This window comes from Diuraphis noxia, unplaced genomic scaffold (assembly GCF_037042655.1).
Source record: "Diuraphis noxia isolate RWA-SAM2 unplaced genomic scaffold, SU_Dnox_SAM2 contig0004, whole genome shotgun sequence".
In the NCBI taxonomy this organism is placed as follows: Eukaryota; Metazoa; Arthropoda; class Insecta; order Hemiptera; family Aphididae; genus Diuraphis; species Diuraphis noxia.
In genome coordinates, this window is record NW_028301714.1 from 3736956 (window position 1) to 3881134 (window position 144179).

The 144179-nt window shown below is 29.2% G+C and overlaps 9 protein-coding genes and 1 long non-coding RNA gene across 26 annotated transcripts in view; 3 read left to right on the forward strand and 7 right to left on the reverse strand.

Moving 5' to 3' along the window:
* Positions 1-4878: 4878 nt before the first annotated feature.
* Vha100-1 (V-type ATPase subunit a family protein Vha100-1) lies at positions 4879-14621 on the reverse strand. Of its 5 annotated transcripts, none has more exons than XM_089225525.1 (18): positions 14274-14621; positions 13996-14172; positions 13738-13866; positions 11262-11347; positions 11056-11148; positions 8520-8646; positions 7811-7987; positions 7537-7749; positions 7324-7474; positions 7105-7244; positions 6792-7031; positions 6597-6706; positions 6385-6509; positions 6187-6305; positions 5970-6077; positions 5662-5875; positions 5426-5597; positions 4879-5210 (listed from the first exon to the last, which is right to left on the reverse strand). In XM_089225525.1, exons 1-18 carry the CDS (start codon positions 14388-14390, stop codon positions 5108-5110), a joined length of 2601 nt encoding a protein of 866 aa, XP_089081651.1. In that variant the 5' UTR covers positions 14391-14621; the 3' UTR covers positions 4879-5107. The 5 variants fall into 5 exon arrangements, with proteins under 5 accessions (XP_089081651.1, XP_089081650.1, XP_089081653.1 ...); XM_089225524.1 differs by having other exon boundaries at positions 11262-11383; XM_089225527.1 differs by lacking the exons at positions 11056-11148; positions 11262-11347 and adding an exon at positions 9104-9201 and having other exon boundaries at positions 14274-14620.
* Positions 14622-14755: 134 nt separating this feature from the next.
* On the forward strand, positions 14756-16399 carry LOC107161970 (protein FAM32A-like). Of its 2 annotated transcripts, XM_015508613.2 has the most exons (4): positions 14756-14880; positions 14963-15036; positions 15796-15934; positions 16024-16399. In XM_015508613.2, exons 2-4 carry the CDS (start codon positions 14972-14974, stop codon positions 16144-16146), a joined length of 327 nt encoding a protein of 108 aa, XP_015364099.1. In that variant the 5' UTR covers positions 14756-14880; positions 14963-14971; the 3' UTR covers positions 16147-16399. The 2 variants fall into 2 exon arrangements, with proteins under 2 accessions (XP_015364099.1, XP_015364097.1); XM_015508611.2 differs by having other exon boundaries at positions 14798-15036.
* Positions 16400-17629: 1230 nt separating this feature from the next.
* On the forward strand, positions 17630-24838 carry LOC107161981 (protein HID1). The gene is made up of 15 exons (XM_015508653.2): positions 17630-17938; positions 18003-18216; positions 18301-18446; positions 18507-18560; positions 18994-19162; positions 19615-19823; positions 19885-20088; positions 20157-20247; positions 20317-20547; positions 20748-20912; positions 20967-21206; positions 21597-21745; positions 22085-22209; positions 22368-22526; positions 22635-24838. The coding sequence occupies exons 1-15, from the start codon at positions 17873-17875 to the stop codon at positions 22696-22698; spliced, it is 2286 nt and encodes a 761-aa protein (XP_015364139.1). The 5' UTR covers positions 17630-17872; the 3' UTR covers positions 22699-24838.
* An 820-nt stretch (positions 24839-25658) lies between these two features.
* LOC107161971 (uncharacterized) lies at positions 25659-63270 on the reverse strand. Of its 11 annotated transcripts, none has more exons than XM_015508615.2 (14): positions 62690-63269; positions 47271-47732; positions 46929-47123; positions 45223-45276; positions 44177-44269; positions 41780-41843; positions 41235-41270; positions 40575-40595; positions 38621-38849; positions 35411-35471; positions 35013-35030; positions 31841-32079; positions 28507-28579; positions 25659-26217 (listed from the first exon to the last, which is right to left on the reverse strand). In XM_015508615.2, the coding sequence occupies exons 2-14, from the start codon at positions 47727-47729 to the stop codon at positions 26176-26178; spliced, it is 1584 nt and encodes a 527-aa protein (XP_015364101.2). In that variant the 5' UTR covers positions 47730-47732; positions 62690-63269; the 3' UTR covers positions 25659-26175. The 11 variants fall into 11 exon arrangements, with proteins under 11 accessions (XP_015364101.2, XP_015364100.2, XP_015364107.2 ...); XM_015508614.2 differs by having other exon boundaries at positions 35411-35486; XM_015508621.2 differs by lacking the exon at positions 44177-44269 and having other exon boundaries at positions 35411-35486; positions 62690-63270.
* Positions 63271-82342: 19072 nt separating this feature from the next.
* On the reverse strand, positions 82343-89498 carry LOC107161944 (uncharacterized). Its single transcript, XM_015508576.2, has 15 exons — positions 89244-89498; positions 88862-89140; positions 88131-88257; positions 87855-88018; positions 87387-87632; positions 86027-86132; positions 85785-85964; positions 85633-85725; positions 85358-85541; positions 84993-85196; positions 84752-84906; positions 84451-84657; positions 84163-84367; positions 82708-82856; positions 82343-82609 (listed from the first exon to the last, which is right to left on the reverse strand). The coding sequence occupies exons 1-15, from the start codon at positions 89387-89389 to the stop codon at positions 82538-82540; spliced, it is 2517 nt and encodes an 838-aa protein (XP_015364062.2). The 5' UTR covers positions 89390-89498; the 3' UTR covers positions 82343-82537.
* LOC149055509 (uncharacterized) lies at positions 89499-91786 on the reverse strand. Its single transcript, XR_016191772.1, has 2 exons — positions 91471-91786; positions 89499-89648 (listed from the first exon to the last, which is right to left on the reverse strand). It is a non-coding gene; the product is annotated as an uncharacterized LOC149055509 (long non-coding RNA).
* A 172-nt stretch (positions 91787-91958) lies between these two features.
* Positions 91959-94262, forward strand: Pmi (Transmembrane protein Pmi). Its single transcript, XM_015508610.2, has 3 exons — positions 91959-92270; positions 92406-92626; positions 93077-94262. The coding sequence occupies exons 1-3, from the start codon at positions 92257-92259 to the stop codon at positions 93355-93357; spliced, it is 516 nt and encodes a 171-aa protein (XP_015364096.2). The 5' UTR covers positions 91959-92256; the 3' UTR covers positions 93358-94262.
* A 665-nt stretch (positions 94263-94927) lies between these two features.
* LOC107161967 (dehydrogenase/reductase SDR family protein 7-like) lies at positions 94928-101520 on the reverse strand. The gene is made up of 7 exons (XM_015508608.2): positions 101382-101520; positions 101054-101256; positions 99929-100072; positions 99651-99870; positions 99492-99576; positions 98018-98178; positions 94928-97941 (listed from the first exon to the last, which is right to left on the reverse strand). The coding sequence occupies exons 2-7, from the start codon at positions 101180-101182 to the stop codon at positions 97739-97741; spliced, it is 942 nt and encodes a 313-aa protein (XP_015364094.1). The 5' UTR covers positions 101183-101256; positions 101382-101520; the 3' UTR covers positions 94928-97738.
* Positions 101521-108756: 7236 nt separating this feature from the next.
* Positions 108757-129776, reverse strand: LOC107161953 (uncharacterized). The gene is made up of 2 exons (XM_015508592.2): positions 128785-129776; positions 108757-109610 (listed from the first exon to the last, which is right to left on the reverse strand). The coding sequence occupies exons 1-2, from the start codon at positions 129175-129177 to the stop codon at positions 109068-109070; spliced, it is 936 nt and encodes a 311-aa protein (XP_015364078.2). The 5' UTR covers positions 129178-129776; the 3' UTR covers positions 108757-109067.
* A 14078-nt stretch (positions 129777-143854) lies between these two features.
* Positions 143855-144179, reverse strand: part of LOC107164914 (luciferin sulfotransferase-like) — a 6422-nt gene continuing 6097 nt past the window's right edge. For both annotated transcript variants that reach the window (XM_089226747.1, XM_089226748.1), the window contains one exon: positions 143855-144179. This exon is cut by the window's right edge. The gene's annotated coding sequence lies outside the window, so the exon portion shown is untranslated.

The window sequence follows — 144179 nt, forward strand, 5'->3', positions numbered from 1 at the left end:
TTACATATTTTATAGACACATTTAACATGGTTTCACAAGTAATAATTTAATAACTCAGAAAATGGTTAATTCTGTATTACTAAAATATGGGTTCTCTCAGATGAGGGAGCCTGAAATTTTTATCATAGTTAATATGTTTATATTCAGAAAAAAATGTATGGCTTAACTAATCAATTATTTTACATTTACTCAGAAAAGTGGTATAGATTCTGCATTATTTAATTTGGGTTCTCTCAGATGAGGGAGCCTGAAATTTTCATCATAGTAAATTGTATTCTAAACATAAATAAGTTATTAATGTTTAAGAAGTAAACAATTAGATAAAATGGATAATTTAGTGGTTACTCAGAAAAGTGGTAGATTCTGCATTATTTAGTTTTTGGGTTCTCTCAGATGAGGGAGCCTGAAATTTTCATCATAGTTTACTTTTTATACTAAAACAAAGCATTAAAATATGAAAAGATAATAATTGTAATTGTATTATATCAGATACTATATATATTATCAGATGAGAACAATTAATACTATATAATTTAGCAAAAGAACTCAATTTAATGACTGAAATAAGATAAAAGTGCTTAAAGAAAACAAGAATAACAATATATACCAAGAAAAAATTGTAGGTACTTAATGATTAATATTAGCTCTTACAGAGTATATTAAATAATTTCTAGTTAATTTTACACAAATATTGATAAAGGTACTTACTTAAATATGTAAAATTCCATTCTGAATAGTCAACGGTTTTAGCGTGTTTTCTTCTTCTATCCTAACTACTGTTATTGTGCGATAAGTTGATATTTTGAGAGTTAAGGAATCAACTAAAAATAACACCAAATATCATAACTATTAATTATATTTTTCATTTAACATTATAATTGTTTATGATTAAAATGTTGAACATTATGTGTTTTAATGTCTGGAATTTAAATGTTTCCAAAGTTGCAGTACTTCTTTGTTAGATTGCACAAAATGGTAGTTACGATAATTTGGAAATTATTTTACCACCCACTAAACGTCCTCAACTAGTAAGTAAATTAGTGGGAAGCTGGGGAGTGGACAATTTATTTACATAATATATATATAATTAAACAGGCAAACATAGAGATAAACTAATTAGACATAACTCATAAATTATTAGGTCGGTCTTACAATGTTGGTTAACAGTTCACCAACGGTTAGTTGGATTATTACCAGCAGTGCCGGTTAAGTATCTATTTACTGTAACCGGAAATTGTAAGAACAACCCTTAGAAGTACCAAAATACACTTAATATATTCATGGCTAATTAGGTATTACCAACTTAATTCATCTCATGAATATAAATATTTCCAAAATTGCAATACTACTTTGTTAGATTGCACAAAATAGTAGTTACGATAATTTGGAAATTGTTTTACCACTCACTAAACGTCCTCAACTAGTAGGTAACTAAGTGGGAAGCTGGGGAGTGGACAATTCCTGACATGGGCTATTAAAAAGATACCTATTACAGTATACGTAAACTAATTTTAATTTATTGAAAATCATCATAAATTATCATATAAAAAAACATATAAATACATTGATTGTTAAGCAGGTTAACCACTTAATTTACCTTATAAATGTAAATGTTTCCAAAATTGCAGTACTACTTTGTCAGTATGTACAGAATAGTAGTTACGATAATTTGTAAATTGTTTTACCACTCACTAAACGTCCTCTACTAATAATTAACTTAGTGGGAAGCTGGGGAGTGGACACTTTCTTTAAATAGGTACCAATGTGTAGATAGATACTAATCTGACGACCACACTTATTATGAATCAATTAAATTAATGTTAACTGTTAAATTAAACATATGCAACTCGAGTTATGATATTATATAGTATTAATAGAATAATCATACTACAGATGTTTCTTAACTTGCAATACTACTTTGATATATTGCACAAAACAGTAGTTACGATAATTAGGAAGTCAATTTACCACTCACTAAACGTCCTCTACTAATAAGCAATTTAGCGGGAAGCTGGGTAGTGGATAGTTTTGTTTGATCGATAAATGCGTGGAATACACGTAAACAGATACAAACTCCGGGATGTTTGCCATGAATCATACTTATCACATGAAGAATAGGTAAATTGAATGACTAATTATTCATCTCATGAATATATTTCTAAAATTTAAATACCAGTATCTAACCGAACCTGTTAGCTGATTTAATCATCAACATTTTAAGCCTTACATTTGCATCAGAGGCAAGCGCAGATTTTTTATGCTGGGTATGCCAGTGTTTTAAAATAAATAAATAACTCGCTTAACAATGAAAATGAAATATAATTACCTTATATATTTTTATTTCAAGTTAAAACCCAAATTTCCATGAGAAAAAATATATAAAATTATTCAAGTTCTAATCATGAGTACATTGCAGACATCTCAGGTGCGCACGCCTAGGTATGACTTGTACAATTTACGCAATGTTTCTATAATGGCCAAGGGTCCTACCACACCGAGATACCTTTTAACATAACACTGCTACTGATAAGTTCGAATAAATGGAAGGTCAATAATGAAGTTTAAATTGTCAAGATCCAGGACCTCGTGTAGGAAAAAAAACAAATTTGTTTACAAATACAAAATCACGAATACGAATAACCATGAAGCGATACAGACAACGGACCACGTGGATTAACACGAGGCAAATGTTGAACGATGGAAGAAAGGCGATTCCTCAGACAGCGAAGACAAACCACGAGGCAGATCATGTCTCGAAGAGAAAAAGAAACACGCAGCGACATCGATTACAGCCGACGGACAATGGATTTGGATGAGTGGATCAATTGTCGCTTGAAGTTGTATGACGAATGTTCAATCAGATAGAAAAGGTCATGAGCTTAGACCGAAGGACGACCCTCGCACGAGTACCGATTTAAGGTTATGTATCACAGACGACATTACTGCCGGACGACGATACTCACGTTATTTTTCGGCGAAGCGGTGGCTGGACGTCTCGCTGCCTGCCAGACTAATATTGTGGTGCACTGATGAGTGATTCGATGATCGCACCGCCGGAGGTGCGTGCGTGCCCATCAGTCCGTTGAGGCGTTGACAATGGAAACATAGAGATGGTTGGCCACGCATAGCGATTTCAATTTTTGAAATGCATACGCGACGGATTGGCGCCAGAGCTAACGATCAACGGAAACGATGAAAAACCGGGCAACCAGGAACCGCGGACCGACAGGACCACAGACGAGTCCATTTGCCCGAGGTCCGTGTACCAGCCCGCGATTATAGTTCAGCACGACACGACACACATCCTCACAGTCTCCAGGCTGCAAAATAACAAATGACAAACGCTGAAACGCGTTACGCGAGACGCCACAGATGGTTGATGGCAGAGGTCGAGACAGTGTCGTGGTCTACTCATCTACCAAATTAATACAGATAACAGTGTTTCCATATGAATTTTATCAAATGGTAACACTCTTACGCAGTCATACCAACTACACCAACATACAACCGTGAACCGTGCTCAAGTGTCACAGACACGATGTAGATAAAACGGTGTAGTCACTATCAATGATACGTACGAGAAATAAATTAGTACCATTTTTACGGCAGTTTAGTTACAAAATTGTCCACCAGGAAAGCTAAGAAGGCCGATTTGAAAATATTTTATAAGCAATATTGTCTATATTTGTTTGTGTATATTTGTTTTGAATAATATACATATTATTAACAAATTGATGAACATTGTTTATTTATATTTTATTATTATATAGTACCACACTACCTATAGTAGAAATATAACTCACACCTACCTAAAACTAGTAAAACTTATTATTTTTAAACATTTTTCATATTGTGCTAATATGCCCAACAAATGTTTTGTTCCCGCATGCAAGTCTGGTTACTTAAGTAATACTAAAATATTAAAATCAGCAGGGAAGAATGTACCAGCCATGTTCCATCCACCACAAGTAACACTTACCCGATAGTTATTGTTTTGTTTTAAATAATAATAATATTTTGTATACTTAATTATGTACTGTAACATACCTCTAACGAAACTTAACACGTTGACCACCGAGAGGAAACCTGCGTCCACAAATTTTTTTATTATTCTACTGATCTTTGTATAACATTTTTTTTAAGACAAAAGAAAACTATACAATACATATAAGTAAAAAAAAAAAAAAAAAATGATAACAAAAACAAAATAAATATATAAAAAGCTACATAACAACTAATACAGGTATTCTGGTATAAACATGAACGTTTTAAAATTATTTATCTTGCAGGATATTAACATTGTTAGATTTATTATCTATTATCTTTACGACTTGCGGATTTAGTTTGAAGCCAATGTAATTTTGTTTACATATTTAATATATTATATATATATATTAATATATTAATATATTTAATATATTATATATATAAATATATTTAATCTCTATTGCTTGACAAAATCCAAAATGTATTACATATAAATTGCATAATTATCAAATAAAATAAAATTTGTGCATTTGTTTGCCATATTTCCAAAATTAAATTTTTCATATATTCACAATTTTTACTGCATATTATATAGCATCTTTTGATACTTTTTGGTATATACTTTTAAGAATTAGGATAAAAATCTGTGCTTTACTAATAACTAATGTATGGATCAGGTTAGGTTACAGGTTAGATCAGGTGCAACAGAGCATGTTGTCATATATTTCACATTTACCTTATTTATTATGTAGATTGTAGGTAGTTTCCCAAATTTGTAATGTTCACGAGGGAACTGACAAATAAACTAATATTCATTTGTACAATTCAAAAATTATCTAATAATATAAATATAAAATAACATTTATTTACAAAACTTGAAATGAAAAGACATTATTATAGTTTCTAAATATGTATTTATTTATTGATTTTATAATATTCAATCTAGATGTTTATGCAAGAAACTAAGTCTTATAATAAACCTAAAAATGAATGAAAATATTCTAAAATATGGAATGAAATTAATATAAATTATAATATTTATTCATAGTAGTATTAATTAATATAGCAACTATAAAGTTCTAAAATAATATTACTACATTCTTCATTTGAATGTGTTTATTTATTCTTCAACTGCAGTTGAAGCAGTATTTAAAATAACTTCAAAAGAAAATGGTGCAAATGCATAACCAAGTCCTTTGTAAAATTTGCTCTGGAACTCAACCCTGAAAAAAAAATAAAATGTCTATGTAAAAATGGTATAACTATATTAAATAATAAATATAGCATTTTTAACAAATTTATAAATTATGTAAAGTGTTCAATGAACCTAGGTCTCATAAAACATCTTCAAATAAACATTTTGGATGCAACTCAAAGAACTATGTAATAATTAACATATATATTTTGTTTTAAATGTAATAATAAAACATTATTTTACCAGTGCAAACGAAGAGTATGCAAAAATGCAGAAAGCCCTTCCATAAGAACGAGAATGCCCACTGTTAGGATTGCCCAAAAACCAAAGACAAACCACAACCAAACTCCACCTATCCATGAATTCAATATCAGACCTTTAGTCATTACCATACTCCATAACACTTCAGATAATTCTAAAAATAAATTTAATTAATATACAATGAACAGTGAACGATACAAATAGTTATGTATACTTACGTGCATGAGCTAAAGAAAGAGCCCATAAGCGAAGGTATGATGCAGTATGACTCACAGATCCAAGAACATATTCAATAGTATGAATGCCTTGATGAATAAAAAGTTCACCAATCTCATTTTCATCATGTCCACCAGCTGGTGGTGGTGGTTGTTGAACTACTCGGCCAGCACCTTCTGCATCACCATTTTCAGTTGTTGCATGGCCATTAACCAACTGTAAATAGGATATAAAAATGTAGTAATTTTTTTAATTTTTGCTAAATATTTATATTTTCATGTTATGTAATATTATAAATTTAATAATTTACTTGTACATGTTTTTCTTTCTGTTGACGCATAATGTAGATTGGTTTGGCAAGTAACATAATTGGTACACACAAAAGTGCAACTATGACTAAAAACTTTTGTAGGGCACCCTTAAGAAAATATTAAATGATTATTAAAATAATAAATTCACCTGAATACTAAATAATGTAATTTTTATTTTATTCATTTAATAATAATGTATTAAGGAACTAGAGTTACCTGTCCAGAAAACATGTAAACTGTATTACAATTTTCTAATGCAACAGCATCTTTGAATAACACCATATTAATAAACGTAATTAAAATGGATGGTGCACAAGCAGGACTATCGGGAAACTCTATTAACATTTTTAATTATTAGATTATATAAAAATAATTCAAAAATATCTATTGGTCAATAGATTTTAAAGTACATACCATTTTGTGGTCCATATGATACCCATTTAATAAACATCAATAAAACCATATAAAAGAATAGGAATGTCAAGAATATGACTTGAGGAATAAAATCACAATAAATAGAAAGCCGATCTTTAAAATACCTAAAAATTGAATTGTTAGTTAAATATAACAATACAATTATTTTAATATGTTAATTAATATTAATAAACATATTTTAATACCCTTACCTATAATTGTACAAACTGAGGCTAACACCACTCAACATATGTAATACACCAATAATAATGGAAATTTTCATTTTATATGCATTTAAAAACACGATTTTGTTTAATGCCAACTAGAACAATAAATATTTATTTGAATATTGAACAAATAAATTACAGACTTATTGTTATGATTTTGAAAATATATTATTATTTTACCTGCCATACGGGGTCGAGTCCTACTGGATATGGAGCTTGATCATAATCTGACGATAAGGAAGGATTTATCTGTAAATCTTTATTACTCATTACAGTGGATTCATTGTAATTAGTATGCCAATGAGATCCAAACAAATTGAGAGATTTGGAAAATATATCGTTGTAAATAAAACCAGTATACATAGAAAAAAGACCCATGAGTAATATTATGTATCGTCCAGCAAAGAATATATTCCATACCTATAATAAATAATATTAAATTATCATTTTAAAAATTCAATTTTTTATTTATGTATGATGTATAATTATTTACTTCATTGTCAGTCTTTTTTGCAGCTAATGGTTTTTCTCGTAGTACTAAGAAACCAGCAAACAAAAACATCAATAATCCGTGACCAAGATCTCCAAACATCACAGCGAACAAAAATGGAAAACTGATTATGGTATATGGAGCTGAAATTAATTAAAAAGTAAAAATAATAACAAAGTGGCATAACGCTTTATTTGAAGTATTTAATATAATGGGTTTTACTAGGATTTATCTCTCTGTAACTGGCAATTCCATAAGCATCCACTAAGTTTTGGAAAGCACTTGTAAATTTATTTGTTCTGTTATAAGTTGGTGGATCTTCAAATGTATCCATTCTATTTAATATAGGTGGTACAGAACTTCCACTACGTTCCTATTAAAATTTTAATTAAAAATTAAAAAATACATTTTGAAATAATTGATATTAGGACTTACAGTTCCTCTACGTAAAGCCAATTGTATAGTTTCAATATCAAGTAAAGGAACCCAGCATTCAGCAATTAAACATTTCTGTGTGACGTCTAAATTAAATAAATTTAGTGTATGATAAATTGCTTTGATCTTAACAACTTTAATAAACCAATTTTTTATATTTTTTGCTGCAGCAACAAGCACACGGTGACGATGATCTTGTGTTTGACCCAATACCTAAAATAAAAATGGTAGATTTTTTACATACATTTTGATTTAAAACCTAAAAATTACATACGGTATTTAAATCTTCAATTCTTGTCATAACACCCATAGCCATTTCACGACGTTGAGATGGAGCTTCAGGGCATGGGTATAATGTAGCACGGAATCCTTCACATATTTTACGCACTCGAGACTTCAATTGATCTCCTTGGAAGAATATGATGAAAACTGATTTGTGAACTTGATCTCCCTAAAGTAAAACATTTTTTTTTTATAAATAATAGTTAGAATTAATTGTTTAATAGTAATTTATTATGTCTATATTGTATGTGGGCCAGAGAGAAAACTATTAGTGAAGCTGATGTACTCTTCACCAGATTTACTTGATTAGGAATGTTCAAATTAACTGTAGAACATGATGTTTTCCTACTTTATAGATTTTTTTTAATTGTATACATATATATAATATATACATATCATTGATAGTATATGCAGTAAAAAATAATTATTTAATGTATACAATTATTAAAAATGATTTTGTTATAAATATAAATATCAAATTTATTATTAATATACAGTGAAACCTCTGACAATGGACATTCTCGGTCACTGAAATTTTGTTAGTTATTAGAAGAAGTTTGTAATTCAGAGGGTTTAGATGAAAGAAAATTTGTAGTTGGTTCTAAATAAAACGTCAACTAGTGTGAGGTAACTAACAGTTATTAGGAGGTTTCACTGTTTATGTTATAGATTAGTATTGTTTCATCATAATTAATTCTTACGGTTGATGGATCTTCCAATGGAGTTTCGATTTCTGCTTGTCTCAAAAATACATTTCCACGACATGCACGCCATAACATCCGCTCAAATGCAGGAATTCTTTCACGTAGTATGACTCCAGCAACAAACCTTTAGTTTTAAAGTAAAGTATTAATTTATGAAACATTGTCCAATATTTATAAGACATAATAAAGCATTGAAGACAAAACCATATTAGCCAGACTATTAAAATTGTAAGTAAAGAAAACTAAGATTGTGGTGGAATGATCAATGTAATATTCTCCCATTTACCAATGTCTGCACTGGACCTGCAATTCTTCCATGTATTCCACTCACCAATTCAGAAATGATAGATTATTATAGCGTTTATGAAATAATTCAAATTAATTATTAAAAATAATTCATCAAACTTTCACAGCAAAACATAAATGCCCTTAGTACAAGCATGTTTAAATATATATATATATATGTATATATATATATATTATGTATAAATAATATAAATTTTATTTAATTATAGTTATGTTTTGTAAATATCAAATATGTAGATGTGTACATAAATAATAATATCAATATAGATACATACCCCAATTGCACTGGGCCAGCGTTGACTTGACGTGCTATTGAGTCATCACTAATAAGAGCTCGCGTCATCGATTCTGTTGGGTGCAAACCACCCTCTTGCTATTGTACACCACACACACACACACACATATGGTCGGAAAAATTTGAATAAATGTTTGATTTTTAAGATTATTTAAAAATGTATTAAATTAGAAATTATCTTTTTGGTATTTATTTAAAGCTAATACATTATATTATGTGAAAATTTATTTGACAAATATATAAACCAATTTTAGTTGATGAAGTGTTAAAGGTAAATATTTAACTAAAACATATATTTATGATTGATTAAATTTATTTATGCTCAATTAATAAATAATCAGTTCTTTCTTAACTAAATTTTAACATAAAACAAAGAGATGATTTAATTTTAATTTAATTTCTGTTTTATTTTTAATTATTTTTTATACAAAATATGTATTATGAAGGAAATATAGTTATTTTGCTCTGCAATGATTTAATATGTGTAAAAGCAAAGCAGTGAAAAACAAGCACCGTTTATGAAACCCATATTATTTTCAACATTCCATAATAATTAGACCATCAACCAGTATTACTTATTATTAATCTTCAAATAATTGTATTAGTCAATTAGACAAGCGTGTGTAAAATAATTAAATATCTAGTCCAAAACTGTTGTATATGATATACAATTCTAAAGGACAAAACATGATCAACAATTTACAATAAAATCATCCAATAACAATTAAAAATATTAAGTACAACAGTTTTACACCATGAAACCCAGGTCCAGTAATGTTATCCGAGAATAAGAAATAGGCACCTTTTGGATATTTATATCCAAGGAACCAATATGTGTCTTATTTTAAAATATCCTCCACCACAATCTTATTTACAAACTAACACAATGCAATAAATTATACTTAAATGATATTTGTGGTTAGTAATAAGTACATTCACAATATTATTCATAAACCTAATATTAAATTGCCATTCAATATAGAATTGTGATTCCCATTCATATTATAATACACTTTAAATATTATTTAAATGTGATTGCTTCATTGATAGTGTAGTTGAAAGTACATTGGAAATACAGTATATTTATAATTGATCATAAATAACTAAATTATCAGTTATTCTTGAATAGTTTTTTATGAATATATCACAAAATACAAATACAAACTAGAAGAAACTTATTTATAGATAAATTTTGATTAAAAACGCTCTTAATAATTTTACAATAATTAAATGTAATATGATAATTCAGTAGTAAAATATATTTCAATGCCTTAGTAGTGTAAACAATTACTTCTTATCCTATTATGTATGATATAATACAATATATAAATCAGGGTTTATTGCCAGATTATAACCAGCTGGGTAAGGAGTTGGTTAGGTTAGGTCATTATTTAGTCTTTCAACACTAACTATAACCAATATCATGAAACCTAAAATAAGGTTTAAAATATACTAAAGAATTAAAAATAAAAACTGTAACTGAAAAATTTTAAAAAACAGTAGATAAAAAACCTACATGAAATTGAAATAATTATCAACCAGAATAAGTGCTGTCATAACAGCATTGAAAGTTTCCAACCGTAAACTAGTTTTAAGCCTTGCTTTGGCCAATTATGGTGTCAGAAATTGAAAAGTAAGAGATTATAAAATTAGTTATAAGCAGATTTCAAAAAACTAATTTTAAACTTGTATGGTTATACGAGATTATGTATAACTTTCAATAAGAAAAGAAAATCAAATATATTGAAAAGAAAATTTATTGGACATTTTCTGATGACTTTTCAACTAATAAGGATAATATAAACATCAATTAATTTGTTTTTTTGAAAAACATACACAACAAGTATTAAATATCAAGAAAATACACAAAATGTTAGATCAGAACGAGTCAATTAACACACAAGATCATAATAACACATTTAGAGAATCTACCTAAAATAGTAGTTCCCAACCTTTTCTGGTTCAAATTTTGACTCTGATTTTTTCAATAATTTTGAACCCCAGATTAACAATCGAGCAGAATACCTAAATAATAGTATATTTATAATCCCACAGATTACATGATTGCATTGGATAGAATATCAAAGCATATAGCAATTAAAACCAATACTACAAATGAAAATATTGTAAAACCGTACCCTAGTTTGAGGGCTTGACCACCGGCACGAAGTCCTTCTTCGCCTAGCAGTGTCACTTGCTCGTCCTCCCGATTTGGGTCAGCCATCTGCGAAGCAACCGCGGTACCCATTTGCTGTTCAGTCTGGCAACACATACACACACGCGCGCGCATAGGGACGACATACGGACATACACCACCCCACCAGACAAATATTTTTGTTATAGTAAGTATATGATGAAAATGATTGTAAGAAAAAGTAAGCATCAAAAAATATCATACACAATGTTATCATAGTTTTGATAAAATAATATAACTATTGGATTTATAAAAATAAAATAAATAAGTTGAAAAGATATAAAATTTTGTTGATTATTTTTAATGACATTTATGACATTAAATTTTTAAATATAATCCATTTTTAATGCTTACTAGTAATAAAAATTAAGCAACATAAAATAAGAAGCTCAACTTAATAATAATAAAAAATGATAAAATAATTAAAGCAGAAACTTTGTATTTCAAGTTTCACTTTTTACAATGGTGTATGCAAATGCTATAAAAATGATGGTTGAAAATAAATATGATTTGTTAAATGGTTTTATAAAATAATGTGAAAATTTATAAATATACCGAAAAGCTCGAAATGGATTCTAATTATCAAAATACAATAATTTTTTCTAAGATCAAACAATATAGTTCAATTATTTAAGTCTAATTTTTTATAATTAACTTATATTACCCACACCAAAAATATGCATGCTTTAAATGATGATTATCTTGCTATGTTGACACAATATTTTTATAAAATTATTTCATGAGATGTCATGTATTGCTATAACATGCATGTAAGTATAGGTATAGGATTGGTAGATAAAATATATTTTACATGAAGATTTGGTTTCAAATCAAATAAAAAAAAAAAACAAATAACATAAAAATAGTTTAGTTTTTTAAACATGATAATATTATCTCTATCATCATTGATATAAAACAATAATGATCCATATCCTAATATACTCAATAAAAATATATATTTTTTTATTTATATATAATATATACATATATACTAGTCAACATTGCCAAACAAAAGTTTATTATATTTACAATACTCAGGCAACACACCACTATTTTATTTTTTAATAGGTAATTCTTCTTCACCACAGGATAACATTTATTCTGATATTTTACCTCCACCTCTGTCTCTTATCATTTAAAAATTTACATAATGATATAGAAAGAAATATTGAGCAATACATAATTTCAGTGATATATTTAAGAGAGAGAATGAGAGTGCAGTTATGTTAACTGAACAGAAGATGCAAACATGCAAATGATAAGCAGGTATAATATAGTTAATACTTTACCTAATTAAGATACTATTTAAAATATAAAATTGTGTAATAAGAGATTTTAGAAAATTGATAAATGTATCCTCCAATATAAATTATATTATGGACTGAGAGAATACATTTTAGTTAAATAATTGTAGATACAAGGTAATCACTACTAAATATTTGTTATAAGTTTGATTTAATTTGAACACATTTATAATTTTATAAATTAAGAGGGCGCAACACCTGTATTTGTTGCCTCAGTCTTTCAAACGCTTAACATAGCAAATTTACTCTCAGAAATTCACATTTTACTCTGTTAGCTTAAAAATTAGAGTGAATAGACTTATTATGAAACTTGATAGTAAGAACATTATCTGTGTATTGTTGGAAACATTTGAACGATAACTTAGTTTTTAAGTGAGTTATGAGTATTTTTATTTTACAATTTATTATATGTGCATAATTCAATTAAAAACTGAATTATCATAAAAATACTTCCAACAAAATACAGATAATGTTCTCACCATTATGTTTCATAATAGGTCTACTCACTATAATTTTTTAAGCTTACTAAGTAAAACGTGAACTGCTGAGTGTAAATTTGCTGTTACGCGTTTGTAAGACTGAGACAACAAATACAGGTGTTGCGCCCTCTTAAATACGAAATACCTAATCAAAATATATAAAATATAAGCAAAATGGAATATTTTACAAGTTCTACATTTGTGCTATTAATAAATAAAGCTCAACTTGATAATTGCAGGCAATAAAATTTAAAAAAAAAGAAAAAAAATACTTATTAAATCACAAGAAAAAATAAAATGCAAGGAAGTAAGAAAATGAAAGAAACCCAAATGAAAACTTTAAGATTCAACTATGGTGAGGTGGTTCCTGTTAAATTTTATGTTGCCAGATACTGAAACTTTTGAGATCATTATAATATAATAATATATTATTTTTTATAAAATCTCTAGACAATTAGGTACCATTAATTTTATGGAAATATTATTTTTAATAGGCAATAGGCATAAATGCGTATTTAACCAATCTAACAATTTTTTTAATTTAATTATTGTATTGAAAATTATTATTTCACAGAATAAACCTACAAAGATAACTTCAAATATTTATTTTAAAATTATTAAGTTAAAAAAAAATTACCTCATCAAAGAATACTTGAGTTTTTCGTAAGATATGTTTGAGCTCTGTTAACTCAAGAAAATTGCGTTTCAAGGCTTCAGCGTTATGGTTTACTTCTCTCAATTCATTTTCTAATTTTTCAAATGTAGCCTATGACAAAATATATGAATAAATTAACATATTACTTTAAAAAAACTACTTAGATTAATACAACAAAAGATTTTAAAATAATGAACTTTTATATATAGGTATATTATATTTAATGATTAGATGAATTACTTCAAGGTCAATCATTTCACGAGGCTGAGGAGCCTCAGGATTTTCACCAGTATCCAACATGGGTATTTCGTCCTTTTTAATCTCCTTTTCCAAGTAGCGTAGTTTCCGTTCCATTTCGTCGCAACGGCGTACCTCACTAACAAACTTCCGTTGAAAAGCGTTGACATCAGGATTCAACTGAGCATCGGGAAAGAACCAAGTGAATGGGAAACAGAAAACACGGTTAACAAAAATCAGAAGAAAATAAAAGCTACCATATTACAATATGATGTACTTACGTCCCTAAACTGAACCAGTCCCAATTCACCGAGTTCGGATACGCAGGCATACGCGGCTTCGCTCTGCAAAAACAACTGGCACAGGGCCATCTCCTCGCTGCGGAACAGCGATCCCATGGCTGCGATTCAGAGGTCTGCGTTCTCCAATGGAAAGACGACTTGGCAGCCCCTCGGTCGTTGCAAATATTGTTAACGACGCTCGCTATGATACGCGAAACTTGGCGCGATGGACAGCGGATAGACGTCCGCAGAACTCGACAATTCTATAATCTATAATGGCACGGGTGTGGCTGTATCACACACTTCCTAGCCACCTACCGTACGATTGTCGATGGGGATGGGCAAAGCGATACGGAGTACGGACTAGGTCAGAACTCAGAATCATAATATCTCGAACATCATCACAACAAATACTTGACACAACCAACTACGGTTTATTATTAAAACGGTGAAAATGCTGCACTGATAAAAACTGATATTGCGCGGTGATAAACTGATATCAATTGTTGCCAGTTTTTGATAACGAAATTAAAATTTTACAATACTTACAAATCTTACATACAAAAAATTAAATAAAAAGTACGACTACGTTGTTTGTAAAAAGTCGGTAGGTATAATAATCAAAATAATATTCATCGTAACAACAAAACACGGAGTCTTAACTACCGAATACACTTTAATATTAACAGGTCCTCACAATGTCTGAATATGAATCATTCGGTGGAGGACGTTTGAAATTAAAAAATGATTCTGGAATAAAGAAGTAAGTGGATGTTAAAGTATTATACGTATAACTAGGATGGAACACAAAGAAGCTTCTGTTTATTTTTTCTTATGCCTCTAGTATTGTTATAACCTTATAACATATGCCATGTAAATATAATATTCTTCATCTATTTTTCAATGTAGTCACCGAATCGATTGATACATTTTCAATACATATCCAGAGGACATTTCTGTATACCCTACTGTCTTATTAACAATTAAAACTTAATAAATGAATTTGTAATGTGCTACAGAAACACTCAAAATGTTATATTTTTTCTAACCCCACCCCCCCCCCCCCACACCAAAAAAAACTTCTAGAAACGCCACTGTGACGTAGTGATTTTTATCACCCAAATTTTCAGTGGAGAATTTAGTATTCGCGGGAATAGTGATATTTTAAGTATATTGAAGAATTTACAATTTTTCCACAAAGTACATAATATGATGTGTTATACATAATAAGTTATAAGTTTGATGACCCTGTATGTCAGTAACACTTTATAATAATAGAAAATAATAATAATAATAAGTTAGCCTTACTTTCCTAATCACCTTTGTATAAATCGTATAACCTCTTTACCTTTGTATTCGATCATATAATAATATGCTATTTACCCTTTTTAATTATGTACTTATTATAAATGTTTTCTTATAAAATCAATGGTGAAATATGACACAGTATTAGTTTTATACTTGAAACAAATTTAATTTACTTAAGTTATTTTATAAACAGATGATTTTTAAATTTTTACAGAAAAAAGAAGAAGTGTAAAAATAAAGATAAAACAGCAGAAAAGTTGAATAAAGGATTAGAACAAGAAAAAGTAACCAAGGAATACCATGTACCTCCTACTAAAGCTGAATTGGCCTTCATGAAACAACAGGAAAAATTGGTAAAATATTTTTCAATATTAAATTATTGTCTTATAAAGAAGCAAAAAGTATCCACCTAATTTATTTTATATTTTTTGATTGATTTTAGCAAAAAGAGAAAATTTTGAAAATTGCATCAACAACTCACAAACAAAGAGTCGAAGAATTTAATCGCCATTTAGACAACCTAACTGAACATTTCGACATTCCTAAAGTTAGTTGGACGAAATAGAGATATTACATACTCTTATATATTTAATTCGTGCTTTAAAAAAAATTTAAATAATGATTTGTATTTAAGTTCTTCTCAACATTTAAAATATACTATACTATAAAAAATACAATTTGTATTAGCATTAAGTACTTATAACTCTGTAAATTAATATTTATTTTTTTTAATTTAACTTATAATTTATGTACACATGAATTATCCATACCTATTTATTTTGATGTTTCTATTATAAGTGATTTCTAACCGGAGAAAATGAATTTGACATTTTTACAAGACCAAATATAGTATTGGTCACTGCGGATAATCATCAGGTGTGTTGAGTTGTCTTGAAATAATTATTAGGTTCTATTTAAAGAGTGAAACATGACCGATACAAAAATATCCTCTAAACTATGGGATTTAGCGTAAATAATTGAGGCTTATTAAGTTATAATTGATGCATAATATCATTTAATATACCATCTACACCATTTGAGCAGATACAGAAACATAATTGTATAGTCTAAATTTTAAGATAAAGCCAAGTTAAATTAACATAATAACTTCATATAAGCCAAAAATAGATAGGTATATAAAGGATAAGTTAATTTTAGTCCTGGGTCAGGGGTAAAACAGAGTGTAAAAGCCTGTAGGTTAAATAATGGATGAGAAAGTAAGAAACATACAAAATCAAAAAAGTTCATTAAGTTTATGAACAGTATAAATAGCATGTTTACACAAATAAAATGAAGATATTGATAAATTAAGATGAATACAATATTTATCCACATCTAAGTTGGTTGGCCTTGTCAGCGTTTAAAGGTATCAACTATCAATTTAGTTATTTGAAGTATTGAAGTGGTAAGTACTTCTATGGTGAGCTTGCTGGTGTCTGTCCAGTGTCCATAGTAAATGGTGGACTGAAGGAGTCCCATTGAGATGAAATTGTGAATCGATATTCTCAAAGATATTCTTGCAACAGTCTATAAACCTAGTTCTGTATGTCAAGCACTTAGTCCTCTAATAAAACTCCTGTTTTAATTAGTGGGGATAAGACAAAAATTTCAAATAATCTGAACTGTAGAATCTTTATGTTTAGGGCACAGATTTATTTAGACAGAGTATCACTTCTATTTTGTAAATATTTTAGTGTACCCCTTTACCTCTTCTAATTTTTTTTTAATGGGACACCGCGGAACAATGTGATTGTGGTTGAGTAGGATTGAGCAATAAGATTTTTAATAAAAAACCTATAAAAAAATCTTTTGTAAGTCTAAGTCATAGAAACTTAGAAACTCTATGGTCTTAGTGAACAACTTTTGAAGTTTGTACTATGTTCTGTCGTTGAGTCGTTCTGTGGTTAATGGTTATTCATACATCATACAGATTATTCAAGAGATAAATAAAGAAAGATGAATATATTTTTCCGTCAATTGCCGATAAGCCTTATCGCAGCAGCCACGTTATCAATTATCATTATTATTATTATTGTTGTTGTCGTCGTCGTCGTCTTAGATAACCGAAATCGGAACAAGACGAACGGCAAACACCGAATTCGGATGGAAATGATGGAATATTAAATAATAACAACATATTAGCTACTGTTATAAAAATGTTTTCATTCCCACGTCCTTCGACATAGTGCCTGCGATATTGAAATTGGCTGAACCTTTGTGAACCGCATTCCTTGAGACAACCACCGCCTACACAGAATCCACCACTTAAAGCGGATACAAAAAACCCGGAAATGGGAAACGCTGATACAAAACTGGTGTTCCGAAAAGCCGTTGTTCAGCTGACGTCCAAGACGCAGGTAAGCGTAAACCGTTATTTGAGTGGATGTTTATTTTTAACTGCACATCCATTTTCGCACACAGACCATTAGCGCTGAAGACAACGATTTCTGGGATCAGTTCTGGTCAGAGACCGTAACTAACGTGCAGGACGTGTTCACTCTTGTGCCAGCTACCGAGATCCGGCTACTAAGGGAGGATGTACCAGCTAACTTGGCCACGCTTTGCTATAAAGCGGTCGAGAAGTTTGTCAAGGCTGTGGAAAACAGCTGTCGTACACAACAGGATCAAAATACAGGTGAATACTTACTTTCACCTCAATTTGGTTTCAATATTGTTGTTTGTTTACCCTATTTTGTTATTTTTCGGTTCCATCTAACAGTCTTAAACTGCTCTCGACTGCTGACTAGAGTGCTCCCATATGTCTTTGAAGACCCAGACTGGGAAAACATATTCTGGTCCAGTTTGCCTGCTGGCAAAGGCGACCCACCCATACCACTGGCACATTCTCTGTGTAGTGCTATATGTGTATGTAATCCAACTATAGGATTTTAAGTCTTATTAGGTGCTTATACATTTTGTTTTCAGGATTTATTGTTTTGTCCAGATTTCACTGTTGCCTCCAATCGTAAAAGTGGTCCGGTAAGTTTCAGTTAAATTGGAAAAATATCGTACACAACAGGATCAAAATCCATCATAATATCTAACATAATATTATGTTAAACAATTCCTAGTTGTCTCTAAAATAGTTTTACTTATGTCGAGTTGTATGAACAACCTCTAAACATTTAACAAATCATTAATGAGCTAAATGGCTCTTAAACATGATATAGTGGGCCTTGATTGATCCATTAAATTTAATTGAATCATTAAATTAATACATTTTATATGCAACCCGGAATCAGTATAATATATAATATCAAAGTAAACCTAAATCAAAAAATCATGCTCTTCTTACTTTTGTATACTTATTACTTAAGTTTAAGTTTTCAATTTAAAATGTATGTTTAAAAATAATAAGTAAGTTTATTAATTTTAGTTTTGATTTTAATAATCACATGACTTATTATTTTAGGATAAAGCAGAAGATTTACATGCCGTAGATAGCTGTGAATACATTTGGGAAAAAGGAGTGGGTTTTGCACAATCTCCTGTAAAAAATGCAACTTTTGAATCAAATCGCACCGAACTCCTGCGTTTACTGTTGACATGTTTCAGTCAAGCTATTTATTCACCTCATCAAAGTAAAGTATTTTATTAGAATTATACACTCATATTTGTAATCTCCATCTTACAACTTCATTATTCATTAATATTGCAAATATACATGTTTAAGTATTCATGTAATGCTATTGGTGAATGTTTTAATGATACAAAATAATTAAAATTGTTTAATGTATGAAGCAATAGTATAGCTTAAAAAAATCATACTTGCTTGATAATAAAAAAATGTTAGTAAAACCCTATTAATTTAACATATTAACAAAATTGTTACCTTTACGTTTGAATAGTTGTGTAATAAATTAACTCTAATATAAAAATTAAGGAGGCTACATATAAATCGCTGAATGTGAATTTGCCATGTTATGCACTTGTAAGACAAAAATAACAAATTAAAGTATGGTGTTCTTTAAAAAAAATATCATTCAGTATTTTGATGTGAGTTCCATTTTCAATACAAATATATACATTTTAGATGGTAATAGATGGGTACAGTATGTAACCTCAGCCGAAAATCGACATGCATTGCCTATGCTTACATCTCTTTTGAACACTGTGTGTGGTTATGATCCTATTGGTATGGGTGTTCCATACAATCATCTTCTATTTGCTGACACGTCTGAACCATTAGTTGATATGTGCCTACAAATCATTATTGTTGCTTTGGATTCAGATGTGCAACAGGTATATGATTAATAAATTATGCATTGTATTTTATATATTTATTTTACTGTATTTGTTGTAGAATGATGAAGCAGCCATAGACAATTTATTTATCAATTATTTATCAAGAGTTCATCGAGATGAAGATTTTTCATTTATTTTGAGTGGATTTACAAGGTTGTTAATGAACCCTTTGCGACAGACTTATCTTCCACATTCCACCAAAAAAGTGCAATTCCACCAAGAACTGTTGATATTCTTTTGGAAAATATGCGAATTTAATAAAGTAACTTTTTTGGTTATCTTGATTTATTGTGAAATAGTTTAAACTAATCTACTGTTTACTTAATACAGAAATTTCTATATTTTGTACTCAAAAGTAGTGATGTCCTTGATGTTTTAGTACCAATTTTGTACCATTTAAATGATTCCAGAGCAGATCAGTGTAAGTAACTACAAAAATATTGAATTGCTTAATATTTTAGTTCAACATTTTAGCAATTTTATTTTTCAGCTCGAATTGGTCTTATGCACATTGGCGTATTTATTTTATTATTACTTAGTGGTGAGAGGAATTTTGGAGTACGTCTAAACAAGCCATACACTGCAACAATACCCATGGACATTCCAGTATTCAGTGGTACACATGCAGATCTTCTTATTATTGTGTTTCATAAGATAATCACAACTGGACATAATAGAATGCAACCGCTATTTGACTGTCTCCTGACGATTCTAGTGAATGGTCTGTAGTCAATAATTATAGTATCATAATTACATATCTGAGAACAAAAAAATATGCACTAAAATGTTCTTAAATATTACATTAGATATAGAAAAAAAAGTTATTATTTGACAAATAATAACTCAATTATCAAATTTATGATTGGATAGCTTTAGCTTTACAATTATTTATGAATAATTTGTGTAATGTTTCTGTTACAGTGTCTCCGTATTTAAAAACTCTGTCAATGGTATCGAGTACAAAGCTTTTGCATTTGGTGGATGCATTTACAACTCCATGGTTTTTGTTTTCTTCCCCATCTGCCAACCATCTTGCTTTTTTCTTGTTGGAGATTTTCAATAATATCATACAATATCAATTTGATGGTTAGTAGTTAGTGCCTCACATTAGATTAATATGTTAATCTTGTTTTATTTTAGGTAATTCAAATTTAGTGTATACAATTATACGCAAGAGACAAGTTTTTCATAATTTAGCAAACTTGCCAACTGATTACAGTGCAATTATCAAATCGCTGACCAAAAAAGCTAAGAGAAATATGCAAGCAACTAACTCTGTTTGTCTAACAGCGGCTACTGAAACACCGAGTATGGAAGGATCTACACCTGCATTGCCCGCAGAGCCTGGAACTCTCAATGCCACACTCCCCGATACGCCTGGTAAGAAAACTGTTTGCAATTAACTAACCATGTAACCATTTTATAACTAGAGTCTGGACTTAAATAAATATTGAGAGGCTCAAGTTTTGAAATTATGCATCCTAAAATTTAATATTATATAACTAACTTAATATGCTTTTAAAATATGGAATTTAATTATAGTACTTGATATATTCGGTAGTTACTTGTAAAACTTAATCAAACAATCGGTAATATTGCTGAATAGAATACAAAATAATTTATTTGTATGCATAAGTTGAGAACAAATTTAATCACAATTTATGTCTCTATGCAATGCCGGACTCTAATTATTTTCTCTTCAAGTGCTACTAAATTATAACATGCATTATTTCTGCCTTTGCTAACTGGGTGTAACGTAATGAATGCCAGGCGTAATGAAAATAACAGAACGTGAAAGTGCTCATCCGGGAAATTTAACATTACCCGCTGAACTGGTTACGTCTAATGGCATGACAAAGGAAATTGTGAAACAATCTTCTAACCAAGGAGATTGCTCTCCAACAACATCGTCGCCTAAGGTTTTTAACTTTTTCATAAAATATATAATATAATGGCTTAAAATATTTATAGAACAGTAAGTTGTTGTTCTCGCATGATATTTAACTGCTTGATGAAATTATGTAAATCATGGAAATAATAATAAACTAATTTTCTTGTGTTTAGTACATTAGACTTATAAGTAGTTTGTATCAGATATTTGTCATTAATTTTAAAGAAATCTGCAAGTAGTATTTACATAATATTTATCATAATACACTTATTACGAAAATTAAAAACCATTGACACTATTGTATACTTTTGTGTTGACATATCATATGGCGATTTTAACCTCTAACTGTTTGCATGCACTTGTCTAGGATGATGCTGAATGGGCTCCGACCACAGAATGGGTGCGATCTTGGAAGGAAAAGCTGCCACTGCAAACAATTATGAGATTACTGCAAGTGCTAGTACCTCAAGTGGAAAAAATTTGCATAGACAAGTATAATGATTTATTTATCATTAATCCATAAGCACTTGTTTCTTGCGACAAGTGAAACATATTTTTATAAGTCGCTGTGAAAATGGATTATTAACTATTATATTTTAAATGATATTTGTAATACTGGATAATGAACATATTATACATGTTGTTTATAGAGGTTTGACAGACGAAAGTGAAATACTTAAGTTCTTGCAACATGGTACGTTAGTTGGATTGTTACCAGTCCCTCATCCAATACTCATCAGAAAGTATCAGTCTAATCCAGGAACAACTGCTTGGTTTCGAACGTATATGTGGGCTGTCATATTTCTCAGGTATTGATAACAAATAATAAAAAAAAATAATGTTGGAAATTAAATTTCAGATTCAATGTTAACGAACGTACTTAAAATACATATGGTTTTTTGTTGTTTTTTTTTTAGAAATATCGATCCTCCCATTTGGTATGATACTGATGTGAAACTTTTTGAAATACAACGAATGTAGGATTCTTATAATATCTGTTGTTTGTTTTGATTTTGGAAACGACAATTTTCACTTGAACAATTCTTTAATGCATTACGCATTTTTACGATTTTTTTTTAAGTGTGAACTTTTATCCTTATTGGATTTTATCGAGTTCTTTGGTATTATTTAATGTGAGCATCTTAAAGTGATCTGTATCCACGGAGGAGAAATAAATTATTTCAGTTCAATGTTTTTATGCAAAAGCAACTAATTTATAAGTCTGAACAATGACAAATTGACTAATATATTAATATCCTCAATGAAATTATATTTTTCAAACATAGGTTAGGATACTAATAGAAACTTCATTTAAAAAAAACAATATGATACATATTATATAGAATTAATATGTAATAAAAAGTCATCAGTTTGTGCCAGTAGTTTGGGTGAGTTGCATAAAGAACAGTCTGTAATTTGTTACTGACTGTAATTTACCGGTCCTATAAGATTTAATGATTTTTTTAAAACTATGTTAGTGTGTGTTGCATAAAGAAATATTAAATCATTGATAACCGTGATTACCAATTTAATTAAACCACCAATGACAATGACAATAATATTTCATCAATCTGGTAAGTTACCGAACAGGCGCAGTATGCAATAGCTTACAGAACCATTAATAGTTAACGGTTCGGTAAGTTGTTACAGGACGTTAGTTAATGCAACCCACCTTTAGTGTTATTATATTTATTATGTACTATTGCAGTGGTCGGCAACCTTTTTGGATTCCCGAGCAACTTTCACAAAATCAGAGTTTGCAGGCCAGACAAACATAACAATTTTATATTTCAAATTATTTAGTATGAAAAAATAATTGTTTTTAACTTTTAAGCGGGCCACTGATTGCCTACCACTGTACTATTGTACCCTTAGACCTTGATAATACATACGCCTGTGAAAAAGCTAGAACAATAAACTGTGGTTTTACTTAAAATACTAAATAAATATTTATCTGTAGAAATATACAAAAATCATTTGGCAACTGATGCAACGTAAAACTATATTTATGTTTAATATCATATCGCATATTTAGTACAAATTAATGATTTCAGAAACAGAAATAATATCACTTTAAGATGCATTTTTGTATAAAGTGTTGAATTTATGATTTGTTGTATTCAAATATTTATGTTTATTATAAATGTATGCAAAAATAATATTTTGAGATTAACAGTATTTTATTAACTTATTTCTGATAAAATATAATATATTTATACATACATATATATGAATAACTAAAACTGCATTTTTTTATTGCAATCTCCATCATGTCCTAAGTTAAAAGTTAGTATCATCCACCATGGCATGTTACAAATCATAAAAATGTATTCAATAACCATAGTACTGTTTAACATTGTATGAATTAGTGAAATTGTATAGTCAATGCCATAGGAAACTATTTCAGCAGTAGATACATTTCTAAAAAAAAAAAATGTACCTAATATTAAATGATAAAAATACAATAATATGTGTCATAACTGACCAATATTTTATATTATATGATGGATTTATAAATATGATGATGGAACAAATATATCAGGAAATGAAATAAATAAACATACTTTCAAAATTTGAACCATAAAATATTATAATAATTGTTCATTTTATAAAATATCATTACAAATTATAATAATAACAAGGGGGGGGGGATAAACAAAATTTGCATTAAAAGTATATATTTTATAATAATATATTAACAATCGAATGATTGGTACACAATTGTTTTTTTTTTTAAATTATGAAAAAAATTTTTTTTTTTGGTTTCATAACACGATAATAATTGTGCGGTTCTTTTGTTAAGAAAAAAAATGTATATAATATTATTATGTTGTGCGCTATAATTATTATTATTCATAATAATATTGTACATAAATAAATATTATATCGTCATTTTGTACTCGGCTAACAGAATAAATAAATAAACTAGACACGATTGTACAGAAATATATATATATAATATACTGATAATAATAATATTGTATCATAAAAACAAACAAAAATCTAAGTGTGATGTTTCTTGTTCGGAGCTTCCGTAAAAAAGAAAATAATTATATAATAAAACTTAAAATTATAATACAATATACATTATAAGTAATAAAATGAACTAAAATAAAAAAAACCATACAAACAACAAATTAAGAGAGCTCTTTGTGAGTGTGTGTATATATATATATATATATATTGTTTGTTGGTTGGTTTGGGTTGGTGAAAATTCAGATCGTTTTCCATATTAATTAAAATAATATATATATATATATATACACGTCTTACCGAAGACGAGCGAGCAACAAATTACTCGAAATATTGCGAGTCAGTTAAAATAAACGTGGTCAACGGTGGTAGGTATTTTGGCAACAAAAAGTACGTAATCTCGAAAGGAGGCAGCGGCAACTTTTAAATTTTATCTTATAAAACGAAAAAATAAAATAAAATTTTATAAGAGAAAGCCGACCGACCGCCCATCGCTCTCTTGGAACGCTTTTCGATGTCACCATCGTCATCATTAAAATTATTATTACTATCGAGATTCTTTTTATTCTCACCAACTCACGAATGTCCACCAACTGAGATTTAAACGATTTCATGTTAAATAATAGTTATAACGCATATACGTAATGTATACCATACAAACGCAGGCATTCGTTCTAAATCTAAGGTTTTTTATTCATTTTTTTTTTTTTTTTGTTTTTTTTTTTTTGGACATGATATTTTGTTCATAGTTATTACTTATCAATATATATTATTTAAACAATATTTTGAAACAGGGTGGAGGAGTAAGTGAATCTCGGAGAACTGATAATAATCATATAGGTAATAACAATTAAAATAATAATATAAATAATAAATTAATGGCGTACAAAAAAAATTCGGGGAGGTTTCAAAGTCCTAAATCGTTAATTTAATAATATATAAATACCTATGATAATTTAACTATTTGAAAAAAAAAACGTTCAGCGGTTGTGGGAGAAGAGTTGTGTATGGATCGGATGGTCGGCTATATTTATATTTTTTATGCAATATTGACAACACGATAACGCAGACAAAACGAAGATGACAATAGTTTAATAATTAGTTATATAATAATAATAGTACAACGTATATAATATGTGTGTGCGTGTTTAATTATTTTTCAAAAAATATTACTAATTTAGTGGTTGCCTAAGTTACTCACTCAGAGTCAAAAGAGTGGGGGGAAGGTAGATGCCAGATTGGAGGAAGTTAAAATAATTTAAATGGATCTCGTCACCGTGTCGTCAAATAGATATATTATATGTATATCAATGGATCTAATAGTAAAATATATATATATATATATATATATATATATATATATATATATGTATATTATTTTATATGGCTGCCTTATTACACACACACATATATGCATGAGTAAAAATTAAAGTTAATCGTAATGTATATATGTATATAATAATCTCATATAGGATAATATTATAATCAGTACGGGGTGAATCGGTTGTAGCCACTTCGGTACATTGGCTGAAATCAAATATAAAAACATATTATTAGACATTGTATTACACAACAATTGTACATTATTATAATATATATATAAGCGTTAAAAATTGTATTCAACGATCGAGATCATTAGATTGATGTTATTTATTTATTTATTTTTTTTTTTTTTTGAGGGGGAGAGCTAAAAGTTATATGAACCTCATCTAGAACAGGTAATCGGAAGTACTACACTCCGATTTGGGAGGAGGCTAATCTCCAAGTCCACTTATTATGCTGATAAGAGAAGGACGAAATTGTTGAGATAAGGTCGATTCAAATTTACGGTATATTTTATAAAAGCAGATATTGTTGGGTAGATGAAGTAGTTAGTAGTCGCTAACTGAAATGCTCCTTGTAACTGCGTCACGTTAACGACAACTAAAAATAAACGAACAATCAATCGTTATAATTAGGGCCCGGATTTCAATGCAAAGTACATCTTTTTTTGATTGATCATAGACAATGCTTTCCAAGTATAAAATTCGTTTCATGTAACGAGTGTTTCAAAGCTAACATTTTATTTTGCGTTTTTATATATTAAGAGCATTATTGGGTCATTTTTATGGTTTTTAATGCATATTCGTTCAATATACTATACAAATTTAGTGTATTTATTATTTATGTTTAGAATGAATAATATTTCCCCAAAACATATGCGTGTAAACATCATAGCAGCATCAAGTTGATTTTTCTAATTTTTTTTTTCAATAAAGTAATAGATATATTTTAATAATAAATTCCAAATAAAAATAAAAAATAAATATAAACAGAATTTTTAAGGTCATTTTTTGTGGTAAAATGCATTTTTTAAGGACATTTTTGGCAATTTTTAGAGCATATTTGTATGGTTTTAAGTGCATTTAAATCCGGGCCCTAGTTATAATTAAACACGAGAGGCTTTTTTTTTTAAGAATAATAATATAATCATGGTTTTGCGCCAACCGTTAATAATCAATATATATATATACATATATATTTATTATTAATTATATATATATTAATAATATTATTAATATTATTTTATATTATTATTAATTACATGTTTATTTATATATATATACATCGGTTGGACACAAAGATGAATAATTTCGCGATGCATTTTATGGTCCGTTAAATTACAGTAATAAAATTAATTCAACAAACCGTAGAGCGATACTTGATAACATGATATAAAACCAATTAATTTTAATGAAAACACGATTCACGCGTACTTAGCAGGGCGATTATAATATATAAATTGAATATTTATTTGAAACAATGTTATAATATATAATATTATACACAGGGCAAATAAGCATTTTATATTATGTATTAATAATAATAGTTAATTGTTGTCAATAATTATTTGATCAGTAATTATTACAGTTACCAAGACTGCACACATTTTGTCTACATTTAGGAACTTTATATTTTACATAAAAATGATTTATTTATTACATATATATTTTTATTTTGGTACATATATGATAGAAACGTCACAAATTACAATCAAACTCAACGACAACCGATCAAAATATAATTAACAACAAAAATTATTTCGTAATGTATATTTAATATTTATATCTATAAAACTTATGTTTTTAAAACTATTTTTATGATATGTATGACACATAAGGAAAATTTAAACTTTTTAATTTGGTCAAAAACTGAATCAGCCTAAAAGGTTTCGTCCTATATATGTATAGTGATCTAATGTAAGTACCTAGCAAAGTTCGTTTTCTCTAAGAATAAATAATGAATAATACATATTTTTAAATTGAGAGAAAATATTTGAAATTGTTCATCAGATTATGATGTAAAAACTCTATAAGTACCGTTTTGAACAAATAAGATGAAATCTTAAGTGAAAAGAATATTTATTTTTCTTAGGTGTCTATTTGGATAATTTTTAAAATAAAATACTGAATAATAGTAATAAGTTATTACTAATAACAGTTTTTCTAACTTTTGGAAAAATCATGTACATAACACGTATATAAGTTTTTTATACAGGATTATGATTTGTCTAGTAGAATAAAAATATCTAAAATACATATCAGCTATTATCATGGTAATATTATTATTATATCTTATATTATTATATTAGTATATTATATTACGGCTATGAGGCGTAAGTTTCGAATGCCGAAAAACCGGTCGAGAAGTGAACAATTTAGTAACGAACGCTACGTAAAAATTTCACGTCAATAATTTATTAATGTAATATTATATTGTAATATATATAAATATATATAATATATATGTGTGTATATAAAATAATAATATACTGACCCCGTATCCAGTGACTGGACCGATACCGTGACTAGCTAAGTATGATTCTGCGGTGTACTCACGCCCAGTATATCTAAAAACGCATTCGTTAAAAAAAAAAATAATACAAAATTAATTATTGATTTACACGCATGCAACAAGTATGCAACAAGATGGTCAAATAGGTATATGGTTTTTAATAATATGGTCAAAAGTAGGTTTATGACATTTCTAAATAAAATGGAATAGGTTCGTACTATTTAAAATTCAACAATATTAACCTAACACTATTCGAAACTATAAAATAAAATACATTCATCACTTCGTTCAGAATCTAAAACAAACGAAATAAATATTTTTCATAGGTGACTTTTTCCCCTTAAATTATTATCGCAATAAAAGAAAATATGATATCAGTTGGAAAAATTAATAATCAATTGGAATAAAACAAAACAAACAAATAATATGTATAACAAACGAAAAACTCACACAACACGTAAAAAATGCGGAAGTAACATTGAACAAAAAGGACTATATAAAACATAAAAAAAAACGAACAAATAATAAGCTGTACAAAGCTAAAATACAGAATGAATAAACACAAAATAAAAGCTTTTAGATTTTATACTACGATATAAGAAAAATATGTACTTGCATGCAATTTTATTTAACTCATCATTAACTAAGTAAATATACAATTACGTCGTCATAACCAGTTAAACCTTTCTATACATTTATATTATATAATAATATACAGATCGTTTACATTTGTTTGAATATCTATCCTATATAATAATAATTATATATTTATAACGCATGTAAGACATAATTTTTTCGTTATTATTCGAAAAACATTCATACAAACATAATAACTTTTTGACTATTTCCCGTTAATGAAAGTGAACAAAATATTATATTATATCACACGAATAACCAATTACAATTAATACACGTATCGTCACAATATTATAAATTATCGTAAATATTCTGTTTATGTTGGAGTATGAGAATATTGAGAACATAATTTTTTAACAACATTAAATCAATATTTTATTATTCTATATTGAGCGATGATGATTGCATTGTCGCACGCGAGAGTTGAATAAATAAAGCAATTTGCGTACCTATACAAGACGAAAATAGCTCAAATTTGTAATCAATTATATAATATACACGTAGGGTTATCTCTATATACTATATAGTAGATCATTTAGAAAGAGCTAAAACGTGAGCACGCCATATTGATAAGCCAGTATATCAACCGTATATTAATTAAAAAATAATATATATCTACAGGTTATCCAGCGCTAATCCACTGGTCAATTAATATAAAAAATAATAAATATTGTCTTTAAAAAACATAAAAATATTATTATTGCTATTTATATGAATTACCCTGTATAATGGATTAATTGTGTAACTTTATAGAATTATTTTTTTATCGGTTTAAGGTAGCTGGTTTCAATAGAACTTGTCTTGGAAGTTAAATGGCATTGGACGAAGAACTGATGTAAATTCCGATCGCTATCGTCGAATGCAGTTTATACGGGTAAATCGAATCAAAAAGCTACAATATAGCAGCACATGTAATATGGTAAAAAAAAGTGACGTGTGAATTACGGTCTTATTTTCACCTGTCGGATGTATACATCGATATTAAGTGTCAAACGATAGTTACCTTATATTATTAAATACATTAATACTTTATACATGTATGATATATGATGTATCAGTTGTCAAATTCACGAATGTTATATTGTCATATGTGTGCGAGGAATATACCCGTCGAAACGATTTTTCACTAAACAATAATCTGACAGCAAACACGATAACAGATACTCTCCGCCTTTGAAAATAATATGACAAAGTAGTGTTTTGACGGGATAAGCGGGCGATCTAATGGATGTAATATATTTACAATGTAATATAGACGAAGAGTTCGAAATACCGACAATATTGCGATGGCAACAACAGTTTGTCCGAAGGCGTATAGTCGTATTATGTTGTGCTCGAATAATATTTAATGTTCTCAAGTTACCCGCAGAGTGTTGCATTCAACTTTAGCGAGAGCGATCAAAAAAGTACGATCACGAAATAAATCTTACTGGCAGCTTTTTTTTTTTATATATACCCCCAACGACGGCAAAAAATTATGAAAACCCTAAATTAAAAAGAAACGCGATCTGCCGCGTGCATAAAACGTGTACCTACCTGTCTAAACGAATTAAACTCGTCTGAATGCGGTTGCAGCTAAAAAAAAAATTAGGAAGTCAGAAATTGTTGGATACTGTATGTGTGCTACAAATTACAATAGTCCACATTTACAGTTGATGGCGATTTAATGATGTGTATTTTCTTTACAAGCGGAGGGAATTTTTAAGGTATTTTAATTATTTTAAAAATAAGTTAATATGTTTGGACTATATTCGATACACTATTTGTTTATAGACTGAAAGTCGGTAACTGAATTTTGGAAATGGCTTCAAAAGAATTTAATATGTATTTTATGACGTCAACACAAAATGACAACAAAAGATAAATATATTAAATTAAAATATATTATATGTTTCATAATTTTGAGAACAAGCATTTGATGTTAGATATCTGGTATACAATATAATATTAAATGGAAAAAAATGTCAGGGAGTAATAGTTAGTCCTTTTTCTTTAAATACGATACTGTCAGGCAGTCAACGATAGTTTGGGTTTCAACTCTTCGATACAATGTAAACTACAAAGGTGTGTTCAGGAATGTGTTGTAGGAGGGAGGGCATATTTTTTTAGATCCCAAGTATGAATGTAAGTAATTGTACGTGTTTAAAATATAGAAGGTAGTATTATAAATACCATGACACAATGCTATACGTCTTGTATACCATCTATATAGTATTTAAACATTGATATTATTATTAAATTAAATATAGAATTATGGAAATTCAATGATGTTAATGATGATAAATCATAGATATTCAGTGTAACTAAAATTACGTTTGAAAACGATTTCAAATTGTATTTTATATATAATAAAATCGAAAACAAATACATGTCATGTTAATCAACGTGGGTAGGGGGGGGGGGTAAACTCAAATCTTCTTGAGTACCTACACTCATGGCGACATAATAATTTAAAAAGTTATTTTCCTAAATTTATATTATAATTAATATAGGTATAATATATGTGTATAGAGCTACCGATTAACTGATCATGACGACGGTAGTGCAATGTGTGTTTGGTGGTGGAATATAAAAATAATAATAACATCATCGTATTATGTAGTTATAACTATTAGAAGGGACACGTCATAATTTATCATCATCGTCATGATGTAGTTTATTATCAGTTTATCACTCTCACCCAGCTGGCAACGCCGTGTACGTAGCAGCGGCAGCGGCCGCCGGGTTGGCCATCTGATTGTTGGCGGCTGCAGCGGCCGCGTTATACGCTCTGGCCGCTGCGGCCGTGTACGTGGCGGCGGCAACGTAGGACGCTTGTTGCGCTTGAGCCACCGCTGCGGCGGACGACAAGGCTGGAGTTCCTTGGGCTGCGGCTGCGGCCTTAAGTAGAGGCGACGCGGCTGCTGCTGCGGCAGCTACCTGTTATTGGAATGATTAGTAAAACAAAAATTCGTTACATATACAAAAAAAAAATGCAGGCACATTATCACACGTGGACGCGTTATACCGGAATCAATCAAGCATTAAATTATTATTATTATTATATTATTCTTGTTGTTGTTGTATATATATATATATATATATATATATAGTATACAAATATTTAATTTACTGATTAAAGTGAAAAACAAATAAATAACAATTACATAGACATAATAATATATAATATATATATATATAACGTTAATTAATATTATTGTTTTTATAAAGTTAAGTTGCGCTTTTCAATTGTTACTATGTAGAATAAGTTTCACCCCAAAACCACATATAACAGCACCGAAAAAAAAAAGAAAAATAATAATAAAAACTGCCTAAAAGTATATATATAATATATATTTTCATCAACACAAAATCGGACAATAATTGAATATAGTTATATGCATGTCATAATAATTTAAAAAATACATACATTTTAAAAACAAAACTTTATTAATTCAATAATATAAATTTACCGCGATGCAATAACAGTTACATACACTATAGGCAAGTTAATAAATTAGTGAGACTATTTATTAAAAAGTTGAAAATCACGAAGTGTAAGCTACACTGTATAATAATATATCAGTGCATAATGTATATATAATGTAACAATAATAATATATAATAATAGAGCGACGAATATGTATAAATTTATAACTTGCCCAGTATAGTGAAGTCGAATATATGTATGATAACCTCTAAATACTTGTGATATTAGAGAAGTAAGATAATATAAAGTACGGTTTCGACTAAAAAATAAATAAAATTCATGTCCACAATCAGGCACCTCATCTACATTTAAATATATATTATGTATGCGAAGTGCCTCTATACATAGAAATTGGCGAAATCCGTGCGTTAAAACAATACGTCATATACCATATTCATTAATGATTAGGTATAAATTATGTTATAATTCCTACGGTTAGAGTACACGAAACAACACAGAAAAAAATAGAAACAATGATAATAAATTCGTATACATATATTTATAGATTTATAAAATTATGAATAAAAATTATTTGAAAACCGTCTAAAATATAAATAATATATAATGTGGATACACACAAAAAAAAAAACCACTATGAACCATTTCACATGCAACAGTTAGCTGTACGTTCAGCTAATATGTAGCATATCACCCTAAAATGTTCCGTTTAATTATATTATGATAGATAGCAATACATTTCTAGCAACACAAATAAATGATAAGACACATATATATATAAATATATTTTCAACAAAGGCTAGTATACTATTAAGATGTATTATTATATATTATTATAATGCCCAAATATGAAAGTTTTATTTTTTCAGTGAAACGCTACAAGCATAGCTTTTCGTCTACATATTTCCCCAACAAAACAGCCAATACACAATGTATATATATATATGTATGTAAGGAGAAAGAAATAACAGGCAACCCAAAAAAAAATAAAAATAAAAATAAAAAATAAAAAATAAAAATAAAAATACAATATACACATACACATAATAATAATTAAGTGTACGTATATATTTGTTGTAGGTACATTATTTAGGTTATAAAAAACGACTAATAATCAACAAATTTGATTTCCTTGTAAAAATATAGATACGGTAAAAAAATTTGTTAAACATACTATATAATTCAACCTGTATAATAGTTAGCAAGTGAGTGTGCTCGTATATATATTTTTTTGTCACATGCAATTTTTTTTTATTATTATTATTATTTTTTACTTTTTTTAATAATAGGCCATTTCAATATATAAAAAAATTTAACAAACGATTCCGCCACCGAAAAATAAATAAATAAACACTAAATATGTTGCACAGTCTTATACCATTCAAAGTCTAACGTAGAAATTAAATACTCAACTGATGCCATTTACCACTTCGGGGTAGCGACTAATTTCCACATTAATCGTGTTGTTTGAATTATTTATGAATATCATTTTTCACCCTTTCACTCTATAGACTAATAATATATTAGTGTAAACATTTAAAGGTGTACACATATATATCATATTACGTCGTAATTAAATATAACTACCTAAGTAAATGTATTGGTCAACAGGAATGTATATTATAAAATAGTGCTTTCTATTATTGTTGTAGACGCATAATATTGTATTATGTATTTCAATAAATTGTCGAAATAAGACAAAACGATCGAAACGCATAAAATACCCATGGCTATATATACCTATAAGTATAACACGAATGCACTATGTGTGTGAGTGTGTGTGTCATTAATGTTCATAAATGCTATTGATTCTAAAATCAGGCAACAAATGCCTAATGTTCTAAAAAATAAATAAAAATAAAAATCACAGGAATCAAAGACTGTGCAAAAATTCAAATATATGTAACATAGTGTTAATAATAAATAATGATTAGCGCTCTATATATATGTAACCGATTAGTACAAACTTTCAGGAAAATTCCGAATAACAGAATTTGGTGTTAATAAAATTAATATAGGTATGTACAAATATTACTTTGTAACCGCATAATATAATAAAATATAAAATATTGATCAAGACACTGATTTCTCAGTGCATCTACATTATAGAAGCGGTGATGTCAAGAAAAAAAAGGCCGGCCATGCCATTCGTCATGTTTTTTTCGTATTTAAAACTCACGTAATATTTCCCTTTTCCAGCCTTTGTAATCCGTTACACATAAGATTTTTTCTAAAACGAATTTCAAGAATGACGATTGGAATGAATTGAGCAAATTGTTCATGTTCAAATAAAGAATAGGAACGCAAGTTTTTTTTCTTTAATATTGTAATTTAATGCAATTAAAAATAATAAGAGATATGAAGAATAAGAACATTGTATAGGATAGGAATAGTTTGAAATTATACTATATGAATCGTCATTTACCTCATTGACTGCTCCTGCCTGAAAAAAAATACCAACACCAGTTCAACTAATTCTCAATTCATTTTATCGGGTCACCCTTTCATAATCAATATAATATGCCTTAAAACACAGTTTAGACGCGAAACACGTTATTATTTGTGAGTTCTTACCACACTAGAATATAAATCGAATTAAAACAAATAAAAATAATTGTTTTAAGAAGTGGAGCGAGAAACCCGACAAGCTTAAAAAACATTGTATTGTATACTCCACCCACTTTTGTCGACTCGTAAGTATAAATTATAATGTATTATAAATATAAAATGGTAGGTACTTAGTGTTTTTTCGTAAAATATTTAAAAACATTCATTAATGATAAATATAAAATATATAAAGTATAAATAATATAAATATATTACCTGTAGCCTGTAGTTATTGTCTGCAGCTTGAGCTGCCAGGAATGGATCATAGTACACTCCACTGAAACACATTTTACTGGTGGTAAGAATGAAAAGCCGTAAACATTGTTTACAGTTTTTCTCGATGTTTTTCAATTTTGGAATTTAATACTAATAAGTAATTTATAATACTATATTACATGATATAATCAAACAAATATTAATATTTATTAATCGTTAATTTTCGTATTTTATACATTTGATGATAATTGTTTATAATGTTATTTTATTCAATTTGAAAAGCAATAATATGACTAAATGGTAAAAAAATATTTTAAAGCATAATATAGATAAATGTATTACATTAAAAAGCAATAAATTTAATTTTAACAGTCACTTTTTAAAGCTTTAAATTATTTTACTTAGTTAAAATAAATATTATTTAAGTCTGATTTGTTTTTAAATATTTTATGATTCGCGATGTTATTAAAACGATACCAATTCTCATCATGAAGTGTTTCTATGTTTTTTTATTATAATGTATATTGTACTTGTTAATAATTATATTTCATTATTATGTTAAATAAATAAAGATTGTAAACATTACTTCCAATAATAAAAAAAAAGTTATAACCATTGTTCTAACTTTAATACTCAAGTATAAAATAATAAAAAGTTTCTAGAAATGTACATATATTTACATTTAAAAAAGTCAACAACGAATTTATTATTCATGATTATTTAGATTGAATAAGAAAATTGAGATGATATAAAATAAATAGGAAATTTTACTCTCCCTAATCATAACTTTGTCAAATAATAATAAATATATAGGTATATTATTATTATAACTTTTTAATAATAAAAAAGAAGCCTCGATAGCGTGACCACTGGCTTTTTAACATATAGTACTTAAATATTTTATTCTAGATTATACAATTTAAAATTTTTCATCACATTATTGTTACTATTATACGGTTATTCGTTACTTAATTTATGAATACATAAATTTTCAGGATAATATTTCCTATATCATTTAATAATAAATTAAAACCTATGTTGGGTTCATATAGTTATTTCACTATTTAGGCCTAATTAATATATTTCTTCATAATTTTATATTATACTATACTAATATATTTAAAAAACAATTAACATCAAGTCATCAAGTATTATACTATAAAAAAGTCGTGATTTAACCAGTTTTATAGTTCTTAAAGAACGAGAATTTAAAATTTAAGAATATATTTTTATGTTCATGTGTTAACACGAGTCAACATTATTCGAAACCAAAATAACTACGAGTATAGTGATAATGAGTACATACTTATTATAATCCTATGCCTAACTGGTTATCTGAAATATCTGTATATTTTCATAACTTGCAAAACCAGTTATTTTGAATGCAATTCAACTACGGTGAACATTGAAAAAAACCTAATCGATGGTATTGTAGTTAAAATAAAATTGAATTAGGGTTTTCAACAGTTTATTGCACACGATTGGTACATAGAAATAGTAAATGCGAATAAAAAATGTTTAATGTTGTCAATATTTTAAGATAATTATATCACTATGCCACAAATCAATACAAAAAATAAATATTAACTATAGGACTCAAGGAATAATTTATTTATCATGTATTTTTCTGCACGAGAACAATCGTTTTTTATTAGGTATTATAATTTAACAGGAAATTAAATTATTAGAATATACTTATTTTGATATAATATAAATTAGGTATAATAAGTAACAAATATAGGTATAATCAAAAAAATAAAATATGTAAAATAGACTAATTTTATTAGTTTAATTAGTTTAATATAGCATAAGTATAATAAATTAATATAATTACATTCAAATTCATAGAATTATAAATAATTATTTTTTTGTCGAAGACTACTATACTAACTCTATAAAATGGTGTAGAAAGTGAAGAAAATGTATTTGAATAGAATTCAACACTAATGGTTCTAAATATAAAACTAATTGAAATAAAGAAATACGTAGATTATTCGTTTTAATCATTAACAATAATTATAATGAGGTATAAGAACGTATAACAATGATGCAATAATCGACAGATTATTCTAATAGCAGATAAATTATGCCACAATAAGTTCTATATATAAATCTATAAACATATTTTTTGTTTTGTTTTTACATTTTTTACACAAAGACTTAAAATAATTTATTTAAAAATTTTCCTAAAATAAGTCACAGTGCCATTTTCTCTCAGGAACACTGAAAAGATTCTGAAGCATAGTTCGTGCAGCTAACATACAACCAGATTTTAGTGATTTAGGAGTGATGGGTAATAACAGTAATAACGATTATAGACGGATTGCCAAATCTTCCATCGTTAGCAAGGATTGAATAATTTGAGGTCGGAATGGATATATTATGATTTGTAACATGATATAAGGGTTGTTTGTGATTATATGAGGTTAAATGTTCAAATATGAAATTAAAATCCTGGAAAATCGGTAGCGATAGTTGAATAGTATTTATTTAGAAGATGAGAGAATATAAATTTTACACGGTAGCCAAGGCAATTCAAACAACTTACCACAAAGGTCGTCGGCGATAGTAACTAGAAAAGACACGGAATAACTTTTTAATTAGTCAATAATTATTGCCGTATATATATTTTTTTTTTATCATCGGTAATGGCTAATACACGATAATTTAATATTTAATAGAAATAATTTTTTTGCTATTTTATAATCGATTTTTCGTGTTTGTTTCAATCATATATACAAAAAAAGATTTCACATTCAAATTAGTAACGTAAACCGTTCATTGTGTTTTTGATTTCCTCAGCCGACTATTTAATTAACCAATCAACTAATAACGTTAACCTAAAGAGGTGAAATACCACTAAGAAACAAGGAGCAAATGCATTAAATTCACGGTACTTCTCATGTTATGGATTATACCATACTACAGAACACAAACACCTACCAGCACTTATCTTCGATGTATTATAGTCAAGCGATTCGAACATTTTAAATATTTAAAATTGATTTATAAATAATTTCGTTTCGACGACTAAAAGTTAGGGCAACCTGCACCGTGTTATAACGGTCACGTTATTTTATATCGTCGGCAAATATACGTATTATTAAAAGAAAAAAGTTCGGGCCACCACAAAGTTGACACTGCAGTTAACGTATTGTTTATTAATAGATGCCTATTATGTATTAAACGTAAAAATGTTATTGTACTCACGGGGCGTAAGTACCGGGAGCCGAGTTGATGGCTTGTAACGGGTTGGGTGTGACGGCAATGCTGGTCGCCGGTAGTCTGGCGGTGTTGAATCCTGGAGCGCCAACCGACGGGAACCCGCCGTTGGATGCAGCGGCCACTGCAGCCATCGCGGCCGCGTTCCTGACGGCATTCGCGGCCGCCACAGCTCGTCCACGTTGTATAGCTGCCCCTCTAAGTGCTGCTGCGGCGGCTAGTGAAATAGAAAAAAAAATACCGCGTGTACGCGATGACGTCAGAATTAGATTAATGGTATTACTTAGGTTTTTCGTTTGTTTCCCCTGTGCCCACGCCCAATCAAAAGCATTCTTACAATATTATATAGGTACGGCAATTTGTCGAGCACGCTCACCGCGTTTACTACACATGCCTATCTTAAGCGACTATAATTTCATTTAAATTAAGATTTCTTCATAACACTCTTTTGGCTTTTTCAGAGCCAAGAATTATGAGCCCTACTGATGACCCAACGTATTCGAAAATTTTGATTATTTAGCGTCTCTTCTACGTAGCGATACGAACTTTCATCCTTAAAGACCAAGTATGCTCTTTTTATACGAATTTCTAAACATAAATTTGTTTTTGTGTCAATAGATAATATCAACATTTAAACGAATTTTTTCAGACTGATATCTTATTTATGTTCTTACTATGTATAGATATCTCAGAAGTACTGAGAGCAACAAACTGATGTACAGCAGTCGCGTTTAATATCATTAGTTTAGAAATTAAAATGAATCATTTTATTACGAAACTTAATGGTATAAGAACATTAAATGTGTTCGTATGTCAGCATATTTTTACGATAATTTAGTTTTTATGCAAGCTACAAATATATTTATACTGCGTTATTTTATGTATTAATACGCAAAACTTGTCTAAAAATCGAATGACGGTAAAAACTAAAAACCAAGCATACGAACACAGGCTCTTATCATTAAGTTTCATAATCGCTCTAATTTTTGAACTAACGAACTAACCTACAGGTTAACTGCTTAACGTGATTTTACAATGTATATGTATATAAAGCGCCACTTGAAAGACGGAGACAACCAGTGCGCGGATGTGGCGTCCTCTAGGCTAACTTATAGATTCACTATCATAATTTACTCAAATATTTAATAGACTAATGCTTAGTACATATTAAGAATGTCAGAACCACTCAAATGTTGAGTTCTACAATAAATCGATATGTTTAAAAAATATTAATTTACTCAACAATTTGTAGAAAAAGATTGGTTTGAATGAAAAAGTTTGTACCGCCATAATTAGTATAAAAACTGAAGTATTTTAAATACCATCTTTAAAATAGACTTAAATACTTAACAATTTTGAAAACTAAGAAAAACAAAACAAAATTCAAGCATTAAAACGAGATGAGATGTTCAAAAATTGCGTTGTACCTTTATACTGTTATTATTTATTATCTCCCTTTAATATCGTATAGAATATATGTTTACATGCTAAAATAAATTCGTATACAAGTTTATTAATTAAATTGTATATAAATACATAATATTACTTCAGAACGCGATTTTAACACACTTTTTTGCAGTAATAATGATAATTTCTTGGGCTAAATTTTAACAACATATTTTATAATTGAGTACAGATATCCTGCAATGCGATTTTTAATGTTAAAATAGGGAAAATTTACTTTAGTTTTTCCCGCATTGTACATATATACATATATATACGTGAACAGTATAAAATATATATATGTATACATGTATTATACTGTACATGTTACTATATCATGCTGTTTAATCTACAACTCTAAATTAGCAATTTAACTTTTAAGAAATTCTAATCGTACAGTCAATAACAAATAAATAAAAATACTATTTATCTAAATGTTAGTTAGATCATGCACCTAATACTACGTTTAATTTTTACATTGCACTGGCAGTTTACTTACCCTCAGGCCACTGAACACAAACTGCAAACCACAATAAGAACAAACCAAATGTTAGCCAATACATAATCAATTTACCATACATACAATATTTTACATATAATGTAGTGCAACTACTTGAAGCGTAATTTAAAAATAAGTATACAAAAAGCAGTGTTTAAAAAGTTCCCAAATAACCAATTGTAATTCGTGAAACTATAATAGGTATATCAAATATTTAAATACTTATACGATTTTTCTATTTAAGTTTTAGGAAACATTTAGTTGATTGTGTAATTAAATATAGAAGGTACAAACAGTGGCGCACCTGTGGGGGGGGGGGGCTTAAAGGGGCATTTTTCAATTACCCCACTTCCTTAAAAAGTTGTTTTTTAACATAATTCACATTTATTTTGGAATTTTTAATGGTTTTAGAATGAGTTATTAAATAACTTGGCTCCCTCTCTTGAAAATGTTCCATAGGTACGCCATGATAAATAATTAAAAAAAGCACAATTAATGTGACCTAACATAAAATAAACCAAGACGTGTTCAAAAATAATAAAATATCATGCTCCTTATATAATTCAGATCAATGTCTAAAACAATATTTAAGCATGAAATACGTTAAAAAATGAACAATGTTTTGGAAGCATGCACTAATTTCTGCAAACAGTTTCTCACCAAGGTTCGGCAATACTCCGTTTCTAGAGAGTAATACTATTGGAATCAACCAAAACACATAACAAAATTTAAATACCATATTGAAAAACTATATATGAATAATATATATCTTGGAATTTATAAATCCCAAGATCATACTATTATCTACCTTATAGAGACAAACTAAACACGATACATAAACTTAAAGAAAAACACCTACATAATATTATCTAAAGCCGTTATACGTATTTTGAATTCTCAATTCGAGACACGATCCAAAAAACATATTTTTATGTATTTGAAATTGGAATTTTAACGTATTTATATTATTTCTATTAGCATTGAAAAAAATTATTACATATATATGCCCAAATGAATGTTTATAAGCAAACAATAGTGAAGAAAGCCATTTTAGTGAGTATACTTTATTTATATAATATTGGACTATATATTATGATTTTATATGTAAAATAAACCTAAATATATATGCTTATAAATAAAAGTATATTATTTTTAATATACTCGCCATGTCATAAATAATAAATAAAAATTTTAAAAATACTAACCATTTGGTAATTGCAAAGGAGCAGCTACTTTTTTAGTCTGCACTCTAGCTGTAGCATTGTTCACCTAAAATTTTAAAAAGAATTTCAAATATTTATAAAGTTATTAAGTACTTACATAGTAAATTAATTACATATTTTAATACAGATTAATAATAATTATAATTTAAATCTAATAATATTACAATACAACAAATTTGACTTAAAATTATTACATACATGTTATAAGACAATGAAATTGAAATTTAGTCAAGTAGATAAAAAAAAAAAAATGTATCATAAAAACACATAATACTTTCAGAATTTCAATTTCATTATTAACAAATTTGTGGAACATTATTTATATTTATATTTATACATACATAATTTTTGTTAAGTACAAATTAATATATTATATACATATAGTATATGAAATCATGAATAGTCTACAGCATACTTACTCGTCGACAACGACATAATTAAATTGGTATATTCGTCCCAGGGTAGTGGCGCGTCTGGATAAATTCACCCGATCAGCAAAGAAATGTCAAATAATCTGACACTTTGAAACACAGAAAAGAAACGCTTGACACGAGACCTCTAAATCACGCTTGTAACCTACAATCAATACTAGCCTTCGGAAACACGTAATAGTCAGAATATGTTGTAGAATGTGAAAGTGTATAGGGATTTTATTATTTTTTATTTATTGTTTTTCGACATTACGTCTTAAGTAGGAACGATGAAGTGTTTTAATTAAGGAACTAGACATATTGAAAGAGGAATAAGACAAAAGAAAATTTATTTTACAGCCAGCCCCATATAGTCGTGACTGAAGCATCATGCAAATTATCATTCAAATACAATCGAGCATCTTGATACATGGAAGGATTTACAATAATATTTGATTATTGCAAAATTCAAGAATAACAATATGCAACATATTTTCCTTTCAAATTCACTACGCTAAAAAAAGTAAAATTACCTAAAACAAAAATATGATTCAATAATGCTGGTGGTAATAACAAATCACTATATAAGAATCCATACTTCGGAGTCGAACATTCACAAACCGAGTGCCAACAAAATAAACTGTGAGACCTTTCAAAGAAAATAATTTAGAAGTTTGAAGCTTCAGGATTATCTACCTAACAAACAAATAACAAATATTCGTTCACACAAATCTCAGTCTCAAAACAAATAAAACATTTTGTTTTCATTTTTTGCATGCACAGTTTCAGTAATAGTATAACATTATTTTTCAGGTTAATAAAAATAATAGTAGTATTGAAAATCCTAATAAAATATAAATAATAAAATTACTTAAATTTGACATTACTTTGCTGAAAGTATTTAATGAAAACTTGTTTGTATTGAATTAAGTAAATGAAATACACGGTGATCTTAGAATTTATATACCCATTGTCCAATTTTTAACGTATTGTATAAATCCTTCCTATAACTATCACCATCTAACCAACAATATCAATTTAACTTTGGCCAAGATTAGGTCAAACATTACATAGTTTGGACAGTAGAAGACACGCGACAGTAATTTCTATGCTGATTTTGGTCAATAAATTAGTGGTTACTTAATTTTAGCATCAGTATTCAGTATAAAATGATTAGCTAAATGTTAAACAATATTTAAGTGATACAAACAATGTACGTAGTAATAGGCATGTTTCAAAGCTATAAACCTAATTAGTAAAATGATAAATACATTGTAAATATAAAAAAGGTCATGATCAGCTGCATACAAGTTACATGAATGTTAATGAAATAATGAAGTATTTTGAAATAAATAAAATATAAACAGTAAAATATTTTCTGCTTAAAATGTTTTGTTTAAATAGTACCTATTATGATTTATTATAAAATTAAAAAAAATTTGTACAAAATATTATGTAAAGATTATTTCCTAACTTATGTCCATTGATTAAATAGTAAAGCTAACATGAATGAGACTAGATAATTAAAAAAAATCTCATTAATCTCAAACTTCCGTCATTCATGTACCTACCATTAATTGTTTTAGAAAATAAGAAGACAAAAACATCTTTAAAACAATTTATCATATATGGTTAGGACATGAGGTATCAAACTGATTGATATTTTTAAATTATACAAGTATATTTTTATGATTTAGGAAAGTGTTGAAAACGACAAGCGCTAAAAAAAATATAATAGTAATAGATAATAATAATAACGATAATAATAATAACGATAATAATAATAATAATAATAATAATAATAATAGATAATAATAATAATGATTTAGAGTTTTTACAATAGTTTATTACAATTAAGTTTCTACGTCGTGATTAGTCTTACTATATAATAAGTGTAACATATAAATTATAAGTAAAAATATAAGTACATGTATATATATATAAATAGCATAAATATTTGCATGCAAACCTCTATTTTTCTGCCTTCAACAACTGTTCCGTGAAGATGTTCGCGAGCCTCATCAGCGTCAGCGCTATTCCCAAACGTTACAAAACCGAATCCCTGCATGCAACACACACAACAAAACACATGCAAATAAACAAACTCAACAGAAAATAAATTGTTTAATTATTATTGCTAAGTAGTAAGTTGAATTTTATGTATTTTTAAAATGTTTTTAATCTTATTCTTGTAGAATTCAGATGAAAATTATTAAGTTAAATTTGTTTGGGGAAAGCGAACATTGACGTTCACATTTAACACTATACAATAATAAAAAAAAAATAAAAAATAGTACAGTAAATGCTAAGTTAGTCCAGCATTCATTATGTATAGCGTTTCACAAGAAAGTGGAACTTTTAAGCAGTATACATTTTTATTAGCGTTATTGTGCTATTAATTACGTGTCAATGATAAACTAGTGTTAAGTAAAAACATAAAATATTGCGCTACTTATAGCATTGTGTGAATGCTCCCAAAAATGTCTGTTTTGGATATGGAAAAATATGTAAAGAAAAGGATTTATTATTCAAATCTCACTGTATAATGATAATTTTCAACAGATATTTTTTGTTAATTCATACTGAATATTAAAAATATGATTGTGGTCATAAATTTTCTAGAACAGATATACAATTACAAATATAGGTACTTAAGTTCATATTATTAACTGAAAATATTTAAATATTAAATTTAAAATTAAGACCTAAAGAAAATAAATATTTTAATATTTATTTATAAACTCCTTAAGACAAAGTGGTATAATAATTTATTATTGATTGTTATATTTTTTTTGTTATTTTTAAGAATTTATATTTTTACAAAAAATAGCATTTTATACATACATTTATTTTTAAAAGTTTTTCAATTAATTGAAGTTTAATTATTAATTAGGTAAATGTATTATTTAAAGTTACTTAGCTGCCAACAAAGCGTGAATGATTTATTTTATTTTATCAAGATATACATTTTATAACAATTATAATATTTTATTGACACTAATTAACCATAATTACCTTTGATCCACGCTCATTAAATATAATTTCAACATCTAGAATTGGTCCAAATTGCTGAAAACATAAATAACATAATATTAAAACAAAATAAACTACAACAATAGTTCTACATTGATATTATACAAAATGTATAGTTAAAATATCTATGGTAGATAAAAATGTTATAGTGCAACAATTGTAACTTGGGTTGGAATCAAGAAGCATTATTATTTTCAACATTAACTTTTTAAAAGCTTATACATGGTGGACATTTTTACAACAATACATGAATTATGATGGTTAGGTTTTAGCAGTAATAGTACATTTATTTTTCCCCATATTAAATGTTAAAATATTTATTTATATTTTGCAATTTCAACGAGTTTTGGCAGCAATTTAGTGTGATTTGTTTTTTTCTTTCAGAAAACATTGATAGGCAGTGGCGTGATAAACATTTATAAACCATGATGCATCCCATGTGTTTTCTCCCATGTTAAACCCTGCTTTTAATGTAATATATAACATATTTTTGTGAGACTGTAAATATTTTTATTTTAGTTTTATTAACATGATATTCAACAACTACTACCGCCAAAAACATTTCTCCCATGATTCCTAGGCTTTACAATACCCTGTTCAACATGCTACTGTTACTAGGATATATTATTATAAACATATTCTATTCTGTGATAAATATAATATCATAATATACTAGTATAGTAACCTAACTAAAGTCAAGCATTTCATACACTATTAAAATTCTTCAAAGTAATTCAATTTATTTATAAAAAGTAATCCCTAAAATATAACACATTACCATATTTTTGAGCATACAAAATTTAAATGAAATTTTTCGATTTATCAGAAAAAACAACAATAATATTAATATAATTAGTAATTATTATAAATTTTAATTTATCACGGTTTAGTTTTTGAGCTTTTGGATAACAGTACAACATAATATTTACTAGCAATTATTTTTGTTCTATAGTTATTAACTCTTCTCTAAATACATTAAAATTTTATCCGACATCTTATTTAAATTATATCCATATACTTATGTTTCCAATTTATTAAGTTAGTTGTCAATTGACATTTGATAAGAAATTAGAGAAATAACTGTATAATGGTGGTTATTTTTTGTAACATAAAAATAAGGATGTTAATTTCTTTTATTAAAAATGTTGTATAAGTAACAAGTAATGTAACTCATATAATAACTTAATTTTAAACATAAATTTACATTATGTATAATATAATATAATGTATATAATCTATTTTCTGATACCTACAAATTCTGTTATTTTAATTTTAAAAAGTATATTAACCTGTTATATACCATAGTAAAAGTAAACTAAAATTTGTATTATTTTTATTTAATTGTATTATATTAGACATCTTATTTTTGAATAAAAAAATATTCTGATAAATTTTAGAGCTTAAAAACATCTATTCTTATATAAAATGTTTAGAGCATACAAATAATATTTTAAATAAAAAAATTAGTGCAATGATGATGATTAAATTTGAATACGTCTGTATACAATAGAATACAAATGATAAACCAATTCAAATTTTATAGGCCAGAGATAAACATCAAAGTTATTGTTTTGAATTTAGGTACAACATTCTCAAACATAATTTTAGATGAGAATATTATACATTTTTTAATGAGGCTACTATTAATTATAAAATTATAATTATCAAACAAAATATTAATTAATTACCCCAAACATGGCACGCAAGTCAGGCTCTCTAAATCTAAAGGGTATATTTGATACATGAAGTCTCTTTGATTGGATATTTTTGTCTTCACTAGATGAACAAGGGGACCCAGCGCCAACATTGGTAATGTTCGTTGGTGAGGCTACAGATACTGAAACCGGTGTAGTCAACGCATTTGTGGCATTAGTACATTCCAACTATACATCACAAAAAAGAAAAAATATATATAACAAATGAAGCTGTTTTTGGATTATACAAAACAATATTACTTAGGCCACTACAGTGTGAGCGGAAAATGTTAGCAAATTGTTTGATTGACTGTAATATAGAATTTGAATACGTACCGGTTGTGATACTGTTGTAACTGTGATTTGTTGTTGTTCAGACTTAGTTAATCCAACAGATTGCTGTTGTTGTTGTTGTTGTTGCTGCTGCTGCTGCTGCTGTTGTTGTTGTTGTTGTTGTTGTTGTTGTTGTTGTAGTTGTTGTTGTTGTTGTTGCTGCTGCTGCTGATGCTGCTGATGTTGCTGATGCTGTTGTTGTTGTGATGAGGCCATGGACATACTAAGTCCAGTAGGGGGTGAGTATGCAATAGGCGGCAGTGGTGGATCACTTTCTACAGTCACCTGTGGTGGAAGTGGAGCTGTATTTTGAGGTGCAGCCACCGTAGCCGGCATTAGAGTAGGTTGCTGTGGATTGGCCATTTTAAGTGTCATCGCAGCCATTTGCCCGGGTTGTTGCATGGGGAATGCACCAGACGCTGCCGCGAGTGATGCATATGGATCAATTCCTCCTTGAACCATTTGCTGTAAACATAATGGTAATTCGTTATTTAAGAAATCAATTCAATTGCAAATAATATAATAATAATCATATAGTATTAAAATGTAATAAACTTAAATATATTAAAACAAAACTAAGTAACTAATCATTAAATCGAAGAGGTCAGATATTTTAAGACATAGGATATATTTTATTTTACAATACGGGACGAACCCTTTAATACATGGTTATAAAGTATAATAATAATAGTTTTGTTTATGGAAACGAGGCTCAATTTTGGAGCCTAATCAATAATATTGAGTTGTTTTCATGAATTTAATATACAGAAATCAATGTTCATCGTCAACGTGATGGCCCAACGGTTAGATTAGATCCATTTAGTCAATACCAAAAGTATACCCGTGAAAACCAAAAAATATGACATGATATAGCCCCACACAAGGAACCTACCCCCTCCCTGTCACCTGTTACTATAATATTGTTAATCTAGGTTCATGGTCACTGTAGGTGATATACAGACAAGTGTATTATAATATCTACATAAGTACCGAATTAAAAAATGGTATATAATCATTTTGTGCTGACTCGTAAGCAAGAACTATATCATCGATCTATAATTTTGTACACATAAAAACACAGTACATATTATTATCATATATTCATAACGCGCTATGATACAGCATTACAGCAAATATATAGAAAACAACTTGCCGTCGCGTAAATCTATCGAAAACGAAATGCTTTTTTTAATAAATATAAAAAAACCAGCGGACGACAGCTGGAGTATGCATTATATGTATATATGCAATGGCACAGAGATATGACATCATCGCACACGTACAAAAGTGATGTAAATCGACAGTATTTACAGTGCCTGACCTCTATAGCGTGTGATACTGTGATATGCACACTGTAATAATAATATTTAGCACGGACACATACTAAGGTAGTTCCAGGTCACATCTAGTAAGTACGTAAAATCGCGCATGCCTCCAGGCGGCATCGATCGTGTACGTATTCATCCATGAGGGCAACAAGTAACTACATCATAATAATATTAATATTTTAGTCGTATAAGGTATATTATACCTAATAAATTTATGTAAAATAGCCAATGGTATACGTACTACATATATATAAATTATAAATAATATCATTGAGATAAACTCTCGAAAGATTGTCTGTGTAATCGGTATAAATAATGATAGCGACCGTTTTTACTTTGTACGACGAAATACAATTAGTAGTATGACGTGCTGTATAATTACACGGAGCGATCAGCGGATAATAATTTATAATTTCGTATATATTACAGCAATTTTATTAGTATGAGAAGATTCAAAACAATTATAGAAATAATACACCCTTTGGGGTTAAACGTTGGGTCGGGTCGACCATAAAACAATCATAATTTATTAATTTCAATCAGTTTTTTCTTTATAAAAAAAAATGCTCTCTAGAAAAATGTACAAACTTATTTTATTTGACACAATAAATAAATGAGCTGATGTTGTGTATGTATATTGAACTATTAGTTTATATGTAAGCATCAATATCTTTATGAAAGTATAATAATTTACGCAACGGTTACATGAATTTTTTAAATAATTTGTCGATTCTTATTTAACTAAATTACAGCGAAACTCTCCCCTAAAAAAATAATTCAGATTCGGACAAAATACTATATTTTTCGGTCCTGAACAGTAAGTTATATATTATAAGATTTTTAAGCACTCCCTCTTCCACAACGTCATACCATCATACACGGGTTAACTTAAACCGCGGTGTAACTTTATTTAATAACAGAAAAAAATACTTGAGAATACTTTTTACCAACTCGCGTTTTGGTTGGCCCATCTTCACGGAGCAAAGATAACTCTGGTGCAATAGTACTTATTTAATGCAGCAGCAGCTATCCCGCGGAGAGACGTAACACGAGCGCAACGGAATAAATAATTTTAAGCATCATGGACGGGGCCTCGAATGAAGAATGAGTGGAACCGAGAAGATGTGTAGAACGAGTATTATATATAATATATACATGCCACTCGGGTTTCGGGCCAGCAACCAGTTTGACGCACAACAGCGGAATACTAATTATTATTGCGGATATGTTATTATATATATATATATGATAAATGTTGTTTTAGGACGAGCTAGTATATAGATAATACAATATAATATGGATTGGCTAAACGCACGTGTGCGACGACCGGTAGTAGATAATATTAAATGTATACATATAGGCATCAAAGTTTCTCCAAAAAAAATTACATAACTTCAATTTTTAAACGGAGAACTGGTATGGCGATGGCCATATTCGTGCGGTTCGTGAAAGCGGTAAGATATTCGTGACCAAAACGCGCGCGCGTTTGAGACTCTTCCCGAAGACACGCGCGCATCTTGTATAGATACTGCGCGACGACCAGTATTTTACATATTTCGCAACAATGCCGATTGATAAAGAATAGAAAAAGAAAAGAAAATCAAAAAAAAAAAATCGTCAATTGTTTCCCCCGGATGGACGTTTGGTGCTTCGTCTGAAGTACACTCGTAGTAATAACAACAAATGTGCTAGTGTGTGCGAACGCTTATGTAAATGTTCGCGTGTTGTGTAGTACTGTGTGTGTGTACCTATTCGAAGGACTTGTCTATTTATTTTTCACATTTCGTCGTGTGCCTATATCATAATAAGAAAAAAATATTTTATACTAGACTCTAGTACCTACCATCATGCCGCAGAATTATTCACGGAGGGAAAATACAAGGGGGCGGTGTGGGGGGAATTTGTCAGAGGGGGAACACTCTATAGTCTAATGAGGATGTACGAGGTGCATTGTGCAGTGCACCGGGGCCATTCAGAGGACGCGTCTGTCGCGGTGGGGGATGACCATTGTTGTAATACTTCACCGACGACGGCGGTGGAAAAAAAATATTAAATATAAATACACAATATTGTAGGTACAGTAGAGAAAAAACAGAATTTTATATTATTATTATTATACAGTAAAATGCTGCGGGCTCGTATATAAAATGATAATATGTATACAACGTTTTTGTAACGCACGACAAGTGGCCGCATCCTATGAGAAAGCGAGCCACTATACATCGACGACGTGGCCGGGCCCGTTTGTACGTTGGGATGTATTATTATTGAGTTAAATTGATGTTTATTGTCGTATATACACGTATGCGTGTAGGGTGTAGCCGTCACCGACAATAATAATTATATAAATGATTCGTCAGAAACGGACGCGAATGAGATAATAAACGTACGCGTAATACATCAAACCCGTGTGGCGACGGCGTTTGTGCGTGCGAGCGATTACAAAGCTTGGCAAACGCGACTCGAAACGCTCGCAAGATTTTTTTTTTTTATAGCCGCGCACTAAATTTAGACAGAATTTATTGTCCGCGAGATTATACTTCAAACGACAGACCTGTTGCGTTGATGGTACATCAGGGCTTTGTTCACGCATCATCGTTGTTAGCAATGCTATGCAATTGTAGACCGCATAGTAGTGCTATGATGTCGCCGAAATCGCAGTACGTTATTATAATAATATTATTGTATTTCCCGAGCATTTTACAGCGACCGCAGCGTTTGGTCGCATAAATCGGTCGGCTTTCCCGTGACGAATCCAATTTTCCAGCTCGTCGTCGTAAAATCATGTTACAGAGCTCATATCCAGACATCCAGATGAACTAACTAGAATTTTATTCGCCCATTCTCAGCAATTCCGAATGTAAAGTAATATTATTATGCCGTGTGAATAATATGCGTTTTTAATTTTAATTCTTTCTCCGCGTCATTCTACAAGTACGTATACTAGGCAGCGATGAACAAGGCAGTTGTGAAATTCATATTCATTATTGCACCACTAATATAAGTATAATCACTATAATCGTAGGACCGCCATCGAATTAAAAACCCGTAAAATATTGAGCAATTATATGTACACGAATTCCTCTTTATACTTAGTCGTATACAAACAACTTTATTATTAAATAGACATTTTTCAAGTCGAATACATTAGGCAATTTCTATACTATTGTACATAAATTATTTTAAAAACCCTAATGGGCTCATGCCATACACCACTCTCTCCCGTTGTACTATTATACTATATAAATTTACATTTATGAATAAAATATATTTGTACTCGGTCAAACGGATATAATATGTTATCATAATTGAATAGTTTAGAAATTAACATTCCTCATTCTATACTTGAAGTTATTGATTCGATTTGATGAATTTAATTCAAAATGAACCTAAAAAAATGTCAAAATTGGGTATTATATACGTTCCGTCCAAATTAATTTATAGATTAATCCACATTGATTTATTATCCTATATTTCTTTATAATAATTAATAAATTGTTAGTACAAAAAGGTAAAATGATGATCATAATACAACATTGAATATATGCCATCAATTGTTCCACGCCCAAATTCATACTTGACACTACAACACGTTAAAACGTTACTTTTTAGTTTTTAACACTGTTCACAAACAGACAATAATTATTACTTCTAATTTTAATAATTATATAGATAATAGATTAGTTAATAACGATATTGTCTATCAGTCATCGCTCATTTTTATCAAACTAACTTCAAAACTTAGGATAGAATATCTAATATATTAACACTGAAATTGTAATGTTATCAAAATTAAATAATTTATTCAAGATAAGTCATGCTAAAAATACAAATGTGAACATTATAGTTATAAGTAGGTACATATATATAGAGCAAATACCAGTCAAATTATTATTTTTTCATAAAATATTTGTTTTTCTGCAAAGATATTTTGAATAAAAATAACAAATCTACATGTAGGTACGTAGAGTCATAGACTTTTAACATTTTACAAAGCGAAAAAAATAACTTTGGAAAACAAACTATTTTATTATAATTTACAATGTTGACAATTCACATAAGTGACAAATCACAAGTATGGCCCAGACCAACTACACGAATATTGAATATGACATGATATAAAAATCATAATAATTCGGTATACGTTTGGTTGTAAAAAACGAATCAATTCTAATCAATTACTAATCAATAAACATTCTACACAATATCTATATATTAAAATAGAAAATTCAAAACAAATATTCACCGAAAACATCAAGCCGAACGAAGTATTGGCAATGGGATGTATTTATATACTCATAAATGAAATGAAAATACTTGCCAAATTATGTGAGTTAAAGAGTTCTAACGAGGCCTTACGGTTTTAAAAATAATTCGTACATAAATGGTTGTCATTCCATTCAAATTTCAAGCCATAACACATTCAGTTTAATTTATAATGACAAAGGTACCTAACAATATATAATAAATTGAAACTATAATAGAAATAGAAGTAAACGAACGATGGTAATCAAAGGTTACAGCCGATAATGTGATTTCAACGAAATTATCGTAAAATATTATGTATCGTATAAAGTCGTCAAGAATCAATACAGACTATATATAGTGATAATTACTTGACTCGTTAATTATTATTTATATATTATGATGCAACTTTTATAACTGAATTTCAAACAAGTAACCATCATGAAATACGACATTTTATGAATGATTTATATTTATATTTTTTATTTTTTAATAACTAAAGCCTCAACAATTAAGGTAATTGGCTTACGATATTTAGATACAATATGATTTATTATGAAATTTTGAAATATTTCAATATGATTAGTTTTTGTATGAAAAACACACAAAATAAGAAGAACGATTTATTGTAAACCTAAAAATGATTTTCATCAATTGAAACTGAGCATAGATAAAATATTTTGCAGCAGGTACCTAACATCGAAATTAAAAAAAATACATACCTATTTTATCATAATCAAAATGAAAACAATAATAACCGTAAATATAACATCAATAATTACAATTTTTTTCACAAAACCAACAAAATTGAAAAAAACTTTTTTTCTGAACACATACGAGCAGCATATACAACACAAAATCGCAAACACATAATAGACGACAAACAAAAATATTATTATTAGAACGCCGATAGTGTATAATAATTAAATATTCAACATGGAAGTAGGCCGTATGAATTATTAGAATGATGAAAACATATACATATTATTTTGATGTTAAACGATTTTTTTTTGTTTCTTTTCCGTTATTTATATTTTTGTCGTTATACCCAATTGATAACGAAAATAAAATTATCCAACATAAATAATCTTAAATAAATCAGAAACTTTTCGGTTTGAAATTTGATTTAGGCGCAACAATATTTCCGAAAATTGCGTCTGCTTAACAATTTACAGGATAAAGGACGATTGAAATATTATTTTTATATTGACAAAATAGTATAAAATATGTGTAAGTATCAGAAAACATCGCCGATAACCTTTAGCGGTTTTGGATATATTAAAAAATTTCAAAACAAAATTTGAATAAATGCATTATTTAAAGATAAAAAAGTGAGCGTGCTATGTTAATCACACTGTATATGTTTTCCAATTGAATTCAAATATTTTAGATAACGTTTTTAAATGAAATTAACATATACGCGGGCAATGTACCTACTTCGGTGTTGAATTTTAATCAAACGTGAACTTTAAAACACAATAATATGTACGACATTTGCCCGATTTTATTCAGTACCTACACAATATTAAGCAATCGAATGTTATAAATATCGATCAGATGTGCTAAATTGGTTAATAATAATATAGTTTATATCATGGCAACAAACGTTGCTGTTTAGCACAAATTAACACTTGAATTTTGTAATGTTTAACCGGTAATTAAAATTCTGAGGGCCCTGAATATTATATTTTTGTTAATACGACCTATTTTTATAACATTTGAAAAACAAACTCTAAAATATATAGTTGCGCACTATAATCAGCGCCACGTTAAGCTATAGCTTATATGTTGCCACCCCGGAGAAAATTAAAATATGCCACCCTCAATTATTATATGTTGAACCTCAACAATTTGCTGCCCCACCAAAAACCATAAAATTTGACGCCCCTAATTGCCCCCCGTTAAACGCGACTCTGACTATAACAAAAAGCAGAGGCACCTGCAGATAGTAGCCGGGTTGATTTTTACATTGAACATGATATTCAATTTTGGCTATCAGTATTTAATTACAAACTTACTATTTGTGAGAGGCGGGGAGAAGGGCTTTTCATAATTTATTTGAAAAACATACTAATAAGTAATTAAAGTAGAATCGATCAATTTAAAAATAATGACGGGTCTAAATTAAACTGCATTATGCGTTTCTAACGCATAATGCACCTACTGAATTTATTTTCTGAGAGCGCCCTTGATTGAACAAGTCACATAAGAATTCAAATTTTAAGTTGAAAACTTATGAGTAGTACATCTAACTAAACAAGCGTACTGTGTGTGCGTCCGTTTGATAATATGATGCTCGTACCAACTTATTCTGTGCCTATCCGATGTCTCGATTAAACGAAGAGTAATTTATAGAATATTTAATCGTTTAGAGGCGAAACCAGACAAGAACAAATACGGTCAACGTTGCCGATACGTCGTTTAAATTAAATCGGGCGTATAATATTGCGTCTTTGCGTCGATACCCGTCCATATATAACAATTACAAGACGTGGATGAAATGCAATTGGGCGCGTGAACGGTGAACTTTTATAAGGTTTCGCAGAGTATAACCCGCAGTCAACACATGATATTAACACTCGGTTTTCTAAGCCGTTGTAAATAAAATAAGATAATATACATCAGCGACACGTTCGCAGTTCTTACGAGTGATTTAATTTTTTTTCGACTTCTCGCCTTACCAACAGGTAGGTAATGATGATGACGACGACGACGACAGACAACACGTGCGTTTCCCCTCTACTCGGCCGAACCAACGGTAATTCACCCAAGAAAAACGTACCACAATAATATTATTATTATTATTATTATTATTACCGCCGTTGTATCGTACTAATAAAACCTTGGAAACCACGAAGAGGTTCCGCGAGGGGAATGTGATTGGGGGGGGGGGAATGTAGTGGGAGTCGATTTTAAACGTCATGCGTTAATATACTATATAGATATACTCGGCTCGTATGAATTCACGTGTGGATTTGGATGAACGTAGAAAAAGTACGATAGGTAATTATTATAATGAATGATAATATATCACAACATATTTAGAATTTAGAATAATATAATATAATAACTGGACGTCGAGGCAATTTTTATTTTCAAACAAATCCCGAAAATAACTATGTATACTATGGAACTGCCGGTAATAATAATGTACTAATGATCAACACTGAAAGGAAACGAACCGCGATGCGTACCTCCTAGAGTCTAGACCCATAATAATGATAATATATAATATTATATACATTGGATACCCGGCTATATAGCTACACGGTCAACGGATTTCTAGTTATATATCATCGCATAAACATGTTACGCAAAAAACGATTTCTAGACGGCACGCCTCGCCTGCCCGATTCAGTAACTGCGAGTTTTAATTTGCAATTAAGAGAAAAAATTCGCTGATTCTCCGCTGTGCACACGGTCGATTAACCCCGCGGTATAATTAAATTTTTTTGTGCGCATCTATGATACAGTAATGCCTACCTAACCTAACTAGGGTGTGACAACAATGCACGTAATATTGTACCGAGAGTATTTTTAAAACAGGAGCTCGATAAAATATGAAGTACGTAAATTATCTAAGACCCTGAAGCGCGAAAGATACCGTCCGAGGAGGAATACACGAGAACACATTATATTGTTATATGGGCCGACACACGATGGGCAAATCCGACACGAGTATGGTGTGTTTATCAATGGAGTATAAATGGAGACCTGAATTTTAGAGGGGGTTTTAGTTTTTAAATTTGACCTAACACCTGAACACAACAATACATATCGTAAATCTTAATAGACTATTAATTGTTATAAGTGTTATTATTTTCAATTGATATGTCCCCCTATATTTTAGTTTTCACATAATAAAAAAATTAATTCTAAACATTTCGGGGAATGGTGATAATACCCCTCCTTTTGTATACGCCACCGATGTATAACGTATATTGTACGAAAATAATAATTATAACGACAATTGTAATTAAAATAGAATACTATCTATCAAAAACGCGTTATATGGCACGCCATGAAGGTCGCGAGTTTTGCAACGACGAGGTTAACCTTGCCCGTACGCGGTTTGTACGCCGCAAATATGTGCCAAGCGTTTTATACACCTCACTCACTACTCTATGCGCGTACGACGACACAAACACAATAACCGCGTGCGTATTATTGTAAACGATCGACCGGGGCGGAGGCGAAGACAAGCAGGCGTGGTGGCGCGATAGAGGAAAAAATCACCCGACAACGACACCGACCGTTTTTGAATTCATGCCATAAAGTGTATCCATGTCGGTCGGTGTGTACCGACGCCTCGGGCGGTTGACAAACGCGCGACTTCGGCGATCCGATTACCTACACGTGCGTTATTGACAAACCCGTAGGTACCTACGTAATAATATTATAAATATTATAATATAGTTTACTAAAGTTAATATCCAGGACTCTACGCCTCTACGTATTTTTCACAGAGCCAAACGAATTGTAAATTATTGTGAAATTTGCGTTTACAGGTAGGTGGTAATAACTAGAAGGTATGTCGTATGTGATCGCGGAAATACAACATGGTCGCTCCGTTGGCGAGCAAGATTTAACCATAGACATACCTAATAACAACTTAGATAATATCATCTGCGTATGAATTATGAAGAGTATAGAGGCGGTTAGGTTTTCACCCCAAAGCGGGAAACCTATCAAAATGGTACATGCATATGATTTGCGAAGGTGAGATGGGGCACCAGAAACTGGGTCATTGTTATGATAGTAATTTATAATAAAATTGCATTATCTTATCATATGATGCACCGCCACCTAATAGGTGCAGCTGCAATTGCTGCAACAAGCAGTTGGGTGTGGTATGCCTCCTGTGAGGAATCCGTCGTGATAATAGGATGTGGGCGCCGCGGTAACGAAAAATAAAATAAAAAGTAAATAGACTACACCAAACGGAGCGAGTATCATACTGAGTATGCGGGACGTTCATAATGTAATTTAAATTAAATACATACTTATCACCGGTATTAAAATTATGGTTGGCGATTGACAACCACTAAGAACGGATCGTATTCACACACATCGACTTATTATTATTATTTTTATACATTATAATTTATAATTGTTGTCAATCCAAATAACGAAGTAACCGACTTGGGGTCTAAAAATTAGACTAAAACACCCCATTTTTGTGTATTGAAAATGAGTATATTGCGCTGCACCACATTCTTCAAGTCATTTGACTTTTGTTACCAGTGACATAATCGCCTAATCACGTTGTTTATGATAAATATAGATAAAAATCTTCTCATGGACCTAACAATACATAGATTTAAGACCGAAAACCGATATAATAATTATATAAATACCAAAAAAGATTTCCCAGGACCTTGCAGTGTACAATTATTGACAAATGATAAATATTTTTTAGAAAACCGCGTGGGAGATTTAGATCTTGTTATTCTCGTTACGATTACAGCCATCGTGTGTATACGAATTCAAAGGAATAATAATATAACACCGTAAACGAATTATGATTGACGTGAGAGACATGTCCAGAAAAAAAAACAAAAGAACGAATGTCACCGAATAACAAAAAAAAAAATTAAACCGATTTCCTTTGTGACGGATCAGCAGCTGATTATCGTTCGGGTAACGGTTTTTTTTTGTTTTGAGTGAAATTGTATTGGTTGTTTTGTCAATTATGGTCACATATCGATCATGAAATACATTATTTTCGTCGTCTAAAGTACAAAATCCTAAATTATTCTGGTCTGGCGCGTGGGGTAAAGGCTGTATGCCATAAGCGTACAAAGCTCGATAAGGGCGTTCGCTAAGAGCACATGTATCTGCGGATCAATACACGAAACGACAACGACCACGACATACACACACACACAACAAAATTCTGGAGTCGCGATCCCAACTCACTAGTTTCGACCTAAATAATAAATTTATATATAATGATATCAACTACTCAGTCGACGACGATGACGTTTACGAGGGACATGGCTAGGCATCGTCGTACGTTCAGCTCGTGTGGCGAAGTCGAGGAGAGGAAAAATCAATGTTTCAAGTGCGTTTTTAATGGCATTTTCCCACCGTCACTGCCTCCACTAACACCACACGGGGGTACGACGAGACGCGTCCAATAGTCTATTACTGTATTTCTGTCTATATAGCAAGTATAACGTATATATATTTTTTGTTTTATTATTATTTCGTTACCGGCACGTTGCACAGACATACATCCATCTAAAGTTATATATGTATACTTATAAACGACGTCGAACAGATGTGCGAGAGCCGCCCCCGTCCCCTCTCCACACAACCCCATCCGGGCAGACAGGATAAATAAATTACACGCGGCCCCCCTCGACATGTGTGTTTCTCTCGTGAGCGACCTCCACACACGAGGAACGCGCGCACACACGGCGGAAGAAAAAAATTTAACTGAAATAACGCAGACTGCAGCAGTGCCGCCCCTCGACAGAGAGGAAATTATACATTTATACTACAACCACTACACCGTCAGACTCGTCAGAGAATATGATATGCCGAGAAAATAATATCATATTATTCTATGCTGTTCTAACTCTTAGTGTCTGATCATTTTAACTAAAATATATTAATCGAGCATACAACCGGTAATGCCAGCAATATTTGGCCGGAGCGCGTATTCAAGGCCTGAAGGCTGATTGACGCGTCTATACACGGTTGAGAAAAATCTTTTTTATCTGCAACAATACCGTCGTCGTACCTTGGGCATACCCATAATTGAGACATAATTAAACGATTGACGATATTGTATTACTTTAATATTGTTGGTACTATGCATATAAAATAATAATTTAAAGTACAGTATAGGTACACATAAAAGGTTAGTTGGTAGTATAAGGTGCGATGTGCGAACAGTCTTAACACAGTTATCTGAATTTTCATCGAAAATGTGTATAATACGTGTATAAGTATACTGTGTATACACATAATAATCCTATGTACGGGCGAAGGCACAAGAAAAATTGAAACTGATACACACACGTGGAATGAGTTTTAATGTTCTCAATAGACAACATAAAATTCAAAACTAATTTGATAAATAAGTAGGATGTAAGTCGAAACGGTAAAGAGTCAAGAGTCTAAATGGCTCGTAAAAAGCCTAAAAAAAAAAAAAAAAAAAAAAAGTCGAAACACAAAAATGGTGATTTAATGTCTTTTTTTAATGCAGACAACTGATTTAGATTTTAATTATTTTCAAAGAAATCAATTTAACCGAAATCGCAACGATCTTACCAATACCTACAAAGTGATAACATTTTATCATAAACCACACAAATGCATATTTAACATCTTCGGAAATACGTAGAATTTTTTTTAAAGTTTCAAGAACATACCTATTATTAGGTATTTCACATATTGCCATGTCCATCGTTTAAGTTAAAAATATCCTACATTTTCCAAACTTCTTTGGTTTACGAAAAACGTATCACCGATTAAAATAATAGCAAAAAATTAACGAAAATAAAATACGATGGAAAAAAATACAATTTACGATTTATGACGTGTTTAAAAACACAAGTCGTTTGAACTCCACGGCTGGCCGCAGTCCATACGCGGTCAATGGACACTAGGTTTTATACAAATAATATAAAAAGAGCATTTTACTGCGATAGAGATAGTATATAAATCCACTAATTAAGAAGAAACAAATTAACCATCACCGAGACCATTTTGCGGAAGGCGATCGTGCCAAGTTTCCGAAACCAATTTCATTTATGGGAATTACAATAAGCATTTTTTTCTCTCCATTTACAAACTGATTTTAGACAATTGTTTGGCAACCGCAATAAATACTATATTGCTCCACTCGTATCATATATAATTCATTCGTTAGTCGCATACATGAACAAACTATACCGCCTCGTAACAATATTACATGCGTTGTATACTTGTCCACAAAAAAAAAACTGTATATATAAATACAGGTACGCCAAACAAAATGGTAAAAAAAACATTGTTCTTTTTTTTGTAGCCGAGCACTAAATGCAATACCACTCGTTATAAAAAAAAGCCTTTTGTTTATGCAACCTATACTTATATAGTATAAAAGCTATATAATATGTACGGCGTTTCTATTATGCGATTTAGGTTGGAACTCAATAAATTTTAGGTCGTAATATAATATGACATCGAACGGGAGTAAAAAAAACCCTTTTCTAAGACTGTAGCACACGTTTGGAGAGTAGTTGAGAAGTGGAGATCGTCGTGCAAAGCGAGGATGAATGCGAAAAACGTCAGAATGATATTCGTATCGCCGAAATTTCAGAAAAAATGAACTTTTATTCAGATAGGTAGGAGTAGAAAAGAGAAATGAATATGTCGAGAAGCCAGCGAGTTGTTGAGTGAAAATAAAAACGAAGAGAACACGGTTGAGCACTTAATAATATATAAACTCACCTCGGGCTCGATATATACAGACGTGTTGTATTATACGGATATCGATCGTTTGGGAAACCGAGGAGGTGGCTTGAAGCGGGCGGCGTCCGTCCGAGGAGCAAAAACACATTATACCCACATAATATATTTCGTCTTTTTCGTTTTTAACGGGCTTTTACAAATATATGAATATAATATTCGGAATATTATTATCGTCGTATTAAGTATGGGGCTATTCACCCCACGACTGACACCAGAGGGAAAGATGAAGCAGAGGACGAAGAAGAGAGTGAGAAATGGTGGTGAAAAACGCAGCGGGGTCAGTATAATTAGTATAATGGACTTTTGTTTCGTGTTAGTGACTCGCGCGATCATCAACAGGCAGAAAAAAATAACCACTCCTATTATAGTTTAGCACATGTCACGAACGCCAAATGCATAAAAAATTACAAAATTTTTTCATCGTGTTGTTGACATACCATCTACCGTCCACAACAGTGGCCCAAAACGACATGTTCGTAGATGCCTATCGCCTATTTACCGAAGCGAAACACACAAATATGACGTTCCCAGGAATAGGGGGTGCGCGAGACGATGGTGTGTGATTTCCAAAGCGAAATATAATTTAGTCCACTTGGCCGCGCTGTCGCCTGTCGACGAGGGTCGTTAAAAATAACTCGCAGACCGGGGGTGGTGGCGACGATTATTACCCCCTACGAACACCAGAGATGTAAAACCGAGCGCGCGCCAAAGTTTGGTCGCTTTGAGTATTTCAAAGTATTTCGGATGACACAACTATCATTACGAGTTTGCAAATAGTCGAGACTCGCGCGTTCCAAAGTCTAAATATTATACGCGCGTTCGTGATAGCGGCGGCGGTCGCGCAAAAGCCGGGTGGGAGAAATAATAATAATAATAAATAATTGTGTCATGCAACAAACGCATTTTTATCTGTACGAAAACCTTTGAGTTTTAATCGCAGCCTACGTGACGACGGTAATGACGTTCAGCATACTAATATACAATATCGATAAAAACATTTTATTTCACCGATGACATACGGCGGTTTATAGCCCCGGGTAATACATTATAACGACCAAACGTCTCGGTGAGATAAGATTTTCGAAGCGAATACACACATCCGCCGAAGGCCGGCCCAGACGACTCGTCTTGATCGCCATCGCCGTGAACGACGCGCGCGCGCATCCGACAATACGTAATAATATCGGGTACGATCCTTCCGACGGATCAGACACACGCACACGACGCAGCGATTTCTAAACAACTATTTAAGCTATAGGCTAATAATTAAAATAGGTCTACGTAGTGGTCGCCGTCGGAAGCGTCGCACGACGTCGTCGTCGGTGCTATTTTTTACACAATATAATAATATTTTATCATCAATCGTTTGTGTGTTGTACTCACTGGATAGTATAACCCCTGATGGGGGATCAAATAGGGCGTTGCAGTCCACAGCTTGAGGCCGTATCGAAAAACCTTGTTTATCACAAACGTAGAGAGGCTGACGACTGGCGGCCTAACATGCTACACTTCGGTGGTACGTCTACGATGCGTTCGTTTCGGCGTTGATCGGTTCCGTAAGAGATAAAACAGTCGGCAGGCAGTGGGTCACCTTTACACGACGCGTCAGGAAACCGGCGACGTGTGGCGCGGACGTCGGAAGAAGAGAGTTACTAGGTAAAAATACTGTGTGAGCCCCGGACGTCGATGGCGGATGATAATATATATTAGGAAAAAAAAACGCAACGAACAATATATACAGGTAATAAAAGATCAACGAATTTTTACTATAATAATAAATATTGATACGTTTTGATAATAATAACGATGATGACAATAATAAAAACCAATGCGACACGAATGGAAAAAAAATTTTAATATAATAACAACAATAACAAATTTGTGCGTGCGTGAGCACAGTGAAACGAAAACTGAGAATGGTTTGCGAACCAACACAAACGCCCAGTGGCACAAACACAATCTGACGAATGGAGTGGATACGGGAAAAGGAACGTACGCGGGCACCCCGGTCCCCGCGCACCGTCCACCGAACCACCATTCACCTCCCATCAACCCCCCTCACGATGGAACAGCGCTCGCACAATAGCGCGCGCGGCGGACGCGAGTTTGAGAGTGTTACGGCGGCGGCGACGGGTTATCCCCTCCGCCGCCGCCGAGGCGCACGCGAATCGATGAAACAGATCGGTCGGTCGGCGTACACGGCGCGCACCGCCCCGCCATCGCACCGGCCACCAGCCGGCAGGCTCACGCTCGTACGGCCCCGCGCCGCCGCCCGAAGACACAATACCTCCCGACAACAAATTCCAAACCAATATTATTATGATAATATGATATAAACAGTGTTTTAATTTATATTCATATCATATTACTATAGCGACAGATAATGCAATCACGTGACCATATCGTGAGTACACAGAGTTCAGAAAACCGAAAACGACGACAAATTTGGAAAACTTTTTCCAGCCACTCCACCTCAACACCAGATTTCCTGCAACCCACATAACGTCCCGTAGCTTTCAAGTCCGCACACTCGATCCCCACTCGCAAACAATCGATTAATCGCATCAAAACTATATGCATTGACATATTGTACAGTATACACTAAAAGTACAGTAAGTATACTTAATTATGGTAGGTCGTTTAAGTACACTACTTTAAATTTGATACCATATTGGTTAATTGGTATATTTATTAATTACATATTTATTTTAAAAGTTACGTTATATTTGTTAACTGACAACTAGTTATGCGTTTGTCACTGTTTAGAGTTTTAACAAGGTATATAATGTTTTCATTTACAGTTTATGTTGAATTATTATTATTATATTATATTAACAGTTTCTATACAGCCAACTTTTATTGAACATCACGCTCGAGGTAAAGAAGTTTACGAATAATAATGTAATTTTATTCAAATACAATGTGTGAGTAAAACCAAATTACGAATTATAGCATAAATTACAATCTAGATTTGCTTTATTTGATAGTTAATTTATGGTACACAAATTTTATCAAAAATAATAGTGATCAAATTAATGTCACGTTTTTGTCACTACTAAAAAGTATTGACTCAAGGGTAATTAATACCTTACGTCACCAACAATGATAGATCTCCTACTACTATATTAAATACCATATAAATTTAAATGCAAGACGGTCGAAAAGCCCCTACCCACCCTACAACCACTCACTTGTATAAGTTACAATGACACAAAAAAAAAAATACCGTAATAGGTAATAATATATTATCGAGACCCAACGGGTCTTCCTTCAACTGGTGTCGGCGGCGGCAGCCAGTGTTGCTCCCTGCCGAAAACAATAATAACTAATAAGGAATAAAATACTAGGTCAAAACTTAGTCGTGTGCAAAACACGATTAAAGGTATTAAATTGTATTATTATTGTTGTATTATAATACGTACTAAGAACTATACGATGTCCTAAAATACTTCAGTATTTATTCAATGGCACACAGTATTATTATAATTGTAATGATTTTTCTGGGAAGTATGTTAATTTCATTAGAAATTGTTGAGTTGTTAATAGAAACAAAATCAAAATAAATTACTATATGTAATAATCGGGTAAATTTAAATAATGCAATTTTCAAAATGATAAATATCATAGAAATGGTTTAGATTTAGAATATTATTTTTAACTTATTATTCTATATCATTACTTTTAAAAATATTAATAAATAATAATGGAAAGTGTAGTATAATTTTATATCATAATTAAAAAGGCGGGTAAGTCGTGGATGTCGCTCTGCTGTACAGTAGGTTATAAGTGGGTTACTGTAATGGATGGAATTACATTTGAATCAAATGATATTATATCATTGTATACGAAAAACGATTCTGAGCGAAGACGGTTTATCTGTCTAGGATATATTATAGATTATTAAAAATTTTCAAACCTTAGATTTTTAATGAATTTCTAGTTTGAAATAATTTGCGAATTTTCGTGATTTTCGTGATTTTTACATATGTTGTCAAAATTCAAACTTTGAATGCTTGTAAAAAAAAATTGTGATTACGCATTTATTTTATTTTTCAATTTCTATTACAAAAATATGATAGGAGCTATGTATTAAATTTTCAAATCTTAGATATAAAAGGAACATTTTTTATGAATTTCTAGCATAAAATAATTTATGAATTTTCGTGATTTTTACGTATGTTGTGAAAATTTAAACTTTGAATCCTTGTAAAAAAAAAAATTGTGACCATGAATTTATTTTATTTTTCAACTGCTATTGTTAAAATGTGTTAGAAGCCTTGTATTAAATTTTCAAGCTTTTCTACCGAACAAATAAATTTTTATCGATATTTATAGAAAAAAAAAACTAAAAAAGTTGAAAAATTTAATGTCAGTAAACAGCTCAAAACAAATCTAAATATTTTGAAAATGTTATCAAACATAGAAAATGTCTCTATAAACATTCAGTGAAAATTTCAAGAATCTGCGGTCATTTGTATTAGACTTTTAGAGTTACACCAAAATAAGAAAATCATTAAATGTGAAATCCAGTGGAAATCCAATGTTGTAAAAATTTAAATTTCAAATGCTCATGAAAATTTAATTTGAATTTCCGGTGGACTTTTTATTTGTGATAAAGATTGACAAACTTTTAAGGAATCTTGTATTAAATTTTCAAATCTTAGATTTAAAAAAAAATTTTTTTATGAATTTCTAGCTTAAAATAATTTGTGAATTTTCGTGATTTTTACATAATATGTTTTCAAAACTCAAACTTTGAATGCTTATAAGAAAAAATTGTAACTTTGTATTTCTTTTATTTTTCAACTTCTATTGTAAAAATATGTTAGGAGCTTTGTATTAAATTTCCAAATCTTAGAATTAAAAAGAAAAACTTTTATGAATTTCTATCTATGATAATTTTAACATTGCCGTAATTTTTACGTATTTAGACAAAATTTGAACTTTAAATGCTTATAAAAAAATCGTGCCTACGTATTTTTAATATTTTTTAACTGCTATTGTTACAATGTGTTAAGCCTTGTATTAAATTTTCAAGCTTTTCTACCGAACAAATAAATTTTTATCGATATTTATAGAAAAAAAAACTAAAAAAGTTGAAAAATTAAAATGTCAGTAAATAGCTCAAAACAAATCTAAATGTTTTGAAAATGTTATCAAATATATAAAATGCCTATATAAACATTCAGTCAAAATTTCAAGTATCTACGATCGTTTGTTTTAAAGTTACACCAAAATAAGGAAATCACTAAAAGTGAAAATCCAATGTTGTAAAAATTTAAATTTCAAATGCTCATAAAAATTTAATTTGAATTTCCGGTGGACTTTTTATTTGTGATAAAGATTGAAAAACTTGTAAGGAATCTTGTATTAAATTTTCAAATCTTAGATATAAAAGGAACATTTTTTATGAATTTCTAGCTTAAAATAATTTGTGAATTTTCGTGATTTTCAGGTATTTTGTCAAAATTCAAACTTTGAATCTCGCTTTGAATGCTTATAAAAAAGAATTGTGACTATAAATTTATTTTATTTTTCAACTGCTATTGTAACAATATGTTAAGAACCTTGTATTAAATTGTCAAGTTTTTCTGCCTAACAAATAAATTTTTATCAATATTAATTAAAAAAAAACTAATAATGATCGAAAATTTCAAATGCCTATGAATAGTTCAACTTAAGTCGAAAATGTTTGAAAATTGCATGGTGGATAGAATATACTTATATAAACATTCGGTGAAAATTTCATGTATCTATGGTCATTTGTTTTAAAATTACATCAAAAACCAAAATCGATTTTGTCGAAAAATAAGTGTGCGTAAAATTTCCCGTTTTCCCCTTAATTTTTAGTTTGTTTTTCTCGATTATGTCGAAAAGTATTTAGAATTTTTCACTTTTGACCCCCCAAAGTACCAACTAGATTCACTTTCTGATCGAACGAGGTACTGAAGTAAAAAATCAAAGCACTTTTACTGCCCCAAAACTTGATGACAGACACAAAAAAAAAAAAAAACACATCATGGTAAAATCAATACATTCATCGCTCCGCTCAGAATCTAAAATATTATAATGTACACTGAAAAAAATAAGTAGGTAAAAATAAAGAAAACTTGGGTCAATTTAACAATATCTTTGTTACTCCTGAACTGACAAAGAAATTGTCATTCCTACATCATAAACATTGTTAAATCAACAATAAGAATAAAACTACAATTCTCCTGATTCATATAACAAATACTTTGTTAAATCTACATTAACCATGTTGTTAATAATATGTATTGATAAAATTAATTCAACAATAAAATTTGTTGATACCAACATTAATAATGTTAAATAAACCATAGACATTTATTAAATTAAATTAAATCGTCTGTTAATATTATAATTTTATTTGTATGTTCTACTAAGTTTTTTGTTGTTATTAATATCACCTATACACTTGGTAAAAATAGATTAACCGATATATTTCTTTTCTTTTCTTTATTTTTTTTATAGCAATACATTTATTACTTGTATAAACAAATTAAAAATTAAAATGTTCTAACAAAATAAAAATCAACAAGTTAAATATTATCTTTTAAATTTATTCAAATAATATTGATAAAATATATTATTATAAACTATTAACAAAATAATATTTAATATAAGGAACATAAATATTAAAACATATGTATTATATGTAGGAGCCTTTTACCACAATAGTTTAAAAAAATATTACATTAAGTATTATACATAATAAATAATAATTAATAACAAATATATTTGCATAAGAGACGCAGTCGTACACAGACACCGAGTGCCATATATTATGTTTGTATATTTATTGTTCACATTTTTCCACTATCGAATTCTAAATAAATATATAAAGATTAATTAAAATAAATATCATACTTGCTAACTAAAGACTGATGGAAATGATAAAGCGTTTTCAATTTCAACAAAAAAATTACATAAATTAACAAAAATTCATGGGTACCTGTGCAATGATGAAAATAGGAGGAAAGCTGCGTGTATATCGATAATGTCCTAAATGATTTTAATTTACTAAGTAACTAAAATTTAAATTATTTTACGTTATTAACGTTATTCAAAATATTTTAAAAAGTCTATTTAATATGCAAATGTATACCATTTAAATAGTTTTAGTTCGCATTTTGAAGTACAAAGTTATTTTATTATGATTAGATCAAGTCATATTACTCCTACTTAGAAAAACAAATTTAAAGAAATGTCCTATACTTGACCAGGGGGATGTAAAGCAATCTTCGACAGTAAGATACACCCAAAAATACACTATAAAATAACTAAAAAACGTTCTCGACGTGAGATTGAAGACAAACATCATTAACATCACCTCCACGCGTTCAATGAAAAATATCTTAATAGTGTTACGGAACTTCCGGTAAAACGTTTATAACGCGCGAACATCAAAATGTATTCAAGATAATCGTCCGAGGTTGGAAACAAACAATGTGTTTTTGTTCCCATAACATTATTTATCCTAAAATACAAACCTTATTAACTAGGTATCAGAAATTGTACTAAGAAGTGATGTAAACAGTTTTATTAACGTTATACGTATACCTAATGAATAATGATATTATCCGTCTTCCTACAATATTATTTTAATTTTAAACCGTACATCGTTATATAACAATATTAATTTACAAACAAGATATCCTATTATTGATCGTGTAAGCTACTCGATTTCAATAATTTTATAAATGTTTAAACATTCAGATTAAAAAAAAATCTATTATGTTTTAAGCAGTAATAATTAATTATAAGACACAATACTAGAATTATTCGACAGGATTAAATAAATTAAATAATAAATATTAGGTGTTTAGGTATCAGAATTTTCTAGACTAATAATTTATATTTAATAACAATGCAATTTCAAAATACCATATAAGTTCAAATTAAATTGAGTAGGTAGGTATAATTTAACCTACATTGAATTATTCGTTTAAATTGTGTAAACAATGATGGAAAATATTTTTATTTTTATTACGAAATTCACTAGAAAATGTCAAATCAACTATAAAAAGCTTAATAGAATACTATGTTCTGAGAAAAAAATAACGAAAATAATCGTTCAGAACTTTTTCAATTTTGTTAAAGTCCGTGCCAACGAAAATAACGTAAAACTTTCTTGGAAACAAAAGTAAAATAATAATGTCACAATATGTTTATTTTTAAACTCTAAAAAACTAAATCAAATATTATACAAAATTAAAAAACAAAATAATGATCATAATTCAGAAATTGACTAACCGAAGTGTTTTCGTGGTATACTTTAAATTGTGATCGGATACAATAAAAACGTAATATTATAACATAATAATTCTTAATTAGTTATTAATAATTACGAAATCCCAAATGTACTTCACGCAGGAGATACAAAATTACAAACCTAATGACACAATCGAAAGTGTATTTACAGTTCCAATAACATGCTATATAGGTGTCAAGGTATGTCACAATAATTGTTTCACAATACACAAGATGTATAATTATACACGTATTACATTACAAGTGCATACTTTAAAATGAGTGTCTGTGTAGTGTATATACAAACAAATTTCAATTGCAATTAGAAGATGATAGTTAATTTTTAACAGTATCTAAATAAATAAATATCTTACGAACTAATAATAAATGTACCTTGAAAGAAAAAAATTTGCTTAAAAAATTATCAATATACCAATATTGGGTACCTACAAACAAATATTATTTTTTTTCAATTATTGCGTAACGACTTTATCTCATTTCTGTTAGTATTAGATTTTTTTTGAACTTCGATGGTTATGAAAATATATATTACTCGTCCAATGTACTTTTATACTAGTACAGAATTATGTATAGCAGTAATAGAGAGAGTACTAGTATTAAATAATACGTTATGTCTCTTGGGATATTATGCTGTGAAATAAAAGCCACTGAAATTATCTCTATTCTCGTAAATCATAATTATGTAACGACATTGCGGCCAATGGTATATATTTTTGTGATGGGATTTCGTAGTAATATATTTTTTATCATTGTACAGTGTACACACTAACATCCTTAATGACTTTTTCCCCACATAATATACCAATTGATACACCCGTCCGTGTTGCTAATGTACAATCTAATAATTTTTCTTTTATCAAAATATATGATCCAATAGAGCAATAACAATAAAAACAAAATACAAGTTCAATGTTCAAACAAACATGTATACTTCGACTCATCCGTGAACAATTACAAGTCAAGTCTCCGATACACCAAATTGGATAATATAAAAAAAAATAGTTTAACAATCACTTTCTCAAAATCGAGTGTCAACGGAGTGGGGACGGATTCGTCTTGTATATTTATTTATTTTTCAAAAGAATGTAGGCAGAAAATGACACGAAACTTCCTACATCCATAAATCTTTAACTTTATTTTCTTTGAACTGCCCACCACATCAGAACGAACGCGAACTACATAATATAATTATAATATATAACTTCTGTAACGTTGAATTGTATAACATTATTATGTTTCTTAAGCCGTATTCGATTATTTTCTTATATAGATGTACGATTTTTAAGCCAATCAATAACAAACAATAATAATGTGACATTATTGCCCTGATCCCTGAATAACGTATACAACGCGGTGTTTGAATATTGGAAGAGTGGCGGACACTGTCTCTTTGTCGCTAGAAATGTTAAAAAAGGGGTGCGCCCATAAGTGAAAGTATCATAACATGATGTTTTTTTTCAAATTTAATATTTAATTTATCATTATCGTTCGGTGAACGTTATTTTTTATATTTGTTAATGTTCTAAATAACGAGAAAAACTTAATCACGGGGCGTCAATTAAAACACTAAAACCGAATCAAAATCGGACGACAGCGTGAACATCGATTGATTCGTCGCATCATCGAAACAAAATGTGTTCGGGTGTGTTAAAATTAAAGCTCAAAACCGGATATGCTTTATTGTTATGCCTGGGTACGATTCGCACACACGGCGTATTATAATTTATAGTTGGGTCCTTACCTGAACCAAAATTTATCATGGACGCGTGTCGGTGCGTAAAAATCGAAAGTGAATCCCATAACAAATTTCAACCACGACCGATTTTGGCAGTTTTATACGGTAAAACAAATTGTGTTTGAATATTCAAATAATGCCCTACTCTGCGTCTCTATCACTGGCAACACAAAACAAATCTTAAACTTGACAAACGTATGTGCTGACAATTTATAATAATACTATGAATACTGCACTGCACGCATATGATTTTAATGAAATTGGATTTACAAATATTCCATTTGTTTATAGTTATTCAGTACACAAATATCTTGGATTAAAATGGAAATAAAATATATATCCGGTAACCGAGGCTTAAGTTATTTTGGTCACGCTTTGATCATGTTTATTGTTTTTAAAATTATACGAAATGGGCACCTTACCTTCGTAAAATAATTAATATTTTATACTTAACAATACTATTGTCTGTCGGTTTTAGTGCAGACACGTGATGTTATAACAATAATATTTAATTCGGAATCAAAGGTTTTAAGTACCTATTATAAATTTATAAATTATAATATTGTTTTCCTCTTACAAACACTGAAGAATTAGGAATACTCGGAAATGACTACAGTAGAACTAAGACACGTGTTCAATATTCGTGCATATTTATTGATTTCTAAATAACAATGAATGATTTTTATCAAATCGGAAACGAGCAGTTAAAATTTTAACTTAAAATAGGACAGGTAATAGCAGTAGTAAATATACAGGAATTGTATCCATATTATACATTTCTCAAAATAGAACGATTTCGTACTAAATTATAAATAATTCAACATTTAATAATAATTGTACTAGATAAATAGTATTTAAATATTGTAATATTAGGTATAGAGCAATAAATACATTTAGTTAAGTAAGTACCTAAATAACAAATAGATCTACATAAATATATGAAAGTATAATATTTGTAATCTGGTGACAAGAGTAAACCACTTGATCGTCAAAATTAATTTAAAAAAAAAAATGGAGTACCTATGTTTGTTCTCAAAGTCCCTCGACGCGGCGATTAACGAATAATATGTTATCATACCGAAGAATGAGTAGTGTAATTTTTTAAGCCGTCTGCATTATTCATGTTAACGTAAGTGCGTCGATAATTAACAATGAATTGATAAAACAAATATAACACGAGTTGAGTATATCCACTTGAATCTTCAAAATATGAGACTATTAATATTATGTCCATATCGCACACGAAGCACACTAACCTACACGATATCTTGTCTTGTCTCTCCAGTATTTTATGACAACATTGTCATTAATAAATCAATAAGCAATATCAATCACAAAATATTGTCACCAATATATCGAAAATAACGAAACACACGCTGATGATATTCGGCGCGCGGTAATCAAAAATAAATATTCGAATGTTTGTTGTACCTAATTGGTAACGACTTACGTTTAGTAGTGAATTGAGTCCTTCCCAGGCGCTGTCTAACGCGCTAACAACATGTAACCGGTCGTAACGGTTCATTTCACGACACTGGATCCTGTGGCTGTAGCTCATTGAGATCGCTTTGGCTTCGCTAGTCTGCTGTTATTTTATCCTTTGGTATCAGCGAGGAAAACGACGTTGTCGACGACGAACTACACACACAAAGACGACGGTCTGTAAACGCAGGACGGCGGACTGCACACTGCAAATACGAAGACGTTGCGCCGGCGAAACAGGACGTGCAACTGTGCTAGGCGATGTGAGTCGTAGGTACCTATTTTGAATGAATTGGTTTTTACTTTTTCCCTGTGATATCTCGGGACAAAAAAAAAAAAAGACAACAAACATCTATATTATAGTCCTTACAAATATAAATAATATTCGACGGCATCTAATAATAGACGCGTCCAACTCTAAATGAACCATGGTCGGGGCGTCGGGCAGAGGTTGACTATTTAAAAATAATAATAATAATATTGTTGTATAATAATGTTTGCCGTCCGATCTGTATACTGTTTACTGTACATTGTATAGTGTAGTTGTGTGTACTACTGTAAATATACATAAATAATATTACCAGATCCGTTTTTGTAAAGTTTAATAGATATTATCGATAAAAATAAACACTTTGAAACAAAACGACGGTTTACAATATAATAATCAATTGTTGATTATTATGCACGGATGTTATACCCGTAGACATAATTTAAATTTATCTTGACGTATAATTTAATAGTTTTTTCAATTGATCATTTAAAAAATTTGGAACAACGATTATTATATTATACTATCATTAGCCGATGTTGGACGTGACTTTCTATGATAATGAAAGAATTAGTAAATAGCAATTTCAATTATTGTTACTGTTATTATATTATATTGATTTGATTGAAGCGTATAAATGCAACAAATCTAAAATATAATTTAAAGGTAATAATGCCAATAATGGTGTTTTCCTTTCGGTAACATTTAACTATCAAAGAGACGAAAAATTAACAATATATGTCATGATCACAGATTTTATAAACTAATATAATATGATAATTTAATAATTTGTAATATCGATAAATATTGATAAATATTGATATTTTAATATATTATGCTAATGTAGGTACAGGATACACGAATATAAATAATTATAATGATGCTATAAGTATAGAGATTATATTTGTACCTAACCTAACCTAATTAGATTTTGATATTGCAAAATTAATGGAAAAATGGGCAAATGTAAACTGGGCCCACGATTACCTTTTTTGATGTAAACTCGGCCCGGAAATGTCAGGTAATAAAAAAGGTCAGTTGTAATCTCGGCCCGATAATATTTACCAATAAATTTCATGCTCATTTTAATTCAAGTTTCAATTCCACTCACCCCAATATATATTCCGTCATTGCGAAATTAAAAGAAATACAAACTGAAACATACATTAAAATCAACAGCCTAGATGCACCATTTCAATTTCAGAATACAAAAACTAAAAAAAAGAGAACTCTTAGAAAGAACACTTACAAAATATAAAAAAAATAAGGAAATATCAGTAAGTGAATACGTTAAACACATGGCTTTTAACTTAAAAAAATAAATGTATACATTATATTTTTACACTTACAAATTTACATAAATACATTTTACAATTATATAACGATTTTCATACTATGAATAATAATACGAAAATGAAAAAATTGTTGGAGGATAATGAGAATCGCCTCCTCGTGGTGTCCTCTGGGTAATGCTAAATGGTTCTTAAAAATCGGGGTTTCCCGAGTGCGTCCCGAAATGACCCTTTTTTAATGTTCCTAGTGCGTCCAGAGTAAGGTATCATCCGAGTGCGTCCCAAGAAAAAAAGGTCATATTTTTTACATATAGCCTGAATGCCTCCCAGTTCATTTAGAATTACCCAAGGTGCACCACGAGGAGGTGAACTGGCTTACACCCCAAAAATATTATTTTTATTATTATTATTATTTATTTATTTTTATTATTATTATTTATTTATTTAAGCTTACACCGTTAAGTTTAGGTGAGCATACAATTTATTAAAAAATGTTTTGTTATTATTATATATTTATATAGGCTGGTGTTTAAATGCCATTAAAATCGAATCTTGATATTTTATTATTTTTAAATTGTTTTATATTGTCTTCGATGTATGTAATTTTCTTGCACGTACTTCCTTTTGGTTTTTTTGTTTGTGTGGCCGTTCGGATTGTTATTTTAGTATCAATTTGAATTTTTTTTAATATTTCCAAAAATGTATATATGTCTGGGAGATGTGTATAAAATAATGAATTGTACTTGGAATGAAAGCTTTCACAGGCATTTGTTGTTCTTTCAGAACTACTATTCATTTCGGCCCACTTGGAAATAGGAAATTTTGCTCCAGAATCTATATAATTTTCTGTAATATATCCATAAATTCGTTGAGTTTTTTATGTTTCGGCATTATAGATATAAAATCTTCAATAATACAGTTTTCTACATCTTCTTGATTCAATAATGGTAAACCAAATATATTTTTCGAAAATAAACCTATTTCCGTTTGGTCGTGATAATCTTTACTCAACCCCAAATTTTGAATGTGACGCCACCATGCTTGCCCCAAATGGAAATGACATCCTTTAATAATTATAGTTGGCCAAACTTTTAATGCGCCAAGATGAATAGATAATTTAAAATCCGCAAATATATATTCGGGAGAACAACATAAATTTAATTTAAAACATTCAGTTTTTAATATATTAAAACATTTTTCATATTATGATTCGCATTCTTTATTATTAAGTAAAAAATACACTAAAGGTAAGTAATGGTCATTACTAATGAAAATTAGAAAATTAGAAAATTATATAAAAACATTTTTATCCGGGCCGAGTTTACACCTAAATAATTATTACCTGAAAAAAACACGGGCCGAGTTTACAATAGATTTTTTAAACATTTTTTTCCCTTGGGCCGAGTTTACAATCGCCCGGAAAAATATCGCTTATTCGTCCAGGTTGCAGGGAAATTCTACAGTAACAAACTGCCGTCACACCACAACACCTAACAGTAGCACATCTGGACAAGAATTCAATAATATTTAGTCAAATATAAGTACTATACGTACGTTATACTATATAACTTATACCTATACTAATCACTTATCGAACATTCGAACCTATACTTATATTATGGTTTGCCCTAAAATCTGTTCATAATACATACCTAACCAGTAATACCCTATGTCCCTATATACTTATTAATGGTTTATTGGTTTATATAATAAAATACATTATTATGGTAAAATATAATAATAATTAATTACGATTCCTATTCGACAGTGTTTATATCATGAAAGTTTAAGGTAAATTGTATTATAATTATTGGTCGAATGCTTGAATACTATTTTCCTTACCATTTTGTTTTGTTTTCACTATTTCTTGAAAAATATGAAACAATCCTCTTACAAAAGTAAGTAAGGTTTCCCGACAACTCAATGGTAGTATAGCAAGCGTGTATCATAATCATAAAGCACAATACCTAAAAAATGTTATCATAAATTAAGAAAAATATATCTGGCAAGCATTATTTTATACAACACTTTTGCGTTTATAATTTTTGTTAAATATTGTTGTAACAAATATTGTTATCTTATCAGAAAACATGTTTAGTATAATGTAGGTAATATAAATCTTCTCATTATTATCTGTTCACCGACGATGAACTTACTGCATGTCCTTAATGTCATACAAATGTACGGTTAGGTTTCATTGTTCCTTGATAATAAAATGTTGATATTAAAAATACCGTAATGGGTGGGAGGAAGCATTTAAATAGCATTGGGGCATAAAAATTAGAAATCATCTTCTCTCTGACAATGTATTTAAGTAAAATAAAATACATTCAAGTGTACATTTTGTTTGTTGTTCAGCAATTCAAATATTATAGAACTTTATAAATTTTTTATTTTTATTTATTACGGTGTATCCACATTTAGGTACCTATAAGGGTTTAAATTTAAATTTTAAAAGATAGATACATATAACTGCAGCAAAAAAACTGTGTGAACAAATGAAAACAATAAACAGAGTTATTATTGACTAAGTTATTGTTATATATTTATACTTTATTTTTACCGTTGACCCCCCAATTTTTTAGAGTCCCACAAACTATTAAAAACAATGTAAAAATATAGTCAGGGCCTAAGTTCCCCCCCCCCCTATCAAATTAAACTAATTTGCGCCTATGATTAAGCGGTCGTATGATTTTTAAATAAATAAAATAAAACCAGCAATAAGAAAAATTGAAAATGTGAGTTTGTGCCCACGGACGTGTAGGTACAACACCATACAAGAAACGTTACAAATGTCTCAAATAATAATCGTGGCTATCGTCAAGCGTGATTTGGAACGTTTGGTGGTCTACTCCCTACGGCCTACAGTAAGCAATGTTGCGCTTATCATACATTATGACAGCCAAAGTATCGTTTGAAATCAACATTTAGTACAGAAATACTGAATATGAAAAAATATTGAATACCTGGTAATGTGTCCCGTGCCCGTCTATCATCTTTAATCTTTATTATTGAATATGTTGAAGCTATTTACTATGCAAACAAACAAATCGAGGCACGTGTTTTCGTGTGAATGGGCGCTTAAATAATTATTATAATTTATAACGGCCGAGCCGCTCTCAACATATTTGATGCATCATTTGAGAAACTTCTTCTTATTATTCTTATAATTTTTATTTATTTTTTTGTAAAAACAAGTGGGCCTCGTCTTTGAGATGATGGCAGACTGCATTATGAGCGAACACTGAAAAACTGAATAATTGTGTCAACACTTAAAAAAATAATATTTTTATTAACTTTTATCGAACACGAATGTGTACATTAATATTGTCATCGAACTATTATCATTGATTATACATGTTTAATCAAAGATATAACGACATAAAGCGAGTACCTTAAATTACTCATTCAATAAGTATATTCATATAGTAGGTATTTAATAATTATGTTACAAGAATATTGTTGTTTAGTTTTTAAAATAAATACGCAATATTTTTTGAACGTTGTTATAAAAATATATTTGTATTGATTATATAATTATTTTTAAATCGTATTTTTAATGCGATTGGTCAAATCCAAAGCCTTGTATACAGACATACAGTATACTGTATACCAGGGGTCACCAACTGGCGGACCGCGGTCCGGATACGGACCTCGAGCACTTTTTTTATGGACCGCGAGCTCGTTTTCATTTTACATTGATTAAGTTCATACGCGCCAAACCGGCGAGGGAAACGCGCCGTCGTCGGAGTGACGCGTATGAATTTGACCAATTTTTCACATTAAAAATGAAATATTTCAAACATAATCTTTTTTTTTGTAAATTCAATTTAAATAAATAAATAAATATAAATACAAATTTTAAAATGTATATACCTATTTATTAATGTGTGTAAAATACAATGTGAATAGATAAATAAATATAATCACAAATTTATAAATTATGTCATTGAAACTGTTTGGACCGCGTAAAGTTTGGTAAGTTTCAAAACGGACCCCCATAGAAATTAGTTGGTGACCCCTGCTGTATACAATTTGAGAGAGGCTTATCAGGTGATATATGTAGTTGCCACTTCGATAATAGTTTCATTACTGGGAGCCCAAGAGCCCAACTACAATAATTTATAATTATTAAATAATATATATTACCTATGCATACGAGTATAGTATAATATGCTTATAATCAAACGTAGAAGCCCATGTTTTAGTTATACAAAATACGCCGATACGATACAATACGACGAAAGCGAAACACGTGTGACGTGCTTTATGAAAATTAATTGTTATATAAATGTGTTCGAATCTTCCAAAAACTGTTTAATGAGCATAAAGCTCATCATAATTTAGCTTTATTATAACATGCAGTATGAATTACGTCCCATAAGACGTAATAAATAAAATATGCAAAATCCGTCGATCTACAGTAGGTGCCTAATAATATATATATTCGTATTTGTACATCTGTATTTATCAATATAATATAAGGCGTATTTTGGGGATGCAGTGATTCAGTTTTGAGCAAATTGTTTACTAGTTTGAGCGAACTAACCAATGCCTAATTAGCTAGACTATAGTAAGTATTAGTAACTGGGTTGCTCAAAACTGTATCACCAAAACACACCTATTTATAATCTATAATCTATATATTTTTATAATACATAATACATATATCGCACTAATATGCCAAGCACGTTTAGTAAATACATTTATCCTACGCAGAAATAATTGTATCGCAAGCGTAGGTATATAATATTAATAAAAATATTAGCTTTAAGGTCATTCGCTGGTATAATATGTTCCGTTTCTTAGTTTCTATTAATTTTTTTTTACGTCACAATTTGAATGGCAACAAGATGACGTAACTAGTGATGAACTGCAGCTGCTAAATTGTAATAATAATTAATTGTATAATAAAGTCTTGGCGCGCGTGTATTATTAATATTTCTACCATATTTAGACATTATCTTATTTGCACATTATGTACTTGACACCTTCGCGACTAGTTGTGCAAAATCGTCAGCACACAATAATATCTAACATGGGAGCAGGCGTGTGAAACTAATAAATAATAATGTGGATGTCTATACGCCACCTTGTAGGTATTCGTATTCGATGAGAGGACGCGGTAAAAGGTTTATCGAACAAACAACATAATAATAATATAACGTATTATAGGTACTAAATAATAAATAACGTAATAGATATTTCAAATGTTATAGTATTGTGATCACAGCGTTATGAGCATAATGTCATATATATACGCAATGATCATAATATGGGCAGGGAGCCAGAGATATGCTACATACCTATTAAGTACGAGTTACTATAACGAAAAATGACCGACACCTATAGAATTAGCTGCAATAATCGAATTATACATTCAGACCATCAACTCTTCTTTCGAGTCGAATCATTTTTTCCTCTCGTCATGATTCTTGCTGGCCCGCGTGTACACGCATTTTATGTACGTCGAATTGTGAATATCCTGTGAATACATTATATAAACGTTATCACTCGTCTGCGCGCATTGAATATAAATCAATCGAGCGTAATATTATATGTGTCCATTTATACTTGTTTATTATCTGCTGCAAACACATTCACGTTATATTATACAATTTGTTAAGTATCCTTGACGTTGTGCAGACAATCACAAACAACTAAAACTTGTGATGATAAAAATTTTGTGACGGGCCAAAACACTTAAAAATTTATAAAACGTCCCTAAAAATAGTAGTTCTTATTCAAACTTACAAATCTGAAAAAAATATAAAATTGGTTATTATTTGTTATTTAATCAAAGAATAATGCTTTATTTATTTTGCTATAATTTATGATACGCAATGGCATTTACAAAATACTTTAATCTATTTTAAGTCAATAAAGTTAAATTAATTACTGTGATTATTTAAAATGTAAATATATAATAAAATATACTTAATAATATAAGGCTGACAGGCTTTTTCCGCTCTGAATCGTTTTTCGTTTGCAATGATCATTATTATATTATCGGTGAATTCAAATTGAACACATTCATTACAATAACCTACTCAATGGTGTGGTACACTCCGAAACTCGACACCTACTGTACAAAAAAGTGGTTACCTATACTTGCCCGCTTTTTAAAAAATAATATAATATAATGATGATACTCGACTCTCTTCCCACTGTCGGTTTTAATGTAAAATTCTTACAAACACTTTCCATCGTGTTGTATTATTGTTGTATCAATTACACGTGAGTGCCATCTCCGTTATGTGCAAGTGAAACTCGTTCACGTGGGTACGCTGAGTGCAATACATAATATTATGATATGCATAATTAGGTTATTAGACCATTGTGGAAGTGCGTACACATAGAATCCGACTCTAAGCCCTCGCCGCATACGTGGGACGCCTGTAGTTTTGGTACCAGTATTCCTTTCCAGATATGGTAGCTTGCTGACCTTGTGGTCTACCATCACGGCGATCTTTCAGACACAAAACCTCTACTGCTTACTCTCGCTGACAAAAAATAATACATAATAGGTATAAGCGCACACGTGTGCGCGTGTGTGTGATAACGCATTTACAGCCGTTACGAGATTCTTGTATGGCGCATTCTTTGCAATTCCCAAACATAAAGCCAGATAATTATATGAATAGATGAACCGTTACTTTTCCTAAATTCTCAGCTGGATGATAATTTTTATATTTTTCCTCAGTTCAACTCACTAAATCCGAATGCATAATAAATTGTATTGACTATTGAGTAATAATTGCTGTTTGTGTAGATAATATATAAGATATACCTATACTATATTTGAATGAGTTGTGCGTGCTTATTACTTAAAGAATAATACCTCTAAATAAATTGTAATATATTGTTATATATATTACCTAAATGTTTATAATTTAATATGCATACCATTATTATTATATAGGTAAGTAAATATATTATACAGCTAAATTAATAACTGTCCTATTCAAATTTGACATTTTTTTCAGCACACTAGACCAATCTGTGGTCCACAGAACGTCTAATTAAACTCTAAAACCACATCACACCATAGATTGTTATAGAGTATAAATTTTGACAAAAAGTTATGATATGCTTAATAATATGCTGTTTAAATTAATGTATAAAAACCCACGTTCGTGAAGTTGGAACCTCCACTTTAAACTATTAGAGTTTGAACTATTGACTTCAATCAGTTAAATCCAGTGCCAATATTTTCCAACTGATTCGGAACATCAATTTTGAAATATACTGCAACTTCACCCATTCTTCAAAAAATCCGATTTCCAGATTTGAGTGCCATATCCACTACTAAAACTTTAAATATTTATAAAAAACCTTGTTTTTAATATTTTTTAAATTATATTTTAATAATGTGCGCCTTATTTTTTTTATTCGTTTTATTAAATTTTCCAGTTTTTTTACCCAACGATATTTATTGACCTTTATAGAGTAAAATGTCCGTAAACAACTCAAATAAAAACAACATGTTTCGAAAATATTATCTAGTTTAGAAAATGATAAAATAAACATTTGACGAAAACTTAAAGTGTCTACGGTTATTCGTTATTTAATTAGATACAACAAAATAAGAAAATCGTTCCATGAAAAATCGGGTGAACCTCCAAAGTTGTAAACATTTAATTTGAATTTCAAGTAAACATTTTTTTTTTTTAATAAAGATAGTCTTCCTTATAAAGAATATTGTAATAAATTTTCATATATTAGATATAAAAAAAATTTATATACATTTCTAACTCAAAATAATTTGCGAAATTTCTTTATTTTTACAAAATTGTTCGTAATAAAACATAAAATAGTAAAATATTTACTGCAAAATATGAATAAAATAAACATTTATTAATGAATTTAAATTACATAAATATAATTAGATACTTAAAAATAATTTAGTTATACATATACATAATATGTAACTAAAATATCTATATATACTATTGGTTGTTGCCTATTGGCTTTATATTAGTAATTAAAGAGAAAAAATAGAGAAGAACATTTTGTACAAAATATAATTATATATAGGTATTTAATAATAGATACATTTAAACAAAATATATTTATAAACTCTATTGAGTTTTGGGGTAGATAAACAGTTTAAAAAAAAACATATTAAAAAATATATTTAGAATATTTTTAACCTTTGACTAATTTTGGTTTAAGAATATATTCATTTTACCCTCTAGTCCATTAGGTAACAAAAATTTGTTTTTCAAAATCTGTAACCCATAAATAAATAAGAGCAGATGAATGATACAATATATAATATTAGGTAATTGTACAATGTACCTATAAATTATGAATACTAATTACTAACCAAATGTATAATCAATTTAGCTTTTGACATTAATTCACTTCTTTCATAGACTTGGCTGACTATTGTTACTGAAATATGAACTACAGTATTATCAAAAAGACTTGAACATAACACTTTTGATCCCCGTATTCGAAAACTTTCTTCGTCATCTATATACATAACATCATAATATATAGGACATAGGTAATATCTAATTATAATGGTATACAATGCAATTATTAAAAAAAAAAAAACAAAACTGGGAAACTCATCTGACTTATAGCTGTTTAACTGTATTAGTATTTCGATTACCTTATTATATACCACGTCATTGAGGTAGTTTATTAACTGTAGTTAAATGTATAAACATTAATTTACTTATTATTACTATTTATTATTTAACTATCATTAATTGTAAATCATTATTCAATACTCATTAGGTACACACGAAAAACTTTACTGAACGAAGAGTATTTACATTTCACAATATGGGATTATTTTATAATTAATTTAAATTAAGACGTTACTATTAATCATTTATTTTTTAAATTCGTGTTAACCTACAGTATGTTGAATTTAATATTTATTTTTTCCAAAATCATCATTAACATTGAAATATAATTATACTTAGGTTTATCTGTTATCATACCTAAATTGAACAGATAATTGTTACTAACTTAAATTAACTCAATGGGCATGACCCTTTTCAAAAATGAACCCCTTTCTTTTTGGTCAATTCACTTTTCAAAAAAACCAAAAAGTTAAATTTTTATTTTATTTATACATTTAGAGATGTATTAAACCCTATATAATTGTTGTCGATTATTGTTGATTACCTATAATGATATCGGTTTTTTTCAGGCGCTTTTGAAAACTACTAGGAATTTTAAATTTTGACCTCCCCAAAAGATTCACTTTTACACTGGAAAAACTACAGAAAATGAAAATGAAAGCATTATTTCGTCAACTTAGATTAACACAGATTACAGATACAAAAAATATATGTAAATAAAAAAAACACACATCATTGTAAAATTAATAGATTTAACACTCCACTCAAAATCTAAAATATATGTACCGACATTTATAACAAACTAAAAAAAAATTTTAATCTTCAATTGGCTTAAAATTTGTCGAAATATTTTTTAAATTCCACTGAGTAAAGAAATGGTAGTAAAATGTTTAAAATTAGTATTGTTTAAATAATTTCAGGATAAATCGTTAATATACGTTTAAATATCAAATGTCGTTAAAACTTGAACTTCATAGCCTTGTAAAAATATGAGTGTGGCTATTTAGAGTTTAAGGCGTTTAAGCTAGACATTTATTGTTACATTCCAGTGGAAAAAACTTATAATTTATGTTCTATTATATCTATATTTATATTTTAAACTAGGATTCACATTCTGTTTCAGTCACTGTTACTATTATATTTTTTTTTTTTAGCTATTTTAAACATATTTCGTTAGTACTTACTTAATAAAAAACTTGTAAACCAGAAATTTAAAAATTCTAAACATCTTTCACTAAAGGATTTCAAATTTACAAGTATAAAATTAAGCCAAGGATCTGTGGCGAACTCAATTTTAAGATATGATAAATCTTGAAAATGTTTCAAAAGTTTTGTTGACAATATTGTAGTTATGCATTCCCAGGCATGGTTCGATACACAATCCAATCCCTAAAAGTATTATTTAATGTTATTATCTAAATATTATAAGTATTTTAAAGACTTTAAGTATTGAGTTTTATATAAATTCTTACCTGAGATATAATGGTTTCTAATTGCATAAAAATAGATCTTAAAAAATCGGCAGTTGGTGCCTCATTAAACTCAACTGATTTACAAAATATACCTTCTTCAAAGTATTGTAAAATAATACTAAATAACGTCATAGATGATGTTACGCAATTTTGACATTGCCTAGTCATAGCATTTAAAACGTATTCACATTTTAACGTTATCAAATACTATAGGACAAACATAAATTCATTACTATGTGTATATAGTATATTTGTTAATTAAAGTGTATCTAGTATGTAGAAAAAATATAATTAATCATACTAAAAGTTTATTTTCCATATTAGTTTCTTCTTGTTCAAGTTGGCATAATTGTATTATAGTATTGATTGCAAGAAAACAAATTTTGTTATTTTTTGAGAGGCATAAGTTTTCAAGAACGTATAGAAAATCTTTATTCTTCTTAATTGTATTTAAAACTAAAATAAATTTATGATGGATATCAATTAATTAATTATATAAAGCTATATTACAAGTTATTATTGCTTGCGTTTGAATTACTTACCATCACTGTTGGATAACTGAATCAGGGTTAAGAGATGCTGGAGAAGAGATGATAACAGTGAATACTGTTCAGTGAAAGTAGATTGATGGCTTTTTATGATTGAAGACATTGTATAAACTATACTTCGATGTTCGTTAATGGAAATATTTGCCCCACGGAGAAAACACGGTTCAGTTAAATTCAATAATAACGTTAAATTTGTTGCTGCAGTATTAATACAAATCCAGTTAAAACAAATAAAATAAAATAATAATAATTGCACAACAATATTATAATATTATAATATTGTTATATATATAATTATATATTTATATAATTATATAATTATAATATTATAATAACATACAGAACAATATTTGTATTACCTCCTACTCTTTTTGGATTTTTTGTACAGCAGAATGAACCTAAGTATATGGGTAACATATCCCAAATAATTAATAATGTTTTGTGTTCATTACATTCGTTTTCTGTTATTATTATTTTCTTAATAATATTGAATCCTATCTGTAGTTTATTATTATCGATATTTATATCGTTAATAAGTATATCCTATGGGCAATGAATGTGCAAATAAATGTTAGAGTAATTAATCATTTTTATTATTTTATAAAGAATTGGATATTATTAATAATATATTTACCATCAAACATAACATTGCTTTATGGTTGTTTAAGCAAATTTTTTCTAATTCAATCAAACTAATATCATCTGAATTCTGAATCCATTGTTTAATCTAATAGTAATAAAATAAACTAAACTTGAGAAACCTTAATAAAATCAAATTATTCTTACTAATTTTAATTGTATTTTTTTGGGTATTACACTTGTAGCGAATAAAAAATATAACAATGCAGGATGATGGGTAAATACCAAATCAATAATTTGCAGAGAATTTATAAGTTCAACTAATTTTTTCGTAGCAAAAGCTAAACCGGATATTGCATTTACTGCATGATGTGATACAAAACAAATCTAAAAATAAATATGCATTTTTAATAACATGTTGAGTGAAAAATTACATATTTAATGTTTACAGAAATATTAAAAAGAATTGCTTTGATAACAGGAACAGGAATTTCATTTTGCATTGAACATAAGTAATCGCACATTGGTTCTAAGTATATTGACTCATTTTCAATGCTAAAATCAATGCATGTATACAGATTAATTAGTACATATTTAATATTTATTATTTATATAACATATATTATATTATATTATAATATAAATATTCAATTTAACATTGAAGAAAATACATTTTATTTTGATCTGCATATTTGTCATCTGAACAATTATTGTAAACCTGCTAAAACTCACAATAAGTTGTTGCCTAACTAATATTTATATTTAATAATTGGCTTAAGTAAAGTATTGTAAATAAAAAGAACACACGACGAGGAAAGCCATTCATTGGTAGAACATTTAGGACAGAATTTGTGTATTTAATTATACTAGTGTCTAGTACTAGGTAGTGATTTTGACGGGCATGGAATCAACGCTATTGAGGTGATCTGGAGGGTTATTGGGAAAAGATATAAAAAGGATTAAAGAATTTTGAATTTTTTATCATTGGTTACATACTATAGGTTGCTAAAGAGTAAAGCTATAAGGCGAAGAGGGATCGATACGGCGTGGTTGAGATAGTTTGACGCACCCCTATATTTGCATACCGTAAACCTAAATAGGCCTCAGTAAAAATTTGAGTAGTGTAAATTTTGAATGAAATGATAGTTCGATTATTAATATAGAATGAAGATTGAAGGTGTAGAGTATTGTGCATTTGGGCTTAGGACTTAAGGTGAGGATCCAAAGTATAATTCCCAAATATTTGACTCAAAATATAGTAAGTATCCTTGTGCAAATGGTAAATGCAAAGATTTTTTAAGGTTTGTTAGGATTTTTCACTTATATAGACATATAGTTTCCTGGTATTATTAAGATGAGATGTTTTGAAGATAGATAATTGAGGCATTGTGGCTTGCCCCTGGTCTTAAGTAGAGGTCTGCAGTATAGTGATGGTATCAACAGCATATATTGCTATAATTGTGTTTATTGTTTTAGGAATATTTGATATGTACACTATTTTTACAATAATAATGCATTTTTTCAGGGACTAGCTGAATACTTGAAAAAGACACTCGTTTGTTTATGAAAATCATTAAAAATGGTAAACATATATTTACCAATTTCTGATAAACACAGAATTCCATCACCTCTTAAGGGGTCACAACTATTCATAGCCAGTAAATAAACACGGTATTTTTTACGTCAATACAATTACGGAAAAACGAATTGTAACATTATAATCATAGTAAAAATGTGCTATGTTTTTAAATTGGTATAAAGGTTATAATTATAATATTGTATTATAATATGTCTACAAAACAAACTTACTTGGAACCAGTTAAAAGATAGAAATAAATAAAAATGATGATAGAATGTCTCATATCTATATTTGTGCTACTTGACAAAACAAAACACAGGTCTTTTGGAGTTTTAGGAAAATTCTTGAAGCTCCAAAGCATTTGATTGCGAAACATATCAATACTACCCGGCCAATAACATTTTATTTCAAGATAAGCTGACGATAAATAAAACAACAGTTCAAACAACAACTCTTCGGCTAAAATGCCAATTTCACTAAAAAAATAATAAACATTTAATGTAAGACAGGATAGTTACATATATAGTCCAAATAAATATTATACATTTAAATAATTATTACGTGTAACATTAAATAGTATCATAACATATATGGTATACAATTAAATCTCAATTTTTTGTCTTTTTCTAGTAAAATATCGATATATAAACGTAATTTTAGTTATGTATTAATATATAGATGAAAAAAAAACCAATTACTTATATTCAATTAATTCATATAAAATATTCATAATTCTTGACGCTGCATAATGACTAGCTATATTTTGACGGGCAGAAGTAGATATACTTTCTCTGAACGGACTTATTAAACTTTTGATTCCTTTTCGATAACTTTTATGATGTATATTTATATTCAAATTTTTCTATGTGAATATAAATTGATATTATAAAACTTATTTTATTGAAATAATATTATTCCATCAATACATTAGCGTAGGTATTGATTTTACAAAATAATCAGTAATATTTACTTACTAGAACAAATGGTAAGCTAATATATTTTATCATAAACCAAGCCACATTCTTCAGTAACTTGGCTACTTCTGTATGTTTTTTTAAATTGTTATTAATTGACATTCTCTTTGTTATAGTAGAATAAAGTCTATTTAATCAGAATACATATATGTATATATTATATATTATATATATTTTCAAATTACAAATCAAAATATATTCAATTCAGAGGCGTTACTATAATAGATTAAATGATTAATAAATAAATATATTATACAGAATGATTCACCAAGCACGTCACATAAAACACCTTAAATGGCGTAACAAAATTTAAGTAATTGAAATTATGATTTTTAAGTACACTTATTTAAAAATTTCAAAAATCAGAATACTTAGATAGGCAATGTAGTCATAATTGAAGAGAAAATGGTGATACGAGTGCTTGGTGAATTAGGTACTCTGTAGAGTCCGTTCGATTTTTATTCGTCAGTATACTTGTTTATAGCAATAGTTATCTTGTAACATACCTAATAAAATGTAAGTATACTTACATTTCCTATATCCTATAGGAAGAATAATAGTATATATGTATGAGTATAACTATCGACAAAAATATACCTAACCTAACCTCGACATAAATATTTTAGGATTCATAACATAATATTATATCCATTATTATAAGTTATAGCCATTGACCATCATACCACCATAGTTTACACCACAGATTAATTAAAATTAAGTCATAAGTATACCTTAATAAACCACTAGACAGATTTGATGCGATGTCAACTACATGGGGGTCAATGATACATTTTCCTGTGACACTTTTACAGATTGCCTTTGAAATAGACATACTCGTGTTGTATAATTTATTACTTAATTCAATTGAAGGACACGACAAAAAATACGTTAGTATAGAAATAGCATTAATAACACAACGTGCTGGTAAATGTTGTGAATTAGTAAAAACCATTTTTATAATGGTTAAAACTTGTGATATGTTGCAGATTTCTTGAAGGTTTGTTCCTCCCCTAAAATCAAGTACAATAATACTCAGTAGTATAGTTATTAATATTATATTATATATTTGTATTGTGTTTAATACAATCGTGTAGTTGTAAAATTATTAAATACTTTTTAATAATTATTGCTAATAATTGAATTATATCAGATACTGAACCATCACTAGTTCTTATTAAAAATACAAGTGTTCGCAATAAACTATTACAAGTGTATAACACGTCATTTCTTTCATAAAATATATTATTTTTTGACAACATCCATATGCATAAACATATACTTCTAAAAGATAATTTTTAAAAATTAGTAAATTTATATAACTAATATAATACTATTTTGTACATTAATATATAAAAAAAATATGTCAAGCAAAATTTTTTACTGTATTAACGGAGTATTAACTGAAAGTAAAGGTTCACACAAAAATTGAATCATATCAGCATTCAGATATGTTCTACTGACTAAATTGAATAGTTTTGGATCTTTTAAACTTCGAATCATAAACTGAATAGATTTATCCTATAGAAATAAAAAATTAGTAAATTATGATCGTGATTCGTGATATTACTTATATTTCCTTAAAAATTTAATATTTTGTGATTTATGATCGTCCCACTTATGTGCATGAAAGTTTGATTGGACCGCCACTATAGAAATTAATTTATTGATGTATTGTGTTATTAATCTAATAATTCGTTGGTTTTCTTGAAAATATACTTAATTATTAGTCTTATAATAGGTATTTACCAAATAACATGGGTTGTAAAGACCAATAGTCAAACCAATACTGCAGCAATACATCAAATGATTAGGCACCTAACGCAATAATAACTAATCAAACACTTTGCACCCAAGGGGGAAACCCAGCTCCATCATAAATTTAAATTTGTTTGCATAATAATGATTATACAAATTAATTGACATTTATATATTACCAATAGAATATACCTAATTTAAGGAAAAATATTATCAATAATCATATTTATAATTTTTGGATACATTTAATAAACATATAATAAATTATTAACACTTATATTTATCAGGTACCTATTATATTATTAAATATTATCGATTATTATAGATGACAAGAGATCAGAAAACAGAGTGATGGTGGGATGATAAAATTTTCAATCATCCGTATGGAGCATTAAACCATTTTGTTGAAAAACTAAAACTAAAAATTCGAAATTGGTTTATTTATGGTTAATATTAGTTAAAAAGAAAAAACAGTTGTTATTATTTAATTTGGTTGTTTCAAGAAAGTCCTTTTTCAAAAATGTTATTTCATTTGTTTATAATTCTTTCCTAAACATTAGATTATACAATCTCAAATTTGCAGCGCGAGTGAATCACTCGTAGTCTTAACCTACTTATTATAAATAATATCGCTCGCCGTAATCAATTTATAAATGTGAAATAAAATATTGAATTTTATATTCATTGCAACATTATAATGAAAATGTTGATTATATTCGTCTAAAATTATTTCAAGACTATAAATTATTCATGTAAATTGTAAATTTTAATTCAACACATCCGTTTTCGCGTTACTTACATAATATTATTATAGGTACAAGAGTCCTTTTTTTTTGGCCCGGGTTAATCACCGAAACTATTGAATCGATTTACATGAGGAATATTGTTTATAATGTTTTAAAGAAGGACATATTATTATAGGCTATACATATGCGACCGACCAAACTCCTTACCAAAAACATTGGCGATGGCCTATGGCTACGATAGCACAATATAAGAATGCTTTAGTGGACGTGCGAAGAAACTAGGGACTAGGGAGGATAGAATAATAAATTAATTCAGTATCTAGTCGATAGGAGTGGCACCAAATACAGTAGACAAAACGAGGGAGAATAGATTGAGATGTTTTGGTCATGTCATGTGATCTCGTCGAGGCGACTCGAAGGCAGTGAAAGTGGCAATGGAAATTGATGCAGAGGGAAAAAGAGGGAGAGCTATACCGAAGAAGAAATAGATAGAATATTATAGAGAATGACACGAAATTAGCTGGTGTTAGAAATGAAGAGGTAGAGGGGGAGAGTTTTATGGCGGCGTAAGACAAGGATGACTGACCCCATAATATAGTTGAAAGCAAAGAGCGAAGGAGAGATGATTCGTATTTATAAAAAATGTAAAATACTATAGCTTGTACAAATTGGGTTACAGGGAACGAAATTGCAGATTAACCAATACTAGTCCAATAGTAACATAAAAAACATCTTTGAAATAGTATCCAAAAGTATTTTATGTCATTTATTATAAGTTATAGCCTCCCACTATATATCTATATTTTATGCGTATCTAAATGTATATAATATATACTTACCTGAAAGACGATATTTCGTGACAGCAACATTTTTTTCAATTTGATCGTAATTGCGTCCATTTTTTTTTATTATTTGTTATAAATAATATATTTATTGTCGGAAAGGTATTTTCGAGGACACGGTATTGTGCGACAGTTTAACTGTAGTAGAATATCACAATACGTCTTAATAATACCTTTATTGAAATCTATTTATAATTATAACGTAGACATGGTGGATGGAATGATTTCGAAAAAGAAAAAAGGCTCTAGCGTCTAGCAGAATAGACAAAGAAAGAAAATGGCCAAACTTTGGCGCGTAATAATATTTTACCGACTTAAGTATACCGCAACTACAACTTACTGCTAAACTATCAGAATTATATTTTTATCCCTGGTTTTCTTCATGGAATATCAGGTTTTATTTTACTTCACATGAACGGTAGTTAGTTTTTCCTCCATGTGCTAGCGCGCGGTCCGCACAATATCAGTTGTTACCCCTTATCAAACGTGCAATTTTTCTTTTCAATGTCGTCCGCAACGTTCACGGTCCGTTTTTCTTTATTTTTTTACCGAAGCAAATGTTTTGTTAAATGCATTGTTCAATAAACAATTAAACACACGATCCCGCTGATAAAAGACGACCGTAGTGCGTAACAGTACTAAAATTAAATGCAGAGTGTACAAGACGTGGTTATCGATTTGATTTTGACGCAGTTCGCTGACAACACAAATGATAGAGTTTCATAAACCTCGAGCTTAAATTCGGTTGATGGGACATTTGAACGAGCACCAAGTGTTCAAAAAATGTTATCATACGAGTAAGTTAAAATTGTGGTTCTAAGTTGAATTTTTTTTTAATTATACAGGCTCACTAAATAAATAAATGACTTAGGCATCATACAGTGTTATTATGATAGTTAAAAATTTACTGGATGTATTTGCTCTGAATGTAGAATAATCAATCAAGAAGATACTGCCATAATAAGAGAAGTCTACGACAATGATAACTCGCAAGAAATGTTTGAGCAGGAACTGGACAATGCCCTAGAGGCTGGCTACAAGTATATTATTATCGAGCCAACTCAGCTGGCTGATGAAACTGTGAGATGGATTACTGTTGGCAATTTTCTTTCCCAAACGGCTATCATATCTAGTGCATTGTCTGCAGGAACAGGTTTGGAAATTTTGAATTTTATAAATTAAGTAATAGTTTGCTAAAATAAATCAACTATTCAAACTATTGTCTAATACCTATAGATTCATACATCTTTAAATGTAGAATTAAGAAACAATAATTTATCAAAAATCAATTTGTGTTATCATAATTAAAACTAATTCATCAATAGCATGTGCAATTAAGAAATCAATTGTCCGTTAATAATATTTATATATTTACATATAAGTAAATAACACAGGGTTAAAGAATAAATTATCAAAGTTAGATGTTGCTTTACAGTTGCATTTGTTATCAATAATCATCAATGTCAAAAAATAAATACAATTCAATTACAAATTATTTTTTACATTGCTTGATAAATATACATATAATTTTTAATACCATATAGTTTCATGTGCAATATACATATTATTTATTATTACTTCTTTGTTTTTTTCACTTGATTAGCTTATTTTTGGACTTCAAAGCCGTTTATATATGGCCCTTTGTGTATGGCTTCATTTGTCTGCACTGGACTGTACATGATTTCGTGGCAGTTTGATCCATGCTGCAAGTATCAGGTGCACAAGGATCCAAGATTGAAATCGCTCCAAAAAGAAGACAACACTCCATCATTGCCAGTGGTTATAGAACGTGGTAGCGATACCAAGAGGAAAATTTTACACACATCATTAACAGTTGTATCAACTGCATATTGTATTTGGAAGCTGTACGAATATTGCAAATAATCTTTCAAATAGAGATCAAATTTTTATGGGAACGTGATGGTTCAAGAACAGTCAGCACATTTTAAAATTATATTTTATATATGTACACTTGATTTTATTTAATTTACCTACCAACTTATGATTGTATGTACTTGATAATTCACGCCAGTGACTTGACTAAGAGGTTTTCTTCTCAGGTGTAGAGTATATAAGCATGTTAATCATATATTCTATATAAATTTCATCTTTTAATGAATTAATGAATATTCAATTTTTATTGATAATATTCATTATTTGCTGAAAAAATTATTGGCTTTACTTTGCGGGAACATATTAAAGAACTTAAAAAGTAATTTAATAAAAAAAGTTTAAATACCTATTTCCATCTTCAGAAAGTTAAGTTTTAAAATAAATACAATTATTTATAGGTTATAGAAATGTTGTAATGACAATTATTAAGTCATATTATTTATTTTATATAAGATAATAATAGTGACATTTGACAAAGTAAATTTTCTATTTTCCTGATATTTAAACTAATCTAAATTTTAATAATTGAGCCAAGTTATATTTTTAGAATTCTCACTATAAATTTTAATTATTACTTAAATCATTAAATTGTTTATTAATTAAAAAATAATTTAAACTCAACATTATTTTTCACAATTAAAATTTATTATTATAAATAATAAGTTTTATAGCTAAAATCTTTATATTTGTGGAAATAACTTCTTTATACACTTGATGTTTATGGACGAGTGAACGGATATATCTCAGGCATCTAAATAGGTGTAAAATGATTTAGCACACAGATTTGGACAAGTAAAATATTGTCTATACTTCAAAAATTACTTACAATATTATATCATGCTAAAATTTGCCATTAAAATAAAAACAAAACAGTAATGTTTTATATTCGTGATAAACTGATTATTTATTTTTATTGTTAATTAATGCGATAGTAATATTATATATATTTTTTTTTTTTGTTCAAAAGCTCTTATTTATTCTTTTTTTTTTAAAAAAAACATGAATTATTGAATATGTAATAGTTAAACATTCAGAAGGGCAAAAATGATTTTATTTGATTGCAATATATTTTGAATTAAAAATACTTGTATTTTATAAAAGAAAACTAGGTTTCATTTTAAAGGCAACAAATAAATCTCAATTTCCATCTAATATAAGATTGTTCTAAAGGTTCAACTAATATCTAAAAACTACCTATAATCGTTCTATGATTTAGGGTGAACGTAGCATGCCAAAGTATAAACAGAGCATAATATTTTTAAAAATCTATTGAAGTTAGGTTATATTTTTATGAATATAACACTATATACCTAAATATTACTTCCTTGTGAAAGTAGATTCACAATATTATATTGCTACGTAATATATAAATTTATAATTGTTCAAAATTACGAATTCCATTGTCTGTTATCTTATTTACAGACATATTAAACCATTTATGAATAGACTGAAAAAATATCACAAAATAAATTTCTTAACATTTTACAATCTACATAAAATATTGTATGTGATTTATTGCTGTAAGACCATAATGTTAAGAAAACAAAAACAATATTGAAAATTATATATCATAATAAATTGCATTCTATATTTAATTAAATTTAGTGTTTGTATAGCTTTCATTTAAACATAAACTTTTTCTATAACAACGAATGTTTGATGTTAAGAACAATGGACGATTTAGAGTTACAAGTATATGTGCTTGATATTTTCAAAATAAGCAACATGGACAATGGTAAAACATAATAAATTAACCTACATTTATACACATAATATATAATTTGTTTTATTCTATCTGAAAGTTGTTTGTCAATTAGTATTTTTAAAACATTAAAACTAAACAAGAATTAAATTCTTAGGGTCTATTTTGTAAGATATGTTAAGCGTAATAATTACATATGGGAATGTACACTAGTTTACTTTGTAGGTTTCAATAATTTGTTTACCATTATAATGTATCTACATTTTTAAAGGCTACAAAATATACTTAAAAAAAAAAAACAACAATAAACATCTAAATTTATCCTCGTAAAGTATGCACACATTGAGTTATCGTCTACAATGGTATAGTTTCTTAATCATTTAAAATTATAGTCTAATATTAACTGACTAATGAAACGTTATTCTAAAAATAACTAAAAATAATTAACAGTACATAAGGTTTAACTATATCAACAACTCACTATTAAGTATACATAAATAATTGACAGAAATCAGAAGAACTACTTATAATATATTTATGAGCTGTATGAGATTTCTAAAATGTAATTGTCGATACGCTGTTGTCATTCAAATTTATATATAAATTATTAGTGATTGATTAAATAGAAAACAAAACGTGGAAATAGTTTATATAAATATTGTCAAAAATGTAATAAAAAAGAACACAAAATGTGTAACAAACAAGCACCATTTTAAGCAACAAAAATGTATCAACAATTGAAAAATTAATTTTATGAAAAAAGGAGATCATTTAAATTATAATATAATTAAACTTATTTTTTGCAATATATTTTTTGGGGGAAAAATGGTGGTAATTAATAAACTCTATATCTTAAACAATATTTAAAATTTAAATTTATGTAAACCTAAGATGTAATAGTGTTTAAGACATACAATAATAATATAATAGTAAAAAATTCATACTACATTAGTGGTAGCAGTGATCATGATCAGTGGTGACGTGAAATTTATTTAAGTATGAAGCATATTTATATTTTAATTTTTTGATCAAGGGTACCAAATCCTATTTATAAATGTATGTACCTTTTTTTACTAATTTAAGAGTGATTCGTTAGCATGTTTTCTCTGTCTTATAAGAGTGTAACAGCACATTCTCTTTACGTTTTAGTATTAAGAATGAATTTACCCGTTACCTAACTTAAAACCTATAATTAACAACATTTTCAGTGGTTTTACATAATTATTTTCAGATATTTTTCATTTTGCAGCGAGCTATAAGTATGTAAAATATACATTTTAAAAATTTTGTTCATTAGTAACTTCAAAATTAAAATAACAAAAATATACTTCTACCAAACCACAGAATATATATTGTAACCTTCAGACTTCAAGTTTAACAAAAGGTAAATTTACTTTAATATTGAAATTAACATAGTTAAATAAGTTAAGCACTTATTAGACGCTGACAACACATGTAAATGAGACATCCTGTTTATTAATTAGAGAAAATTAACCATCACCTACCCACTGAAATGTGGTTCCTCCTTTCTCATACCCATTTATCAGCTCTTTTTTATATCAATACAGCTGATATTTCATGAAAAATTACCTCACGTCACCACTGACTATAAGTTATCAATTTTCTATCTTTGTTAGTGATGCACAGTAAATATTTAATAGACCAATGGTGTTTAACCCTATCTTAATTTAAATTAAAAGCTCATCATTATCATTCTTTTTTTAAGCTTATTATAATTAGTTTGTGAATAATACATAACATCTAATTAATAAAATTACTTAAAAAATTATTTTCAATCACAAGCAATAGTACAAGAAATATATAAATTATGAATTAAAGTACTTCACAACACCCAATGCAAGATATTAAATGCAGAAACAAAAATATTTTAGATAATAACTAATATTAATTAAAAATGTCTTATTAATATTATTGGCAGATAAATTATATACTGCAATTTAATGAGATATAATTATATAAACAATGATTTTGATAGAAAAATGAGTACACATTTAATAAATATTAAAAAGTAATTAAAATAATTTGATTTAAATGTCGATAAAGAAATATAATATGAAATTTAACTAAATTGTACTTCAATTAGTTATAATATTATATTTAAATGTGCAATAAAATAAATCAATCTGTGAATTTTATTTAATAGAAATTCATTATATTTAAATTTAGATATTAGTTTTATTAATTATTACTTCAAGCTTGCTTTTTAAGTAATACCAACTATCTAATATTCTGATAATTTAAAAGGGAACCAGATTAATGTAAGTATTTATAAAATACTTGTACTATTAATATTGATCAAATTAATTTACAAATTATGGTACTAATTTGTTTCAACGAGGGCAGTTTTGTACAAATATACTTAGCTAAATAATATCATTATGGTATTACATTGCTAAAAAGTAAACATTGTACAAATGTAAAGTACATAAATTAAATAAATAATTTATGTAAAACCGTGCATCACTAACAACTAGGTATTTATATTCAAAAATACAAAATTATAAGTACTCAAAAAATAACAATTAACAGCTAATTTCTAGAAATCTAGTTGACTGACCTGGCTGTTTGTCAAATGTGAGATTCCCGTATGCCGACGATAACGGGCTGTAGCCGACGCTCGTCCGTCTGATGGCGGGGAATCCTTGAATCCTACATTTTCTGACTAGCTTGTCGGTCAGCCCTACATTTCATAATCCAAAAATAAAATCGCGGCCAAACATAACGTAGGCCAATTGCTAAACGAGCGTAAAATGGTGCAATAATGACTTCTTGTTCATCATTAACAACAGCATCCACTATTCGTTGAGCAACATATTCAGCAGAATATCCAGATAACGTAGATTCATCCATGACTGCAACATATATATTTAATGTTTGTATACTACTAACATTTTTTATCAAATAATAATATCTAATAACAATACTCACCACCATATTTTGATCCAGACCCAGTTAATGCATTCAATGACAAATTTGTTTGTATGTACCCCGGACTTACAACGGTTACTTTAACCTTATGATGTGATATTTCAGCTCTGAGAGTATCAAAAAATGCTTGTAATGCATGTTTAGATGCTGTATACGCTGATCTAAAAATATTATATAAATAGGTTCATAAAATTAATAAAAAATTTGCATACAAAAAAAAAGATAAGCTGTTTCCAGCACATCCAAGGTTTGTTATCTGTATTTCTTAGATATAAAAGCATACCAAAAATAAGTTTAAAAAGATTTGTAATAATCGGTTAGAAAGTGCTTTTTTCAAAAATGTTAAACATATAACTTTTTAAATAAAATAATTATTTAGGTACAAATTATTATTTTAAACTGAATACATGGATTATGTAAAACAAAGTATCTAAATGTAAGTAAACTAATCTCAAATACTACAAAATATATGGATATATACAGTGGTGTGCAGATCCCTTTTTCCATGTGGGGCAAAGTTAATTTTTTTACACCCACCGGCCACCACTCACCCAAAACTAAAAGTTACAAATAATATATTATGTTTTATTAATGGCTTCTATACAGTTATATAAATACACAATATTTATTAAATTAAAAAAAATTTAAAAAACCCACACCCACACCCACCCCATTTGTGTCTTGCCTGCACGCCAATGGCTATATACAGGGTGATTCTTTTAAGTGGGTACACAAATTATCTAGAAAAGTATTTACTTTTTTCAAAATATTTTTTTACATGGTTTCAAGTTGTTAAAAAACCGATGTTTTTATTAAAAAATTATATTTTTAAATATTTTTTATCCTTATATTTTTTTAAGTTTTCTACTTTTTTGAATGACAACATAGAGTTTTGACTTCATATTCCAAAGCAGAATATTTTTCTAAGTATTTTGATTCATAAAAATCAAATTTAGGGCTAGTAGTTTTTGAGTTATAAATATTTAAAGTATAGATTGGCAGAGTGGAGTGGTACGGGGTTACCCCGTAAAATGTTTATCCACTACTCCGCTTTTCTAAACTTTAAATACATATCACTCATAAACTACTCGTCTTAAATTCAATTTATATGAATCAAAATACTTAGAAAAATATTCTGCTTTGGAATATGAAATTAAGACTCTGTGTTGTCATTAAAAAAAATAAAAACTTAAAAAATGATAAGGATAAAAAATATTTAAAAATATAATTTTTTAATAAAAACATTGGTTTTTTAACAACTTGAAACCATGTAAAAAAATATTTTGAAAAAATTAAATACTTTTCGAGATAATTAGTGTACCTACTTAAAAGAATCACCCTGTATACATTAATATATTATTTTAATATTGTAAATAACAATATTAGCACAATAAAGTTATTATACGATATGTTGTTATAAATTATGAATAGCTCAAATCAAAGTATGTATTGTAATTTTAAATAATGATATTACCTAAATGGAACAGCAATTTTTCCTTGAACACTACTAATTGCTATTATATGTCCACTTTTGTGGTGAATCATGCTAGGCAAAATGGCTAAAACAAAATATAAACAGTTATTGAACTAAACACAAAAGTAAAGACAAATCAATTTATATTACGATATTTACCTTTAGTTAAAGCGACTTGGCCAAAATAGTTGACCAACATTACTTTATAATCTACTTCGGCCATTGTAGCCTCAGCTCTACCTCTATAGCTGATGCCAGCATTGTTGATGAGAATATCTACACGGCCAAAAACTCCTAAAACTTTTTGACTAACTACTTCTATTGTTGATTGGTCAATAAGATCCAAAACGAGAATACATGGTTTGTTAACATTCTTAATCTATAAGAATAAATAAACTAAAAAATAGGAAATGTTAAAATAATAAAACTTCAATTACATCACTTCGGCTTAATAAATCATTTTTGACTCGTTCTAATTCGTTGCTGCTACGTCCTGTTAAAATTAGTGCACAGCCATGGGAATAAAACTCATGGGCTAATGTCTCACCTAATCCGGAACTGGCACCTGTAATAAGTACAACCTAGCAACATAATTTATGATTAATAAAATACATTTTCAAAAATTAGTGTTAAGATGAGCAAGTGAAAATGAATTTAGTTCAACAGTTCTACCTAGTTAAATTTATAATATGATTAAATGATTAGAATAATATGAGTAAGGTATTAAGAATAATTTACTTATAACTCAAATATATTTCTTTTAAATAAAAGAGGAAAAATTATATGAAAAAACTATGATGGTATAAAACTGTAAATTTCTGGTATAAAATACAATAGAACTTTATAAATTCCAGACAAATTGGGACTCTAGGTTGTCTAAATTAATTTAAATCCAGATTAAACAAAATAACCTATAAAATGAGCTAAGGTTTATATTCAAATACTGTTTAGTAAAAAACTTGTACTATAGATTTCCGAAGTACAAAGATTATTTAGTAGGTTTACAAGATATAATGTAACAGAGTATTAAGTCTTGCAAAATACAAAATAACCAGTTTTACTGATTATTTTTCTGATAATTCAAATTATTTGCATTATGAATGGCCGTCTAAATTAGGCGAAGTCTGGACTAATGAGATTTTACTGTACCAATTTTTAAATAAGTACTTAATAAAAGCAGAATACTTCCAAGTCACTAAATTATATTATTTATAGTGTTCTATTGTTTAAAATTTTTATTTTGTACAACTCAATACTCATAGGTAATACGAGCACACGATTTCAAGCGTGTCTTCAATAAGTCCAATGAAAATAAAAAAAATTGTATTAAATTTTCCTAATGTTATGTTGCTGATATGCTGAAGAAATAATCTGAAGCCACAAATGATCATTCAAAAATCGTGTTCAGATCAAATATCCGAAAAATCGAAAGAAAAAACCGATACCAGTGTTCAAAGTCCACGACGATTAAAGCGGAAAATTCGGGTCATATAAAGGTCACAGTGTCAAGATTTGCATTTGCCGGTGCGTAAGACCTACGGGAAATATGGGTTTGGGTTTACCTTTGAGTTGAGTGTGCGATATTTGTTGTTGAAACACTTCTTAAGCACGTAAACTGACATCGGTATTAAGATTGGCAGTGAACAACAAACGTACTGCCAGGCCATCGGAGTGGCGTGAGCGTCCGACATCGCAGTGGCGTTTTCGATATTAGTTGTTTAAATAAGTTGTCAAATAATCGGTAGGTCTCCTCCAAGTGGCGTATCTAGTCGACAAAGGACAAAGCACTGAAATCAATTTATGAGTTATTGCTGCTCGCAAAACGACAGAATCGCCTGCGGGGGATGATAAATTTAATTTGAAATATTGTGTATTAAATTTTTTATTTACTTCTCCTCGGATAAGAGCAATCGAAGTTTCAACTGATAACGACGACCAGTGATTACTAATATTGTACCGCTTGTACCAACAGTGTGGTTAACCGTATAGGTTCTGACACACAGCGATGACTGACGGACACGCACGACCCCAAAACTAATAAGTAATAATAATATTGAATATTATTAATATTGAACGGTACAAAAATAATAAACATTAAAATATCATAACAATAATATCTGAGTATCGTAAATCTATAAACGAAATGTGTTATTATTTGTTATTTTTAGCGCCCGAGGTGAACAACTTTACTGTGCGACGCACGGATGCCGGAACGATGGAGTCGTGATCGTGATCAACGCACGCGATGTCGGATGTACGATGATCGTTACGAGTTGGACCTTAGACGTTACCATCGCGCCGTGACAAAACAAACTTTTTCAGTCATGTACAAAGGCCAAAAAAAAAAAAAATAGGTACCAATGGTAAAATAACATCATGCTAGACGGTAGTCTTATTTTCGAAAATATTATAAACTATAGCTTTAAATGTTAAAACCACATATTTTAAAGCAATAAATATTATTGTGCTGGTCTCTGACACTCAGTCAATATGAATCATTCAACATTTACAATAAAATATTTAAAATTAAATTCTTATAGATATAGCCGTTCTATAAATATTGGAATTTAATAATGTTTTCTGTCTGCTGTCCGTAGCCTGTAATAAATATTTACATAATGTTTGTCGAATTCATAATAGGTGGTTGACTAAATTTTTTGTAAATGGATACGAGCTCGGCAAATATATTTACTATTTATTATAGTATGCAATCTTAGTCAATTAGTCAAGTATACTCAGACATTTTTTTTCTCGATTTTTTTATATTACAAAATGGTCAAAATGCATATGGATTAATATCACATTCAACAATTTTTCAAAACAAAAGTAGTTTTAACAGACTGCTATCAATATTTTTTCGTCCAGCTTTAACTATAATTGATTTATTTCTAGTAGAATATTTAATGCAAAATGAAATTCATGAACTCTTAATAATTAATAATGCTGCCGTCATAAAAATTCACACAATCACCTTTTCTCAAAGAGAGACAGTGTTTTTAAGTTACTATCACAGACCACAGTACCACTATTATATCTCTAAGTTTAGACAAATTTATCACAAATATCTAAACAAAAAAACTTAAAAGTATAAATTCAATTTAATGCCCCTCGCCATTTTGAATTTTTTTCTATCCTCACACATGTAACTCAATGAGTTAAGAACAATAATGGTGCAATCTGAATTTGTCATTTAGACTTAGTTTTGAAATTAGTCATTTGAAAGACACCAATAATTAAAATTTATTAATTTATTATTATGTATGAAAAATACCAATTATTCCAATTTCTCATAACGATAGGCGCAATTAGTGATATTTTTCTTATGAGGGGGGGGGAGAATCCCTGCATAAATCCTGATAATTAATATTTTAAACCAAGATATGATAAAAAAAAACTGTAAGTTTAAGTATCAAGTCTCTCCTATTCAGCATATTATGCTCATTACGAATAAATATTATGATTTTTGATACTGACAGTGCAATCAAAATTCAGTTCATAGGATCTGGTCCTTAGGACCTTGAGTTTGACCACCGAAGTTGGTATAGGTGTTGAAAGTTACCTACTACTTGTTATAACTTAATAATTTAACTTTCCCCTTATATAGGAAAAGAAGTTATTGCGGTTACACCAAACCCCCAATCTAAAATAAGTCCTGCTAAGGAATTCTAGTTTTCCGACCGGAGTTGACAGATATTATAGGTACTGCGTAGACGCATAGTGGCATAGTCACTATATTGAGTGAAACTTGGTACTTGTTAATATTTTTATAATTTAACATGATATAATATTAATAAGTAGTTTTTCCGTTTATTAATTAGCCTAGATAAATTTAGAATTATCATAGTATTTGTATATAAATAATAATGTCATTGTATAAAACAAATCATAGATTTTCATACTATATTAAATTATTTTTTTTAATTATATTTAAATAAATAGATTCTGATCTCAGTTAACAATTTTTCAAGATTTTCGATATTTTCTGGGGGGGGGGGGAATGCCCCTCACATACCCCCTCCCCCATATGGGCGTCCTTGGATGTAATTATTATTTCTTTAAATTATATATTTGATCATAAAACACGTTTAGAACTATGGGATTTGATATCCCCAGAAGGAGTTTTTTAATGTTACCATGGGCATTATGACTTCTAGGAACTACGATTAAAAGCATTGTGTGATGACAAACTACAGCCCGCGATCGTTTATTAACCAACTCGTCAAAGTATTAAATCAAAATTGAAAAAATAATTAACTCATTTTTACTATAAAAATATAACGTTTGTACATAATTTAATATAAATTAATGTTTCACATTTTTTTTTATCGTCAATTACGTTGTTAATCACTGAATAATCAGTAATGACCATATATCACAGCCGAATTCCCGAACAAAAGTCCGGAGAAATAATGTCCCGATTTACTAATTATTTTTGTTTGTATATAGGTAGGTAGTTTTATAAAATTGCGTCACCTAATCTTTATTTATCTTTTATTAAAACTATATATTAATTTATATTTGTTACAGATTATCATTTTTAAAGAGTCGTAATTTATAAATCTATTACACCTAATCACATATACTTATCTAATATCTTTCTTTAATTTTCAGTGAATTTCCCTAATAGTTTGAGTTATTCTGTTAAACGCTCAGTATGTGTCGTTTGTCGATTTTCAATGTCGGAAATCCTTAGCGTTTTCAAAATATCTAATAGTTATTTTTCATTTAATTGTGAAACTATTGTTTGACGCAATCGATAATTGGTAGGGTAGGACATAGTCATCCAACAATATTGGTACCAATTCGTAAAATTTTATTCTAGGCAAAGTTAGAATTAAGCAGCACGAGACGAACGATAAAAAAATAAAAAACAATTCAAAAGATTATCAGGCTTCAAAAATTATATGTAAACGTACTCCGAGACCAGGTTAAGCGTTTTTAAGTCAAGTGGGAAATAATGTTAGGACATGACCAAGGTTTTAGGCTTTCTTTTATTTTTATTTTAAATTTAACTTTAAATAACATATTTGTAAAATAATATTTAGTGTGTAATGTCTTTAATTATATAGTTCAATTTTTATTATATTTTTCCTGTGTATGTTGGTATGTAGTATAAATTTACATTTTTACCAGACTTTTCGCCGGAATTTACCTTGTTGTAGTGATGGTACCTACGTTGGTAGTTGGTAAATGCTACGATGACAGTTATTTCCTTTATAAATAGTTATATTAACTATTGAGGACAGTGGCGCAACTAGGATCTATTTTCGGGAGGGGTTATACATATAAAAAAATAAATTAGCAAAAAAAAAAGTCTTCACTTAATGAAGTGTCTTCACTTTGAAATATTTGACTTTTAAAAACCTGGGAGGGGTCACAACCCTCAAACCCCACCACTGGTTGCGCCACTGATTGAGGAAACTTATTATAAGCTTTAAGTATAACTTAAAACTAAATTTGTTTTGTCTTTGATTCCATTTTAGTACAACAATACTGTATAATACCACGAAATAAAATTTTAAGTTTCATCAATAGATTAAAATAACTATTTATCCATTTTAAACATGGGTCGTTTTCATTTAAAATTTTTGTATAATTATATGCCAAAACAACCCCCTCAAGAGTGAATGTCACCACAATTTGTGCGACATTTTACATTTTAATCGTATTTTACTACTAATAACCTTTTTATAAATACCAAATGTTGATAATAAAAAATAAAAATGTATTTTAAACACGTCATGTAAATAAATAGCAATTTAAATAAAAACAATATTAAATTTATTAAATTTAAAGTTTCATTAACTTTAGAAACAGATGAGTAACGTATATTGTTTATTATTTTTCGAGTTAGGTATAGGCAATCACACAGATTTTAATATTTTAGTACAGAGCATAAAAGCGTGGGCCCATGTTATTTTAATAAAAACGATAATATATCTGTTGTTTTAACTCTACCCGACCTAATACCTAGTTATTAGTAGTTTTTAATTAAAATAAATACGATAAAATTTACCTACATATTTGTGAAAAAAATATCCAATCAAAGCATATCAAATATTATTTATGTCATCATATTCATTCTTGATATGAGCTCCAGCCACTAATGTTGACTTCGAACGATTTCTGAGTGTGAATCCATAAAGCTTCCGCAATCGACTATAGGATCAAGCAATTACAGAAAAAAATGTATGCCGAACAGACGCGTTTGGTTTATTTTTTGTCAAATATAAAATATATGGTATCGTATGCAATTAGCAGGTATAAAGTAATGTTAGTATATTTACTTCTATATCGATGGTTAAGCGCACACATGTGTTAAGTACAAATTTTGTGTAAAATGTGTTATTTAATAAAATAAACATTTTAAATCGTGTATTTTTATGTGCACAAATGAGGTATATGAAATACTCTTGTGACGTCATATAATGTTGTGGTCAGATGTTGTATTTGCTCAGATATCTATCCCATATGTGATAAGAGCACTTACCACATTTGTCAATTTTGTTTAATGACGGTTATGTCATTTAACACATTTTTCCCTAAAGATAATAGAATATTCTATTATAAGAATTTTGTATAAATAGTTATGTTTTGGCTGGTAATATTGTATTTGAATAGCACAATATTATTCTACATTATCAATATAATGATAACAACATAATTTGTTATTATCTTAATACGGTATTATTACATTTAGTGAACTAAATTGTATTGTTTACTTATAAGTTATAATACATAGTTAAATAGTTTGCTCTTTATAAATACAATGACTTCAAGAACTAGGAAATTACTACAGATGTGTAAAGAAAAAAACATAATTCAAACACTTTCATCAAATACAAGTATGAATAATAATGGTTTTAGTAAAAATCGTTACTAAATTATCTTAAATTAAAACAGATATTCAAAACAAGTCACCCCCACACTGTTTTGATTCTGGTTCTGATAGTGGTAGTGTTAATTATGAAGACTCGGGCTCAAGTGACTATTATGTACCAACATCAATGGCAATTACAGATTCTTCATCTGATGAAGATGTAGATATGCCAAATAATTTACCTGACACAGGTATTTTAAAATTGTATTATAATATGAATAGCCTCTTTTAGTTCTTTGAAGAAATCCCTACAGCAAAAAAAAATATTTCAAACAGGGTCTCTGACTATGATGATGAGTAAAAGTGTAATTGAAAATTATATGAATTTAAAAGTGCAATTATTACAGACATTCAATTTTATTTTAGTTAATTTAAAATTTAGTTAAGTATTAGGTAAATACTTAACTTAAATTTAAACCAAGGGAAGCATTTTTTTTTTTATTTAGTATCTAGTAACAATATCTTGTCATAAATTAATATTTTAAAACTTTAAGACTTAAGTTCCTTACTTTTAAAAGACTTGACTATGTTATTACCATGAATTGTAATTGTTTAATAAGTTATTATGTAGTGACAAATGTGATAAATACATTAATTACCCTGCCATTTGTGGTAAGTGATGGCTTAATTAATTTATATCAATTATCCTAATTTTGTTAACATAATTAATGATTTTATTTTGTTATATTATTATTCACAGGAAGTTAATGATTTTAAATATAATGTATTTGACTAGAAATTGTTTTGATTATTTCTTCTTACATCCTTCTAAATCTTTGAACGCCATTCCTGAAAAATGCATAAATGTGTACATAACACATGTGTGCGCTTAACCATCGATATATAACTACGTGGTCTGATAAAGGTCAACAATTCATTTCCCCCTCCCCACTCTACAAAAGCTGCATGAGCACGCTCTTGTGCCCAAGTTCGACTTGCAGAGAATACGGCGAGAAATTAAAATTAATAATACTCAGCGGCGCCGAATACTATGTTTAGGCGGGGCAACCACCCCATCTTTGAAAGTGGGTGGGTTGGTCGTTGGTGATGGTTATGGGTGGTTGTGGGTGAAGGGTAGGATATGATTGTGATGTATGAAAATATAATTCATATAAGAAAATATTCTCGAATATCAAAAACCGATGCGAATACGTGATTTAGTAATAGGTGTCTTTGGGTGGGGTGGGTTATTAATTTTTATACTTTGTCCTACTCCTACCTACCTATAAAAATTGAGTTCGGTACCACTGAAATAGGTAATACCTTAAAATTGCTTCGATTCAATTATTATCATGTGAACTGTAAATATTCTAATATGGAGCATAAATCAAAAGGAAGAAATCGTTTGACGAAAATGAAAAATTAAGAGGACGTCTCATGGAAACGTTCAAACGTGTAGACATGCAACACTCGAGAGGTATAGCGTTTTCAGTCATATAGCCGCCGTCGTGGCATAGTTTACCGTAATTTTCCACGGTTTTCTTAAATAAAACATACTTAACGCGTTCAAAGAATATGTGTTACTGAGTGGTTTTATTGTAAAAATCCTCACGAACAAAATTGTAGAGGAGATTCATATATCTGGTTTCGTAAGAAGCCCGATTATTGATATCTTTAAGACTTCGTATAACATTTCATGTTTAATCATGCCCGTTTTTTTACCTTTTAATAGAGAGTTATTTTTAAGACTTGAAATTTAAAAAATCTGAGTTCTTACGGAACCAGATTTTAATCTCTTCTTCAATTTTGTTCACAGGTGTTTTTACAATGAAACCACTCAGTAATAACCTATATTCTATTTGATGAGACGTCCTCTTAAGTCATGGCCATCTATAATAATTCATGTTTCTACTATTCTACTCCAGAAATAGAACTTGATATTTGCCATGTTCTTATTCCCAGACACACTCCTCAAAACTTGAATTATAAAATCATAGAAATAGTAATACGACGTTTATAATGATTATGTTTATCAGGAAATCGTGTGTATGCGGTTAGGCTATTCAAATTATATTGTATGATTGATTTATATATAAATTGAAAGTTTGACTACTATGTAAATTGTAATAAAACATCATGACAGCCAATGAATAAGTGTTCGAAATACCAATTGATTTATTACCAACAATAACTAATTTATAGAAAATTCTTTAATGCAGACGTGTACTTACCCAGTTCATACGATCATTATCGATTGACAGTAATTGTACAGTTGTTATGTACCTACCTAGTGGCAGTGTCATAGCCAGGAATTGGGGAAGGGAAAGGGGCTATAGCCGGCCCCTTATCCCCTGACTATGTCTCTGCCTAGTGATGGTTAGTATAAATAAGATTGCAGAGTAGGATTGATTGAGTAGATAATTTTTGTATGTAATCAAATTAATATTCTCTTGTAGTGTAAAATGTTTTATTAGAAATACATACATTTAATAATAATAGAAATATATAGGAATCAATATTACGCATATAAATTGTCTTTAAGTTTACATAGTAACATAAACAAATTTTTTTCGCTGTATACAAATGTCTAAAATATAATATGTAGAACTCCAGGGTTAACGTGAGCATTAATAGTTCTCCCTGTAGCATTATTCAATATTAATATTATCATAAACAATGCACAGAAAAGGATGCTGGTCCTGAACGACTAGTTGTAGTCACCTGGTACACGCTGTCGTAGATAATAATATTAAGGTCTACTGTTGTTCCATGTCACTGATAGGTGATGGTGAAATGGACTTGGACGTAGTCGCCGCCTCAGTGTCGGGTTGTTGGTGTTGTTGTGAATCTCTCATCTGCTCCAACAGCTTCATTTCATACTTGAACAACACTTGTTCAATGTCTCGCCGGGCCATCAGCTGAAGAGCCTTGTCGGCTTTAAGGTTACGCATCCGTTCGGCCACATAGTCCGAGAATGTGTTGAACTCATCAGACGGCGGTGCATCGGGCCTGGACATTCGCATCATCTTCCTGCTGCTGTAGCCTCCGCCATCGTCTTCTGAATAGTTTCCGCCTGTTGCTGGCTGTATACCACGGTATTTTCTACACGACGACCATGTTTGCGGTTCTTGGACGTCCACAATAGGTTCCTGGTTGTGGTAATCGTCCATGGACTCGTGCATCATTGAAGTCAGTACGCTGTCCGCCTCATAGCCACTTGCATTTGTTTCGTTTGCTTCTGCATAACTGTCCTCGGACGTTTGACTCCAGTTAAAATGTTGATTTTCTGCGTCCATTTGCTAAAACATAATATTTATACACTTTAATACGAATTTACGACATATGCAATCGCCAATCTATAAACGAGATGTATTATAGTGAACGGATATTAATATACATGTTTAACTACTAATTAGTACGCTTTACTATTTATAACATCAACTTTAGTCATAATATTATGTTCACAATTTTATTATATATTTGGTTTAAACATATATTCAACATTATAGGGTGGTACCTATAGTTTGATTACGATTAAAATTTTCACTTTTCAGTATTTTATTTCTTACTCTACAATACCAAAACTTTGAAAATATATAATATTATGTTCATTCCTCAAACGTAGCTAGATGTAGCTGTTTAGTTTTATATTGCAATGCTTTACAGCTTACACTAATATCCTATACAAAAGTTTTTACATATATTTTTTTTATCACAATTTGCATTACTATAAACATCATAATATTATGATACACGGTATTACTTCAGACGCTTACTGGCTTACTTTAAGCAGAAATTGTGTAACTTTGTAACGATAACTATTATGATTTATAATAAATTAGACAACAAACAAAAAAAAGACGTTTTAATGAATTTTGAAATTAATCATTTTCAAGCTTTGATTATTGAGCGATTATTGTTCATAAATACGCTTTCATATTTCCAGCATATACTTAATATTATATATAGATGACATAATGTCGATGTTCTGTCTCATCTCCCATGGTCTTTGAAAAAATTGGACCAGTTTAAAAAAGTTTCGTATTATATTAAACAATGTAAGCTAATGATTAATATTATAAAATAAATTTCAACAAATTCAATTCGAATAAATTTCAAAATGCCATTCCTTTGAACTTTGCATTTAAAATTTCTAGTAAAATTGATTGCGTTAGTCGTATAACGTTTTACGAACGTCTTAACTAGAAAAAAATTAATTTTCATCCATTTAAACGATCTTTAAAAACAAATATTTAATTGTTCAATCGATTATATATTTTAATAACGTCTAGTATAGTCGGTCTAATGGTTATAGATCGATAAGGTTTTTAGGAAAAGTCGTGTGACGCAACAATGGCGGAGACACTACTAAAATTGCGCACTGATTCTTATTGTATACAGCTGTTGCCCTGCGGTAAGTCGTTTTGTTAATTATATTTTTTTAATATTATGTCTATATCGTATATTTTTTGTTTATTAATTAAAATCGTTTCATTATAGTTATTATACGGTTGATATAAAAATAGAAGCCACAAAGGTCACGTAATGCTGTGAAATAAATTATGAACTGACATTAATATAATATATATTATATACATGCAATATAAATAAACACGATATTATAACATTAATTCATCAAGACTCTAATAATTACTGCATATTTTTAAAGCAATAGTGAAATAAAATTAAGCTGCTGAAAATCGACACAGTATAAGTGCTGCCAATCTTCAATAATTCCTGCTGCACAATGAAAGAAGGGAATGTTTCCGAAGGTATCTGTATATTATTTGAATAATTTTGAGTGGGTCAATATGAATACTTTTATCTGAATTCCTCGGTCCTATTTAAAGTCGTTATCGTTTTGTATGATGCGTTAACACTTCAGAAGTTGAAAGTCATATCGTAGATATATTACACGATATATACTGCAAACTAAGTTCCGAATATGATTAATTTTACATTTAACTATAGGTCAATTATAATATCAATTAATTATAAGAATTTACAGAAACGAATTTATTTTTAAATCAAATACATTTCTCCAACTTACAATTACTCTACATGTACATAATATTGTACATAATACATGTACCTAAATTCGTTCATGCCAAGTCATTAACAGAGATCGATGACTGTTATATACGTTTTAACATATTAATCACACTGGGTTCGATAAAATATTTTTAATCTTTATTGGTATTTATATATAATTTCATAAATAGCGAAAATATTTTTTTAATTACCTATAACCACGATATTTGATATGAGGATTGTTTTCAAACATTAAATGGTTAAATTTTTTAAAGAATATTACATCAATACGTCATAAAAATAGAGGAAGGAGTGGGAGTTTACTCATCTTTAACTCTGAATGACAATAATAATGTACAATAAGTGGATGAGATCTTCCTTCGTATAAATTTGCTTTTAGTTAAAAAATGTCAGAAAATATATGCACCAACCTGTGGTAATAATTTATTTCAATAACTTAATGCGATCCAAAACACATTAATTCATTGTACCACACTCATAAACAACTCCACCACAGTCCACAGTCATAAGCTTTTTAGTGGGTAGACCAATATAAATTGTATAATATCTTACCTACATATTGTTATTGGTGTAATAAAGATATTATCATTATAAATTATATTATGTTGATATTAATAAAATATGTCAACATTCTATATAATATATAGTGGCCAGTAGGTATATGTCATAATATTTTAAGAGACTCTGTATCAGTGTCTATGTAGTACCAATATTATACGTATTTATTGTTAAAATCATTAAAATTAGATACTCAATTTATTATTAAGAGATAAAATTGATTATGTTTGTTGTTCAATTGAATATACAAAAATATAAAAAATAAGGTAAACATTTGTATTTCTCAATTCGTTAACAATTTTAACATGTCCAATTCGCGTAATGAAAACAGTTATCTTTCAACAATGAATGTTTATGCTGTTATTATAATATGAATTTATTCATTTTAGAAAAGGTTAAATCACATTAAATTGGGTTTCAGAAATACAAATACTAAATACATGTAAATAAATAAAATTGCGTTTTAATAAAACTAGTGCCTATAAATGGTAAATTTCAAACTGCAGCCGAATGAAAATTGTGATTAAATCGACAAATAATGTTAATGACGTACAAACAATTAATAATTAATCCTAATGCGCTTGATAAACATTTTAAATTTATTTTTCAAAACCATTTGTTCTAATCAACAATAAGTTTGCATTGCTGATTGCATTATTTGAATCGTGTAATTGCCAATTGGTAGCTTTCATTTCGTAGTAAACAAAGACTGTATACATATAATAGATACATAAAGTACTATTCGGACATTCGGTATTATTATACTTTCATAGTAGGTACATACGATATGGTCTACAATAACGGACGACGCAAATATAACACCTAAGACAATATTAATCGTCACCAAAAAAAGACAAGTTCGTTTTTAATGATATGTCATTCAATATAGTTTTAGATTATATAATATAGATTCACACATTTATATATTTTTAGAAAAAATGAAGAAATGATTTGTAATGTTATGATATTTTGATAAATTGATTTTTGTTAATCTTACTTTTTAAGCACTTAGTAAGGTGAAATTAATATTAACATTTAACAAAAAATTGTGTGTTTTATAGAGTCCATTTTTTTCAAATCATAATTCATAATAAGTATATTATGTTTATGAGTTATAAGTTTAGATACACCTCATATAATACTCTTATAACGATCAACATTGATTTAAATGTATGTCCATGTTTTCGTATAGAAAATTAATTTATATAAAGAACGGCGAATCGAAATAATGATAAACAAAACGAATAATTTTCGATTTGACGGATTCAGAAGAAAAAAACGTTTTAGTAAAAATGTGACATAACGTGAAAAAAATTAATATCGGACATTACTGTATTAGCATGTTTATAATATATTGAAGATCGCGTTATCTTATTAGAATATATTTGTACCTATCACAAAATTTAATTTATGCGGTAGGTTCGTTAATGGTAACTTATATCAAACTTGTTAACACAAAACAATTAGTTGACGATAGAACGAATTTGTTTCATTAGGTAATCATTACTATTTGTAAACGAGAAAACAGAGAATAAAAGACAAATGGCATTGCCAGAATGACTATTGCAGTATTGCTGTAATATAAAATCTTTAGATTTTCGAACGGTTCATAATAAATTTGATGTGTATCATACTGAAAAACTATCTTTTTTTTTTTCCTATGGTCTCGAGGACCGGAACTGAAAAACAATCTAGAATAGATGATATAATTATTAACGTAAAGACTAAATCTAAAAATAATAAATAGTTAAGAAAAATCAATAATAACACTTCTTTTTGTTTTTAAGCATTATGATGATTTCTCGTTGTCTATTTACCGGGTATTTTCGACCACAACTGTATACATCAGATATCTGGTTCGTTGTCCTAATTAAAAACTTGTGTTGTACACTAATTGTACACTTATACCAATTATAGGTTTTTCATAAGTCATGACGTATCATGTATTACGTAATATCGTTGTCGTCAAGCATCATGAGAACATTTTTATAAATTTATGGAAATATAAAATATTTATATTCTTCAAATTAGACAATTTATTTTGTATTTTAACTAATATTTAGCTTTATAATAAATTATTACTTGTTCATGTTTATTAGCATATTATAATGTATAACACATTTGTATAAGAAATAAATAGTTGTAATTATGTTGTTTACGATATCAGGGAATAATACTGTAAAATAAATATTGTCAATATGAATCATTCCCCATTAAGTACAGTCAAGGTTATTTAACTTGATAAATTTAAATTTAAAGAAATTTTGGTTAAATTTTCTAAAAATTAAATACGCACTGGCAATCAATTATAATTTATAAATATATACATTTCCGTATTTTTGTTTGTTTTGTATATTGTGTGACCTTATTGGATTTAAATTAGTTATATATACCTAACTGATATGGTTTAATTAAGCACCTATATAAAAATATAAAAATATAGTATAAGCATTATAATCTATAATTTATATGTTAAACAACCTTGCAGGTTTGTTGATGTAAAATTAAATTAATTTAATATTTTAATCCCAAAATCTTAAATCGAATTTGTGAGCTCGAGAGTTTTTCATTATATTATGTAGGATTTTTATATAATATCAACCTAGTAAAGTAATTTTATTATTTTATTGACGGTGCCAACCAAAGTCAACCACCATAGGGAAACATGAGCTAGAAATTGTGGCAGCCTTTATTGTAAAGATTTTTCCAACTGTACTAATAAAATATATGTTACAGTGATAAGTGAATGGCTTTACTTCACATTGAATATTATATTAAAATAATGAAAATAACTTTATACAAAAAGTTGTGCGATTCAAAATCTCGAATGCACTCACTTGCACCCTTAAAAGAAAAAATGTGTAACAATAATAAATGCTATCTTGTTCTGTTATCGCAAGTAAATGGAAACATGTAAGGTATATGTAATTTAGCCTAAAATATGTTTGGTACACACACGTACAGTTTCATGAAATACAATGTAAAGTCGGTTAGATTAGGTGATAATCGGCAACAATCGGTAACAATGTGATATTATGGTATTTCTAAGTATAAAATCTCATAAAGTGGCATACAAAAATATTCAAAACTGGACGAGCTTGCTGTCAATATATTTTTAACACGTTTTATGGCGGGAGCGACGAACTAATGATTTCGTGTAATAAAGCAATAAATTCCACATGCCCACATGCATAATTAAAAAACATATACCTCAAATACCTCCGGTAAAGTAAATGTTGTTGTTTTTTTTAAAGTTCACATATTTGGTAAGTCAACTGAATATTATGTTTCATAATGCACAATTAGTAGCCTCCGTACCTATTACAATAAAGCCTGATTGTGGAGCAGACAATTTAATTATTTTTCCATTTTCAATATGTCAATGCTTAGCAAAATTCTAAAATCAATGTGAGAATTGTTTACAAACGGAGAAATTGTCTTTGTTTATATGTTATCCGACTGAATTTTATCCTTATAAAATTATAGTTTTAATTTATGTACAATTTTTATGGAATTTACAAACGCGAGTTTGGTTTTAGTGTGTTTCGAGTAACACATATTACAGTGAAACCTCAAAATACCGGATACTCTCGGTCGCCATAATTTTGTTCGTTATTTAGAGGTGCCCGCTTTTCAGAGGGGAGGGGGTAAATTCTCGAAAATAACTCGGAGAAATGAATAATTAGTAATTATATATTTACAACATTTATTATTTATATTATATTTATAAATTTATGGTCAATGATATTTCTATATTTCTATTATTTTAATGCAAATATTAATATTGTATATTATATTATTTAAAATTATAAGAAAAAAATCAGTTACTTAAGCTTGTTTAGACCTTGATGCATAGTAATTTCGTGTATCAAGGCATTTTCTAATTAAATCGCGTCGGAGACAATACTTTATGAATAGGTACGTCTTGGTATGTAATGGAATCACAAACACAACTAAATAGGTACAAGTAAGATACTTCACAGAACATAAACTAGAAAATTGTTTTCATCGACGTGATAATAATGGACTGATAAGATAAACTTGAAACTATAATATAGATAGATATTTATTAAAGCTTTCCACGATTATTATATATTTACGATAAAAATTGTCAAAATCAAAATGAAATTGTCATAGAACCGCATATAAGTAATCGTTATTTAGAATATACGATATTTAGGGGTTTTCCTGTATAAAAGTAGTGAAAATTCCTGAAAAATTGTCCACTATTTGGAGGTGTCCGTTAAGGGAGGTTTCACTGTATACATATTACTAGCTGAACACGTGCACTTCGTAGCCCTTTAAAAATACTATCTCTAATGAATATATGTCTCAAACTATGTGTTAAATTCGAAAACCTGTGATTATGCTAGAAGTATCTTTATAAACATATAGATAGATAACCGTTAAAATATACCGAGTAATAATCTTACAACGATATTCAATTAAGTATATTATTATGTAATTTTATTCGTTTATATTTTTTAATTTTTTTATAAAAACATTAAAATAAATTTAAAAAATGAAATAATTGTAGTTCTTAACCCTGTGAATCTTATTATGAAACCAGAATTTTGATATCTCCATTATTTCGTGAGATATCGTAATGGGTATAAATCCTCGCAGGACACCTTGTATATATATAAAGGAATTTTTCGTCTGAAGGGATAATCGTATTGCCCAAATCACAAGGCAGATCTGGTTGAATTTTTCAGGATGGATCAATATTATAATTTCACCGTGCTTTAAGAAAGGTTTTTTGGGAATTCAACCTCTAAAGGTGAAATTAAGTAGTTGTAAGTATACAATAGTGGCGCCATCTATCAAACAATATCTAATATTTATTATTATTATATATTTAGAATAATCAACCTGGTCATCTGGCGGGCTGATATGTGAATCTAAATTATCCAGGGCGTCACCCAAACGCATATAAAAAAATGCATTTAAATTGGTTCAGCCGTTTAGGAGGAGTTCAGTGACATGCACACGCACAGTAGAATTATATATATAAATATAGAACACTAAAAAAAATAACATAAAAAACATTATAAGCCTTTTTAGGAATCATCTATTACCATCATAAGAATCATCATTTTAAGTATAGAATACTAAGTTGATCTAATTGTCCATGATATTCTATAACGTGTGTCTCAAAAAACAGGGTACCTACACTTTATCACTCATTACCCTGTAAATATCTTTCGATTCTGTTTGCGGGACATTAAACTAGACTAATCGATCATTAATACTTGACATTTTTTAACTCATGTATTTTGCACATGTACAAAAAAACTTAAAAATGGCAACCCCTATTTTAAATATCTATTTTCGGAATGTCGATTTTTCAAGAAATTTTAATGAATCAACTTTATTGTAAATTCAAAATTGGTTAAATTAGAGCTATAGGTATAATTTAAAAATCTTATTAAATTTGAGTACATATTTATTTTTTAACTGTTCGTATAATGAAGTTGCCATTGAAAAAAAATGAAGTTTTTAGTGCATGCGCAAAATACATGAGTTAAGAAAATTTAAAGTCATAGGAGTTTATGATCGATTAGTCTAGTTTGATATCCCGCAAAAAGAATTGAAAAATATTTACAGGGTAATGACTGATTAAGTGTACCCTGTTTTTTTGGGAAATACGGTATTATATTGCGATATTGTGTAATAGTTTATTATCTTATTCATGTTATTTTATTGTTAAAATTTCTAATATCATTAAATAGTGTACATTTTTGATAATGTATGTACAATTGAACAGATCTAATTTTGAAAACTACACCTCCAACACTACAAGTGCAATTTATGGGAGATGTTCAGAAAATATTAAAAGTTTATAACTACATTATGTATTATTAATTATTATTCTGCAAAATAAAATAAATAAATATTAGTATATAAACCTCGATAGTTTACACAATGCTATAATAGCTGTTTCATAATTTTACATTTTAATAGTTTTATTAGCATAAATGACAAGGTATAATACAATACAGAAAATTATATCCAATCATAATGAGTAATGACTAATTTATTATCTGTAACCAACGGCAACCATTTGAATAAACAAAAAAATATTCAATACCTAAGCGTGAGCCTAAATTAAATTCATGAGAGAGTGAGCTATCATATTATAGAGGTTTAAAAAATAAGATATAAACATTCCCGAGTCTCAAGGAATCTATTGATAAAACTTTTGTTGAAAACGGTCAAGCAGTTCCTGAATCTATTATGTATATAGAGTTTAAATTAACAAAAAATCCTTCTTAATAAAATAATTTAAAAAAAGTAATGTTTTCCTGGATCTCGAGGCCACCAAAAGTTTAGAACCTATGAAAAAAATCTCTATTAACACACTTGGTCTGTTTTACCAACGAACTGACGTGTCCTGGGTTTATGGTTCATCAAATCGTAATTTTTATACTCGTTCAACATTTAAAATTTTTAGTAAAATCACATTTACCTACAATTGCCAAATGTTCATAAAAAATGTTAAAATGGTAAAAAATATATTTGTGAGTTGTGGGCTACTACACAGGGTCTTGAAATTTATTTAAGAAAGTATCTACAACTTATAAAGTTTTTTTTTTTATTTCTACAAATCACTATTATTGCCATAATATTTTTTATTAATGTTATGAAAATTTATTATGTTTAATTTAATCTTGTAATCTTACAATAGGCAGTTATTTTTATGTATTTTCTGTTGTCTACCTTTAGAGTATAGGTTCTTGTTGTTAAAGTGCATTATGTCCGTCAAATTTATAAAAGGTAAATAAAATAATAATAATGTAATAATAGACAAGTATAATAACGTATTTTTAATTTCCAAAATTTTCAAAAAATGTATTAATGAATACCTGGTTAATTTTGACAATGTAAGTACGTACATTTCAAACGTTTGATCGCTTTATCTACACATATTCACACACAATATAATATTAAGTTTTTCAAACAAGTTTAGAAGATCGAACAGAGGTCATGGCTTATGGATCCAGTAATGAATCAGCATAAATAAATTTCTCAAGACTACCTATGTATAGAGTATACAATGTTTAAATGATTAATTAATGGCATGTGATGTTTTTAACAGAGAAATAGTAGAGATCAAACAAACCGAATTTGTTTATTTAAGCGAGCAAAAAATATATTAATGCGTAATGACTGTACATAAATGAGGATCTTGATAACAGTTTTAAATAATATAAAATTTTTATTTATTTGATTTTAACAAATCAAGGAAGTACGAGTAGGTATGACATTGAAATTAATTTGAAGAGAATAAGAAGTGAAATTAAGTGACGAATGAAACTTAAGACGTCCCGAGTAACCTGCCTAATTCAAATTTTTTTTTTTAAATTACGTTTTATAACTATAGGTCGAAGATGTACGAGTACGAAAAAAAACAAAAAATAAACAAACTGTTAACATAAAATATAATATACTTCTTACTTATACTTCATTAAACTGTTATTTACTTATATAGGTAGGTAAGCCTAATAAAACTCATTAGTACCTAACCTAATAATTATTAGTATAGGTAATGAGTAATAACCCAAACAAACTTTTAACTTATACACACCGAAACATTTGACTCATGCTATTGATCAGCTTTAGGATAAACATCTAATAATTAAGGAATATTTATTAGTTTAATAAACTTATAGTTAAAATAAATTCAGTGAAGGTACCTATCTACCTTTAGGTATCTCATAAATCAAATATAATACTTATATTAACACTTAAAAATTGTCTCACATATCGTTGAAAATAGTGTTTTACATAATTTTAATTATTAATAGTCAATCAACGTTTTTGAAAAAATTATTATTTTTTTAATTTTTTAATTTTTTAATTTTTTAATATTTTATATCTAATAAATTATAATAATAATAGTAATGCAAGTTTATAAATATTTAAAGTTAAGACGAGGGGAATATTGAACCTACTTTTTTTTGTGGTACCTCTTCTCCTCGAGCGACTCTACTCCGCTCATCGAATCATTAAATGCATTTGTGACTAATTAACAACTCGTTTGAATATATCTAAATTCTCAAAATATTTTGTTATGAAATATAAAGTTAAAAATACTTTTTATTCAAAAATGTTGTTTAATAATGATTTCAAACTATGCTAAAAACAAAAAATTGAAAATACTAATACTTTTCAATTTTCATAGTAATTAATGTAGTGCTATACAAGTTGTTGCTGGTACATATAGATATATAGGTAACTAACTTATATATGAGTAACCCTACTCATCGGTCATAATCTCATAACTTAGAAATGCGACGAATGATCTCGGCTTGAAATATCGTTTTCTTGGAAACGTTAAAGTTTACACAAATACACATTTTTATTTAGATCATAGGTTTAGTTGAACCTTTTGGTAAAAACTAATGCTGCGGTATTCGCATTGACGTGTTGAATATTTATATTTGTTTTACACTTTAAAACTCAAATTCCAACATTTTATTTAGTATCCGTACCCCTTTCACGAACCATATTTCTAATTTTATCCACCTTGAACATTTAAGAGTCACCTTAATGTTATAGCACATACCGTATAAAATAGAATAATATGTTTAGTTTTATATCAACAAAACGAAGACAACACAATTTAACGACCGTCAAAATCTATATAAAACTCGTTTATTATTTGTTAAAATAAATTGCAATGGTCGGAAACTTAAGCTATATATATATAGCTAACCATGTGTTAAAATTTAATGGGCAGTAGCCAGTAATTTTATAGCGTACAGTCTTTAAAAGCAAATAAATAAACCAGTATGATATCATGTGTCTGACCAAACGAATGAAAAAAACCGTCTTAGATAATATACTTATGCATTCGATAATTTTTAAGGAATGAATTATTGGTTTAATTTAAAAATATGATTTCGAAAGTTTGTTTGCATAGGTTATTGCAAGGAATAGCTGATAAATGAACGATTTAACTGAACAACACAACATTTTCCAAACTTACAAGTTCTTTATTTTCCGTAGCAGGATATAAAAAAATTTTGAGTAAAAATTAGTTAGCGTAAAAATAAGTACTTATCCACATGGCTAATAAAAACAAAAATAATTTTTTTTTCACAGAAAAGTGGATGCAACCATTAGGTTATTTTCCGATACCTACGGTGGTGCAAGTAATGATTGATTTATATTATAAGTAATTTTGAATGAAGTCGTGTTTTATGATCTATATAATGTCGACATTATCATACTTGAAAGAATGAAATTATTGAATAAATTAACTAAGAAGTTTTGAATGTAGTTTTTACTTAATTTAATTTTGGTCGTTTGGGCAATGAACACACACAATTCGTTACTGAACTATAAATACATATTATTATATTATGTAGGTGTATTTAATGATTGAGATTAGTACAAAAATTAATATAATTATAATTATTATTATTTTTTTTTTTTATAAGAAATTTACAATCTGTTCTTAGCTAGAACATTAAGCAAATGTGTACTAAGTAATATACATATGAATCTTTTGAGGGAAGAAGCCGCTCATTAGTGACACTACTTATTTTAAGTAATTATTATTATTTTTTGATTTATTAAGTTAAGCTATTTTAAAATTTAAATTAGAGATAGAAGGTCACAACACCATCTTCGCTTAAGGTAGATATAATAATTAATATAACACGGAAGAATCATTGAATGCGCTGAAATCACTGTTTAACCAACTATAATGAATCACATTGAAAGTATAGGACTTAAAATAAATGAAACCATATCGGAGTAAATGGTAGTTTGATACAACATAAATTAGGGATTAGTATTTTACGCAAATGTCTACATGAATGCAAAAAGAACTTCATTTTCAACAGAGCCAAGGAGTTCAAATACTTTGGGTCAGTAGAAAACTACTTGGAATATCAAAAATTGACCTTTTAAAGGTGTTAACTAGAATATATCTTCTAATTTAAAGTCCTTTATTCGAAAAAGTTTATACAAATATTAAGCAATGATAGGTAGTGTATTGTTAAGTATGTTAGATTTGAAAACAGTAATTTTTACTTGTACCTATACATTTCTGAAAAGTGTTACATTTTTTGATATTTTTGATTAAATTTATGTAGGTGCTTAATATTTGGTGTTCATAATCTAAGAACATAAATAACATTTGATGAAAAAATTTAAAATGAAAAATCAATAAAATGTAAAATTGGATAATTTTTCCAAAAGCACACGTTAATCTCTTTTGTTGATAATAAATAAATTTGTTTGCAAATCACATAATTCTATTTAAAGTGAAGCGATATGCATTTTAATTCCAATTGCAATAAGATTATTGTACGGATTTATTGTCCATGAAAACGTATTTTATAAATACCGCAGATAAACGTTGAAATTTTATAAAGTAATTTAAGTAATTTGTAAATTTTGTAAGGGCCGGATAAAAAAGGTACGAGGAGAACCGGAGGTTGTAGCCCAAAAGCGAAAAAAATAACCCACAAGCGCAAATCAGTTTCATAAAAATGTGTATTTCATAAAAATCGTCGATCTTATTAATATTTAACTAAGCATTTACAGTGATTTAAAATTAGTTTAAAAAATTAGAATTAAATAAAAATAATAATTTTGAGTATTATTTTAAATTAGTTATATTAGCCTACTCTCGGACATAGCGCCATACGAAAAAAAAATAAATATATTAAACTAGTATAATAATGAGAAGGTACCTTAAAATTAAATTTAAAATTTGAAGCCAGCTGTCATTAAGTATTCTAATCTGGAAACTGTTTTTCTTTAAGCAAGGTCCAAATTTATGTATTGTGGATGACAATAGATTTACAGTTTATTTTGGCGCTTTTATCTCACTACCAAGATACAAAAGCGCAAATTTGTTTTTCGCTTTTGAGTTATCGTAAAAAGGTCGATTTTCGCTTTCAGATTTCCCCGGGGTCGGATGCGGTCAGCCTGCAGTTGCCCATTCCTGCTACAGGCAACCCTATGACAGGGACTCCTATAACGTGCAGTCTGATAATAGGAAAAACAGCCTAAGTAAAAAAACATATTTTTCTATTTTGTTAAATTGTATACAATATATGTATCATCGTAACATAATTTACAATTGTTATAATTGGAGTTAATCTAATTTCGATTGTATATTATGCTCCAAATTTAAAAACATCACTAGAGAGTGGAGCCTACAAAGTGTGAAACTGTGTAATGTTATATTGTATATAACTTATATGTATACTGTATAGTGTACCTAAGTATTTTATATCACAGTCTAATCTCAACCTTAAGGTTTGTTTTAAGAGAATTATCTCAGCGAAATGCCAATAACTGTATAGTTTATTTATATATTTTGTAACAAAACAGGCAGTGGCAAAACAAAATATTATATTCTTGTGTATACCTATACATTATATACATATTCGCAAAAACATCTAAAAGTCTGACATAGTTTATATAATATTAACAAATAGAAATTGAATAAATTGAAATTATAAATTATGGCTTACATTTAGATTTTAGTAGGTATGAGATGATTTTCTATTAACGTATAATGGTAAGAAACTAAGCTAAAGTATCGGTATTTTGTATAGCAGGTGAAGAATTAGAAGTTTTATAGTTATTACGAGGACACATATTGATTATATATTCTACTAAAAAATATAACACCTTATTTTATTTATTACTTATAATATTTTCATTTTTTATATTATACTCTTGGGATAAAAAAATCTTTAATATAAAATTATATTTGACTCAATTACTTTTGAATTAATTATATAATTAATATAGATAATTAACAATACTGATTACAATTAATTTTTACAGATAATTAGTTATAGTTTAGTTTCGTGTGGGTATTTCCTTAAATTCGGACAGTCCGAATATCTATAATATGTCTAAATGACTGAAATATTTTGTTATTTTTATTTACTGCGAAGCATAAAATCTGACTATCTAAACGGGGGGTAATTAATATTTTTGCGTCAGGGAGAGAATAATGCGGTCAAGTTGCAATTTACTATTTTTATTTATTAGTTTTAAACATTTTACAACACGTTATGACATAACACTGGATTAAGTATATTATATAAAATATTATTTAGTTATATAATTTAACCATTATATTTCATTGTCTTGAAATTCGTATATTAATTAATTGTGTCGATTTTTGTTTACGTGTACGTATAATGATCAATGAAGGAAATATAACAATCATATCGACAATATCGTATATTTGTCGACATTAAACATTTAATTATATACTACACAGTACACATCGATAAAAATAATGAATAATTTTATTATAAATTACAATAAAGTTTATAAATATAGTAAACCAAAAGCCGATGGTAGATCGATCGCACACTTTGCTAGTACTAGAATGAATTATGACAAAAAATTTCCTTGTCAGTTAAATTTTAAACTACATTATCGAAATAGTAATACATTATGTGTACTTCGTATACCTATTTCAAAGTGAATGAGTAGAAATAATGTTATTTTTCTAACTTATCATTAAAATTTTTTTTTTATTATAACCAACCTAAATTATACTTTGAAACTGTCGAGTTATGCTCGCAAAGGCAAGAAATTCTTTTCACAGCTTATTGTTTTTAAAACAATTACGAGTTTTTGTTGCAGTCAAATATCAGTTAATCATACTTAGTTAGCTTGTATGTTGTAGGTTGATGTCACCTGGTGACTATATAAAATATTAATTTTAACTTTAAAGGGTTGAATTGATTTGAAAAGTTTTGCGTATAAGAGATTGCAATTGTACATCAGATTACTGAAGTTTCTTTAAGTTTCTTTAAGTCATTATAATGTAAGACCAAAGTGTACCGAATCACCTATTTTATCTTATTCCTACCGGTATAATTAAAAAAATTCGAAATTACCAGGAGATTGATAAATATTCCCGTTTTTTATTTAATTGTTGTAATAAAAAAAAAAAACATAATATACCTATAGGTTAGGTAGCTACAATTTAACGCAGAGATTTGATATTTAACCTAATTAATAATCATAAATTCTATTTATATGTAGTATATTATACAAAATTATTAGTAAAAACAATTAGTATTAAATCAGGTAAACGACAATTTTTTTCTATTTTATTACAATTTGAATTAACCCCCCCCGATTACCCCCTTTGAAAATGTTATACTTATACAATAATATGTATTTATTTGTATATAATAAATAGTTGATACGTCTTAAAAATCTATACATTTATAATATAAATAAAATGTTAATACTGTTATTAAATTTTATCCATATGATTGTACTCCACTATGTTTTAAAGTCAGAATTGTATTTTTTTTTTTTGAAAAAAGCGTAGCTTTCCTATTTTAGATTTTTAAATCCGAGAAATTAAGTTTTACTTAAATACGTCGATCTTGAAATGTACACAAAAATAGACACAACTTATCGCAGAATTCTAATTACTTATATATATTAATTTAAAAAACTCAACATTTTTTCCTCGATTTTTTCATTCAGGTAAGTTAAGGTATATTTATCTTTCCTGGCTTTTGATCACCATTACGAAAAATCCTGTTAGCCCAAGTTTACAATACTATATATACCTATTATTGTATTAACAAACTTGCCCCTCCCTTCCTTAGACAAATATCTTTGAGTGCCTATGCAACACATATTTATAGGGAAGGTTTAAAGATCGTTTTAAGTGCGTTTAATGATTAAACATTAAGTAATGTTAAAAAGTAAAAATTGTGAGACAACGTAGCTTTTATAACCAAACCGATGGAATTCGTCATCATAAAAATAAATAGTAATAATTATTATAATTACGTCATTTAAGTAGTACCTACATACAAAATATAACAATAAAAAGAAATTATGACTTCCCTCGCCCCAAAAAACGAGCCTCGTACTTAAGTGGGGATGACGCGACAATGACATGCACCGAGAGGAGGTAATTCAAATCAATATTCTAAAATATTCGATAGCGTATAATATGGTCTTGGCGCAGAAGGTTTCCAAACTCGAAGGGAGTAAAAAATGATTAAAAATGCATTTGGAGTGCGTGGCGCTTATATTAACACCCCCATCGGAACCCCGCGGTGCTCATCAAGCGGACGGAACAATCGTCATGCACCACTGGGTGGGTGGGCGAGGGGATAGAGGGGCGGTCTGATACTATACGTATGCCGTCAAGCGCAAGCGTCGCACCGTCTACGCTGTGCGATAAGCGTCGCCAACTCGCGACGGTAACGATAACAACGTACACAACACAACAAAGCAGTGCACCCTCGTAGCAAGTTGCGAGCGTTTCCTCACGTCTCTATCGACAGTTCCGAATTCATTTCCGGTACTCGTTGTATAGAAGTATAGTGATCAACTCCTGGTGGTAAAAAACAACCAGCTGAAACCGATGACGAGACCTATTCTCGAGCCTATTCTATAATAATTATGCACCGATCAAACCGCCGTATTCGACACGGAGCGGCAGTAGCAATAAACAAAAACTGTTTTAGCATTAAAATATTTTGAAAAAACGTAGGAAGGTACACTGTTCAGATTTTTGAAGATGATTTTAGCTAAGCAGAGCCTTAAAATATTCTGTGGACGGAGGGAAGGGGAAATCAAAACTTGTATGTGTATCATATCACACGTAGCTATTACGCATTGTTCTTTTATTCTATATTATAGTCTATAGAAGCAAATTCTTTAATTATATTTTGTTAGACAATAATTACAATTATTATTATTGTTCAACTGAAGCGGCGACTTCAAAACGTAAGTAATTATAAATTCGTTAAGGACTGCGCATACGTCATGCCATTAAAATAGCGGGAGGGGGTAAATCAAATCACAGACAAGATCTATAGATTTATTATAGATTCACCGACGTAGATTAACCTAACCAACAACAACTATCTGCCTACCGGTTGTTACTCGTTCTCATCTATCAATCACATCGTACGTATCAGTGGCGCAACCAGGATTTATTCAAGGGGGGGGTCCAGGAAAATTTTTTATTTATTATATTATATTGTTTTTCTGTTCTCTTCCTGAGTATAAACATTATAAATACATTTCATTGCTTAATAAATAGAATTATATTATTTACTACACATATTATTTAAATGTTTAAATTTATATTTACAATGTAAGTATTACAATTAATTAATAATTATTATTATTATGCCAATTAAATTATGGTAAAGTCATTATTTAGTATTATTATCTATAGTGTAAAATCTAAGCGCCTGTTTTCTTCAGTTAATATAGTTATAACTTCTTCCACTGTTACTGGGACTTCTCGGTGAATATTAAGATTAGCCAAACCATTCAACCTATTTTCAGAAGTAGTGTTCCTTAAATAGTTTTTAATTCTCTTGAGTGATGAGAATGTTCGTTCCGCTTCACACGATGTTACAGGTAGAACAACAAGGATGTTCAATAAGGTATATACATTTTTATAAAAATCAGGATTACATTTTGATAGTGCGTCTAATGCACTCGTGGGTTTAATATTATTTTCTCTTAAAAACCTATGCCATAAATTAATTTCAATAACTACTTTGTCATAGCATTCGATATCATTTTGATAAAAATGTACAAGTTGATCAAGATCAGTTTTAATATTATAATCAATTAACGCTTGAAAGCCAGATATTATTTCTCTATGTTTATTAAATCGGTCGTTTAACTGTTCAATAATAGACTCAATGAATGGAATAAAAATGCTTACTCTATAATATTCTTCAGGTGTGTTCATCATTATATTGCATCGGTGTTTTTGTCTTTTGGCAAGTCTTGGAATTTTAATTTCTATATCCATTTCATTTGATCGTGTTACAATTACTTTGAATAAATCACTGAAGACAGTTTCAGCATTTTCCCGAATAGACATTAACTCTTTTACTATAATATTAATATGGTTAATGGCTTCGCATAAATCAATATTTTGCTTCTGTAGGTAAATACTAAGAGGTTTGGTATATTTGAACATTTTATTAATTATAGCCAGGCTAATATGAAATTCAGAAGCCTGTAAAGCTAAAAGTAGTTGATTAGCTTTTGTAGCCGTATCCTTATCGGACCATGTGATCATATCTTCTAAGCTACTCAAAATAACAGGTAAAAAATCATAAAATATTTCCACAGAATTATGGCGTTCCACCCATCGAGTTGGACAAAGGCGTTTTAGTTTTAGTTTTTTTGATTGACACCCATCAGCTTTCAACTTTTCTTCTTCTTTAAATAAATTCAATTTTTCACTGAAAACTATTTGAAAACTTCTAGATAACTTTAAAAATATAAAATAAAAATAAATACTATGGCATGAGCCAAGGGGGGGGTCCGGACCCGGGGTCCACCCCCCTGGGTTCGCCACTGGTACGTATACCCACCACCAGATACACGTAACATTTAATCAATGGAAATTATTTAGAGTTGGACAAAAAGCAATGGTTGATATCGACTGCCCTACGGCTTACTCACTCGAGTAAGTTTGAAGTTCCACCGCGGTCCACTCGACCCTACAACCTTCATTTTTAATTCCATTTTCTTGTTCTAATTATTTAGCCAATTCTCATACTGACCGTCCTATGCGGATTGCTAATGAAGACCTCCACCTTCAATGTTACCCTTAAAAAATATATTGTTCAACTGGGTATTTGCTAATATTATTATTTTAAACATTATTACTCGCTTAGTTATTATTGGTAGATAATATTTACTAATTTTCTTAATATGTTTACTGCTTGTAACATTAAATTTATTGTTAATACCTATTATATCGAATTTTTTTTGTTTTATTGGGCTCAAACCTTTGACTTATTAAAAATAAAAATTATGATAGTGTATAGGTAGTAATCACATTAAAATACTTATACTCACGTTTTGCGCGACCATACCGGCCGGCATGACTCCGGACGTCCCCGGAGCAGTGGCGGCGCCCGGCGCGCAGTTGTTGATCGGCTGCGACGAATACCGGGACTGGTCGTTGAGGAAACACAGCAGCTGGTATCCGAACCACTTGGGCACGTAAGCGGCACCGCCCGATTCCCTGGCCCGTTTCACCTTGACGTTCTCCCGGCTGAACTGCACCCGTAACGTGCAAATCTTCTTGGCGATCTCCTCCTTGGGACACTTGAGCTTGACGCTGATCTGTTCCAGGGAATCGTTCTTCATCCGTTTGTTGCGGTAGTGCACCGAGCTGGTGTCCCACAGGGCCGGACGGCTCCGGAACAAGTCGATCAGCTGGATGGTCTGCTCCCGGTACCACTCCATGGCCGCCCCCGGTACAGGGTGGTTCGCGGACCACCAGCACCACCTCAGCCCTACGAGCTCGCTAGACGTGCGACGGACGCGAGTGGAAAACCGTTGGGTTTTCGTTTCGAATTTCGGACGGTTCGAGTGGTGGCGACGCGCATGCGGGGTCGGCGCGCACGGTGTGAGCTGACGGAATAAAAAACGGCATACAAACAAACAACGATGACAACCGTGTGAACGGCGGGAGATTCAAAACGATATAGCGATGATTGTTATAGTGATGATATTATTGTCGTGCCGGCCAGACGACAGCGAAGAAGACGCGAGAGGAGCACAGCAGCAGAAGCAGCAGAACGATAGGCGGCGGAAACGGGCGCGCGTTTCGATGGTTGATGGCAAACTGCACCGGCCTTGGGTTTAGTTCACGTTATAAAACAATGTTTAGTGAACAACTGCCGGCTGCGGCGCGTTGTTGCCGCGGCGCATGCGCACCGGATTTCGATCAACAAAATAATGTTTTCCGTTTGTACATCGGGAAAAACAAAAACCCGGTCGTCGTCGTCGTAGTCGTCGCCGCCGCCGCCGCCGCCGCTTCCCAAGGTTGCGTCGAAAAAAACACTCGCCGTGTCACACGCACGCACACAGCGGCCAGCCGGGCGACAACAATGACATCAACACGGCGGCGGCGGCGGCGGCGGCGGCGGCGGCGACGACGACGACCGAGTGGCGGCGTCGGCGCGACGCGCAGCAGTATTCCAACAATGCTCATTACTCGCCGCTTGGGCCTCCGGTTGGCAGCACAAGCGTTTTGTTGTTGCTGTGGACGCCTCCGCCGCCGCCGCCGCCGTTGACGAGGCAGCGTTCTCACCGGAGCGCTTATCGCCCAAAATATTCTCACCCCCTCCGCCGACGGCACTACACGTCTACACAGTCACCATCACCACGACCACGGTCAATGGCGTACTAGTTGTAGAGAGAGACTAGAAAGCTGGTCCAACATCAGCAGCATCTGGGTCAGCCTTCAGGCAATCTATAACCGTTTTTTTTTTTTTTGACAAATGTTTAAAAAAAAAATGCTTTTAGCTTTTGTGTCGTCCACGGCAACCCTGAGAATATTATCGTTATTATTGTTTTTCCCTTTTCAACCCGTCGGCGGGGAGTCCAGCATTGTGCTCGTTATTATTATTTTATTGCACAACAATAGGTACTACCGGCTTGAAAAGAATAAAAACTAAGAGACAGACGGAAACTTTTTACAGCATAATTATTTATTATTATTATTTTAAATTGTCGCTCGCAAGTACACACGACTACTGCTTCGACGTGCAGACAGGCAACACTCCCCTCCACCACCCACCGAAAATAATAATCGAGATCAATGAACAAAAATATTACTATAACAACGACACCAGCGTACAAAAATTAAATCGAAATTGACGAAATTTGCAAACGACGCTGCGTCGTCAACAACCGACTGCCGCGGCGTACATCGATTTCCTGTAAAGGGTGTTTTATTCTGCGTATCATAGGTGAATAGGCCTACCGGGCAACCGAGTATTTGTGGGTGGGCCCCCTTCTTATTTCGGTAACTGGGCCCTTTAATATCATATATTATTAATTTTTTTTTCATGTGGAGGCCCGTTTTTAAAATTTTCCGGTAGGCCAAAAATGGCCTATCCGCTCATGCTGCGTATAACAGTATAGTATAGATTTTTAATGAAGACGAACAACGACGATTATAAATAATAATTATAACAGTGGTGTAATTAGGATTTAAAGAACAGCATACAATTTCCAGAGGTCTCTTAAATTTTTTTAAATAAACAATTTTCACTATTTAAAGTTGAAAATTGTTTAAAATACCAATATAATATTATTTTCATATTTATTATTATTGCGAAATCTGTAATTTAATCAAAAAATGGTATTTTCGGTTAGACTAGAACCCGGTTTTTACAATTGTAATATTTTTTTTTTTGTAGATTGTTATATATAATTATTGGTGAGTTGCGGCCCAAACCCTAAATAACGTACGAGTTGCGGCCCGGGTTTATGAGAGGTACGTACGAGTTGCGGCCATACAATAATGTATATATATAGTATATAAACATCACAATATTATGTAGGTATTTTCTAGTATAAATTGTCGTAGGTACTTATATTACTATTGGTCGTAAATAAAATAAAAGTATTCATAAAATTATAGAATATAACATAATATATTAATATTATGACATTATATTAAATAATAAATAATAAAAATAAAATAAAAGTATAATTGGTGTAATATATTATGATAATAATGTCCAAAAAAATCAAAGCATTCATAATGTAAGTCATATATGGCAGATAATACGATAAAACGATCTATATTATCTTTATCATATTATATACAAAATATAACTTCCCATACGTATTGAACATTTCGTTTATTGTTATTCGTTTATACGGTACATCGTACATAGGTAATAGGTATATTATTATATATATTATATAACTAATAGGTACATAATATGTAATAATAATTACTTGGGCCGCAACTCACCTATCGCTAAAATATTGTCGGGCCGCAACTAACCTATACCTAAAATATTATCAGGCCGGAATTCACCGGTCTCCAACACCGAAAATGAAAGGTCGGGCCACAACTCACCCTCAGCTGTTATAATATGGGCGGTGACCGGTAGTCGAAGACAAATGGAACGATTTTAGATTTCTTTATTTCTTAAAACGGGTTTATGAATTCTGTTTTTTAACGATTCATTTATTTTCGTCAAATAATAATTATTACTGTTTTTATTCATACGATTTCCGAATAATACGAGTACACCTCAGGCAGTGGCGTGCGCAGGAATTTGGTATGGGGGGGGATGTCATAAATAAAAATGTATTATGTTTATGTTGATGAACTAGAGATCCAAAATCCACTCGTTAGAAGACTAAAAAAAAGCCCACGTGGGGGATATATCCCCCATCATCACCCCCCCCCCCCCCCCCCTGCGCACGCCACTGACCTCAGGTTATTGATGTATAATGACTAAAAATGTATAAATTCGATTGATAATTTTTATCCAGTCTCTGGCACTGGTTTCCAGTTTTGGTTTTATGCAATAGAACATTACACACGTTTACACAATAAAATTAATTATCAATGTTTGCTAACCTTTTGAATGACGAAACGAACTCAGCAACGATGCATGAATTTAACATTTATAAATTATAAGATAAATAAACGCATAATGACAAAAATAACTGTTAAGGTTAAAAATACCATAAAAAAGATGATTAATTGATTAAAACTTTAGCAATATTAAAACAAGCACGGGACTCACTGTAGGCAAATATAATTGTCGATATATATGTGAGTTTGTTACGAGTCAACTTGCGGCACGTTTATCGACGGGAGCACAAAAAATATTTGTGGTAATGTGAAAAATATTATATTTTTTACAACAAAAAACAAACTTATAGGAATAGGTACTTAAAAAGTTTTTCTGGATATGTAATTTATTAATATTCCACCAACAACATAACTACTATTTATTATTTAGATTAAAAGTCAAATGGGTACGCCATATAGGTATTAGGTATATGAGGATAAAATAGATTGAAATATTTCACTTTTTTTTTATGTATTACGCTTGCATATAAAATAGGTTAGGTTAGTTATGGATTAAGCTGTTCGAATTTCGAACTAGGAATGAAAAAAATACGAACCGAACATACAAGTTTCTTTTACTGTTTGAGAATCGAACTTGTAGTAACTATGTATAAAGTACTATAATAATTAGAACTAATTAATGTTTACATACCTACAGCTGGTACCTTCAGTTTGCGTTTCTTACTTCTCCAAATGTGACGTAGTTATTCATTTATTTTGAAATGAAAATCCAGTCTTTTCATAAGACGAAGCGGACTATAATTAGTACAACAACCACGGTCCAGGTGACGTTGTCCACCATCTCAGCTTAAACTGTAATTCTGACGTCTAAACAACATGTGTCAGGAGTCTATTGACTCATACGACAACGTTTCAGACGGACAGCCAATCGAATTATCACCAAGCGGTGACGGTACCGATCGAGTCGCAAAAGATCGGTATAATCGTGCTACCCAGGTATACACCAAGACGGTTCACCGCTTTGTATATCCTGGTTACCTCTGTAGAACGCGGTGTACATAATAGCGCCCACACGGTATATACCTGGTGGTGTTCCACGCAAGGTTTATCCGTGGGTACACCATAATATGCAACGGCCGGTATGCAATGGTGTGCACGATATGTCATCGCTCCTACTGGAAATCGACCAGATACCGTTCGGTGGAAAGACGTCAGTGACGAATCGCCAACCGAATTAACGCCAAGCGGCGATGGTACTGATGGACTCGTAGTAGTGCTGGAGGATCGGTGCAACTGAATTACACATTCGGGACGGTGTGCCCCGTAGTGTAAATCAATCACCAATGTATAACACGGTGTGCATTGGTGCCCACACGGATAACCTGGTGGTGCTCCACGCAACGTATAACCGGCTTCTTCATAGTTATGTACCCGGTTTACAATGGAGTACACGACTGACCCTCTCCAATTGGACAGCGATCGGATACCATTCGGTGGAAAGTCGTTTTTGACGAATAACCAACCGAATTAACGCCAAGCGGCGATGGCACTGATCGACTATCAAAAGAGCGGTATAATCGTGCTACCCAGGTATACAACAAAACGGTTCACCGCTTTGTATATCCTGGTTACCTCTGTAGAACGCGGTGTACATAATAGTGCCCACACGGTATATACCTGGTGGTGCTCCACGCAATGTTTATCCGTGGGTACACCATAATATGCAACGGCCGGTATGCAATGGTGTGCACGATATGTCATCGCTCCTACTGGAAATCGACCAGATACCGTTCGGTGGAAAGACGTCAGTGACGAATCGCCAACCGAATTAACGCCAAGCGGCGATGGTACTGATGGACTCGTAGTAGTGCGGGAGGATCGGTGCAACTGAATTACACATGCGGGACGGTGCGCCCCGTGGTGTAACGCAATCACCAATGTATAACACGGTGTGCATTGGTGCCCACGCGGATAACCTGGTGGTGCTCCACGCAACGTATAACCGGCTTCTTCATAGTTATATACCCGGTTTACAATGGCGTACACGAATGACCCTCTCTAATTGGACAGCGATCGGATACCGTTCTGTGGAAGTCCGGTCTGATACGTCTTTGATAATCGGGTCATATAGATTCCTAAACTACGGTTGATTGTTGACGCGATCAGAATGCCAGAATAATTAACCGCGATGGTGGCCAACGTAGCCAAACCGATGTCTGACGGTAATAATATTCAGCTTCGTCTTACTTGTTACGCATTGGTCTCCGCACAATTTAGTTTTCAATGTTTGACTAGGATCGATGGTAATACATGGAGAACGTCACTATGTTTGTTGTACATCATGTTTATATTGTCACATGTTAATAGTGAAGTAGTATAGAAATTTGAAAATATTGTCTTTTTGAGTGAACTTTAAAATTCCAAAAGATGAGTTTGAATTAATGTACTATTAAAGGGTAGCATGTTATATAATTAACAATGTTTCATCTAATTTAATGTTGGTTTTCAAATATTTGTCGTCTAACGTCATGGTGGATATCACGTAGGATATTTTTTAAAAGCACAATTCCAGTTAAGATCTATGTCATTGTTGATCTCAGCCATGTCTTATTGTTTACGGTTTTATTTTGTTTCCATAATCTAAACTTTTAATGTAATAAATCAAATACGATGTTTTTATTATTTGAATATTTCTTGAAACTCGTCTGTTTATGCTTTTATGATGATATCTGATTTATTTAATGAGTTTGTTGTTGTATTTTCAGTTATAAACTTTTTAGGAAGTATATATATGTGATTGAAGCACTCTAGTGCATTTTGTGATAAACGTGATTTTAAATCATTTTGATATTACCTAATACAAGAATGGATTTAATATGGCTTATTTTTAATATTATTCTATGTTTTTTGTGTAATTTTTTTGATTCTTTTGTCTTGAACAATTCCTCGAAATGTCCATTTAATGCATTACTTGTTTGACGGTGGAAGTCCCTATATACTCGTGTCATGCATTGGGCTATGACGATTTGGATGATTAGAAGTTTTGAATTAGTTACTAGAGTTGGCCCTTACGAAGGAGCGTTGTTTTGGTTATTTTGCTCTTATAGGTTGTAGGCAGTCCTAATTTGAGGATGTGAGTGAATGTTGAAAGTGAGTTTTGTCAAAAAGATTTTACCGTTTTGAGTTACTGATTATTTTAGGGTGGAAGTACGTGTTGAGAAGAGAATTTACTGGATTGACACAATCAATGACAATGAAGAGTTGGTGGGGAGACCAATATTTTGGACAGTTTCAAGTCTGCTTCATGTAATTCAATAGACTTTTTTATTTTGACAACATTTACTTAGTTGAAGAAAGTAGCTAAGCCTTATGAGAGAGACTACAAAGTGGAACAATAATTTCACTGACACATAAATCTGTTACCAGGAATTTAGCTTTTCTAGAATCATTCAAGTTTTTCAACTATATAATTTACTAATTTCAAATAATGCATAATTACTTGCATAAAAATCAGTAGTTTATGTATAGTTGCACAGAATAAAATGAATAATACTAAATCAAAATATATCTAACGGTATGCATATAAATGCGGACAATTACGATATGAGTTGACGAACGCTATCTGTCATGTTGTTTTTTGACGCAATTTGAGATTACCAAATTCTAAATAGGATGATCAAAACAATGTTACCTTAAAGCAACAACACGTATCTCATTTTGGGCAAAATAAGATTTATATACCAAAATATTTGAATCCTTCTTGCGCATAAAATTGTTTATTATCATGCACGTTATAGAATCATTAGTTTCCCGCCAAAAGTGATTTCAGTGATAGCACGTATCGTAAATTCACCTGCGATAATACGTATTTGACCAATTTTACACGGTGGATGTAGAACGTCCCTTAAAATATCTGCGTTCTATTCAATATTAAGCTGATTATAATATAAGTATTTTTAATATATATATATATTATGCATTGTATTACAATAATTATTAATTTGTTATTGATTATTAACTTATTCAATATTCCTAAACTCAGTTAACATTTTGCATAATTCAGATACGTGTTATTACACGTATAGGTATACAATTTATATAAACTTCATTATACACTATGTACATTAACAAAGCATTTCATTGCCTTTTGACTTTGAATAATTTAATAACTTATTTTTTAATGTTTCAAGTACTGAAATAAAGCATTAATTGTTATTATAATGTATTAACTACCTATAGGTTAGTCATATTTTTAAAACAATCTTAAGATTTTGTTTATTCACTGAGATACGTGGTTTTACATAATATTTTTTTTAAATTTGATTTTACCCAAACCTATAATACTATAATAGTAATTACTTAATTTAATATAAACCTATTACCTATCTATTTTATAAAAGTTTTTTTAGTTATTTTAAGTATAATATTTAAGCTTAATCCTTAAATTGTACCAAATAAATCCAAAGAATGGAATAGATTCTATAAAATGTATAGATACTTTTTTGTTATTATTTTGTTAAAACATTGTAACTGTCATGAAAATAAAGTTATGATAATTCATCTTTTATATTTTTAAAAACTTCACCAAAATATTTTTCTTTCTTTTAGTTACGTGGTTTCGACATTATTATTTTATGATAATTCAGGGATTTTTTTTTTTATAATAACACGTATCTCTAAATTGAAATACCACGTATCTTATTGTGATGTGGCTAATTACACGTAAGTGGATTTTTCAGTAAATAATACAACTTTTTTCACCATTAGTTAAAAAAAACGTTGTAAAACTACTTAGATTAACAGAATAAATCTTGAATCTGGTATATTAAGTATTAATTACTAATTAATTTAGTTTATTGTCTCTCCTGAAAAGTATCAAAATGAGATACGTTTTGTTGCTGTTAATGTAGCGAGTCTGTTATTTATTATTATTTTTTATACACATATGAAATTAAAAAATAACAGTTTTTTTCTAAACATTTTTACCAATATTTTACAGTATTTAATTTGTATTAGATTTTGATTGGTACACTTCTATAAAATATTGTAATTATTCGTGTTTTATAAACTTTCGACTGTGTTAAGTTTGAGTAAGTGGCATACGAAAATAATCTGCACTTTTGTTTTACTTTATTTATGTTTCTATATTCAACAAAAAATGACTTGTATGTACTATGTATCCATTTTTTAGACGATATTAATCTTGTACTATATGCATTTCTGTATTGTGTGTTTATATATTTATTTAGACGTATCTACATTTTTACTTTGTAAAATAATTTTTTTTTTAACGTTGTTATTCTGCCTGAAAAGTGTTTAAAATATTTTCTAGCTATTATTAGTCCTTGAACAGTCTTATTTAGTTATTTAATACATCAGTATACTATTTTCACCATTTGAATATTCAGTAATAATTCAAGTAGTTAGCTATAGGTACATAATTTACTGCAATATATGTATATTTTATATTTTATGTATAATGTAATACGCAGTTTTATTAAATATTGTATTATACTATTATTATAATAATATATAGTTTAAATTATAGTTATAACTTATGATTGTTATGAACAATGCATATTGTAAATACATACTAAAATTTTACTCGTGTGCACATATTTACATTTTTGGACTGGAATTGATTTAATTAAATTTAATTAACAATTATACCAAAATTAAAAATAATCTTTTATACGAACAGTGGCGTTACATCCACAAGACGATAACATTTGAATATTAATTTATGCCATAAATAGCTTGAGTAATTAATTATTATTAAGTAATTATTTGATCAATTTCTTGAAGTGAAATTTCGTTACAGAGAGTACAAAAAGAAGATCTATAGCTAAATTGTTATTATATATTTTTGAGCACTTTTATTATTGGAATTTTAGAAGCAGATATGACAAAAAAGATGAATAGCAAAATTCACTTTTTATAAGTATAAGTTTTAATATTTACTAAGATAACCAGATTCTGGTTTTTGAGCTTCCTTAGTTCACCTATCATTCTACAAAAAATATTATAAATATCTCATTCTAGAAATATTACTAATTTCAACTAAAGTAATATTAACGTAAATGAAACGGAATATAATAACTTAAACTATACTAAAATATGTACGACCTGCAGCCACAGTGTCTGTGTTGACAGAATATCAATTCACTCTTGAAACATTGCGTTACTTTGTTGGCAGCTATTTTAAGTCGAGGAGAACAAATTGATTAATTGAAAACATTGCATTTCTTTACTTTAAACACCATATAAAAATATAAAAAATAAAAAATTATTGAATATAATTATTAAAACAATAAAATTAATTGTCGAAATATTACAATATAAATCATTTAAACAGTGTATAGGAACAATCGTCGTCAACAATAAACAATAACTAATCAGGTTACTATATAATAATAAATACTATTTATAGCCAGCACAATAGTGGTGGTATTGATATATTACACATTAAATTTACTCATATGTTTATTTAGATACAACTATACAAATTACCTACTAGCCAACACAGTATATAATATAAATTTTATATGCTACATAGAGTTTATACATAATACTAAAATAATAATAATAATAATAATATATTTCGTCATTGAGATATACACTTATACACAACACAGTAAAAAATAAATCAAAATTATTAGAACACTACCCAAAAAACAAGGCTTGTAGTTTCTTGTGGATGAATTCAATAGAGTCAATAAAAATAAATTAAACTTTTTACAGATTTTCAAATAAAATTATTAATAATTTAATACTTAGAATTAACATTTCATTTCTATTAAACAACAGAACATTTATTTTTATTTATATATCATAATATGGTTATACCAATAACTAATTTCCTACATAAATCTATTTCTTTATTAACAGTTACACCTTGCACAACAGATCATCGCACTCAGTCATCACCTTCAAGTTCATCACAAAAGCAGAACTACGATTTAATATATTTAATTTAATTTGTCACGGGAAGTTTTGATCATTACTAGCCGGGTATAAACGACGAATTTACCAAAAATGTTGAATCATATAGTGTTGGTGTTTTTAACGGGCAACGAAGTGCATGGACATTACCTGTAGGTAACTCATAAAATTCAAAATTCAAATTACTAACATATTTAAACTATAGTAAATAGAAAAAGCTATAAATAACTATTTAAAAAAAGACCCTTTAGCCTAATATAAATATCAACAATCAATACATTATACCCTAACACTTATATCAATCTCTCTGGAAGAAACTGAAGCTTGCAACAGAGTAAAGTAATACAAAAATAAACAAGCATTCAATTTAGTTTTCTAGCATTACAGTATGAGATGATGGTGTCTTCAAGTCAATTCCAATGTTAAAGGGAGGAGGGGTGGGTGTGAATTAAAAAATTCGATATACCGCAAGTAAAATTTTGTTATTAGAAATCAGTAGGGCTCGGATTTTAAAGTAAATTATTTTTTTTTTTATATACAGGATGATTGATTTATCAAACAACACTCATTATTTAAAAAAGTATTTACGTTTTTTACTTTTTTGTATGACAACATAGAGTTTTAATTTCATATTCCAAAGCAGAATATTTTTCTAAGTATTTTGATTCATAAAAATCGAATTTAGGGCTAGTAGTTTTTGAGTTATAAGTATTTAAAGTTTAGATTGGCAGAGTGGAGTGGTACGGGGTTACCCCGAAAAATGTTTGTCCACTATTCCGCTTGTCTAAGCTTTAAATACATATAACTCATAAACTACTCGTCCTAAATTCGATTTTTATGAATCAAAATACTTAGAAAAATATTCTGCTTTGGAATATGAAATTAAAACTCTATGTTGTCATTCAAAAAAGTAAAAACTTAAAAAATTGATAAGGATAAAAAATATTTAAAAATATAATTTTTTAATAAAAACGTTGGTTTTTAACATCTTGAAACTATATAACAAAAATATTTTGAAAAAAGTCAATATTTTCGTTTCACGTTATTTGCATTCAAAATAAACCGGTTAGTTTTTGCTTCTTTTTGTGTAAATACTTTTTTATTGCTTTTTTCAGTTATTCTAGCTGTGATATTTGTATATTATGTTTATTATGCTATAGTAATAAATAAAAATTTAATTTAATTAAAAAGAAAATCCGGAATACGTAGTACGAACTAAATGGTTATAATATAGCACGGTTTTCTATATATGTATAAAAATATTCTGTCAGACAATAGTCAGTTTCACTACTAAAAATTTTGCCAAATATGTGGTAGTGAATTCTTTTTTTAATATAAATTAATTTTTCAATTTTTTTTAATTTTTTATTCAGCGTTACAACTAATTCATATTTATTTTTGGTCATGCTTTATTTTCGCTTTTTTTAAAAATTAATATGCTTCATTTTTGTTTTTTTTTTTGTTATTTATTATGCTTTAAAATCCGAGCTCTAGAAATCAGAATTCGTATATAATTGAGGGCAATATCCATTGTGGAAAAACTAACTTGTCCCATAAGCCTTCAAGTTAAGCGGCTTTTGGTATAGATTTTTAAGGCCCCATATTTAATTTTTCTCCTTGGCTCCAATATACTGATTGCGCCACTACTACTATTATTTACATATTATATACAACGTCTCAAATTTATCGATAACTCGCATTTTTTTTCCTTACCATGTGTAATGATTGTATAAGTTATGTTTGAGGTACCTATGTCATATATAAATTGAAAACCACCTGATAATTGATATTTTTTTTTTTTTTATTTAATCAGAAAAAATAATACTTAACAAGATATACATATTAAATAAAACATTAATTGATTTATCTTTCTCCTGTAAGCTTACGCTTGTGTTGGAGAAAGAGAGTTATAAAGTGGTAGAATTAATTACATAATATCATTTAAAAATAAATTTAACATTAAAAAATAAGAGATAATTATCAGAAACAAGTACACATAAATCATGTTATATATGTATAACATAGTATTAATCATACTATATATTATGATATATTGTTTCTGATAATAATATTAGAAATTCAATAAAACTGTACACAAACCTTTGGTAAAAATTGTGAAAACACGAGGGGTTTAACATCTAACAAAATTAACAAGAAAATATTTTTTAAGGTATAGTATACAGGATGGTTCATTTAACGTAAGACAATCATTATTTCAAAAAGTATTAACATTTTTCAAATATAGAAATGTTATTATAGTCTAATATTTTTCATACTCCCTAATATTTATTAACCCTTATTTTTGTAGATGAAACCTCTATCGATTTTTGTTTTTCAAATGATAACCTATGTATAAAACTATGTTTTTTATGAATTGTAATATTAGAATAATTCGTTGGTAAGATGTAGCCCCTCAAAGTTATAGGTATGTTTTGGAGGTGCTATTGTATTTTTCGTTTTTAGAGACCAGGAGTTGACATATTTTGTCCAAATTAAAAGATAACCGGATGTCTACTATCATACCCGTTCCCACTTATCTTCTTCTTCTTCTTCGAGTGCCGTATTCGTTGTCGAACGTCGGCAATCATGTTATAGCTATATTTTAATCTCTATTAACGGCTGTTCTGTATAGAGATATCGTTGATGTATTGAACCACTTTCGGAGGTTGTCCGTCCAAGAAATTTGTGGTCTTCCACGACTTCTTCTTTCAGCTATTTTGTCTTAATGTCTTGTATTATTAATTGTAGTATAGACTATATTTTTCTGGATGTCGCATAAAATGTCGCAGGTATTGAAGTTTACGCGTTTTTATTGTTGTCACTAATCCCAGATTCTTGTTCATTCGTTCCAATACTGTGACATTCGTTATGTAATCGCATCAACTAATTTTTAATATTCTGCGGTATATCCATATTTCGAACGCTTGGATTCGGATGATCGAAACTTTGGATAAAGTCCAAGTCTCTATTCCATAAAAAGTACGGTAAATACATAACAACGAATCATTCATAAAAGCCACTCTTGTTTCTTCTATACGACATTTTATTTCGTGCGAATGGCCCCAGTTATCTATCGATGATTGTCCAAGATAACTAATTTTATGTATTCTATCTAAGGGGATATCGTTAATTCTAAGCAGATTTACCGGGCTTTGATTATCATGTATTTGGTTTTTCGGACACTTAAATGTAAACCTAAGTTTTTGCTAGCTGTTACTACTCTATCTAATATCTTTTGCAAGTCTTCGATGTTGCTATCAACACCACAGTGTCATCTGCATATCTCAAGTTGTTTATAATTTTCCCCATTTATAACAATGCCCTTCTCTGCTTCGTTTAAGGCCTTTGACATTATCTTTTCTGAATATAGATTGAAAAGCAATGGGGGAAGGGAATCTAGGTAAAAATGTCCGAGGAAAAATGTCTAAAAATGTCCGTGGTAAAATTGTCCAAAAACAAAAATGTCCATGGTAAAATTGTCAAAAAAAAAAATCTAATAATTTACTAAAACACATATTACCTAATTAAAATTTATAAACGTCAATGATAAACATTTTAAAAAGTTGTCAATACTTTTTTCATTTTTGTTGTATTCCTCACAACTTTTTTAAATTTTAATCAAAAATAGGATAAAATATGTACAGATAAAATATGATATTATACACAGTATGTCAGTATCCCTACATAATAGTAGAACTAAATGGGTATTTACTACATTGACAATAATAATACTTAAAAAAAAAAATAAAAATTTATTAATTATGTTTCCTACGTATAATACATTGTAACAAAATTGTCTCAATAATCTTATCGCACCTAATACACAATGTCAATCACAAATAGGTAGATAGTTATAAATATCTTCAGGTATTCTCAGTCATAGTATAGAAAATATACAGCCATGCAGGGTGGTTTTGACATGGATAACTAATGTGACTGGGGTGTTTCCATTTTATTATATAACGATCAATTAATTTTTCGATTTTGGAAAATTTTACCATGGACATTCTTGGTTTGGGACATTTTCACCTCGGACATTCTTAATTTCGAACATTTTTACCGTGGACATTTTTTTCTCGGACATTTTTGTAAAACACCTAGAAAAGGATACACCCTCTTCGAATTTTTAAGTCATTAGAAAATGTGTTATTTATTCTAATAGTAGCTTGTTGATGCCTATACAAATTCGTTATGAATTGTAGGTATTTTCCATCTATATCAATTTTTTGTAAAACCTCAAACAGTCTCTCATGTTTCAACTTGTCAAATGCTTTTTCGAAATCGATAAAACACAAATAAACCTTTTAGTTGATGTATCGGCAGCGGCGTAGATACGATTTTTTTCTGGGAGGGGGGGTCAACATTTTAAAGTCATTAAATGACCCGTTACTAATTATCATATAATATTAAAATTTGTAGTTAACCTACGAGTGACTTTAATGAATGACTGTTTACTTCAAACTTTTACACTCATAGTTTTTAAATTATAAATTATTTTAAATGATGTATTTAAATATTAATATGTTCATTGGTGTGCGCAGACTCTAAAAGCAGGTAGTGCCCATATTAATTATCATCGGCCATTTAGTCAACTGTTTTATATAATATATATATATATGTATATAACAAATCTTAATTTTATATAAGTATCTATTTAATATTATCACACTTATTATATTTTCTTACATAGTTTAATATAATAATAATAATATAATATAATTTTAAATACCTTATATTAAACATTTAAATCTCATGATAGTTCAAATAAACAAAAATACAAGTTCTATTAAATTAGAATAAAGCATAACAAAATATAATAATTATGAATTACAGATCTAGAAATACGAGTAGTAGAAATCATAAAAGTATTTTATGTCCGTAGAGGTTAGGTAGACATTCGTCTGTTACAGTGTTACATGTATAGTATATATCTGTGGTTATTGTATCATATTAATTT

Bases quoted from the DNA above. Each gene is read 5' to 3' on its own strand.
- LOC107161953 (XM_015508592.2), bottom strand. From the start codon at position 129,177: ATGGAGTGGTACCGGGAGCAGACCATCCAGCTGATCGACTTGTTCCGG. The intron at 109,611-128,784 runs GTGAGTATAAGT...ATTATGTTTTAG, and splicing joins CCGGTATGGTCGCGCAAAAC to CAAATGGACGCAGAAAATCA.
- LOC107161981 (XM_015508653.2), top strand. From the start codon at position 17,873: ATGGGAAACGCTGATACAAAACTGGTGTTCCGAAAAGCCGTTGTTCAG. The intron at 17,939-18,002 runs GTAAGCGTAAAC...TTTCGCACACAG, and splicing joins AGCTGACGTCCAAGACGCAG to ACCATTAGCGCTGAAGACAA. The intron at 19,824-19,884 runs GTATATGATTAA...TATTTGTTGTAG, and splicing joins TGGATTCAGATGTGCAACAG to AATGATGAAGCAGCCATAGA.
- LOC107161971 (XM_015508614.2), bottom strand. From the start codon at position 47,729: ATGGTTCAAGGAGGAATTGATCCATATGCATCACTCGCGGCAGCGTCT. The intron at 44,270-45,222 runs GTAATTATGGTT...TGTTGCATGCAG, and splicing joins TTAATGAGCGTGGATCAAAG to GGATTCGGTTTTGTAACGTT. The intron at 26,218-28,506 runs GTCAGTATATTA...ATTTGATTTCAG, and splicing joins GTCCAGTCACTGGATACGGG to CCAATGTACCGAAGTGGCTA.
- LOC107161944 (XM_015508576.2), bottom strand. From the start codon at position 89,389: ATGTTGTCAAAAAATAATATATTTTATGAAAGAAATGACGTGTTATAC. The intron at 85,542-85,632 runs GTAAATATATTA...CATTGCCCATAG, and splicing joins AAGCAATGTTATGTTTGATG to GATATACTTATTAACGATAT. The intron at 84,368-84,450 runs GTAAGAATTTAT...TAATACTTTTAG, and splicing joins TAGAAACCATTATATCTCAG to GGATTGGATTGTGTATCGAA.
- LOC107161967 (XM_015508608.2), bottom strand. From the start codon at position 101,182: ATGTCGGACGCTCACGCCACTCCGATGGCCTGGCAGTACGTTTGTTGT. The intron at 99,871-99,928 runs GTAATTGAAGTT...TTATTCTTATAG, and splicing joins ATTTATTAAGCCGAAGTGAT to ATTAAGAATGTTAACAAACC. The intron at 99,577-99,650 runs GTAAATATCGTA...ATTTTGTTTTAG, and splicing joins CCAAGTCGCTTTAACTAAAG to CCATTTTGCCTAGCATGATT.
- LOC107161970 (XM_015508613.2), top strand. From the start codon at position 14,972: ATGTCTGAATATGAATCATTCGGTGGAGGACGTTTGAAATTAAAAAAT. The intron at 15,037-15,795 runs GTAAGTGGATGT...AAATTTTTACAG, and splicing joins AATGATTCTGGAATAAAGAA to AAAAAAGAAGAAGTGTAAAA. The intron at 15,935-16,023 runs GTAAAATATTTT...GATTGATTTTAG, and splicing joins TGAAACAACAGGAAAAATTG to CAAAAAGAGAAAATTTTGAA.
- Vha100-1 (XM_089225524.1), bottom strand. From the start codon at position 14,390: ATGGGATCGCTGTTCCGCAGCGAGGAGATGGCCCTGTGCCAGTTGTTT. The intron at 14,173-14,273 runs GTAAGTACATCA...CCCGATGCTCAG, and splicing joins GACTGGTTCAGTTTAGGGAC to TTGAATCCTGATGTCAACGC. The intron at 6,707-6,791 runs GTAAAATAATAA...TTATTGTTCTAG, and splicing joins GACTCGACCCCGTATGGCAG to TTGGCATTAAACAAAATCGT.
- Pmi (XM_015508610.2), top strand. The intron at 92,627-93,076 runs GTTTGGAAATTT...TCACTTGATTAG, and splicing joins TGCATTGTCTGCAGGAACAG to CTTATTTTTGGACTTCAAAG.